Source organism: Schistocerca serialis, chromosome 3 (assembly GCF_023864345.2).
Source record: "Schistocerca serialis cubense isolate TAMUIC-IGC-003099 chromosome 3, iqSchSeri2.2, whole genome shotgun sequence".
Taxonomy (NCBI): domain Eukaryota; kingdom Metazoa; phylum Arthropoda; class Insecta; order Orthoptera; family Acrididae; genus Schistocerca; species Schistocerca serialis.
Window position 1 is genome coordinate 503,445,733 of NC_064640.1, and position 144,179 is coordinate 503,589,911.

A 144,179-nucleotide genomic window follows, 5' to 3' on the forward strand; every position below is an offset into this window, starting at 1 on the left:
GAAAGTACACATTGTCTTGGATGCCAAGGCCAAACAAATCAAAAGCATCTAAACAGAATATGTTCTCACTGTCTCTTGATTTCAGCACACTAAAATTCACCATCCTAGTGTGAGTGTCAGACAAACTACACTGTCCAAACACTGGAATTTCCTGTCCGTTGTAAGAAGTGAGGTGCCTGCTAGAGAAAGGCGTGGTAAGTCAAACTGTTCGTAAGTGGCAAGATTAAGCAAAGTTACTGAGGCACCTGTTGAAAGGTGGCTACACTGAGCCACAGCGCCAGAGATTGCGCCAAAGAGTTTTATTCCGCCGCCTCCACTGGCAGTGCTTGTCGAGATGTGGCAGTAGTGAGTGCTTGTTGAGAAGTAGTAGGAGTCAAGTCGTTGTTGAGATGTCGTCGTAGTGAGTGCTTGTGCAGATCTTGCTGAGAGGATATTGATAGCTGTGCTATTTGTGGCCATGTTGTATGCAGTTGTTTGATGGGCTAGACAGCAGATGTTGTTCGAGTGGAGATATTGTAATGATCAGAGTGCTTTTCGTCAATATATATGAAGGTAAAAAAAAAATCCTTTTTTTTCATTATGTCTTAAACAATGCCTCGTCACAGGTTCAGTCAACAAAGCATCTGGCTTGTGTTCTTGTATTAGAATGTAATTCTGGTTTTCTTGCGCAATTATAGTATTTCTATTTTTTTTAATTACTTCAGTATAAATGGTATTTAAAATTTCTTGTTTTATTGAAGAAGAAACGTGCCAGATGTGTACGCTGAATCACACTTCCACACACAGAACAGTTACACTTGTGCTTTGGTTTCGTACGTTTTATAGTTGCTGGGAACTTAATTAATTAATTGTGTTAACGGAAATTTTCTTTCATTCTTTGTTGCTATTCTATGCAGTCAGATTGCATACTAAAACTAGTTAGGGCTAACCGTTTACGAGACTTCGTAACCGAACATACAGCTACGAAAAATAAAAATTATTTTCATTTATATACACTCCTGGAAATTGAAATAAGAACACCGTGAATTCATTGTCCCAGGAAGGGGAAACTTTATTGACACATTCCTGGGGTCAGATACATCACATGATCACACTGACAGAACCACAGGCACATAGACACAGGCAACAGAGCATGCACAATCTCGGCACTAGTACAGTGTATATCCACCTTTCGCAGCAATGCAGGCTGCTATTCTCCCATGGAGACGATCGTAGAGATGCTGGATGTAGTCCTGTGGAACGGCTTGCCATGCCATTTCCACCTGGGGCCTCAGTTGGACCAGCGTTCGTGCTGGACGTGCAGACCGCGTGAGATGACGCTTCATCCGGTCCCAAACATGCTCAATGGGGGACAGATCCGGAGATCTTGCTGGCCAGGGTAGTTGACTTACACCTTCTAGAGCACGTTGGGTGGCGCGGGATACATGCGGACGTGCATTGTCCTGTTGGAACAGCAAGTTCTCTTGCCGGTCTAGGAATGGTAGAACGATGGGTTCGCTGACGGTTTGGATGTACCGTGCACTATTCAGTGTCCCCTCGACGATCACCAGTGGTGTACGGCCAGTGTAGGAGATCGCTCCCCACACCATGATGCCGGGTGTTGGCCCTGTGTGCCTCGGTCGTATGCAGTCCTGATTGTGGCGCTCACCTGCACGGCGCCAAACACGCATACGACCATCATTGGCACCAAGGCAGAAGCGACTCTCATCGCTGAAGACGACACGTCTCCATTCGTCCCTCCATTCACGCCTGTCGCGACACCACTGGAGGCGGGCTGCACGATGTTGGGGCGTGAGCGGAAAACGGCCTAACGGCGTGCGGGACCGTAGCCCAGCTTCATGGAGACGGTTGCGAATGGTCCTCGCCGATACCCCAGGAGCAACAGTGTCCCTAATTTGCTGGGAAGTGGCGGTGCGGTCCCCTACGGCACTGCGTAGGATCCTACGGTCTTGGCGTGCATCCGTGCGTCGCTGCGGTCCGGTCCCAGGTCGACGGGCACGTGCACCTTCCGCCGACCACTGGCGACAACATCGATGTACTGTGGAGACCTCACGCCCCACGTGTTGAGCAATTCGGCGGTTCGTCCACCCGGCCTCCCGCATGCCCACTATATGCCCTCGCTCAAAGTCCGTCAACTGCACATACGGTTCACGTCCACGCTGTCGCGGCATGCTACCAGTGTTAAAGACTGCGATGGAGCTCCGTATGCCACGGCAAACTGGCTGACACTGACGGCGGCGGTGCACAAATGCTGCGCAGCTAGCGCCATTCGACGGCCAACACCGCGGTTCCTGGTGTGTCCGCTGTGCCGTGCGTGTGATCATTGCTTGTACAGCCCTCTCGCAGTGTCCGGAGCAAGTATGGTGGGTCTGACACATCGGTGTCAATGTGTTCTTTTTTCCATTTCCAGGAGTGTAATTAAGCCCCCATGCACTGTGTCTAACTGAAAGTTCACACAACGGCCAGCAATTCGAATTGAGACACATAGTTTGTTAGAGTATCGTTGCACTAGGGTGAAAAGGAGGCACAAACTTAATCTTACTTTTGTCAGAAACTGTTGTAGGTTTGGAAAACATAGCGTTCAGTGCATGTGCACGAGCCTGTTTTTTCTAGGAGCGGGCTAAATTGGCGTTTTTGTGCCGTTGCAAACTGTTTGGACATAGCCTTTTTTTCCACACGTGCAACACGTTGCGTTACGTGATGGTCAGTTCTGCATTTTATGTCGAGCAAAATATCTAGGGCAACACTTCCCTAAATTCACAGGCCTGTTTACCTGTCTACGTGGCTGTCCGCGCGGCTGTGTACGCGCTCGTTGGTGTGGCTGCTTGGGGCGGGCGCTACCAAGGGGCAACTCGACCCAACAAATCGGAGCCTAGTCAGATTTATTGGCCGCTATGGCACCCGAATCATATTGCTCTAAGATTTACAATACCTAGGAAAGTGATGGATCTGAGTACCTTAACATCTGTTCCCGTATTCTAGTATCTGGGACATTGAATGCTGTTGCACCCCTTATCATTAAATCACTGTAGAATTTGCCACAGCTACACGTAAAATTATACTTCCTAGTCATGCCCTTTAATTCTGTGTACCACTGACAGTACGACTGTTCCCACTTTTTCTGCAAGCGAAAGAACTGATATCTAGGCTGCAGCTACTTGGATTTGCTGGTCAAAGTATTGAGTTAATGAAGAGATTACTTGGTCATAGCTGAGTCCGTCGGGAGATGCGGTTGGGAACAGTTTTTGTATTTACCTGAACACTGGGGATCCCGCAGTCGAAAGGAGGTTTTGTAACTTTACAGTATGTGGAACACGATGAACTTGACAATGTGCTTGGAACTGAATCAGGTATTCGAGCCTTTCCCCTTCTGTGTCGTTAAATTGCCGGAACGTTGGTGCGCTGGTCGACGGCACTTGTTGGGCTGGTTGGTTGGTTGGTGTTGCAGCCGACGCAGCCTGCAGCTTGTGTTGTACCATTGTCGATAGGATAGCAATTTGTTGGTTCTGAAACTGAAAACTTGTGTTAGATCCATCACATTGGCCGTCTGCGGCTGAGGCGCGGGGGCAGGGGGAGATTGAGGCGGTGTATCTAGCCATGATTTACATACATACGTTACTGTAAATAGTAAGCAAAGCCTCTGAAAAGGGATATTTGATTAGTTCTGCGTTTGTCCTCCTGGAATACGTGCAAGAACACAGCGACAATCGAGCAAATAGAAATGAACACCCCTGCAAGCAAAAACACCAGAGAAGTAAGCAAAATCTTCGGCCACGTTGATTATCTTCGATCTGCACTGAATTATCCTCGTCGTCACTGATGTGTCTTCATTGTCACTGTAGTGTCATCGTCGCCACTGCAGAGTCTTGTACCACAGGAATCAAGCGAGAGGATGTTGTTTGGTGGCCGGTATCCTCTTCCTACAACACAACTGCAGACATGGATTAACAGGTTTCTTTATTTACATGAACAGGAAGCTACTTGTGATTCTTGAGTTTCTCCCGGCGTATTTGATAATCAAAATATTCACGGGTGTACTGCCGGTCTACAGTGTCTCGTTGGACACCTGCAGTAGACCTGCAGTACACTCGTGGATATTTAGATTAGGAAGCTACTTGTCTTTAAGAGAGTCCATGTATTGTGGTACAAGCTCTTCTGTAATAGTCCACGTTAGCCTGACTGCTTGTGAAGTACAAGTCCCGCTATGCAATGAATCACAGACGCCAAACTGGAGTGCGAGTTGGTGAGTCAGAGACTGAACTAGTGACTGAGTGATTGCGCTAGAGCCTGAGACTAAGCCCTTCGTTCAGCGGCGGCGATCTAAATACTTGCGGTCGAGAGGGCACTGGCGCCGTCGGTGAGCTGGCGACAACTTACCCCAGTATACATACTAGCCACTTTTTCCCGCTCATTTTCCATGCTGGGGAAGCTGGAGAGTCCATGTCCTGTCATCGCTATCTTCTCCTCCCCTTCAGGGTGTATTTGAGACTGACTCGGAGAGACTACTAGCGAGTGGCCGATTTCTTCCAGCGTGTTGTCTTACGTAGTTCCTGAAAAAGCCGGAATGGGAATTGTATCTTAATGTAGCCACTGAAAAGCTGGTTGTTGTCAGTGATGGCCAGCAGATGCGTCGAAATCACTGCCCACTTCACCACATACTTCACCAAAGGTGGTGGTGTTTGTCTACACCGAGAGAAAATTTAAATACTTTGTTACAGCAAACTGTGCCAAACGTAGAACCACTCTTCTTCGTTTTCTTGTAGCTTTGTCCGGCATCGGCACCGGGTCGCCATAGATATAAACATATTTAAGGGGCGGCCGGATACTCCTCTTGTTCTCCGGCGGTAATTCAGTTGAATAACGCCCTTCGATTGTGCTATTCTGGTACCAATCGAAGCGATAGGTGTTGCAGGTTCCAGCCAGCCAGCCAGCCCGTCGGCGTGCAGCAGTCCAGCCAGCAGCCAGCAGCGATCCTTGCCAGCAGCAGTCCCCGCCGGCAGCCAACAGCGGTCCTCGCCAGCAGCGGTCCCCGCCAGCAGCGGTCCCCGCCAGCAGCCAGCAGCGGTCCCCGCCAGCAGCCAGCAGCGGTCTACGCCAGCAGCCAGCAGCGTCCCCGCCAGCAGCATGCAGCGGTCCTCGCCTGCGCCGGCCCCAGCCAGCAACCAGCAGCCACCAGCCAGCATCCAGCGGCCAGCAGCGGTCCCCGCCACCAGTGGTCGCAGCCACCAGCGGTCGCAGCCTGCGGCCAGCAGTGGTCCTAGGCTGACCCCGCCATCCGCCAGCAGCAGCAGCAGCAGCAGCAGCAGAGGTGTCCCCACGAGCCAGCCAGCCGGGTCCCCCACCCCCCCAGCGGCAGCAGAGTGGGGCTTAGGCCCCTGTCTCCTTCGTCATTCTCCGTTCCCTTCTCCTCTGTGTCTCTCGTCGCCCTGCCCGTCTCTCGTTTGCTCCTTTGTCTATTACTGTGTTTTTTTACCCCTTATCATAATGCCAACCCCCACCACCTCTTCTACAGCCACCACCACTGCCATTATGTACACCTCCCCCTCCGCTGCTGCCACCACTATCACGTGGTGTGCCGCTTCACTCCACCCTCAGTCCATCCCCCCACTCCTCACTCTCTCATCTCCCTCCCAACTTGTCGCCCCGTCCCCGGCTCCTCCCTCCTGCACCTCCTCTGATCCTTTCCCTCCACTCCCTCTCTCTGCTCCTTCCGTTTCTGCGGCCCCCGCCAGGGTGGTCGCCCGGCGGGCTACGGCCCACGCTCCACTCTCCCTTTCACCTTCATCGTCCTCGTCATCGTCTTCACCGTCGCCTTCGCCATCGCCCTCACCATCTCCGGCGCCTACACCAGCCCCGGGACCTGCCATTCCCCGCCACATTCCAGTTGTTCCCATCCCCCACACCTCCTCCGCCGCCGTCAAGCGCTCCAGTGGCACCCCTGCCTCCTCTGCTCCCAAAAAGGCTCCGCCTCGTCCCCCTTCCCCAACCCATGATGCCATAGATGTCTCCCTGCCCGTCCCTGCCCCCTCCTGCCCCTCCTCTACCCCCTCCTCCTACCGCTACCTCCTCTCCCGTCCTGATCCCTCCCTCCTTGAAGCCCAGAACCTCACCCTCTTCCTTCGCCAGAATTGTCCTGGTGCCCTCATCTCCCTCCTCACTCTTCGCCGTGATTCGGTGCTCATCTCCTCCCCCAGCCCTACCCTCCACACAGACCTCCTTTCCCGCATCCCTGTCACCCGCTTTGGCCCTCATGCCTCCCTCATCCCTGCTCCTCCCCCACCTCCCTCCCGCCAACCCCAACCCCCGCGTCGCCCACCGACCCTCACCGCCGTGATCACTCGGCTCAGTCCGGCGATCACAGAGGAGGAGGTATTGGTGGAGCTTCAGGCCCATCCCCATCTGGAGGTGCGTGCGGTTCGTCGCATCCACAATGCTGCCGGCCCCACCTGCCTTATGCAGGTTTTTTCTGAGCACGCCCCCTCCATAGACCGTCTCCTGTAGGAGGGTGCCCTCCTTTTTAACCAACATCATAAAGTTGACCCCTCCTGTTCCCCCCCTCAATCCCTCCGCTGCCAAAGCTGCTTGCAGTATAATGCGCACCCAACATCTGAGTGCCGCGAGGCCCCCACCTGCCCGTACTGTAGGCTAACCCACTTTTTATGGCACTGCCCCAATCTCCAGTCCCCCCCCCCCCTCCTGTAATACCTGTAACCTCCCTCATCCTACCTACTCCCAGAAGTGTAAGGCCCGACCCCCTCCTACCACTCCTGAACTCACCATTCCTGTCTGCCCTCTAGCCGCCCCCACCCCTCCCGGCAACTCCCTTCGCCCACCCCCTACCGCTGAGGACATCATCAGATTCCTCACCATCGTCCTTCAGAATGTTCATCCTTTTCAGAACCCACACACCCTCCAACAGATCTCCCTCGCCGCCTGTTCCATTTTCCAACTCAAAATGTACGCCACCTACTCCAACAACCAGGCCCATTTCACCTTCTCCCTTCTTGACACCCTCATTTAAATCCCTGTCATGGCGCGGCAGCACCGTATGCTTTTCAACAACATCCGCTCCCTTCCCGCCAACAAGAACCTCTTCCTGCACACCCTTGCCACCCACCATGTGGATGCCTTCCTCCTCAATGAAACCTTCCTGCAACCCCACCACACCGTCCACACTTCGCCCTACCTCCTCCACCACTCCGATAATCCCCTCCCGATTGCGCGTGGCGGAGTTGCCATTGGGCACCAACGCCAGATCCCCGTTCGGCTCCAACCTCTCCTTCCCAACCCCACAGAACACCTGATCCTTAGTCTCTTCTTCCCCGGCCTTACCGTTACCTGCGCCACCATCTATGTCCGCCCCAACGCCCCTATTCCCTTCGACTTCCTCTCCCACATCGACCATACCTTCTCCTCCTACATGATCGCTGCCAACCTCAACATCCATAGTCATACCGCTGCCCAGTTACGGCGGTGGCATCAGTTCCTCTCCTCCCTTCAAGGCGACCTCATCCCCATCCGCCAGCACACCCGTCCCGAATCCAACTCCACTCCCGATGTTATCCTCTCCTCCCCCAACCTCCTTGGCCACATAACGGTGGATGTCCTCGAGCCTGTTGGTATCGACCATCTCCCTGTCCTCCTCACCGTTTCAGACGGTCGTCGCCCCCGCCCCGACCCTCGTAATGACCCTCCCCCTAAGTATGTCCATGACTATTCCCATGCCAACTGGAATGCCTACCAAGATACCCTCTCCACCCAGGTCAATAGCCACCCCTTCACCTACCACCACCCCGATGATGTCACCCATGCTGCCTCCTTTCTCCAGCAGACCTTGTCTGAGGCCGTGGAGGCCCAGGTCCCTACTGTCGCCATCCACCCCCACCATCCTACCTTACCCCCACAGGCCGTCCTCCTCCTCCATGAAACCCGCCGTCTCTACCGTACCTTCCTCCGCATGCGTGACCTGGACACACTACGATGCCACCGGCCACTCCAGCGACACATTCGTAATTTGCTCGCGGCTAAGAAACGCCGGGACTGGCGACAGACATGCACCCGTTTAAATGCTACCCTACCTATCAACTCGTCCAAGCTCTGGTCAGCCTTCCGTCACCTTACCGGAACTAAACCCTCCCCCTACTATCCTCTTCTCAAGGTCAATCCCTCCAAAACCCAGGCGATCATTGTAGGCAAAACCACCCCTTCCTTCCGCCTCCTTGATTTCTATCTCACCATCTATGGCCGTCCTATCGCCATCACTCCCACCCTTAAGTACCTTGGCGTCACCCTCGACTGTCGCCTCTCCAGGACTCCCCACCTCCGGACAATCCAAGCCAAGGCACACTCCCGACTCAGTCTCCTCAAGCTCCTTTCCGGCCGTACGTGGGGTCTGGACCCCTCCACCATCCTCCACACCTATAAATCCCTCTTGGATCTCTGCCCCCCCCCTACCTTTCACAAATCCCTCCAAATCCTTGAACGCCATGCTCTCCGCCTCGCCTATCGCATCCGTCTCCCCTCCCCCACGTGGATCCTGCACGATCTCATCCCCTTCCCCCACCTCCTCCTTTTCCTTGAAAGGATACGGATCCTGTACACCTCCCGTAAGCTCGATCCTCGTCACCCGCTGGTCTCCCCGATCCTCTCCCACCCCCGCCCACTGCCGCACCTGTATTCCCACGTTCCACGCGGTCTCCATCTCTCAACCCTCCTTACCCTCTCCCAAGGTGGCTTCCACCAGCTCCCACTCCCTGATGATGTCCTCCTCCCCTTCATCTACCCCTCCTATCAACTTTGACCCAGCCCCACCCCCCACTCCCGGTGTCCTTTCCTTTAGGCACCCTCCCTCCCTTCCCTTCCCTTCCCTTCTCTTTCCTTTTCCCCCGTCCCCTCCCTCCACCCCTCTTCCCCTGGGCTTCCCCTCCCCCTTCCTCCCTCCCCCTATCTTCCCTGCCCGTGGCATCTCTGCTCTCCCCTCTCGCTCTCCCACTCCCCTTCCTCCTCCTCCTCCTCCTCCTCTCTTGGCAGGTCCCCGGACTCGCACACCCACAGTGAACATTCGCGCGCCGGAGGTCATCGCCATCAGTGTCTCGTGTGTGTGCCTTCGTTTGTGTTTAGTGTTTGTTCGCCGTCACGCCGCCACTGTTCACGTGTACCGTCGCCATCATCTATGATTTGTGCGCCGTGTCACCTAGTGTCAGTGATGTTTTCTCGTCCAGCGTGAACTGCTCCATGTTTTTTTGTTTTTTAGTGTCTACATTGTTTTGCCCGCCGTTTTGATTGTATTCTCTGTGCCCCCTCTATGTATTACTTATTGTAAACCTCAAGGCTGAAGAGCGGCGTACTCACCTGCTGACAGCCCGCCTTGTGTAAGGTGATAAAAATCACAATAAAGAAAAAAAAACTCCTCTTGTCGCCACCCTTTACATACTGGGGTGGTATATGCGTACCACAACCGTCTGCGCGTAGCGTTAGGCATGTGAAAATGAGCGAAAGATTTCGAAATAATTTGCGAATCGTTACCTCAGACTGTTGACGAAGGTACAAGCACACGGAATAAGTTCCCATATATGTGAATGGCTCGAAAACTTCGTAAGTAACAGATACCAATATGTTGTCCTCGATGGCGAGTGTTTATGAGAGACAAGGGTATCCTCATGAGTGCGCCAGGGAAGTGTGATAGGATCGCTGTTATTTTCTGCATACATAAATGATGTGGCGGGCCGGCCGCGGTGGTCTCGCGGTTAAGGCGCTCAGTCCGGAACCGCGCGACTGCTACGGTCGCAGGTTCGAATCCTGCCTCGGGCATGGATGTATGTGATGTCCTTAGGTTAGTTAGGTTTAAGTAGTTCTAAGTTCTAGGGGACTGATGACCACAGAAGTTAAGTCCCGTAGTGCTCAGAGCCATTTGAACCATTTTTTTGATGTGGCGGATAGCGTAAGCCGCAGTCGGCGGCTCTTTGCTGATGATGTTGTGGAGTATGGGAAGGTGTCGTCCTGAGTGACTGTAGGAGGATACAACATGCCTTAGAAAAAATTTCGAGTTAATGTGATGAATGAGGGATAGCTCAAAAAGTGGAAGAACATAAGTTAATGCAGAAGAGTAGGAAAAACAAAGCCATAATATTCGAATACAGTTTCACTAGTGTGCTGCTTCACACTGTCACGTCGATTAAATATCTAGGCGTAACGTGGCAAAGCAATATGGAATGGAATGAGCATGTAAGGACTGTAATACGAAAGGCGAATAGTCGACTTGGGTTTATTGCGACAGTTGTTGGAAAGTGTGGTCCATTTGTATAAGGAACTGCATCTACCTCTACAACGACATCTACATGGTTACTCTGCAACTCACACTTAAGTGCCCGGCACAGAGTTCATCGATCCAATTTCATACTACTTCTCTACTATTCCAACCTCGAATGGTGCGTGGAAAAAAGGAACACCTAAATCCTTGCGTTCAAGCTCTGATTTCTCTTATTTTATTATTATGATTATTTCTCCCTACGTAGTTGGATGTCAACAAAATATTTTCGCATTCGGAAGAGAAAGTTGGTGATTGAAATTTCGTAAATAGATCTCGCCGTAAAGAAAGCCGCCTTTGTTTCAGTGACTGTCAGCCAAACTCGCGTATCATATCACTGACACTCTCACCTCTATTGCGCGATAACACGAAACGAGTTGCCCTTCCTTGCACTTTTTTGATGTCCTCCGTCAATCCTACCTGGTAAGGATCCCACACCGCGCAGCAGTATTCCAGCAGAGGACGGACAAGTGTAATGTAGGTTGTCTTTTCAGTGGGTCTGTCGCATCTTCTAAGTGTTCTGCCAACAAAGCGCAGTCTTTGTTTCGCCTTCCCACAATATTATATATGTGGTCTTTCCTATTTAAGTGGCTCGTAATTGTAATTCCTAGGTATTTAGTCGAATTGACAGCCCTTAGATTTGTGCGATTTTTCGTATACCCAAAATTTATCGGATTTCTTTTATTACCCATGTGGATGTCCTCGCACGTTTCTTTGTTTCGTGCCAATTGCCACTTTTAGCACCATACACAAATTCTCTCTAAATCATTTTTTAACTGGAATTGATCGCCTGATGATTTTAATAGACGGTAAATTACTGTGTATCAGCAAACAATCCAAGGGGGCTGTTCAGATTATCATCTAGATCATTTATGTAAATCAGGAACACTACCTTGCGGAACGCCAAATATCACTTCTGTTCTACCCGATGATTTACCGTTTATCACTACGAACTGTGACCTCTCTGAGGGGAAATCACGAATCCAGTCACACAACTGAGACGATACTCCATATGCACGCAATTTGATTAATTGTCTCTTATGCGGAACGGTATCAAAAGCCTCCTGGAAATCTAGGAATATGAAATCGATCTGACATCTCTTGTCGACAGCGCTCATTACTTCATGGTAATAAAGAACTAGTTGTGTTGCACAAATACTATATTTTCTGAATCCTTGTTAGTTATGTATCAATAAGTCAGTTTCTTCAAGGTGATTCATAATGTTCGAGTACATATATGATCCAAAATAATACTGCAAATTGAGGTCAGTGATATGAGTCTGTAATTTAATGGGTTACTCCTATTTCCTTTCTTGAATATTGGTGTGACCTGTGCTACTTTCCAGTCTTAGGAACAGACCTTTCGTCAAGTCAGTGGTTGTATAGAACACTAGTGAGACTCCTTGTTGAGTAACGCTCGAGTGTCTGGGATCGACACCAGGTCGGATTAAAGGAAGGCATTGAAGCATTTCAGAGGGGGTTGCTAGATTTGTTACCAATATATTAGAACAACACGCAACTATTACGGGGATGCTCCCGGAACTGAAATGGGAATCGATGGAGGGAGGGAGACGTTCTTTTCGGTAGCACGATTGAGAAAATTTAGAGAACCAGAATGGGAAGGAAGGAATATTGAGTTTAACATCCCGTCGACATCGAGGTCATTAGACACGGAGCACAAGCTTGGACTGTGTCGAGGATGGGGAAGGAAATCGGGCATGGCCTTTGAAGGGAACCATCCAGGCATTTGACTGGAGCGATTTAGAGAAAACACGGGAAACCTAAATCAAGATGGCGAGACTCGAATTTGAACCGTGGTCCTCCCGAAAGCTAGTCCAGTGCAGTAACCACTGCGAGAAACGGCATTTGAGGCTGGCTGCAGTGCGATTTTACTGCTGCCATCGTACATTTCTCGTGAGGACTGTGAAAATAAGTTTAAAGAGAGTAGTGATGGTACGAAGGCATACAGACAGTCGTCCTCCCTCGCTCTATTTGCGAATGGAGCAGGAAAGGAAACGACTAATAGTGGTACAGTTTACCCTCTGCCACACACCATACGGTGGATTACAGAGTATATATGTAGATGTAGAATTTGGACACATGCCGTTAGTCACCTAGAGGGATAAGGGAAATACCCTAAAGACCATATCCAAGCTTGTCGGTACAATCATCCTCGTTTATCCGCCGGGTAGATTCTATCCGGGGCCGGTGCACCTACCCCTGCCGGAAGCGGTTTCGTTAACACGCTCCGCTGTTCGGACGAGTAAACGTAAAACCGGTACCACACACTATTTTACAAGGGAAACTCAGGGGTCACATGGAGGAGCGACCTTGGAGCAAGCGTATACTCTTCCGCATCAGCGAGCGTTGTACTGCAGATGTATCTTTGTCTGTACATACAGTTCGCCTACGTCAGTTGTTACGTGAACTGCGACCTTTGCACAGTATAACTGTAGCGCCAAACCAAATGTCACACCACAGCTGTGGGTACAATGAACACTTCCACGCCGATGTCAGAGTGCCCGTTTGTTGATAAACAAGCTTTCCTGATTAGTCTCTGTTCAGTCTTGTATACGGTGATAACTACGAGCTTCCGAGACGGCATAAAAACGAATGCTGCCCAGTTTCGAGCGTTACCAGGGCGTTGCCCTAACGTGTAGCCTAGGACATCTGCTGTTTCAAGTGTGCGTATTGTCAGCAACGCTCGTTACATAATAGAAATTGTAGAAACCGAAATGGCTTACCTAAATGCATTACAGAAGCTATGTTCTAACGAGAAAGTACTTATTCTACAGCGTCTACTCGGATCTCCCCCTTCTAGAGTTGCGCTATACCGAAACACACGGTTCGGTAGTTTTGGTGCACTACATAAAAGACGTAGTAAATGGTACGACTACCGGTAGCACTGATAGAATTGGTAGGGAAGATATATAAAAGAATGTGTAAGACAAAAAGTGGGAGTTGATGATTTCTCTTTCTTAACTTTTTTGGCACATAATTAGAACCGCAAGTCTTTCAGTGTTAGCCCAGTGTGTATTTTACATTCATACAGAATACAAATTGCATTTCACAAGTAATAAATATTAGCTGATCGTGTATAACCAAAATAACTACTTTTGACGCAATTATAGATTACTTCCACAAACACAACAAGCTGAATATTAATAAAACCGACATCAGGGACGGATTCCTGATTGGAAATGAAGGAAAAAAGGGCCTATAAACATGCGTCCGTAAACGGACGACAACAAATCGTCCCGGAACACAGTGCAAAGCTACATTGCATCCAAGTTACAACAGCTGCTCAAAGTGGTCTCCATGGGATTGCAGGTGATAAGGATAGCAGCGGTTCTCGCGCAGGATACACGTAATCGTACTTTGGCTTAAACCATGTTGGCGGTAACTTGCCTGGAGTTTCTTCTAGGTTTCGTCTCAAAATCTTGTAGAACCCGGAACCCGGTCGTCCAAATATGGCGTACGCACAGTCTGCAGCTTCCCTGCACGTTCGTCTGTCTAAAAGGACCCATGATCACATACGCGCCCACAAAGGGTGAAGTGGTTGGTGTCTGTGAGGGTACTTGTTCTGGTACATCCGTGCTGCCTCTTGGCCGTTTCCATCTGCTTGACCATACACAAACACCGTTTCGGCGAGTTCCCGGCATAAATAAAGGACCACTCTGCTGCTTACAGTAACCTGCGTCAATCACACAGCCTGAAACACACAAGGAACACACAGCACGTTGCCAGAAGAACTGTCATTCGTCAACGTCATCAACTGTGGCAACGATGCATTTCCGGACACATGTTCACAGGACCTTTTTTCCTCCATTCCCAGTCACGATTCAGTTCCTGCAGTTTTTCGGTTTTCTTAATGTTCACCCTGTATAATTATTGTTGTTATTTTTTTAATCAGTGGTATGTTTCTTATAATGATCAAAGGCAGTCAATAGGCAGTCTACAGGTAATCTACGCTTACTTGCGGAAGTCAACGGAAGCTTACGGTAGCTTTACAACTCTGCCCCCTTCACATGATGTATTACCCACGGAGCAAGTCTGGGATTTTCACGGGGAACTATTAACTCACGGTAGCTCATTAAATACCGTTTCATTATTCTAACACACTACAGGTCGAATTTATACTAAATCCCAGTCACTTCTTATCGATGTTCATGGAATTAAAGTTCTCACATATTAAGGACACACCCTTGTAAATAAATCCACCGAACTAATTAAAAGGCGCATGGCGAAAAGCCTTTAGAATTCTTCAGATGATGATACCTTCACAGCATACGTAAACATCACGATGTCATGTTGCACGTAAGGGCTTTATATTCGTGCAGTGATAAATAGATTATTTTTCAAAATATAGATATGTGATACCTAGCATACAAAACTAAAAAGTGACCATTTAGATACAAAACAGTTTACAGAGTAACCAATGAAACATTTTTAAAAGCTTAGTATGATTATTTTACACAGCTTGGTACGATTATTTTACAAGAAATTTTCATATATGTTAACTGACAGCCGGCCGCGGTGGCCGTGCGGTTCTAGGCGCTTCAGTCCGGAATCCTGTGACTGCTACGGTCGCAGGTACGAATCTTGCCTCGGGCATGGATGTGTGTGATGCCCTTAGGTTAGTTAGGTTTAAGTAGTTTTAAGTTCTAGAAACTGATGACCTCAAATGTTAAGTCCCATAGTGCTCAGAGCCATTTGAACCATTTGTTAACTGACATCCAAGAAAATTCCTTTAAAAAATGGAACGATAACTTCTTAAAGAAGAACACGCCTCTACTTCTAATGATCTCGACGTTGGTGGAACATTAAAGTATAATCTTCCATCCCTAAATAAATGGAAACATATTTGTTTATTCGTCATTGTCTGTTAAAATTTGTAGTCTTTGCGGCCCATGCCTATGTAAAACAGTATCAGCGGCTATCGTTACCGATCTTGTTCGGAACATCTCTTATAACTGGTGTTGTAAAATTAAATATGTTTTGGACGATTGTGAAGATTATAACTTGTAAGACGTCTAAAACGAGTAAAATATAATCTCGTAGCGCAGCGACATGTACTAGTACAGCACGTAAGTGTACTGATCAAACTGTGTGCCAGAAAAATAACAACGCCTAAAGGGTCTCGCGTGGATGTATACTGACCTGTATTACTAATAATAAACTGCATTTTAATGGTAGATACTGCACTGTAATGAACAGCACTTTCCAGCAGTGCATGTGACTCCTCACTCACTTGTGTGTGTGTGTGTGTGTGTGTGTGTGTGTGTGTGTGTGTGTGTGTGTTTGCGGTCTAGAAAGAGGATGAAATGGAGAGAAATACCGAGGTAAACCTTCATGTGGTAGATCTCGCGAAGTACCGAGTGGTTATAATTAAAGTGCAGCTACTCACAGAGGTTCGGTATGGGCTTTATTTATCGTGTGGCAGCGAAACTCGGTAAATGCTCTACCGCGTTAATGCGGAATTAATTTGCGTTGGAGAAAATTATTTACAGTTGTGGCCACCAGGTGCCAATCTGGCACTTAAAATACAAGAAAGATGTATGGACATGTTTCCATATGTAATGGGGCAGAGAAAGCCAAACAAGTGAGAAAAGCATAATGTTGACTGTATGATTAATCGCAGCTTACACAATTTGTTAGTATGAGCACCAAGGACGTTGACAAAATGTTGCACCCGTCAAATGACGTGATCAATAGTTTGTAGCAACAGCTCCGGTGGAGTCGAGCATTGTGTTCCCTTATACTGGCCTTCGGATCAGGCAGAGACAGGACGTGTCCGTAGTAAATGTGTTCTTTTAGATATTCTGAGAGCCATAAGTCACATGAATTCTGATTAGGTCATCATGCACGCCATGCATCTGAAAAACCTCTGGAAATAACATCTTCGTGGAAGGTAGGATTAAATGGATATTTCACTGGGCGAGCGACATCTTGCATGAAAATAGTGGTTTACACACAGTTGCGCTCTTCGAAAGCGGGAATCACAGGCTGTACAAGGAGGTCTCGACAACATTCGGACGTCATGGTAGACGTAACAGATCCTCTGGCTGTGTTCTCTTCAAAGAAGAACGGACTGGGAATTAATGTGTTTGTGAATCCACACCACACAGACGCACACGGTGAGTACAATGAATCTTTATGCACAATAGGCAGTTTAGCAGTATCCCAAATGCGGCACTTCCGTGTAACTACTCGCTGTAGTGTAAAATGAGGCTCGTTATTCCACAGAATATCTTTCCTCAGACCTTTCGCGCTCAATGCAGTACTACAGTTGCTGCCGTTCACTTGAAACAATATCGCTAATAGTACAAGGCCTCTCTTCTCAATAGCCATACTTCTCACTCAAGTTATGGCTTCTCAAATGACAGTATTGATATCATAACCATCATACAAACAGTGTACACCACCAGATTTGCACCTGGTGGCCAGAATTGGAACTAACTTTTTCCACTGTAAATCGGTTCCGCATTAGCATGTCTACCAGGTTTCGCTACAATACGATAATTGTAGCCCCACCGGACCTCCTTGAATGACATCACTTTAATTATAACCACACGGTATTTATCAAATCTACAAAAATTATTTGCTTTCTTGCTGTTTTTTTTCTTGCAGGCCCTTACTGAAATATTTTGTTTAGTAGTTCTCAGTGTATTGAGAAGACAAACAGAAGTACCATGCGCCTTCCGCGAACATTTCATCAGCGAAGAATGAATGAAGAAAGGAGGTTCGAGAGGGCTGTAGTAAGAGAGGGCTGTAGTAAGTTACACATTTCGTCCCAACCTAAGACCACTGCATAACTAGAGCAGTGCATCGTCAGAAGAGATTACATTTTGTGGTTTTTCTACAGACACAGTTCCGCTGCAGTATGGAAAACAGGAGCATCACAGTGTGCGAGTAAAAAGGTGCGACAAACCGAAACGTACTCCAGAGTTGAACTATGCAGGACATTTCGATTCTTATTGGCAAAACGTCTAAATTGCACACAGATTCACCGTGAAATTGTGGTCTTATATGCACCAAACTCAACGTCGCGGCCAGCCGTAGTGAACTAGTGCTAACAGTATGACTAAGGTTGCACTGCTGTGAGTGATGCTGATCGGAAGAAATGCCATCACCATCGTACACAGAACACAATTTCCAGGCATTCGAGTAACTGATTAGCACCAGTCGCAGATTATCCAACGACGATGACGTTCACACTGGGGTTCTCGAATTGTTCCGTAACCAAGGAGCGGATATCTGTCGAGGGGGAATTGAGCGATTGGTAGAAATTTCTGACATTTTTTACAGAAACTTGGTGACTATTTTGAGAAATCGTGTCATGTATGTGTGCCTCTCTGAAAAGTAGTGCAGTGTTCAATAAAACTTAATTAGCCTACGATAATAAAATATAACTTACTTTTTGAAGTCCCATGGTAGCACACAAAGAAACTAAGATTCACGTAGTATTCCAAATCAGTCTTCCTACATACGTTCCTTAAAATAACGTAAATATGTGTAAACCATTTAGGCATTGAATATATTCAATAGTTCCTCTATTTATTTATTTATTGCTTATTTAGCCTGAACATATTAGGGCCTTAAAGCCGTCACTTCCAACTGACCAGAAGGAACACATAACAAAAATATTAGACACCACCCCAGTAATAGTAATAATACTAATATAAAAATAATCATAGTAATAATAACTGACACTAATAACAAGAACAATAACAGTAAATGGCATTTACAATCATATAGATTAGCTTAGAACATTTGAAGCCATATTTAGTATTATCAGAAGTGGAGTGGATAAATAAAGAGAAGAAGATTGAAATGACAGTGACAGAGGCTGTTAGGAAATAACAGAATATAAATAGAGGATTATGCCGTCAAGGAGTCGGGAAAGGTTCTTTGGGACGGAGACTGACGAGAGTGAGCTGCGCAGAACGTTGGAGAGATAACTATTGTGAAGAAGATGGACAATGAACACCCTTTAGGAGTTTAGAACAAGTTTAATTTATCTAATACTTTGAGAAAGGTAGTTCCAAAGTCGACTTCCGCATACAAAAATGATTTAGAGAATACGGTAATGCTATGTGATGGTATAGGAGGAATTTTTCTTTGTAGGGAACGAGTATTTCTGGTGTGCTGTAGAGATAGTGGAGTAAGAGGTGAAGACGAATAAGAGGGAGTGCAATGATTAAGGCGATAGAGCAACTACGGAGTATGATAGTTTCCACCCTTATCCACACGTAATCAGGATAATTGTTAATAAGTTGGTGTGATATGGTCGAAATCGTGTATGTCACAAATGTATCGTACACAAGAATCATCGCAAGTTCCAGCCTGCGTGACCTTTCGTACGAAAGTCCTTGGACAATAGCATCACTATAGTCAAGTGTGGGGAGTACTAGTGTCTCTACCTCCTTCTTTTTAAGCGCTAAAGGAAATAAGTTTTTTTATACTTCTGTAGTGAGTGAACTGACGCTGACACGTTCTTACCGGCTACAGTTGTGTGTTCAGTCAGTCTAACTGATGATCCAAAATTATCCCTAAATTCTTTGCAGAGACAGACTGGGTAATTTCTGTAACGTTTAAGATTAATGATGGAAGAGATTCTCTGAACTGAGGGCTAACAAGTCTTTGGTGAACGACAAAGGTTGCTTTTGTTTTAGATGGGTAAAGTTTCACATCTATGCTCTCTGCTCCCACTTACGTGGCAACTACATCGGCATTAGGTACAACTGAATGTCGTCAGTATATAGGTGATATCTGCAATAGGAGAGAATAGCTGACACATGATTAACATACACTGAAGCGTCATAGAAACTGATATAGGCATGCGTATTCAAATACAGAGATATGTAAACAGGCAGGATACGGTGCTGCTGTCGGCAACGCCTTTATGAGACAACAAGTGTCTGGCGCAGTTGTTAGATGCGTTACTACTGCTGCAATGGCAGGTTATCAAGATTTAAGTGAGCTTGAACGTGGTGTTATAGTCGGCGCACGAGCGAAGAGCGCTGCGTCTCCGAGGTAGCAATGAAGTGGGGATTTTTCCCCTACGACCATTTCACGGGTGTACCGTCGTGAATATCAATAATCCGGTAAAACATCAAATCTCCAACATCGCTGCGGCCGGAAAAAGATCCTGCAACAAAGGGACCAACGACGACTAAAGAGATTCGTTCAACGTGATAGAAGTGCAGCCCTTCCGCAAATTGCAGCAGATTTCAGTGCCGGGCCATCAACAAGCGTCAGCGTGCAAATCATTCAACGAGGCATCATCGATATGGGCTTTCGGAACCGAAAGCCTACTTTTGTACCCTTGATGACTGCATGACACAAAGCTTTACGCCTCACCTGGGACCATCAACACCGACATTCGACTGTTGATGACTGGAAACATGTTGCCTGGTCGGACGAGTCTCGTTTCAGATTGTATCGAGCGAATGGACGTGTACGGATATGGAGACAACCACATGACTCCACGGACGCTGCATGTCAGTAGGTGAGTGTTGAAGCAGGTTAAGGCTTGTGCTGGTGTGGGGCAATTGCCGTGGAAGTGATATGGAACCCATGATACGTCTAGATACGACTCTGACAGGTGACACGTACATAAGTATCCCGTCTGATCACTTGCATCCATTCATGTCCATTGTGCATTCCGACGGACATAGGCAATTCCAACAGAACAACGGGACACCCCACTCGTCCAGAATTGCTACAGAGTGGCTAAAGGAACACTCTTCTGAGTTTAAACACTTCCGCTGGCCACTAGACTCCCCAGATATGAACATTATTGAGCATGCCTTGCAACGTGCTGTTCAGAAATGATCTCCATCCTCTCGTTCTCTTAGGTATTTATGTACAGCCCTGTAGGATACATCTTATCAATTCCCCCCAGCACTAGTCATTAGTCGAGTCCATGCCATGTCGTGTTGCGGTTCATCTGCGTGCTCACGGGGGCCCTACACGATATTAGGCAGGTATAACAGTTTCTTTGGCTCTTCAGTGTATAATGAGAATTATATTGGTCTCAATACTGTTCCTTGTGAGACCCGTGATAGCACATTCCTCCATTGTGACAATTTGCTTCCAATCATTACTGAATGTTGGGGATATGTAGGATATGAGTGGAGTGGTATGGCAAAGGGGGTTCAAGTGCATTTTGTTTGTATTGATTGCATACATTTATGGCAAGTTGAAAAGAAAGGGAGGGAGAAATATACTAGCGTATTCTAAACTCTTTCCCTCGAAAATTTCTCTCTTTCATACCTCCTCTGTGCTACCACAAATGACACGTCAGTGATCTCATTTGTATTAAGACTGCAGTAAATGTGAATTGTGTATTTGATTTCACCGCCCTGAGTGAAATGCATAAGTTCTAAGAATGTTCACCAATGTTCTAAAGTTGTTGTCCCCTGCACAGAAAACAGCACGTAGGTCGTGAATCCATTGTCTTGCTGCTGCAATAAATTCTTAGTGAGGAAATAATACTGTTTGAATAATAAAATTTTCAATAAGTTTGTTTATATGGTATGCCAATCACTTTTTATTAGCAGAATACGAGAAACTGCAAAATTATATTCCACTTTATGAATCACAAATCATTTCAATTCTTGACACGTCCACAAAACTGAACAAAACAATGAATTGCATATTTGCATAGTTCCCATCAAATTATTTTCAGTTACATGTCCAAACAAACAGACATTGTTAATTAAGTCTGAGCTGATACAGACCACAGCAGACAACATGTCTGTCCTCAGAGAGTGCTAAACTAGCTCTGATCTTATAGTCAAACCATTTCACCAGCCATCCAAGTTAAGAGCAATCCGAAAATCTTCAAAGTTCTTCGTCTGCCTTTTTGTTCAGCAGTTGTTTATTATACTGCCAGTAATTAACACTTTGGAAATAACGGAATGATAGCCTGCTACTGAGAGATGCTTTTATATGAAATACAATTGCCACGCGGGATTAGCCGAGCGGTGAAAGGCGCTGCAGTCATGGACTGTGCGGCTGATCCCGGCGGAGGTTCGAGTCCTCCCTCGGGCATGGGTGTGTATGTTTGTCCTTAGGATAATTTAGGTTAAATAGTGTGTCAGCTTAGGGACTGATGACCTTAGCAGTTAAGTCCCTTAAGATTTCACGGACATTTGAACATTTGAAATACAATTAAACTCAGTTTTAAATTTTTCTAAAATTAGTAACAGGAGATTATCATTTTGCCCACAACTTCTGAACACTGGTCACAGAGAAGGTCCACAATTTAGGTGGTCTCACTTAAGGTACCTGAACTGAACAAACCCAATGTCATCGCTGCTTTACATCACATTATGTCATCTTCCTACTGCTGTATTCTCAACTGGTCTGAGAAGTGATTCTAGTAGCTGAATATGATGGCTACAAAGCCAGAAATATTATACACACCGATCGTTCTGAGGTTTGCAAACATGGGATATTCTTGCAGATAACAATCTATTTTTGAAACAAGCAAATTTTTATAAATTTTTCAGTTATCGTCTCTCAACAGCAATACCATTCCGCTACTCTTGTGATTCGTTATTGTTTTTTAAAACTTGAATCTGCTTTATATTTTTCATTCTGAAATTACAAATTAATTTATATAATCATAGGCTTAATTATTTTGTGATTTAAAAAACCTGTTAGTTACCCTCAATGTGTTCCTTTAAAACGTTATCCCAAAATCACTAATCTTTAGTTACACTTTCTCTACTACTTACATTACTCTTTTAATAGTAAAGGTTTTCAAACTATCATTATTCTGCACTTATGTTGCTGGCAGCCTTTTGATAACTTACCATATATCATTTGTGCCACAGTACTCTACAGCAGTCCGCTATCTCCTAGCGAAATTTCAATCACAACAATTCATACTGCTGCTAAACTACTATCAGTGGCATTGCCATCCATTAAATTCAGTGAACTACTTCTCACAAAATTTAAGTTGTTAGACCACTACTATCGGCGAATTTACACATATACACTTTTGGCACATTCCGTTCTTTTAAACTGATCGATTATTCGCCATAAAATGTCACACTGCTATACAACTACTATCGGCACATTGCCATCCTTTCAGTTCAATGAGACACTCTCTACTTTACACTTTTCCTTATTGTTATGTCAGCATCATGCTGTTCTGCATTTATTTATGTTTGAACGCGTCATAGAGACATCCATTTTGCATGTTTGAAAATAGAATAAACATAGCACCTAAACTTTTCTCAAATACTTGAACACAGAAGAACTTCACACTCACACATTTTACCAGAACATACGCAATCAGCCCACAGCAGCAACCCATCTTGATGCTTCTCTTGTCCATGATATGGTCTTGCGTTGTGAGATTCCACTTTCCCAACTGGTGCTGATATCAACAACAGCAAGTCCCTTCTCCCATCTCCAACCTCAACATACAGCTCTAGTACAATTCCACGAAAGAATTCAAAATGCTTTAAATTAGTTTCCTAATAATGTTAAACAAATTTTAAATACACATATTGTCATACACTATTACAATATAAATACGTAATACATAATGTTTTATTTTGATTTTGGGTATTTAAAAACAATGTCACTGTTTACATCGAATTACGACAATGGTCCCTCAATGTTTCTGTTTTGGTCACAGCTGCAGCTACATACAGTGGGGCATTGCCCTTCGCAGTCTTTAAGTGCTCTGTGCATGCTTGCCCCGTCTGTTGATTACTGACAAGCTCCGGCAATGACTGACGCCACTAGTAGCATCAGCTTCTTTGCTTTTTAAATCTTACCTATGGAGGTTCACAATTTCGATTCACACATACACCGAGAGAACGTTTTAGAATCTTGTTTCCAACATAATGCATAAACACTCATTTATCAAATCGCTGCTTCACTCCACAATATGAGGTATCATTCATTCTGCATTTGAAAGACATTGTTGCTAAAAAAAAAAGAGGTACTAGTGGAACTCTATTGCCAGCCGGAGTGGCCGAGCGGTTCTAGGCGCTACAATCAGGAACTACGCGACTACAACGGTCGCAGGTTCGAATCTTGCCTCGGGCTTGTATGTGTGTGATGTCCTTAGGTTAGTTAGGTTTAAGTAGTTCTAAGTTCTATGGGACTGATGACCTCAGAAGTTAAGTCCCATAGTGCTCAGAGCCATTTGAACTCTATTCGTGTACACTGGGTATTTTCTACTGACTTTCACATACGAACCTTACGTGACTTTGTAATATGTAGGGGCTAATTACCTCATTCTTCGATAGGCCTTCATTCCAAATTCGTTTCATATTTAAAACCAGTGTGTAGCATTGCCCTCTCTCTATCCTTCATATTACATAACCTTCTATTTAAACCTTATGTACTCCGTTTATGTCTTTTATGAGATTTCTACGTCTGCTCCCTTAGACTTCATAAGATAATTGGCGGAAGCCACTTTGTCTGTAAATGCTAATTAACGGCTGCCTTAAGTGTCGCCTTTTGCCTTTCCTCCCTCAATCTGCATAAATGATTGGCCGACTTCCCTGTCACCTAATAATAATACTTCACCTTTCTCTATGAACATATTTTCTATTGTGCGATCTATAACTCCTCTGTGTACATAATTTGCCTATTTTTCAATTGCCCAGTCTATAACTCTCCATTTCCCTATTTTCTCTCTTCGTAAATAATTGCCCAACTTTTCTGTTACCTAATAACCATTATTCTCCACTTACCATGAACTGCTTTGGTAGGACTATTCCAAGCCTATCAGTGTATCATTATTCATTAGAGCGGAAACCACTTTGCCGTTTGCCGGCCGCGGTGGTCTAGCGGTTCTAGGCGCTCAGTCCGGAGCGGTGCGACTGCTACGGTCGCAGGTTCGAATCTTGCCTCGGGCATGGATGTGTGTGATGTCCTTAGGTTAGTTAGGTTTAAGTAGTTCTAAGTTCTAGGGGAATGATGACCATAGATGTTAAGTCCCATAGTGCTCAGAGCCATTTGAACTTCGCCGTTTCTATTCATACTAAGGAGTAACAGTATGTCCATGTTGATACAATCTGTGCATCATCGGAAGACAACATTTATTCTATTATTTATGCCACCAGAATTTCCGCTGTTGTACGTTGTCATTTTCACGTACCTGGTTTAGCATCATCCTCTTCTTCTGCAGTCTTCAGCTTATTTTCATGAATTATTTCATCTGTGTTATATATAATAGCTCTCGTCTTGCTTTCCTATTCTTAAAGTATTTTCAAACATGAGGGTTTGTTTATCATTGCTGTTAATATTTAAAAACTGTTCCTCTACTTTTGTCATGTGCATTAATATGGTACTAATATCTTGTTGTAACTATATACTGTGTTCTATTGCTGGTGTATCTGTAATCGTATAAGTTGAATATACTGCCCTGTCCACATATATGTATCTGTTTTTAACCCATGCTGTGCATGTGTTTAGGCTGCTGGGTTACTTTGTTTGTGTCATAGCTTCTTTCTTTGTTGTCACATTCAGTGTACGAAAATTTCCTCATCTTAACATTAACAGTGAAGAATATTGAAGAAAACAGATCATAGTTCTGAATGAAAGAAGAGGAAGAAGTAACGGCAACAATAGAAAATGAAGTATGCAGTTGGTTAACTCTGACACCTGGTAAGCGTCAATTACCTAGCAATACAGAGAACATTATTGCTCCCTTAGGTTACAATTCATAATATGTTTTCCTGTCACTGACATAGATATCATCTAGTAATTGTTGTAGCGGTATTTCTGTGGTAGAAAGAGGCACTTTATTCACAACTTTCTAACATTCAACCCCGTACCTACCCCATATGATGCTTCTTAGAACTGAACTGATAACTTTGTCTGCCATAGACGGATGTAATATACATTGGCCCATTTTTTGCTAACGGCCTCTGGCAAACTGGCTGTCAAATCTATGTTTATTGACATCCTGACGCCACTGAACTTCGGTACAAGACCTTCTACTATCTTACTCCCATCCATTCATGGTATGATGGCATTTCCACCATCATACCTTCTGTTCACAGCTACTTCACCTCTCGCTCTGTTGTGTGTGCTGTAAGACCAGTTTTGATTCATGAATGCTTCAACAAATTCTTTATATCTGTTACATGTGTTACTAACCCTTGTTCCCCATGACAATGCTTTTGCTTCTAACCAGCTGGCCACGAATTAGATTTTTTGTTATTCACTCATGTTTAGCAGGAATGACCCCCTCAAACTACTTAATGACGGCTACTGTGTAGTAGTTCTGTTACTAGAGAAATGATGGAATTTTTACGCATTAGCGTGATTTTCTACGTCACCTACATGGACAATAACTTTCTTTCTTTCTCGTATTTCGTTTAACTTCATTTCCTGTTTTGTCTTGCATCTCAGAGAGTATTTTTACTCAGTTTCTCTCAATATTCCCTGAGTTGCACCTGTGTTGCATTTACAAGAGGCTTCTACATGTGCAATACTACGACTTCAAGTTCACTCCCTCATAGCTATGCTTTTCTTGTCTTAGATTACTTATTTCATTAATTGTTGTTACTACCATCCCATTCTGATCCTGCAAATTCTTATTTAACTTTTTGATTTCATGGTCAACGTTTTGATTTATTTCTGAGTTACAAACTTCTAATTTTTTACCGCATTCTTCTGTTTCATACTCGATTGTCCTGCAACTTCACTCAATTTTAGCTTCAAGATCTGCAACCTTTTGTTTCAAAGCATTGGACTTACTGTTAATTGAGCTGTTCCTACACTGACTTCCTGTAACCACTGATCTATTTTATTTTGAGTTTTTCTTAACTCCTCCTTATTTTCTTTTCGTACTTTACTTAATTCCTCCTTATTTTCATTTCGTTCTTCCAATATTAACTTGAGCATAGACCTTATATCCTGATCATCATGTCGACATCAGAGTCATTTTGTCTGGTATCATCATTCCAATCAATCATTTCATTTTGACTGGGAACCACGCATCCTGCGTTTACATTATCATTGTTGGCCAGTAAATCTGATTTTTCACTGTCTTCATTATTACCTATCTCTACATTTCTATGGAATTCATTCATGGCTGCTTCAGAATTCTCAATGAGATTATTAGTTATTGAATCCGCTTTTTCAGATTCATCACCAAGTTTGAATTTACATTTTAACTTGGCTTATTTGTGACGAAATTTGGCATTTCTTTGAACTCATTTGTGACTTCACTACCATTTATTTGTATCTGGCACACCGGATTGGCACAACAACTACTGTGAGACTGAACACCTCTACTTCTGAGAGCATATCTTACTTCCCTTTCTCCAGACATTTAACTCATACTAATGTTCTAATTACAGAGGTTAGACTACTGTATGCAAGTGCAACCCTTACACTACTTTTCTTCATCGACGTACTGCCGCAGATTCTCTGAAGTAGTGGGACACACCACTGGCTGCAGTACTACTGTCGTGGGGTGCAGAAGTTGACACATCAAGTGTACCCTGTACTACGAACTGCGCCGGTCGCTGCTTGCTGGCGCCAAATCTATCGTGTGTGGTTGCGTCACATTGCTCTGCTCCCTGCAACATCTCGTAACACGAAGAATGTCGAAGTAATGATTTGTAATGTACTCCAGTGAACCACGCACACAAAATTAACTTTTATTCTCGTTTCATTTCCGCACATCCAATTCCTACTGTACACCTTGTAATACCCCACCTGTCTCTTATATGGTTATGGCGTGTGTTCACCCCAGCTAATTGACTAACATATCAACAGAGAGTGCAAAACTGCCGCAATATCAGATAACTCAAAGAAAGTAATAAGGCCCTGTGACTCTTGATTGAACTGCGGTGGCAGTGTTGACATTAATTGATTCAGAATTGATCCCTTTTTAATTAAAAGGGTGCACATTGATGTTATATTCAGCTATTGAACACCAGATGCAAATGTTGAACATGAAATTAGTTAAGAAAGTGATTTGGTATTTCAACTACTTGATTGAAAACAGATGCAGTCCATTAGCACAAATATATTTTAAGTCACGACCTTCAATCATCACATTACATGACTCTCCTAACAGGCAATTGGAATAAATTGCCTTTGCGTGGAGTAAACCGCGATAAATCAAAATTAATTCCTTTTGACTGACCCAGGCGTAATGTGAAATCCAAGAAGAATTCTACAATACATGGGCCCTGAAACCCTCGTGGAAACTTTGCCGGCATGATCCAACAAATTAATCAGTGGCCTAACTCAGGCCGGAGCGGACTCAATATCACCAAATTCAGCGTGGCGGGGTGGTGTCGTTGTGTGGACGTCGGCCAGCCTCGTGGTACTACAAGGCTGCGCTCGTCGATTCAGTCCTAGCTATCTTCCTCAGTACATAGTTGAAAGAAAACTTTCTATTTCCAAGCTCAATCATTCTGTTTGCTAAGTCATAAACTGCAGAGATGCTCACTGTCTCTCAGGAAAGCTGAGTAAAGAACGCCACGTCCGCACTCTAGGCAAGCTGGGAATGGAAGACAACTACGGAGACTTCTCCCAGTCCACTCTTCGCCTCGGTTTCCCGTCCAGCAAAATCACTTACGCCAATTGCAGCGCCAGTCGCGTTAATTATGCATTGCTTCCCAGTGCCGACCAATGCCTTCTCTGGGAAGTGAATAAATTCCCACAAAATTTCCCTTCCTCTCAACTTCAGCTATTTAGCTCCTCCCAGGCCACCCATCAAGGTTAGCGGCTGCATAAAACACCAAATTATCCGAACTTCTGACTCCCAGGAGAGTACTTCAAATTCGTTGGTCCTATGTTCCCATTGGAGGCCGGAGTATTTCATTCTGTCGCTCTTCACCTGATTTACTTCAGAGTCTGCGGACCGTGAATTCCATGTGAAGTTGCTATCGTCATGAACATGCATATTTTGGCGTCTGTTGACCACTCCACCATAGATTTGCGTGGCTTTCTCGCATGTTTCACTGAAAACGGGACGACAGACATTTATCAACAGGCATACCGTTTTCCGTCTGCTTCCCGGTACACCAGCATGGGGTCAAGCACCCCCTCACTGCCACTCATCTTAAAGTAGCTGGAGGCCACGCCCTGTTGCTGCTTTCTCAGAGTTTGAGCCATTCTAAGCTGACTATTGTCACTTCCCTTCGTGCACTGCCACCCGGCCGCAGGCAACTCTGAATACTTCCTTGGGATAAACTAGCCTCTTGTAAATCAACGCTTTTCCACAAAGTTTTCACGTCGCGTGAATAACTTTAAAACCATCACCCAACATTAATTATTCCAATACGTCCATACTATACATTCTACACGATGCATTGTGCCTTGTCAGTCATTTTTGTTCAACCCTACTGTTCACTCAATTTGAGTTTGGTGATCTTTAATTACTTCATGTAAGGGACATAGTTCTTGCCATCTTACAACCTATATTACTTTCATTGTAAAAGAAAATTTGATTTTGTGGCATTAATTTTTATAGTTCAGCTGAAGTTCAAGAAAACAGCTCAAACACAGTTCCAAGCCTAATTTATATCGTAATAGTGTCTGAAAATTATTTAAAATTTGTCTAAAGTTATTAGGAAACTAATTTGAGGCATTTTGTATTTTTACATGGAATTGTAATCGAGCTGCACTCTGATACTAGAGATGGGAAAATGGTGATTTGTTATTGAACTCAACACCAGTGGAGTGGACTGGCATTTCATGATGCAAGACCACATCTTGGACAACCAGATCACCAATATAGGTTGCTGTTGGGGGTTGTTAGCATATGTTCTCATTAAAGGTGTGAGTGTAATGTTCCTCCAGCTCCACGTATTTGTGAAATGCATAGGTATTGTGTATGTTTTATTTGTAACCACATAAGTGGACATCTTTATGATGCATTCAAACATAAATAAGTGCAGAACGGCATGATGTCGACATAATGGTGAGGAAAACTGTGAAGTGTAAAGAATGTTTCATTGAACTGAAAGGATGGCAATGCGCTGATATTAGTTGTATATCATTGTAACTCTTATGACAAATAATTGGCCATTTTAAAAAGACAGCAATGCTCCAAAAGTATGTAGCCATTTCACTTCTTGTGAGGAATAATTCGTTGAATTTAATGGACGGCATTGCGCCGATATTTGCTAAAAGCAGTATAAAAGGTTGTAACTGAAACTTGGCTAGGAGATAGTGGACTGCTATATAGTATTCTAGCAGAGAAGATATATTACAAATTAGCAAAAGACTACCGACAACATAAACGTGCCGAATAATGATACTTCGAAAAATCTTTGCTGTTAAAAGGACAATGTAAAGATTATAGAAAGTGTAACTAAAAATTAATGATATAACCCTACAGATGATTTTCATTTAGGGTAACAATTAGTTTTATGCTAATCACACAATAATTAAGTCTATGATTATGTAAATTAATTTTTAATTTGAGAATGAAAAATACAAGACATGCGAATTTGAAAAACTATAACGAATCACAGTTATAGTGGAGTAGTGTTTTAGACTCCTTTGCTTGTTCCTGTTTCAATGTTTGCTACTACCGTGAGGCTGTAATAAATTCTTAGCGAGAATCTGTCTGTTGTGTGAGAGTGCCGAACCAGCCCTCAATTTACTGTCGAACCACTTCCCCTGCCATCCAAGGTAGGCATGTTACAAAAATCTCCGAAGTGCTTTGCCTGCCTTATCCCCTCCATCTCTGAGAAATCACCCAACTCTCCCTTCCTCCCCTTCCCCCCTCCCCATCTCCATCAGGAAATTGGTGGGATAAAGCACATAGTCTGTGATCAAGAGGAAGGATCTCATGACAGAAAATTCATATCAGTGTCAATAATAATACACTAATGTCTATTCTTTATTTAATTAGTTTGTGGGAGGCAGGGCCTCATCACTCGGATAGAGCTCACGTCTCGCCTCACCCCCCTCTCCCCATTTTCCTTCGTATAATAACTGTAAGCACTGAGCAACGGATTGAAATTTAGTATGTCAGCCACCATTTGAGGTCACCTGCGTGTGAAATTGTCGTCCAGGCACCGTATGCCTATCTGCATCCTGTGGATGTCAGCCAGGGAGTTTGGTATTTCTGAATATATCGGGAAACTGATATATCGACATTTAAAAAGATTTCAACATGGTCCTCGAAGTATCGAGGAAACTTATTGATATACTGGTGGAAAAAGAATCGATGTACCAGCCCATACAAATATTAGCTTTACATTGTAACTATACTGCTGGTTTTCGAGCTCTATATTTAACCATTGGTTTATTAGTAGATATTCTGTGTGTCAACAAACTAGCATCCTCTTTAAAACAAGAATTGAAAGGAAAACGATACATACTGACACTTGGCCATAACCACTCTACTAACGATGGTAATTGCATGTAAGTGGCGCAACAAAAGTCTGTCGCACGGTTTCGTCACATATCGGATTTATCTGGAACACTTTTTTTTTTTTGCGTTTCTGCCAACACCAGCGGCCAGGCAGTGGTAGTGTCAAAACTGCGTGGTGAAGCTATTGTTTGCAGTTTCTGTTGGTAGCGGCAAGCACCGATTACGTCAGCATTTCCTGCCAAATGTCTCTACTCACCACAAAGAGCAATTTTGTCATTTAGCACACCTAGTGTGCTATTTCTTCACATCAGCACTCTTCAAAAACAGTTGCTGAAAATGATGAAGAGAAACCTAAATGACAAAATTAGTGTCAATAATAATACACTAATGTGTATTCTTTACTTAATTAGTTTGTGGGAGGCAGGGCCCCATCACTCGGATAGAGCACACGTCTCGCCCCATCCCCCTCTCCTAGATGTGCTATTTCTTCATATCAGGAATCTAATTATTCCATTCACACTGTCATCCCCAACAAAATGCAATCAGACTTCTTCTTTTGTGCCACATTTACTTGCTTCATACAGACAAAGAGAAAGACTGTATGTGTTGAAAGTCCAAAAAGTAAAAAGACACATTCACATAGTGAAAGTAATATAATCTTATATTACACTTTCAAAGGAACAACTTCAAACAGTAGTTATATCATGCCAATTCTAGCACGAAGAGTATTTCTGAGTCAAATTTACAGGATGCAAACCAAGAATACAATTTCCCAGTTCCCCCCCAACCAAGGAATCCCATTTCCCTATTCCAAAAAATTTAATTCTGCATAAATACAATGAAAAAATTGTGAACATACTTGAGTCATTTAAAAACTTTGAAAATTGTAGTAAAGGAAATCTTAATATAATTAAAAGAAAAATACAAAATTTGTAAAAATCTCATTTGCCTATATCGAGAAACCAAATTCCCATTCACTCATTTGAAAAATTTCAAGTCTAATAAATTTTATTCTTAATAAATAAGAACCAAAATATACCATTTGCCTATATCAAAAAATCCAATTTATCAATTTCTTATTTAAAAATTTCCAAATCTAATAAATTTCATTCTCTATATATAAGAACCTAAAACCTAGAATCTCAACGGTACAATACAACACAAAATGATTTAATAAAAAAACGAAATTTCCCTCTATATAAGCACAACAAGTAAGGGCAAAGAAAGTTCTGCTATTTAAAAGCTTACAAATTTATTGCAAAGGGAAGTATTGATTGAGTTATAAAGCATTAGAAAATTATTGTAAAGAAAATGGTTACTCAAATATAACTAGAGAATATCTGTTACAATTTATTGATTATCTTAACAGGAAATAAATAAATAAATAAAACAGACAAATTGTAGAATTATTTTAAACTTCGAAAAATCAGTTAATTGATCTTTTGCAAATTCTGTCGATCATATTAATAACACTGATACTGCTAATGAATTGAATAAAAGAACTTTATAAGTAATCCATCAAATTTGTAAAGCAAAAAATATAAAATATTTTGCTAAAATTGGAAAAGTTTGCGAAAAACTACTACTAACAGTAATAAGAATTATTTTCATAAACTTCTAGCAGATATATATTAAGAAATTAAACGAAAATGTTGTCAGAAAAATTTACCAAGTTTCAATTCTCTTGATGATGAAGATCTTTTCAAATCAAGTAAACGAATTTATAGAAAAGCTCCTGCCTTAGCAACAAGAATAATAACTTATAGAAATAACAATAGTGATGCTATTGTGGGACCACAAGAACTTTTTTAATCACAGTAAAAAGAAATAATCACCAAAATTAAGAATGTTTTTATTCAAATATGAACAATTAAAGTAGGCATCAAATATTATAGTAATCTTAAATGACAAAAGGAGATACAAGAATTTCTTTTTAAAACAACTAATCAAGTATTGTTAAGAACAACTGATCAGTAATCAATGAGTAAACTATTAATTGAAATGGAAGAAATGCAAAGGAAAAAATTTGGTTGGTCTTTATTTTATATAGACAGCTTAGACTTAAATATTAATAGATACATCCAATTTTCCATTCTTCTTACATAATTTATAAGAAGTAATTAAAGATAAAAAAGCTGTAGTTAATGAAAGAAACAAAGAGACAAAATATTTTCTGTGGGCAATAAAATCTGCATTATATCCTGTACATAAAAATTTAGAAAGAGTAAATAATTTAAAAAATATTGGATAGAATTATATAAAATTTTTGCATATGAGAAAACTAAGTTTCCTCCTCAGTTAACAGACATTCCAAAATTTGAAGAGCTTTCAAATATTTCAGTTAATTTTTCACATATGGAGGCACTAAGGAAGTTTAAATTATACTGTCTTTACTGTACACGAAATAGAGAATAAAAACATGTTAACGATCTTTTGTTCTGAAATGAAATTAATTTACACTATTGTAGGATAAAACATTTATCTAGATTAATTAGTAAACAAACATGATCAACAAATTTATCTGTGTGATCCATCTTTAAGATATTTTTATTGAAAAAAATTAGGTGTGCATGAAAGCAATTGTAAAGAATATAAAGAAGTAAGAATACATATTTCTTCTAGAAATCAAAAAATTGAATTTCAAGATAGTTACCATTTATTAAGAGTTCCTTTTGTAATTTATGCAGATTTCAAATGTTTATTAAAAGATATTCTAACTTGTAAACCAAACCATGAAAATTCTTCTGTTCATAGTTTAACCAATTAAGATATTCATTTGTTTACCAAAGAATTTGCAACAGATATTAAATATATTGATACAATTGCAAATAATGAACAAAAATGTATCCCCTTTAGCAAACAGGTTAAAGATAGATTAACGTTAAGGTTTCTAGACACATTTAAATTTATAGCTTCAAGTACTGATAAATTATGTTCTAATCTTACAACAGATCAGATTAGAAAAACAGTAAATGAACAACTTGGAGAAACAGCAAAAGATTTTATAAGGGAAGAAATAGATTGATTAATTAAAAATTGTGTTGCACCAAAGGAACTATTTCGAAACATAAAAGAAGGAAAGAAAGAGAAATAACAAAAAACAGTTTAGGGAAATAACAAAACAACAATTTAGAGAAATTTAAAGGTTGAAAATTAGATTCAATAACCAAGAAAGGTGTTTACCCTTATGAATATATGAGTTCTGAAGAAAAATTTAAAGAAACAAAATTACCCAAACTGGAATGTATTTATTTCAGACATAATGAATCAGATATTTCTGATGAAGAATATAATTGTGTAAAATAAGTTTGGGTCAAATTTAATGTTAAAAATTTAGATGAATGTATAATATTATATAGTACATTTGATGTTTTTTTATTTTAGCAGATATTTTCGAATATTTTAGAGATTCATGTATTTAATCTTATAAATCTGATTCATCTTGTCATTTCACTGCACCAGGATTATTTGAGATGCTATTTTAGAAATGACAAAAACTTAATTAGATTTATGGCATGATACATATATGATCTTATTTATTGAAGAATGAAATTGAGGTGGAAATATAGAAAATCTTATAAGATATGCTAAATCGAACAGCAAATAAATGAAATATTTTGAACAAAAGAACAATTAAACTATATTACATATTTAGATGCAAATAATTTATATGGTTGGGAAATGTCTCAGTTTTTACCATTTCAAAAACTGGAGTGGACAGATGATTACAAATATGGTTATTTTTCGAAGTTGATTTAGAATATCAAAGAAAATTATAAGAGTTACATAAAAATTTACCTTTAGCAGCACAATAGAGGACAGAAATTATTAACAACATTAAATGATAAAGAAAAATGCTTTACATTATAGAAATCTTAACAAATGTTTACATCATAGATTAAAATTAATGAAGGTTCATAGCATCTTAGCATTTGAACAATCAGATTGGTTGAAGAAATACATTGATTTTAATACAGAAATGAGAAAAAAGGCAAATAACGATTTCTACAAGATGATGAAGAACTCAGTGTTAGGAAAAACAATCGAAAATATTAGAAATGGACAAAAAATTAGGATCTTAACAGATCCAGGAAAATATACTTATTATATTTCAAAATCAGATGATGAAAATACTACAGAATTTCACAAAATTTGGTAGCTGTTCATATGAAGAAAATTAATATAATGTTAAATAAACCAATTTATTTAGGAATGAGTGTTCTAGTTCTTTGGAAAATAGAAATGTATTATTTTCATTACAGTGTTATGAAACCAAAATATGGTAAAAATATTGATTATTGTTATATGGATACTTACTCTTTCATTTATGATATAAGAAGAGAAGATGTCTATAAAAGATATGAAATCGAAGACTGATAAATTTGATACTAGTGATTATTCTGAAAATAATATTTATGGTTTTCATAAGTAAATGAGAAGGTTGTAGAAAAAGGAAACATGAAAACTGTGGAAAACCATGTGAGAGCACAGTGGTTTAAGAGTGAAAATTTATGCTTGTAAAGTAGAAGATAAAGAAAATAAAAATCTAGAGGAGGGAACGCTGTTCATGTTCCTGGACTGCACCTTGTATCTTGTCTGTAGTTGACTTCCAATAAAATGTAGCCATCTAGAGTGGAGGACGATCAATTATGACTCCCAAGGATTTGCGCCTATCGACCACCGTCGCCCACGAAATGACAACATTATCAAAACCCCTCAGTTTCATCAACCAACATTTGGCTTCGTTAATGTGGGCGCCAAATATTGGGCAAAAGGCAGCCAACGTAGCCTTGAGCAATGGAATCTTAGCAGAAGAATGGAGTAACACTACTCCCATATGCACGCACCGAGATCGTCTCGCCCATGTGTGTCCATCTTTGTAACCGAGACACGAACCTTCGAAGAAGGGGTTCAAATCATAGAACAAACAATGACTCTGAAAGCAGACATTCCCGAGAAAATCCCTTCGGATTTTAATCATGGGTGTCAGTTGAACATTGACAGCCAACGAAACTGTGACACAAGTAAACAAATTATATAAGACCCTGTGCGCATTAATTGTGAATCCAACGGTTTCCACGACCTGCAACAGGCAGCCATGGCTGACCTGGTGGAACGCCTTCTCAAACAGAACAGAAATAACAGCAACCACCAGCATGACGTAATGACATTCAGCCACCTGGGTCAGAATAGTACGACCAAGAATATAACTTTGATGGTTAGCAACAACTTCCTCCAGCAAATCTATCATCCGGCTAGTCACTGTCTTCGCCACAGTCATTTTTTATAATCAAAATTTTATCAGGTAATTGAGCGAAATTTATCAGTTGCTGCCTGACCATAAGTTTTAGGAATTAACAGAATTTTACCGACTTTAAACGAGTATTGCACGAACCTCCCTCTCAACACTTCTGTCAAAAAGCAATGTGAAAGTAGTATCCAACAAACGCCAAAAAGGCACATAAAATTCCTTAGGCAACCCATCCAACGCCGGCGCCTTACGAGAAGCCGATCTGACAATTAGGTCATAGACATAGTCACATTGAAAAGCATCTAAAAATGCAGCATTATGAGGACGTACAACGATCTAGAGCCCAAACAAACAAACCTGATGGCATATCGACAGGAACGGGTGCCTCAAACAGCCCAACATAGAACTGCTGCAGAGCATGGCATATATCCTTCTGTGCCGTCACAGCTCCACCGTCATCTTGAGAGAAGTGATACACTCACGTCGACAACGCGTCTGATGTCGAAAAAGATGATATAGAGAAGTCAATTCATTGCTACCATGGAACGTGGTTTTCGTTGCATCCTTGGCCCTTCCATTTGACGCTGCTTCAACTGCAACGACTGAGATTTTACATACATGACGTCCGCAATCCGTGCTCTACCAAGCACTTGTCCGCGAAAGGCAAAGGTCCCGAGTTCGAGTCTCGGTCGGTCACACAGTTTTAATCTGCCAGGAAGTTTCATATCAACGCACACTCCGCTGCAGAGTGAAAATCTCATTCTATAACGAAAGTAGGTAGCAAACAAGGAGCCTCAGAAGTCCAGTGCGCAGGATGGGATCCTTGTAGTTCGTGTCGAAGCACAAGAGAGGAACAATCTGCGTCGACAGGTAGTTTTTCCTGACCACTAATTGCCTCCACAGGAGTAACAACAGTTTTCGTTCCAACTTCACCTCAATGGGTGACAGCAAGACAACAGTTAATTTTAGAAACGCCTCAATTTGCTGCTGTTGAATATCAAAAGGCTTATCGACCTCCCCTCCCTTGGCTGATTCTGGAGGAGTTACCTCATCCGCCGGAGGATTACTAGGAGAAACACTAGAGACCTCAGCAGCTGTTTTCGCACCATTCACCCCATCATGGATGCAGAACTCAGCACTACAAGATACGTCAACCGACAAAGTTACTTCAGGAAGGGGTGGGTGAGTAGTAGACGTAACAGACTCCTCAATTTCTCACCTTATTGCGCAGTCTCTTATGTTGCATTGCAGGGTAAAGGTGGAATGTCGGGAGCAGTAAGCTGTGCGTCCCCCTGTTGTGCCACTGCAGCCGGGGAAGGCATGGCACCAACCACGGGAGCAGTAGAAACGAGATCAGCTAAATTCAGTTTCGACTCTGTTAAAATGAGGGCTTCAATGTGAATACCCGCCGTGGGCAGTTAGGTCTAACGTGGCCACTTTCATTACAGAGAAAGCACGCCCCCACTTTCTCACTGTACGTTATATTAATGTGGTAACCACAGACTTGCAGATGAGAAGGAATGTTACGTCTCACTACCATCTCGACTGAACGGATTCCGCTATTACAGTGGAACCGGTGTAGAGAGAACCAACGGTTACCTCGTATATCCTTCACATCGCCATGTGGAAGTAAAACCCGCTTAAGTAAAATGTCATCAACTTCCGGCGGGAAACTGAACATCGAACATTGATATAATCCTGTTTCGGGTTAGCAAGAAGCACCATACTTATGGGACCATAACGATGCTTGAAGGGAACTTGAGAAACATGATGCCAAAGTACCCTTTCTACTTGTAATGGTCCAAAAACTTAACGAAAAATACATAGTTATCACAGGCCAAATAGGCAGTATGAAACTGCTCAGATGTTACATGAACGGTGGCAACGAGTCAGTCAGAAATCTCCAAAGATCCGGGCTACACGGAAAACGTGGATCTTTTGAAACTAAAACTGACTCTACCTTCACTTGGAATACACTTAGAACCCATCGGGAACATTACGAGCGGACACGCACAACAATTAACGTTGCGGACCAAACGACTATGTGACACGAAGCCATAAAAAAGATTGAGGAAAAGCCGTCCAGGAGTATGTGACGTTATGGTGAGGCAGTAAACTAACAACCTTCCGCTCGGCGCTCGAGGCGAAATATTCCACTTCGGCTATCCTAGCACCACCCACAACCCGATCGAAACTTCCATATGTCGCCGTCCATGTGCAATATCTGTACTCGTACATCCCATTAATGTTATTCCTATTCAGTGGAACCGTTTTATGTGTAAGTCGCAGGCCCGTTTTTGGCCAGTAAGAATGAAAGTGCAGTGACTGTGTTTGAAAAAGTACGATGCAATGTTCCTTCTGACATACAAACATGAACCTCTCACACTGGCTGCTGCAATTTTGCCAACGCAACTGATCTCGTAAGCGCGTTCCTCCCACAGGAGCTACAAAATAATTTGTCACTGTTAAGTTTTATGGTAAGGTCCATTTCTCGTGAGGTATGTGGCTGACATCACCTTCGTCATCGCATAGTTTGAACTTAAAGGCCTAGCACCCTCTTGCTGCCCCAAGAGGCGACCATTGCACGAAATTTCCCCAGGGCGCGACCAAGAGCTAAGAGCAGCCAAATTTTGGTTGGTTGAAAAATGGGGAAAGGGATAAAATTGCTTGGTCATCGGTCCCCCGCCAAATGTACATTACATCGTTCCTCTGTTATCTTTCTTTTTAGCGTCAGGGACTGTTTTGAAATATATATCTGTAATGCATAATACTGCCTCATTATCACACATTCATCTGCGCCATGGCAAATCCAAATTTTCGAATCATTTCACGGTCAGGTCCATTTGTTGCTATTCGGTCTAACTTCCATCTCGAGGGTGTTCCCGAAATAACTGTTCTGAACAGTTTTCAGAGAAGACATTTAGTAAAGTTTTGCTGCGTGTCTTGACACATCCACCACTTACAAAACTATAACTATCCCAATTTGGAATATCGAAAGATCGGTGCTTACAATGTCAGTGTAGATTTTTACACAGAGTTTTCGAATTCCCAAAGGATATTAATACATGAGAACAACACATATAACATAATTGTAACACAATTTGTTGTCAATGATAAAGTTCTCTAGCACAGCACATCTCTGCTGTCACTCTTCTTAAAACTTTGAACGACACTGTTACTTTCCTCCGTCACATGGACGGCAAAGTTGCTCCAGTTCCATCGCGTAATCAGTATGGATTCAAACATTGGCCAATCGTGGCGTGTGACTTTACGTCTGATGCATGTCAGATACTCAGTAAGCTACAAGGAAGAGATAACTGCCGACGTCTGTTTCTGAGATACGTAAATCTAATGAGATTTCTGCAAACACACATAAAAACAGACCAAAGACTTGTCTCGATATCTTAATTCTGCAAGTGAGTTATTTGAAGATGCATGTCAGTTTACTTTCTTGCCTTGGTTCCTTTTCGATCTGTTTCATCAAGTATCCTTTCTATTTATGTAGTTTGTCCTAAATGTATGTTTTCGACGTATCATAGTGTCGCCATTCTGGCTGTAGTGTTTCTTACATATACATCTGCATCTACACAGATACATCGTAAGTCGCTGTATAAGAGATGACGGAAAATAAATCGTTCCTATATTGGCCACTGCCTCTCACACTACACTGACGGGAGAAAGGAAAATCGTAGCACCAATAAATAAATAATGTAGAGCAATGAAATTTTAAGAATATATTTGTCCAGGTAACATATTTAACTGATTAACATTGCAAGATCAAAAGTTAATATAAGCCCGAGATAAACCATTGCAAATTTGAAATGCTGGTACATTAATATCTGGTGTAACCACCGGAATGTTTAACGCAAGCATGCAAACGTGCATGCATTGTGTTGTACAGGTCCCGGATGTCAATTTGTGGTTGACATTCCACGCCTGTTGCACTTGGTCGGTCAGTACAGAGACGGTCAATGCTTTTTGCGGATGACGCTGGAGTTGTCGTCCGATTATGTACGTTAAGCAAACGTAAAATATGTGGTAAATTAGTGTTACACTACAATATCTGAGTAAATCAGTGTTAGAATACAACTTCTGAGCCCTTCTTACATACTGTTTAGTTAGCAGAAAGCTAAAACTCATCTCGCTGGTGCTTAAATTACTTAGTTTGTTGTGGGCCTTAGTGATCGTGTACTGTAGGCCCATCGGTTCCCAGAAAGTATAGTTCGTATTTGTGCTGTACAATGAACTCTTATTGTTAACTAAAGATTTTGTTTTGTATCTGCATCTGTCAGTGTACAATACTCAGTATTTACGTTTATTAGTGTCATTTACACTCGGTGCATTTAAGGTAGCAGTTTTTATAGTTTTAATACGTCATTTTCGCGTGTACGTAAACGCTTGTTTACATTATAAATATGGGGGGATAATCAGTAGGTGTAGCTGCTTAATTCGTCAATAACATTCACTAGATAGCCCCAAGCAGTTTACTGTAAGTCACTGTCTTATTCTGTAGTATTAATTAGACAGCCCCTAGCAGGCAAATAAGCGCCCCAGATCTAGCTTCTACCATATATTTTTATTGTTTTTCATTGTTGAGTGATCTTTCTGCCAACTAGGGTGTAGCTGTTAACCTTTTGTGGTCGTGGGTTTCCTTAAGTTTCTTATAGTAAATCAGTTATTAGCTAGATGAATAGGGACTGTCAGTTGTGTGCGGATGCAGGAGGGGTTGGCCACAGTCCAAACGCAGCTGGAAGCTTTGTTGGCCACAGTAAACAAGCTCCAGAGTACCAGCTTGAGGTGCAGTGGGGATGGGGTGCCTGGAGCAGCCTCTGCTGTACTAGCTGTGCAGGAGGGGATGTCACAGCTCTCTGTCACGGAGCCGACCTCAGGTGCGACTGAGCTGGCCAGCCCATTCTCTCACCTCAGTGTGGGTGACGGACTGTGTAGAGGTCTCGAGCCTCAAGGTGAAGGCTGCATGGGAAACACAGGCTCCTGGCAAATCCCATGCACTTTGCTAATAGATTCAGTGTGCTATCTGATGCTGGGGAGAAGGCTGAGCCGGATCAGAATGCACCTTGTGCCAGGATAGTGGCCGCTCCTTCAGCATGGTCTGGACAGGCACGTGGAGGCAAGGGTTTGTTAGTTATTGGGAGCTCCAATGTCAGGCGGGTCATGGAGCCCCTCAGGAACATAGCGGCTAGGGCAGGGATGGAGTCCAACGTTCACTCGGTGTGCTTGCCAGGGGGCCTTGTCCGGGATGTGGAAGAGGCTCTTCAGGCGGCTATCCAGCGTGCGGGGTGCAGTCGGCTGCAGATTGTTGCACATGTCGGCACCAACGATGCCTGTCGTCGGGGTTCCGAGGAAATCCTTGGGTCCTCTCGATGGCTCGCTAAATTGGCGAAGGCGGCCTCCATCTCTCGATGAGTGGAAGCCAAGCTGATGATCTGCAGCATCGTACCCAGGGTGGGTTGAGGTCCTCTGGTTTGGAATCAAGTGGAGAATCTGCACCAGAGGCTACGTCGACTCTGTGACGGAAATGGTTGTAGATTTCTCGATCTACGCTATGGGGTGGAAAGTTGTAGGACGCCCCTCGATAGATCAGAGGTGCACTACACACAGGAAGCAGCTACATGGGTAGCACAGTACTTGTGGCGTGAACATGTTTTTTTTTTTTTTTTTTTTTTTTTTTAGATTAGGTTCCTCCCCATGGAAAACAAACCGTTGACCTGAAAAATTACCAGTTCATGACACTGATGTGTGTGTGCCAACTGTGAAAATTGTTACTTCGCCTAAACAGGTCATTCCCAAGGATTTAAATATGCTTAATCTCATGTAAGTAAATTGTCGAAGTGTGTGTAGCAAGATCCCCGAGTTACTCTCCGAAATAAACGGTAGCAATGCCAATATTGTATTAGGTACCGAAAGCTGGTTGAAACCAGACGTAAAGAGCAGTGAAATTTTGAACTCGGATTGGATAACGTTTAAGAAGGATAGAACTGGGAGATGGTGTGTTCATTGCAGTTAAAAGCTGTTTAAACGCAGTTGAGATCGATACTGGGTCGGACTGTGAAATAGTCTGGGTAAAGCTGTCAGTCAGACAAGGATTGGCCATTGTATTAAGATGTTTTATAGACCACCAGCATCCGCAACAAACGTCGCAGAACGTTTCAGGTAAAGTCATGAGTACATAGGAAATAAATATCCAAATTATCCATTAGTTACAGGTGGAGACTTTAATCTGGCATCCATTGACTGGGAAAACTATACGTTTATCACAGAGGGCCGGCCGCGGTGGCCGAGCGGTTCTAGGCGCTCATTCCGGAACCGCGCGACTGCTACGGTCGCTGGTTCGAATCCTGCCTCGGGCATGGATGTGTGTGATGTCTTTAGGTTAGTTAGGTTTAAGTAGTTCTAAGTTCTGGGGGACTGATGACCACAGATGTTACGTTCCATAGTGCTCAGAGCCATTTGAACCATATCACAGAGGGCAGAAACAAAGACTCGTGTGAAGTTATTCTAGGAACATTCTCAACATACAACTTTGAGCAATTGGCTAGAAAATCAACCCAAGATGGGAACATATTAGATAACTTGGCGATAAACAGACGCGATCTTTTTGAGGAAGTTAATCTAGAAGAAGGTATTAGCGACAATAATGTCATTGTGGTTTCTATGTCAGTAGAAGTTGCAAAAAAACCGAAGAAACCAGCGTAGAGTTTTCTTGTTTGGGAAAGCAAATAAAAGTGTCATTAATAAATATCTTCATAGTCAGTTCCAAGTATTCACCGAGGGACACAAAGATATTGAGCATCTTTGGCCGGAATTTAAAGGTATTGTCCACCACGCACTAGAGAAGTATGTGCCTAGCAAAAGTATAGGGGAGGGAAAGGATCGACCATGGTGCAACAAACGTATTAGGAAGTTGCTGAGAAAGCAGAGAATTTTGTACAGTCGTTTTAAACTTAGTCACTATCCCGCTGACAAACAGAAATTATGCGAAATGAAAGCAGCTGTGAAAAGGCCAATGAGGGATTCCTTTAACGAATTTGAAAGCAATATTTTTTTTCTGCAGATTCTAAAGATAACTTCAAAAAATTCTGGTCGTACGTAAAATCTATAAACGCTACAAATAATTCAATACCTTCTCTTGCTGACAGTACCGGTAATGTAACGGATGATGATAAACATAGGGCCGAAATTTTAAACGTAGCTTTCAAAAACTCGTTTACGGTAGAGGACTGCAGCACCATTCGCCCTTTCATTTGTCGAACAAACACAAGGATGGCTGACATAGTGTATTTGGGATTGGAAGACAGTTAACATCCTGAGACGCCAGGAAGGCATCTGGAGCCGGCCGAAGTGGCCGTGCGGTTAAAGGCGCTGCAGTCTGGAACCGCAAGACCGCTACGGTCGCAGGTTCGAATCCTGCCTCGGGCATGGATGTTTGTGATGTCCTTAGGTTAGTTAGGTTTAACTAGTTCTAAGTTCTAGGGGACTAATGACCTCAGCAGTTGAGTCCCATAGTGCTCAGAGCCATTTGAACCATTTGAAGGCATCTGGCCCAGACGGTATCCCCGTAAGATCATATGTTGACTATGCTACAAGTATAGCACTATTCTTATCCATCATCTATCAGAGATCATTGGAACAGCGGGAAGTTCCACGGGACTGGAAGAAGGCCCAGGTCATAGCAATCTACAAAAAGGGGAGAAAACCGGATGCACATAATTACCGGCCAATTTCACTGACATCGATTTGTTGTAGAATCATGAAACATATTTCGTGTTCAGACATAATGACCTTTCTAGATTCTGAGAAGCTCATCTGCAGAAACCAGCACGGTTTTAGGAAACAGCGGTCATGCGAGACACAGCTGGCCCTCTATGTGAATGATATACAACAGGCTCTAGATACCGGCTCCCAGGTTGATACCATATTTCTCGACTTTCGAAAGGCGTTCGACTCAGTTCCGCACTGTCGCTTGCTCCAAAAAGTGTGTGCTTTCGGTTTGTCCGATGATATATGCGGTTGGATAGACAGTTTTCTAACAGACAGGGAGCAGTATGTCGTCCTGAACAGGGTGACCTCAACAGAAACAAGCCTAACTTCAGGTGTGCCCGAGGACAGCGCAATAGGTCCGTTGTTTTTTATGATTTACATAAACGATCTGGTTGATAGTATTGAGAGCGGCATTAGACTGTTTGCCGATGATGCTGTAGTCTAGAGGAAAGTAGTATCACACGAAAATTGTGAACAAATCAATGAAGATTTGAAGAAAATAAATGCGTGGTGTAATGATTGGCAGCTATCTCTCAATAACAGTAAGAGCAACAAACTACTGTGTATAACAAGGCGAAAATCCCCATTAATGTATGAATACAAAATAAATGCCCAGTCTTTGGGAGCGGTAACATCCGCCAAGAATCTGGGTGTGACTATTCGAAATGATCTCAAATGGAATGATCAGATTACACAAGTAACGGACAGGACGAACTCTAGATTGCGTTTTATTGGTAGAATCCTGAGGCGATGCAGTCCTTCAATAAAGGAAATTGCTTACAATACTTTAGTTCTTCCAGTCTTAGAGAATTGTTCGTCTGTATGGGACCCTTACCAGTTGGTCTGATTCAAGAGATTGAGAAGGTCCAAAGAAGAGCGGCAAGATTCGTAACTGTTACATTTAGCCATCGAGAGAGCGTTACAAATCTCATACAAAGTTGGAAGTGGGACACACTTGCAGATAGACGACGCGCTAAACGGAAGGGGCTGCTCACTAAATTTCGAAATCCGATCTTGGCCGAGGATGTAGAGCATATATTATTACCACCAACTTTCAAATTGGGCAATGATCACCACTCAAAGATAAGGGAAATTAGAGCTCGTACTGAGGCGTTCAGACAGTCGTTTTTCCCTCCCACGATCCGCGAGTGGAAAAGAAGGGGGAAACACGACTTTGGCGCGAATTGTGCCCTCTACCAGACACTGCTTTGTGGCCAGGGGAGAATACAGGATATTACAAAAAGGTACGGCCAAACTTTCAGGAAACATTCCTCACACACAAAGAAAGAAAATATGTTATGTGGACATGTGTCCGGAAACGCTTACTTTCCATGTTAGAGCTCATTTTATTACTTACATTCAAATTACATTAATCATGGAATGGAAACACACAGCAACAGAACGTACCAGCGTGACTTCAAACACTTTGTTACAGGAAATGTTCAAAATGTCCTCCGTTAGCGAGGATACATGCATCCACCCTCCGTCGCATGGAATCCATGATGCGCAGATGCAGCCCTGGACAATGGCGTATTGTATCACAGCCGTCCACAATAAGAGCACGAAGAGTCTCTACATTTGGTACCGGGGTTGCGTAGACAAGAGCTTTCAAATGCCCCCATAAATGAAAGTCAAGAGGGTTGAGGTCAGGAGAGCGTGGAGGCCATAGAATTGGTCAGCCTCTACCAATCCATCCGTCACCGAATCTGTTGTTGAGAAGCGTACGAACAGTTCGACTGAAATGTGCAGGAGCTCCATCGTGCATGAACCACATGCTATGTCGTACTTGTAAAGGCACATGTTCTAGCAGCACAGGTAGAGTATCCCGTATAAAATCATGATAACGTGCTCCATTGAGCGTAGGTGGTAGACCATGGCGCCCATTCAAGACATCAGCAACAATGCCTGCCCAAACATTCACAAAAAATCTGTGTTGATGACGTGATTGCACAATTGCTTGCGGATTCTCGTCAGCCCACACATGTTGATTGTGAAAATTTACAATTTGATCACGTTGGAATAAAGTCTCGTCCGTAAATAGAACATTTGCACTGAAATGAGGATTGACACATTGTTGGATGAACCATTCGCAGAAGTGTACCCGTGGAGGCCAATCAGCTGCTGATAGTGCCTGCACACGCTGTACATGGTACGAAAACAACTGGTTCTCCCGTAGCACTCTCCATACAGTGACGTGGTCAACGTTACCTTGTACAGCAGCAACTTCTCTGACGCTGACATTAGGGTTATCGTCAACTGCACGAAGAATTGCCTCGTCCATTGCAGGTGTCCTCGTCGTTCTAGGTCTTCCCCAGTCGCGAGTCATAGGCTGGAATGTTCCGTGCTCCCTAAGACGCCTATCAATTGCTTGGAACGTCTTCCTGTCGGGACACCTTCGTTCTGGAAATCTGTCTCGATACAAACGTACCGCGCCACGGCTATTTCCCCGTGCTAATCCATACATCAAATGGGCATCTGCCAACTCCGCATTTGTAAACATTGCACTGACTGCAAAACCACTTTCGTGATTAACACTAACCTGTTGATGCTACGTACTGATGTGCTTGATGCTAGTACTGTAGAGCAATGAGTCGCATGTCAACACAAGCACCGAAGTCAACATTACCTTCCTTCAATTGGGCCAACTGGCGGTGAATCGAGGAAGTACAGTACATACTGACGAAACTAAAAGGAGCTCTAACACGGAAATTAAGCGTTTCCGGACACATGTCCACATAACATCTTTTCTTTATTTGTGTGTGAGGGATGTTTCCTGAAAGTTTGGCCGTACCTTTTTGTAACACCCTGTATATGTATATGTAGATGTAGATACGAGTTGGATTGGAGACAGATCTGGTGATCAAGCCTCCCCAGCCAACATGTCGACATTCCGTAGAGCATGTTCGGTTACAACAGCGTCATGTGGGTGAGCGTTATCCTGTTGGAAAACACCCCCTAGAATGCTGTTCAAGAATGACGTTACAATAGGTTGAATCACGAGAATGACGTAAAGTTTTGCAGTTATGGTGTGTGGGATAACCACAAGAGTGCACCTGCTGTCATACGATATCTCATCCCATAACATAAGTACAAGTCCAGTGCGTATAGCACGCAGACAGGTTGGCTGCAGGCCGTCAACTGGCCTCCTTCGAATCAACTCACGGCCATCACTAGTTCCAATGCGGAGTCACCTTTGATCACAAAGCACATCAGACCTCCACCCTGCCCTTCAACGAGCTCTCGCTTGACTCCACTGAAGTCACAAATGACGGTGGCTTGGGGTCAGTGGAATGCTTTCCTCGAAGTAACCGGTTTGTAGCAGTTCGTTGGTGTCACTGCGGTGCCAACTGCTACTCAAATAGCTGCTGCAAATGCAGTACGATGCGCCAGAGTCAGACGATGCGTCTTTGTCACCTTAAAGGTGTTCTTGACTAACATCAACTCCGCACGTCCAATCTCAAAGGTAACTAAGCTCACGACCGTTACAGCGTATATTTAAAGGAAACCTGATCTGCATCATCATAGTGACGCTACTACCGCCACTCTCATGTGATTGGCACGTAATTTGAGCAGACATCATCTTTCAGATATAGAAACAGGCCTACCAACTTTCGTTTATGTCGCCACAACTCCTTCTTGGTGATGCGATTTTTTTATCCGCCACTGTATATTCAAAAAGGTAAATTAGAGTTTAACGTCCCGTCAACAGCGCTGCTGTTAGGGGCGGAGCACAAGTTCGGATAAGTAAAGGATGGGGAAGAATATTAGCAGTGCCCTTTTCAAAGAACCCATTCCGATATTTGTCTGGAGCGATTTAGGGAAGCTACGGAAAACCTACATCTTAAAGACTGGACAGGGATTTGAACCGTCGTTCTCCTGAATGCGGTCCAGTTGCTAACCACTGCTCCACCTGGCTCGGCATTATTATATTCTAGTCTAGAACGAGGAAATATTGGCTGATTGTACACCTACATACACTCTTATAAACTCTCTATTCTTTTTATCATGGACTGAGTGAGGTGATGCAGTGATTCTGGACTTGTATTCGAGAGTACGCTGGATCCTTTGAAGTAGCTCTGCCAAACGTCTACAGTGTCTTACTCGTCTATGAAACGTCAGACTTTTATATTCCCTCCTTTTTATTCTCAGAACAGCTGCGGGGTTATACGATGGAGGCCGAAGAATAGTATCACAGTTTATCTCTCATACCAGTTCTCTAAATTTATCCAATAGAGATTGGAGAGAATACCACCACCTGTCCTACAAAGATTCCTCTATAAGTTTCCAGAATATCTCTGATACAATTTCATATTAGCTGCGAGTTGCCTATTCTGCTGTTATGATGCTACTCTGATGTCTCTTTTATCTTCTAACATGCTGACTTCACCTATAAGTCGGATTCACAAGTAATACTCTGTAACAAGTTGCACCAGTACGATTTCCCAAACTGCCTACAAGTAAAAAAATTCTTCCCTTCACCTTCTTGATACTGATTTCAGGCCTTTCTTCCCTTTACTATCGATTCACAGTATAGGCAGAGGCTCTGGGCGTCTATCAAAAAGCAGTAGGCAGATTACGGAATGGATTCGAATTTTCTGTATCTGGACTGACGTGAGCTGTTTTTGATTTGTGCTGGACCGGGTTTCGAACCCGGATTTCCCCCTTATCGCGAGCGTTTGTCTTAACCACTTCGGTTATCCGAGCATGCCTCCAGGCCCTACACAAACTTCCATATGTTATAGAGTCGACAGAGCCTACACTCGCACATTTCGTGATTCCCGCATGGGTAGATACAAACATTTTATCTTCATTTTAGCTCGTCGAGGCCTGGATATATCACTAATGGTGGCAATGTCTGTGCTTACAGTGTCTGTATCTTCACAATAAAATGTTCTTCTGAGATGCGTGCATGTGTGAAGGAACAATCACAGGGGTAGAATTCCAGATCGGCTGAAATTTTCATTTATCACAAACAGCTGACGTCAATCCGGATTCGCAAAAGAGGAATATACTTCGTAATGTTTGCCACATCTGTAGCCGTCAGGACGTTCTGTATGCAGTATCTTCCTTTCTCATATTGAAGGACAGCTGTCGTAGAGTACACTAAGTGCAAATGCTGCCAAAGACCTCTTCATCTGTTACTATGATCGATTTTCAGTTCTCATATTGACTGTCTCAGTATTACTTTCTTTAAAGACCTTTTTCTTATTGGCACCAGTCATTTTAAAAAGTACGCAGTGCAGTAAGTATTTTTTAAGGGAGACATCCTATAATAGTGAGACGTTAGTGTTCAGAGACACGGAGCGGCAGTCGGATTTTTCGTGCGTCGCCCACGTTGTTCGTTGGACTACGTCACTGTGCGTGGTATACGCAGCAGACCAACGGCTTACTCGTCGTGTAGCTTCATCGATTACCCATAACGCCCACAGCCAGCGCATTCTGCTCATCGTCTGCCAGATCGTAAAGCACAGCTAATTTTCCGTTTCGCACTCTCCCTTGCTTGGGCTTCCACTTCCTTCCGCATCGGCTCCCCTTCTTTTCATCATATGGAGTTATGATTACATCTTGTCGACTATCTTACACTTACTGCGGAGGAAAATTTACCTTGATTATTTCTTCAAAAGTGTGCTGCTAAATTCTCGCCAAACAAAAATCTTAGGATCTCAAGCAGAATATCGTACTGGAAAGCAAACGATAGTTCCTAGGGTGGAGAAAGGTTTCGAAAAGGTGAGAAACATATGATCGTGTTTAAGCTTACGAAAAATTACACCTACAAAATTTGTCCTGCCTGTTCTCGCGAGAGGCACAAAATCGTCGAAATACTACTAATTCAGATAACAATAAAATGGCGTGTGTTGTTCTTAAGTCACTAGACTCGACCTAATTCTACACAAAACAATTCATGGTACAACATACTTTCACTCATATCAGAATATCTTTCGTACACTAACGGAAAAGCCACGAAATAACAACAGATCTGCATCTAAATCTACGTCCACACACATATCCAGCAAGCCACCGTATGCTGCGTGGCGAAGGGTACTTTTTATCACTACTAGTCATTTCCTTTCCAGTTACACTCGCAAATACAGAAACAGCAAGACGCATTTCTATATCTTCCGTACGAGCCCTAATTTCTCCTTACTTACCTCTGTGGCCCTTAAGTGAAATATACGTTGGAAGCAGTAGAATCATTCTTCAGTCAGCTTGAAATCAAGATCCTCTAAGTTTTCTCAACAGTGTTCCTCGAAAAGAGCGTCGCCTTTCCTCCAAGGATTCTCATCTGAATTCCCGAAGAACCTCCGTAATAATTCGGTGTTGATCGAACCTACCGGTAACAGATCTAACAGCCCGCCTCTCGGTTGCCTCGATGTTTTCCTTAAAATGACCACGTGGTAGTCACAACTCGAACAGTACTCAACAATGTGTCGCCCTAGTGCTCTAAACGCGGTCTCCTTCTCAGATGATCCACACTTTCCTAAAATTCTCCCAGTAAACCGAAGTCAACCATTCACCTTCCCTGCTACAGTCGTTCCATTTCATATCAGTTTGCAATGTTTCGCCCAAATGTTTCATCGATGTGTCTGTGCCAAGCAGCCAGTAAGTAAAGCTGTATTCGAACATTACGGACTTGTTTCTCCTACTCATCTGCATTAACTCATAATTTTCTATACTTCGAGCTAGCTGCCATTCATCACACCAACTAGAAATTTTGTCTAAGTCATCTTTTATCCTTGTACACTCACTCAACGACGACACTTCCCCGTTTCCCATCCAACACGACACCACCAGGATGCAGCCGCAGAGTGCTGCTCATCTTGTCCATGTGCTCATTTATATATATAGAGAGAGAGAATAATAGCGGTCCTATGACAGTTCTCTTGGGCACTTCCAACGAACCCTTGTCTCTGATGAACACTTGTCGTTGAGGACAAAGTACTGGGTTCTATTATTCAACAAGTCTTCGTGCCACTCACATACCTGGAATGCTACTCAGTTGGCTTGTACTTCTTTTGGAAATTTGTGGTAAGATCTTATGGAACCAAACTACTAAGGTCATCGGTCCCTGAGCTTACCCATTACTTAACCGAAGTTAAACTAACTTACGCTAAGGACAACACACCCACCAATGCCCGAGGGAGGACTCGAACCTCCGAAGGGAGGAGCTGCGTGAACCGTGACAGGACGTACGAGACCGCGCAGCTACCCTGCGCGGCGCTTGCACTTCCGTGAACAGTATGCAGTGGAGTAGAACACTTAAATGCTTTTCGGCAATCTCTAAATATGAAATCTACCTGTTGCCCTTCAACCATAGTTCGCAAGATACCGTGTATGGAAAGAGCGACCTAAGTTTCACACGAACGATATATTCCAAGTCCACGCTGATTTGCAGACAAAAGCTTTTACGTCTCAAGCTAATTTACTATATTTCAGATGAGAATATGTTCAACAATGCTACAGAATATCGATGTTAAGGATATTAGCCTGTAATTTTGCATGTCCGTTCTTTTACCATTCCTATATACAGGAGTCGCCTGCTCTTTTTTTCCAGTCGGTTGGGACTTATTTCAGTGTCGTAGGCTACTATTCGTACAACCAAACTGGACTTTCATCCGTTCCTGGCGACGTATTTGTTTTCAGCTCTTCCAGCTGTGTGTCTACACCGCTCGCACCGATCTTTTTACAGACGCACAAATCTGTGCGAACTTTTCCCTATTGCCATAGTGTGCGTTTTCTTTTGAACCGAGAGTCCAACAGTCTCTGCTTTCTCAGCAATTTTCCGAATTCTTTTGAAGGGATAATCGAGGTAAATTTTCCTCCGTAGTAAGTGTAATACAGTCGACATGATTAATTGTAACTCTATATGACGAAAAGAAGGGAGAGACGAAGTGGAAGGAAGTGGAAGCCCAAGCACGGGAGGGTGCGAAACAGGCTCAAATGGCTCTGAGCACTATGGGACTTAACATCTGAGGTCATCAGTCCCCTAGAACTCAGAACTACTTAAACCTAACTAACCTAAGGACATCACACACATCCATGCCCGAGGCAGGATTCGAACCTGCGACCGTAGCAGTCCCGCGGTTCCGGACTGAGCGCCTAGAACCGCTAGACCACCGCGGCCGGCAATTAGCAGTGCTTTATGATCTTAATCCACTTACTCAGCACGTACTTATCCAAAGCTCGATTAACAATCTGTTTAATACTTGCCCATAATTCCTGTACGTCTACCGTAAAGGAACTAAATGATGCCCATTCATGGGATGCTAGCAACGGCCTATCTGCTCTTTCTAGCAAAAGTACTCTTCTAGGTTTCTGATTTATTTATTAACTATCATCGCTATGATGGTATCGTGATTACTAATCCCTTTCTCTATACTGACACCGTCGATAAGGTACGGCCTGTTTGTGGCTACAAGGTCTAATTCTGTTTCATTACGTTTCTCAGCTTTTACAACAAGGCAGTTGTCGTGATAACAACACCGTTCAACATGACTGTTTTATAAATTAATGTTACATAGTTTGATAGCATGGATGGTTTCTTTGTTTTTGGTCTTCACCAGTCACTTCTGAGACAAGTGTGATTCGAATATTTAAGCTGAAAACATTGATCTCATTAACTGTTTACAAAACTTACGCTTACTCCCTCCCACACTCGCTTATGTTCACCCTCAATCAACCTCCAGCGTGAAAAATTTGAAATTTCAATATGGTCGTTGCCTTAAGTAAATAGTTCTATTAAAATAGGAATGCACAACTTGAATAAGAATCCGAAACGGCATTGTGGATGTCTGGCATTATTAGTGGATGATTCAGCAATCCTAAGAGTATCCTACTGCCTCCTACATAACTATACAGATTGGACACGAGATGCAGTACTGATTCTTAAAACGTATTTCATCTTCGTATATAATTAAAGTCATATAAATTTAAAACTGTTCGTTGCTGTATTTTCCACACACAGTTTGTTCTCCATAAGTATCTGAAACTGGAATCCGTTCACGTCGCAGAAGGAAATTATGTGTAATAGTTATGTTGACAGGCGTCAGTCACTCCGCCTCGCCGACCGTTGTGGACGAGCGGTTCTAGGCACTTCAGTCTGGAACCGCGTGACCGCTACAGTCACAGATTCGAATCTGGCCTCGGGCATGGATGTGTGTGATGTCCTTAGATTAGTTAGGTATAAGTAGTTCTAAGTTCTAGGGGACTGATGAACTCAGATGTTAAGTATCATAATGCTCAGAGCCATTTGAACCAATCACTTCGCCTCTCATATAACTTTTGGTGGTTTTGCCTTATCGATTTGTTCTGCCTGCATTTACTAGTACTTTCCGTGCTCGTATTTTCCGTGCCATCCGTGCCAGGAAGGAGGACCACGCTGGGAACCTCAGTTTATCAGGATGGCCGAACGCGAATTTGAACCGTCGTCCTCCCGAATGGGTGTTCAGTGTGCTAAGCACTGCGCCACCTCGTGCAGTCCCTCCGCCTGTCACTCTGCTCGGCTGGTCCCTCACGTGACCATGGTACGAGGTTTGTTTTTTATTTCTAGTTTTTATTTTTTATTTTCTTTATTTTCTACTTTTTTATCAAAATAAAACTTGATATACATAAATTCCACAATTCCGAGAGTCAAAAGGAAACAATTTTTTTCTCTACCCTCTAGAACTTAAAAAAAAACAATGCTATGCAATACCCGGACGATGAAGGACACAGTGCCACATGGTTCAAACTACTTAAACCTTACTAACCTAAGCACATCACACACATCCATGCTCGAGGCAGGATTCGAACCTGCGACCGTAGCGGTCACGCAGTTCCAGACTGTAGCGCCTAGAACCGCACGGCCACACCGGCCGGCCAGTGCCACATATTTGCAAATAAAGCACGATAACGTGGAAGCTTGTACCACATCCAATGAGCGTTCACTATATATTGGCGAAAATCACGGGGATCCGAGTCGTTGTCACACCCGACTACATAGTGGGCGTGGTATCCGAGGAGCCGGCCGATGTGGTCGTGCGGTTCTAAGCGCTTCAGTTTAAAACCGCGTGACCGCTACGGTCGCAGGTTCGAATCCTGCCTTGGGCATGGATGTGTGTGATGTCCTTAGGTTAGTTAGGTTTAAGTAGTTCTGAGTTCTAGGGGACTGATGACCTCCGATGTTAAGTCCCATAGTGCTCAGAGCCATTTGAACCATTTTTTGAACCAAGGTATCTGAGGAGCCATACGATCGAATTAGCCTTCGGTCCGAGGGAAAACGGAAAAGTCCGAATACAGAAATTCAACCGAAAAAGCAGCTTCAGCTGATAGGGTAAAGAAAACTGCCAGTGTTCTAGTTTGCAAGGGACAAGCATGTGTGGTAATGTATCAGATTGATGATATGTATTGCAAAGGCAGTCGGACTAAGACCAATGCGATGGATGCTTTTGTTGGTCGGGATCAGATTGTGAATGATCCTATATCACGATGAGGTGACTTCCGTCAGGAGGATACGAATACTAACGTGAAACCACACTGTTTTCCAGGATCTCAATGGCGCGGCCACTTCAGCCAGGAAGAGTGATGATTGCACTTCTCAACGAGAAAGCAAAGATCTGGTGCTAAGGTGTGTCACTGATAAAATGTCGGCTCCCCGAAAACATATTACAACATAAAACTCTCGTATGTGCAACAATTTATAGTTGATCCGGCCAACATCGGCAGAGGGTGTCAGTTTGGCCTGTCGAAGACACGTAAATAAGTGAAATTTAGTGGAATGGATAGTTCGAGTACATATTAAAACGTTACGCTGCATAAACAATACTGAAGCCTTCACTTTCGTATCGGGAGGCCTCAACCCCCAAGGGGATGAGGCGTCGCTACCACTTCATACCAAAGTCGAAAGTTTCCAAAGGAAACGACCGGATAATTGCATCAACTTGCGCGCCATCATCGCAGGTAGCGGGAACATTTGTGGAGTATAGTACACATTACTGAAAATATAGGCATCTGAGATCCCTACTTTGTGGAGAAGACTAACGGAACGACGTTCGTGTTCACGAATTGCTCCTTGAATTCGATTTGTTAGCTCCCGCTAACTGATTGCAGCCATTTTCATCGGGCAGCGATACACGGTAATCCCCAACGATTTGTGGTGAGTAACCACTGTTGCCCAGGGACTGACAACTTGATGAAAATCCCACAATGCTAACAGGTACACTTCCGTTCATTAATGCGGTCCCCACAGCCAGAATAAAAGAAATTCAATACGTCATTGAGCAATACCACATCATCATCCGTGTAGGCTGGTACCGAGAAGGATTCTCCTAATCTCTTCCAGCCACAAAACTGAGCAGCAATACGGCGAAGCAACTGTCCTAGGAACAAGACAAAAAGCAACATGGAGAGGGGCTCCCCTGCGGTAAGTTCCACCGAATTCTAAACTGGGGAGTAAGTCGTCCATTCACCAAGAGAGACGAAAGACTGGATAATACCTGACGCGCAGTATGTTTGAGACCTCTCGCCTCGAACACCTGCATCAAGAAACTTTGATTGATCTGGTCAAATGCCTTATTAACATCAATAAAAAGTAAGGTTCTAGAAATAGAAGTAGCTGCCGCTACTGAAACGACGTCACGGCATTAGGCTACAGAAGTCAGGATAGTGAGCCCAGGCACACTGCCTCTGTAAACTGCAAGAATTTTCTCTAGTAGTACTGACATACAGTGATTAACCACCCCCACGACACCTTTGTAATCGAAATTAAGGAGTGTGATGGGACGGAATTTATCAATGACAGAACCTCCGGTTGTCTTCGAAATTAGAACGATTTTACCTACCTTGAAAGCGGCAAGAATAAAGCCCGCCCATATCCCCTCAGTTACCAGTGACGTAATGGTATCACCCATAAGAGGACAAAAATGTACATAAAATCCCATAGCAATACCGTCAAGCCGCGGTGATTTTTGCGATGGTGAACCAACAACAAGGCACTTTCAGTGAAGTAATTATAGATTTCTGGTTTTTCGATGTCAGTACGTGAGTATCAGTGCGAGTGAGGGACGCGATACATACTCTTTTTCGACGCGTCAGCAACCGGATAAGGTGAATAAGGAGTTCAGTTCATCCTGTAGGAATGAGCGGGATTTTGATCACCCCCAGAGTCCTTCCGCTTGTGGTCTCTTTAATTGAAGAAGTTTCGCCTTAACTGGCGAACATCTGTAATCCGTAAGAGAGCTTGTCTGGCACCTTCATAAAGTTGTTACAAGACAGAATAACAAAATTCCTGAGTCCGACGGGGATACCTCGATCTCTCAGTGCCGTAACGCCTTAACGCTTTCCGGAGTAATGGTTTACATGTCTTGACCACCACTCCATAAGAGAAGGATAACGGTGCTGAGAACGCAAACTACGGGAACCAACCTGTCGAATGATAATCTCGAGGGGAGGATCCTTTAAGAGAGACGTGGTCAACATCCAGGGGAGGCGACACAGTCTTACTGGTCAGAGCACATGATTTAAGGTTACGACTACGGCTCAGTGATCAGTGAAACAAGTGGGTATCACATCCATTGCAAATATTTGTGTACCTAAGAAATCAGAAAGATAAAAACGATTGAGTCTGCTAATGAAAGCAGCTCTAAAATGTGTATACCCGACGAGAGCGGGATAGCAACAGGTCTAAGCATCGCTTATTTGCGAAGTGTGCACCAAAACCTCTAGTTAATTACTGAAATTAAAACTAGGGGTCTTAACCACAAGACGCAAAACACAATTAAAATCTCCGCCTAACAGAAGTTTCTGGGGAGTTTTACGAATTAAATAAACTATATCTTTATCAAAACGCGCGCGATCTGTGGAACGGTCAGACTTGAAGGGCAGTAGAGGACTCTGGATTTTGTCAAAGTCACTTAAGTCAGCGGGTTTCCACATTTGCTCCACTTATCGTACCTAAAATGATTCCCCATTCGTCTCTGCTCTGCTCGTACACTTCTCTAACCGCGTCATGTGCCCTCAGCATCACCAGGCAGCACCCAACCTCGCGGGAGGTAGTGGTCATAATGTTTCGGCTCATCACTGTACATTTCTCCTTTGCTGCGGTGCCTGTTATGTGATACACACTGACACACAAATTCCTCAGTGTAGAGCACAATGACATGGGAGCAACACTTCGTTTCCCAATCGCAGCACCTAGAAACAATTTATTTAGAGTAACGAAATTTCAGGATCACATTTGCCTGGGTAACATATTTAAGTGATTAACATGCGATGTCGCAGGTAAATGGAAGAGCGAGATAAGCCACTGAAAATGTAAAATTCTAGTACATTACTAATAGGTGTGACTTCCAGAATGTTGAATACAAGCACGCAAACGTGCATGCATTGTGATGTACATGTGCCGGATGGAGTTCTACGCCTGTTCCACTCTATCGGTCAGTACAGGGACGGTCTATGCTGTTAGAGGATGACGCTGGAGTTGTCGTCCAATGATGTCCAATAAGTAATCGATTGGAGACAAATCTGGTGATCGAGCAGGCCAAATAAAAACGTCTGCAATCTATACAGCATGATGGGTTAATGTTCACATGTGTGTGAATTCATAATGGACTAAACTGCTGAAGTGATCGGTCATTAGACGTATACACTACTTAAAACTAACTTACGCTGCCGGCCGGAGTGGCCGAGCGGTTCTATGCGCTACAGTCTGGAACCACACGGCCGTTACAGTCGCAGGTTCGAATCCTGCCTCGGGCATGGATGTGTGTAATGTCCTTAGGTTAGTTAGGTTTAAGTAGTTCTAAGTTCTAGGGGACTGGTGACCTCAGAAGTTAAGTCCCATAGTGCTCAGAGCCATTTGAACCATTTTTAACTTACGCTAAGAACAACACACACCACACATGCCCGAGGGGGGGAAACGAACCTCCAGCGGAGGGGCCGCGCAATTCGTGACATGGCGCCCTAGACCGCACGGCCACTCCACGAGGCCATGGTTCGTTACAGCAGCGTTAGGTGGACAAACGTTATTCCGCTGCAAAGCACCCCTAGAATGCTGTTCATGAATGACAGCACAACAGGTAGAATAACGTACAATTTTGCGTGGGATAACCATGAGAGTACTCCTGCTGTCATACGAAATCGCATCCCAGACCATAGCTCCAGGTGCAGGTTCAGTGTGTCTAGCTAGCAGACAGATTGGTTGCAGGCCCTCAACTGGCTAACATTGGCACCGAGTAAGAACTAGCTTTCATCAAAAAACGCAACAGACCTCCACCTTGCCCTTCAATGAGCTCTCTCTTGACGCCACTGAAGTCGCATATGGTGGTTGCTGGGGTCAGTGGAATGCAAGCTACAGGGCGTGTGGCTCGGAGCTGCCCTTGAAGTAACTAATTTGTAACAGTTCTTTGTGACACTGTGGTGCCAACTGCTGCTCAAATAGGTGATGAATATGCAGTGTAATGCGCCACCGCCATACACCGTAGAGTAGACGATGGTCTTATTCTCTCGGCAGTGCCACGTGGCCGTCTGCAGACCGGTGTTCTCGCGGTGGTATACTGCCGTGACCACGGCTGCCAGAAATCATGTACAGTTGCTACATTCCTGCCAAGTCTTGTTGGAATATCGCAGAAGGAACATCAAGTTTCTCGTAGCCCTATTACACGACCACGTTCAAACTCAGTGAGGTGTTGATAATGGCGTCTTTGTCACCTTAAAGGCGTTATTGACTAACACCAACTCAGCATGCCCAGTCTCAAAGATACTTAGCGTTCACGACAGCTACAGCATGTATTTAAAGCAACCCTGATTCCTTCATAGTGATGCTATTAGCGACACATTTATGCGACTTCCACGAAATTTGAGCAGACCTCATCTTTCAGATGTAGAAACGCGCCTACCAACTTCCGTTTACGACGCACAACTCCTTCTTGGTGTTGCGATTTTTGTTTTCGTCAGTGAAGTCTGCACGAAGAGAAATAGAGTATACAGACAACCTCGCGCTACGCACATGTTCTGTACTTCAGGTGGTTTTTTTTTTTTTTCTTTGGCCCTTTTATGAGCAGTTTCCCTCGTTGATAGTCCACAAGTCTCAGATATCAAAATGTTCGTCTCGACTTCCTTTACACCACTGTGTAGTGTTGTAAACCGCTATCATTTACCCCCTTCTATTACGTTAACGTTGGCTACAAGCAAAAACACCGTCCAACTGCAAGTAGCACTCGCGCTATAAGAATTCCGTACAAGCTTAATTATGTGCATTGATATAAATAATAATTATTCCGTGTGGCTCAATGGCCTGGAGCAAGTCTTTCTATCAGACTCCACTTCGACGCCCTGCGTGTCCCTAACTTTCCCCAGTTACCCAGTCGGAGAAAGGGCACCTGCTGTTTAACGTGGAATTAAAACCACGTTCCGTTTCTGGTCGTTGAGAGGTGGAGGCGAAGTTAAAACAAAGACTGAAAAATCGTTGGCTCGAGACTCGATAAGGTGACTTATCGATTTCCAGGCACACGCATTACTACTTTTTTCTTGGCGGGTGGGGGGGGAGGCCTCTTTCCGTCCCCTTAAAGCTAACTCACTATTTCGTTTGAACGCTAGACCACCAGGACAGATATGTATACACATAGTTCATTTATAGGATTTGATGAGTGAGCTGATGAGTATTAGAATATATGACATGTATAGCCGTATCTTTTGACTGTATTGACTTCGAATCTTAATTTTATTATATCTCAAACACTTGACGTAAATATCAACTTGGTACCTCTGCTTGTTCCTAAGAAAAGGGAGCCCTAACAGTCGGACAGGTAGACAGACAGACTGTGGGGCGGCGGGTGGAATTATTGAGAATATAAAATGTAGAATGTAATGTAGAAAAGATGCATTTCCCGGCCGATGCACCATAAATCGGGCGGCGGGTGGAATATATGTTGTCATTTAAATGTTTTGTTTGTTTTTCTCGGCCGATTAGCAACATATGTGGGGCGGTGGGTGGAGTTTTTGTTGTTAAATGAAGATGTAGAGTGTAGAAAAGATGCATTTCCCGGCCGATTAACCAAATGTGGGGCGGCGGGTGGAATCAAATATTATGTAAATGTTCCTATTATTTATTTAATGCTGTTGTTTGCCATTCTCAACACTGGCTTTCTAACTACAATATTGGCAACCAGAAAGTGATTAACAAAACGTGAAGGCTGTAATTAGAATTCCTAGTGCCCACTTCATCTAAGAAATACATTTATAGCTACAGCTTATATCTCTGAGGAATTAGGAGATTGTGTGGGATTCATAATCAAAAAAAAAAAAAAAGAAAAAACGATTCTCTCTAAAATTTTCACTATATTCTGAAAGTCACAGACCAAAAAGAATCCACACAATCCAATTACCAGAACAGTTCAGAGTCTAATGCGCTGATGCAACTATAACTGTTCAAATTAAATGTTTAAGTGAATGCTCGCCATAATTTGATGACAATGCTCATCAAACGCCACGCTAAATAATGGTAGAATGTCTGTCCCGCGGCGGCACGTGAAAATACGACATACGCAAACTGAAGATAGATCATTAAAGTCATCCCAGAATTAACACTTCACTCGAAAACGATTTCATGGTTATGCGTATCCCGAGTAACTTATTACGACATCCGAAGCTGTTTATAGTAATGATACCGACGCGACGCGACTCCCGGCACAGGTGGTGTGCTAATCAGCGTCTGGAGAGGACTGGGGCCTTCTTCTCTCGCGCAGCATTCTTATGTATAAAGCCACGGTGCGGACGGCTAAGGGAACGTCTGATGAATTCCGCTCTCCCGACTAGCCGCTGGGCCAGTAATGCACCACTTTAAGTTATCGAATAAATCATTGCTTCCTTTGCTGACGACTGATGAAGCTTTCAATTGAAATGTGCATTCAGCACACAGGTAAGTAATCATAATAAAAGTCTGACGTGGCTAAGTCAAATATTTTGGGCGAGAGAAGTAATTTAATTACACTACACGCAGTAGACGAGCTCTGAACTTGCTCTTTGGAGATACGCTATCGCTGTAGTTTTATAGTTATTCAATTGAATCTTCTCACATCTTTATGATTATAGCGGATCTCCCTTCTACTTAAATTTAAACATCCTAGCCTTATTTATTCGCCTACTTAATCTATCTTGCTTCCTTAATTTTAAGACAAAACCAGAAAATCATGAATTTCAACTAAAATTTTAATTTGTGAGATCCAGAATACTGTTTCTACTAAATTATTATGAAAAAGGAATCTAAATACAAATTATTAAGTTTCTAGCTCTTTTCTGTTGCCCCAATGATTTTTACAGAAAAACGTCCAAATTTCGAAAATGGTTAAAGTTATTGAACTGATATGCAACATATCGATTTAGTATTACTCCTGACATGCTAGAAACGTTTCAGGTTATTTACTTGATTTTTAAAGTATTGTGCAACATTTATGATGCCAGAGCTAGTTACAGCGGACTAGGCTGGCACACAATGGAAAGACTGATGCGAATTTTATACGGCGTGAGTAGGCTGCTTCCCTACATCACCCTCTACTTACTTTTTTTTAATGTAAATGGAAAAGAAAAAAAAAATTACAAAAGGGAAGCAAGAGCACAGATTAACTCCCTATGAAAAATTAAAATTTAAATTTAAACATATAGAAATATTAAAAGAAAACTAATTACCTACTTCAATTATTTAAATTGCTGGTATGTTCACTGCCTCTTAGGCAACATTATCATTCAAAATTTAAGCAAAATCAATGAAACACTTTGGCATACATATTGTCTTAGACAGAAAAACACATAAAATATGTAAAATTATGAAAATCTTAAATCCATTAAATACATTTTTACATACACAAATTCAAAGAATATAACACAGTTATTCATGATGCATAAACAGACAATTATATCGTAGCAGTCTTTTCTAAACCTGAAAGAAAATTTCACAAATCATAACAATTTCATTTTTACACACGTGGTTGTAGCCGCTTTGGCTGTCGTTCTACACTTCCATTCACAAGGGTAGAGGAGGGGAAGTTGCAATGGTGTGCGTCCTTCACTTTCACTCTAAATTACATGGGGGAAAGGGGAGGGGTCACTATGAGTTGTGTCCAGGTCACTCCACGCTTTGACGCAGCTACCAGACTGCCATTATCTCGTTTGTCCTGTAGAACAAACAAAAAGAGTGCCTCAGATTCAGTTCACTTAATATCCAAGGGTGGGTCACAATGAAATGGGGATATATACATTTTACCTTTCAATATGTTACTGGAACAAAGTTAACAGAACTTTTTCAATTTTACTCTCGCAGTTACTTAACTGTCATAAAATTGGTAAACAAATGGCTCAAAACGCCGTTAGTCACGTACTAGAGAAAATTTATGCTCAAGGCATACAATCATGAATCCTACAAAATCTCAGTTTATTATTTCCGGGCCAGAACACTGAACCAATGCTCGGTAAATTCTTGATACATTTGTATTTTATTTACTTAGCTGACTCATCTTCGATTACCTTATTCTTAGAGATAGTATGAGTATATTTGATTAGTAGTTGTCTTCTCGGCTTCTTTTTACATGTGAGTAACTTGTTCAAAACACACTACGTTTAGTTGACTACTAAATCCACTTATTGGTCCTCTGCTGCTATGTCAGTTCCACATCTGCAATTATGTACTAACTTCATCGAAGTGTATTTATGCTGAGCTATAAATAATGTTTCACGTATGCATTATGTTACTCAATTATGTTGCTAGTGTATGTACTTATTTAACACTCACTCTATTAACATTTAAAGCATAGGATAGCACATTTAATTCATATCTATAGTGTATTGCAGCTGATCAGTTTGCTCACGTGGCAATCCATTTCCACTCGATCGGACGCTGAAACCACAGGTGGTCTCTCTCGACCTACCACTAAAGTGCATTAAGTAATTATAGCCAAGCGTAATGCTAAATTCCTTAAACCTATAGGACACCATGAGCTGCTCTGTCTCATCTAACATAAGGGTACCTATGGTCGCATTCACGCCTCCAACTCATGAACTCAATACATGTAGGTGTGTCCTGTCACACACTACACCAAATAACGGCCAGCTCCAACCTTATAAATATTTCGACCACAAACACTGTTCAATTCTATTACACTGCCATTCCTTGCTACACAAGGTGAGTTTATTCTTACAACTTATCTGCATGTTTTTCATAACACTAAGCAATCTCTTTTACTATTAATTAGTTAGCTCTAAAGCATACACTAGGTCTCATTGCCACTTCAGATCCTGCTTATAAACGAACTTGTATATCTTTTTAAATATCATTGTGGGACCATTTCCAATAAAACAACACTTTGCACTTACAATATTACCAGGGTTCTATACATACTTGTTACTCAAATACATTTGTATCTCAATTACGTCATACTTCTCTATTGTTTATGTCACTGTTAGGTTTGTCACATTAGGTATTTTCTTCACTAATAGGTGGATAGAATGGTTACAGAACTCATGGCTTGATAGCCATGACAGAAAATTTTAGTATTGCAAAGAAGGAGTCGAAACTTCGGTAGATATGAAAGATGAAGAATGAGTGAGACCTGAAAAGGAAAGAGGATCTCACCCAGCTAGGACTGCACAGCTGCCACACTGTATAGAGGTTACAGAACAACCTCCTCCCTACAAAATTCATTAGTTTATTATTGGCTTGATAACCATAACTGAAAATTTAATGTGTTGGAAAGAAGAGTTCGAAATTTTAGGTGGATAGAAAAGATGAAGAGTGAGTGAAATCTGAAATCGGAAAGAAGATCTCACACAGCTAGGACTGCACAGCTGCCACACTGTGTAGAGGTTACAGAACAATCTCCTCCCTGCAGAATTCACTAGCTTAATTCTGGCTTGATAGTCATATCGGAAGATTTTAGTATTTGAGAGTAAGAGCCGAAATTTTGGTGGATAGGAAAGATGAAGAATGAGTGAGACCTGAAAAGGAAAGAAGATCTCACACAGCTGGGACTGCACAGGTGCCACACTGTGTAGAGGTCACAGAACAACCTCCTCCCTACAGAATTCATTCACTACCTATGAATTTCTTTAGGTCGAGCACGTCCCTGAGACCTAATAACTTTTTACTCTTAGGGTACTCTAGCCTGTATGCATTGGCATGTGGTTTTCCTATGAACCTGAAAGGTCCTTGGTATACGAACATGAATTTCTTTGTTTCTGCATTTATTTTCTTTGATTTTTCCTTGGTTTTGACAAGGACTAACTGACCTATTTCAAAACTGGTGGGTACAGATTTTGCGTCATGACGCTTCTTCCTTTCCAATGCTCTTTTTCTTATATTTGCCCTAGCCTTTAACTTCTTCTCGTCTGTGGATATTTGCGTTAGAATAGGGAATTCTACCATATCTGCAATCACATTGTGCGGTTCTTGGCCAAACATCAATTCGCAAGGCGCAAAACCAGTTGCATCATGCCTTAAGTTGTTAATTACATTCTCAAAATACTTAATGTGCTCTGCCCAACTTGAGTGTTTCCGAGCACGATAAGTCCTGCAAAGCCTATTCAATTTTCTCATAATACGTTCACTCATATTTCCTTGGGGGAAATACGCAGATATTTTCAGATGTTTCACTCCGGCCTTATCCAGACATTCTTTAAATCTATCAGAAGTAAATTGAGGCCCATTGTCTGACAGCAAATTCTTCGGAACGCCAACGTTCACGAAGAAATCTTTTTCCAACTTTTCTACCAACGTTTTTGCATTTGCTCTTTTAATTGGGTATAGCTTAACATATTTACTAAATCCATCCACAACAAGAAAAACATGGGTGCACCCACCTCTCGAAACAGGAAGAGGACCGAACAAATCACACGCTAGTAATTCTAGCGTTTCAGTTGGCTCTACTGAATACATATCCCCTTGTATTCTGGTGTTAGCAGCACGGACTTTCTGGCACACTACACAAGATGCTAGACGCTTGGCAACACGGCGGTACATGTAGTCAAACACAACTTTCTCTTTTAATTTTGCAATGCACTTCTTTGCACCATAGTGCCCATACCTCAGGTGTACATAGTCGATTAGTAAGTCTACATGTTGTGAGGGAAAGCACAGCTTCCACTCAGAAACACCTACCTTTTTCCTCCTAAACAGAATACCTTTATGTAGACAGTAGTATTGCGAAACCTTATGATAGTTCGCATCTCCCAAATAGCTTTTTACTAATTTCAGCTGGTCATCTGCATTTTGCTCACGTCTCAAGTTCTTAATCACCCTCTTCAATGCGCTTTCTTCCTTTACTTCGTGCAACGCAAACATTCGTACTTCACTTAGGTCTGTTGCTGTAATTCCCGCGTCGTCACAGAGTTCCGCATTCCTAGATAACCCATCAGCTATCAAATTATCTTTCCCTTGAATAAATCTAACCTCATGGTCAAACTGCTGGAGATACAATGACCATCTTACCAAACGAGCATTCCTCAACTTACAGGTCTTTAAAAAGGTCAACGCCTTATGGTCACTGTAAACATTTATCTTGTGACCTAATAAATACTGCTCAAATTTCTGTACCCCAAATACAATTGCCAATGCTTCCATTTCTGAGATGCCATAATTTCTCTCTGCTGCCTGTAAAGATCGACTTGCGAAAGCTATAGTCTTGTGCACTTCTTGTTCGTTTTCTATTTCTACTTGGAATACCTCCACAGCTATACCATACCCACTAGCATCAACAGACAGACAGAATGGTTTTTCAAAATCAGGATGATGTAAAATAGGACTATTAATTAAAGATTGTTTAAGCACTCGAACGCCTGTTGACATTCTGCTGTCCAAACCCAAGGGGTATTCTTTTTCAGCAGGAGGTGAAGACAGGGCGGATTAAAAGCCTGATCACTAACAAAACGCCTATAGAAGCCGAAAAGACCGAACATTGATCTCAACTGCTTCTTGTTTCTGGGAGCCTCAAATTTTTCAATGACTGCTAGCTTGCCTGGGTCAGGCAGAATACCTTTTCCACTTATCATATATCCCATGAAAACTACTTCGTCTTTAACGCACTCTGTCTTTTCAATCTTTAGTTTCATGCCACCTCTCTCAATAGCCTCTAACACTTCCTCTAATAAAACTGTGTGTTCTTCCCAGATAGGAGTTGCTATTAACAGATCATCTACGTAGACTGTGATATTACTAATTAAGGCTGGTCCTAAAACATGGCACATCACACGTACGAAGGCACAAACAGAGATATTAAGTCCGAAGGGTACCACACGGTATTGGTAACAAACTCCTTCGTACAAGAAAGCTGTGTACTTCCTTGAACTTTCCGCCAGTGGCAAATTCCAATATCCACACGTGATGTCCATAGAGGTTGAGAATTTTATTCCCCAGAATTTTTGCAATAACTCGTCCATGTTCTGCGGTCTATCACTTTCCCTAACCACTATTTCATTCAACCAACGAGCGTCTAAGACCAATCTGACACTCCCGTCTCTTTTTGGTACAACAACAAGAGGATTATTGTACTCACTGACCGCTTTTTCAATCACACCCCACTCTAGCATTCTCTGTATCTCCTTTCGAACCGCCTCCTTCCTAGCTACATGTATTTGGTATGGCTTCCTGAAAAACACTTGGCCGGGTTTCACCTTTAATTGACATTCATAACCTTTGACCATGCCAGGTCGATTTGAAAATACCTTATGATGCCTTTTTAAAACCTGTCTCTGTTCCTCCTCCTGATTAACTGAAATTTTATCGATTTCCTGCAATTTAGCTTCTATTTTGTCCAAAATAATTGCTTCTTCTTCTTCTTCTGTGTTTAGCCTACTTTTACTAAGATTAACACCTTCGTCCCAATATCTCCTATTTTTCAGAACTCGTATAGGCAGCTCCCAAGTTTCATCATTAGTTACTACATGTTTATCAATAAAAAGTACCGTAATTCCTCCGGTTATCTGCAAGACCATTTTTAACTGGCTTCTTTCAAGTCAACAACACTATGATATTTCGACAAGAAATCTATGCCAAATAAAACCTCAATACTGAGACTGTTTACAATTAAGCATGGATGATCAATTAAATTACCATTAATGTTAAAGGGCAGCAAAGCTTCTTGCTTTACCGTTTTTGACACCTTGCCAGTAGCACCAATTATCCTTAGTCCTGATACCCTCTTTACTGTAAGCTTGTCTTTACCAGGTAATGCATCAAAGAAGGGCTGTGATATCGCACTCACCTCACTTCCACTGTCTAAGAGACAACGTACATTGATACCCAACATATTCACTATTAGTATAGGGTGGCTTATTCTAGTTTGTACAGGTGGTTCCTCAAACTCATCTAATAGTTCCTTTTGGATTTATCTCCAACTAAAGTGATCGACATCTGTCTCCATTACATTTAGGTCAAAGTGTGTAGGGGTTTCCTGAATTACATTTTCAGCTGCCTTTTCCAGTCGATCTATTAATTTCAAATCGAAACACCGCACGACTTCATTACATTCAGTTTGCTGAACATGACCCAAATTACTGTAGTCTGAGCGATTCTGCGCCTCCAGACCGGGCATAATACTAGTTACAGCTAAACCACTTTCACTATTATCGTCGAGTTCCCTCTCAAGTGACAACTGGTCACAGCTACTGGGTTCATCGACCCCCAACAGGCTATCCTCTACAATCTCACTTAGCTCCTGTCCCAAATCTATTAGTACAGTATCAACATCCTGCATAGGCACTTTAGATAAGAGCACATCTTCCTCATCGTAAATATAAGCATGAATTTCTTCTGCTTCTTCAACTGACAATTCAGTATTTTGTAGCTCTTCCCTACCGTTACACTGCTGCGCCTTCTCTTTCTCTTCCCATTTAGAAAGCGTCTCTGACATGGTATCTATTAAATACTGTGAGTGATCTAATATTTCTGCTGTATCCTTAGATGCTACCGACCCCTCATCCACATGTTCAGTCTGAGTATTCTGATCTGTCTTACCACTTACTGTAATTACTGGCTTAGGAAAAGTAACCACTTGGTGAGCGCCAGTGTCCTCATAGACGGGAACTAGTTTTCCTGCCTCGGCCTGCTACTGTTTCCTTTACTTCCATTATAGTTACTTGGCACAGCATTGCTTTCCGCATTGTAGTTTACCTGCATAATTTCGTTTGGAACAAAATTACTATCATTTGTATGCCATTGTTGGTTGTGATAATTATTTCTCCAATTCCTACCTCTCTTAGGATGGCGAACACCTATTGTTCTGATGTTTACATTGTCATTCTGCTCGTTCTTAAAATTACTACTAGTGTTATTACCATTTCTGTTATTACGTTGTGGGGCGGCGGTTAAGTTGTAAAAATAATGAATTGCTGTATAAATGCTTGCATGTTGAATCAATTTCTGGCTTTTAGAATGTTGTTAATGCTGTCTTTCGCCGTTCTCAACACTGGCTCTCTATTTACTTTTTAGCACCCAGAAACTGATTTAACAAAACGTGGAGCCAGTAATTAGAGATCCTAGTGCCCACTTCATCTGAGAATACCATTATAGCTGCAGCTTATAGCTCTGAGGAATTACGAGATTGTCTGGGATTTCTATTCAAAAACGGTTTTCCAAAATAGTTGAGTATATTCTGAAATTCACTGATAAAAAACACAAGTATCCCTACAACCTAACTAACACAGCAGTTCAGAGTCTAATGCGCTGATGCGACTATAAATGTCCGAATTAAATGTTAAAAAGAATGCTCGCCATAATTTGATGAAAATATTTCATCAAACGCCACGCAAAATATTTGGTAGAATGTCTGTCCCGCGACGGCTCGTGAAAATACGACAATACGCAAACTGAAGCTAGATAATGAAAATCATCCCAGAATTAACAGTTCACTTGAAATGTTTTCATGGTTCCTCGTATCTCTAGTAACTTAATACGGCACCCGAGGCTGTTTGTAGCAGTGATAGCGATGCGACGCGACTCCCGACACAGATGGCGTGTCATTCAGCGTCTGGAGAGAACTGGGGCCTTGCTTCCTCGCGCAGCGTTCTTATATATAAAGCCGCGGTGCGGACGGCTAAGGGAACGCCTGATCAAATCGGCTCTCACGACTAGCCGCGGGGCTAGTAACGCACCACTTCAAGGTACATAATAATTTATAGCTTCTTTTGCTGATGGCCGATGAAGCTCTTAATTTAAATGTGCATTCAGCACGCAGGTAAGTATTGATAATAAAATTTTGACGTGGCTAAGTTAAATATTTTGGGCGAGAGAATTAATTTAATTACACTGCACGCAGTAGATGAGCTCTGAACTGGCCCTTTTGAGATCCGCTATCGCTGTAATTTTATAGGTATTCAAAAGAAACTTTTCCCATCTTCATAGTCATAGCGGACCTCCAACCTATTTAAATCTAAACATCCTAGCCTTATTTATTAGCCTACTTAATCTATCTTGCTTCCTTCAGTTTTGAGATGAAAACCAGAAAATCATGAATTTCCACTAAAATCTTAATTTGTGAAATCCAAAGTACTGTTTTTATTAAATCATTATGAAAGATGAATCTAAATATAAATTTTGAAGTCTCTAGCTCTTTTCTGTTGCGCCAATGATTTTTTCAGAAAAACGTCCAAATTTCGAAAATGGCTGAAGTTATCGAACTGATATTTAACACACATTAATTTAGTATTATTCCTGACATGCTAGAAAAGTTTTAGGTCATTTGCTTGATTTTTAAGGTATTGCGCAACATTTATGACGTCAGAGCTAGTTACAGCAGACTGGTTGGCACACAATGGAAACTGATGTGAATTTACTACAGCGTGTGTAGGCTGCTGCCCTACATCACCCTCTACTTAAATTTTTTTGTTTATGAATGTTAATGAATGAGAAAAAAAATTTAATTACAAAAAGGGAAGCAAGAGTACAGTTTAACTCCCTATGAAAAATCAAAATTGAAATATAAACATGTAGAAACATTAAATAAAACTGATTACCTACATTAATTATTTAAATTGTAGGCATGTTCACTGCCTTTCAAACAATGTCATTACTCAAAATTTTAAGCAAAGTCAATGAAATATTTTGGCATACATATTGCCTTAGACAAACAAACACATACAAATTGAAAAATTATGAAAATCTTAGATCCATTAAATACATTAAATACATTTTTACATACACAAATTCAAAGAAAATAACATGATACATAAACAGATGATTATCTCTTAGCAGTCTTTTCTAAACCTGAAAGAAAATTTCACAAATAATTTTTACACACGTGGTTGTAGCCGCTTTGGCTGGCGTCCTACACTTCCATTCACAGGGGTAGAGGAGGGGAAGTTGCTATGGTGTGCATCCTTCACGTTCTCTCTAAATTACATGGGGGAAAGGGGAGGGGTCACTGTGAGTTGTGTCCAAGTCACTCCACGCTTTCACGCAGCTACCAGGCTGCCATTATCTGGTTTGTCCTGTAGAACAAACAAAAAGAGTGCCTCAGACTCTGTTCACTTAAAATCTAAAGGTGGGTCACAATGAAATGGGGATATATACATTTTATCCTTCAATATGTTGCTGGAACAAAGTTAACAGAATTTTTTCAATTTTATTCTCATGGTTACTTAACTGTCATAAAATCGGTAAACAAATGGCTCCAAACGCCGTTAGTCATGTACTAGAGAAAATTTATGCTCCTAAGGCATACAATCATAAATCATATTTAATCTGAATTTATTATTTCTGGGCCGGAACACTGAACCAATGCTCGGTACATTCCTGATACATTTGTATTTTAAGCACTTAACTGACTCATCTTTGATTACCTTATTCTTAGAGATAGTATGAGTATGATTAGTGGTTGTTTTCTCAGCTTCTTTGTACATGTGAGTAACTTTTGGTAATAGTACAGTTGTGAGTGTTCAAAACACACTATGTTTAGTTGACTACTAAATCCACTTATTGGTCCTCTGCTGTTGTCAGTTCCACATCTGCAATTAGGTACTTACTTACCTTGAAGTGTATTTATGCTGAGCTAAAATAATGTTTCACGTCTGTCAGTATGTTATTTATTTATTTTGCTAGTGTATGTACTTATTTAACACTCACTCTATTAATATTTAAAGCATAGGATAGCACATTTATTTCATATTCATAGTGTACTGCAGCTGATTAGTTTACTCACGTGGCAATCCATTTCCACTCGATCGGACGCTGAAACCTCAGGTAGTCTCTCTCAGACCTACCACTAAAGTGCATCAAGTAATTATGGACAAGCGTAATGCTAAATTCCTTAAACCTATAGGACACCATGAGCTGCTCTGTCTCATCTAACATAAGGGTACCTATGGTCACATTCACGCCTCCAACTCATAACCTCAATACGTGTAGGTGTATCCTGTCACACACTACACTAAAATAATGGCCAGCTCCAACCTTATAAATACTTCAGGGACGTGTCCTTCACGTCTCAACCACAAACACTGCTCAATTCTATTACACTGCCTTTCCTTGCTACACCAGGTGAGTTTAATCTTACAACTTATATGCATATTTTTCCTAACGCTAAGCAATCTCTTTTACTATTTCTTAGTTAGCTCTAATGCATACACTAGGTTTCACTACCACTTCAGATCCTGCTTGTACATGAATTCATATATCTTTTTAAATTACTGTTGGTGGACCATTTCCAATAAAACAACACTTTGTACTCACAATATTACCAGGGTTCTATACATACTTGTTACTCAAATACATTTTTATCTTAATTACGTCATACTTCTCTATTGTTTGCCACTATTAGGTTTGTCACATTAGGTATTTTTTTGTCACTAATCGGTAGATAGAATGGTTACATAACTCATGGCTTGATAGCCATGACAGAAAATTTTCATGTCTGGAAAGAAGAGGTCGAAATTCTTGTGGATAGGAAAGATGAAGAATGAGTGAGACCTGAAATGGAAAGAAGATCTCACACAGCTGGGACTGCACCGCTGCCACACTGTGTAGAGGTTACAGAACAACCTCCTCCCTACAGCATTCATTGGTTTAATGCTGTATTGATAATCATACTGGAAAATTTTAGTATTTGGAAAGAAAAGGTCGAAATTTTTGAGGACAGGAAAGAGGAAGAATGAGTGAGACCTGAAAGGGAAAGAAGATCTCACACAGCTGGGACTGCACAGCTGCTACACTGTGTAGAGGTTACAGAACAACCTCCTCCCTACAGCAATCATTCACTACCTATGAACTTCTCTAGGTCGATCACGTTCCTGAGATCTAATAGGTTTTTACTCTCAGGGTACTCTAGCCTATATGCATTGGCAACTGGTTTTCCTATGATCCTGAAAGGTCCTTGGTATACGAACATGAATTTCTTTGTTTCTGCATTTACTTTCTTCGATTTTTGTTTGGTTTTGACAAGGACTAATTGACCTATTTCAAAGCTAGTAGGTACAGCATTTTCGTCATGACGCTTCTTCCTTTCCAATGCTCTTTTTTTTTCTCATATTTGCCCTAGCCTTTAGTTTCTTCTCGTCTGTGGATATTTGCGTTAGAATAGGGAATTCTACCATATCTGCAATCACATTGTGCGGTTCTTGGCCAAACATCAATTCGCAAGGTGCAAAACCAGTTGCATCATGTCTTAAGTTGTTAATTACATTCTCAAAATACTTAATGTGCTCTGCCCAACTTGAGTGTTTCCGAGCACAATAAGTTCTGCAAAGCCTATTCAATTCCCTCATAATACGTTCACTCATATTTCCTTGGGGAAAATACGCAGATATTTTCAGATGTTTCACGCCGGCCTTATCTAGACATTACTTAAATCTATCAGAAGTAAATTGAGGCCCATTGTCTGACAGCAAATTCTTCGGAACGCCAACGTTCACGAAGAAATCTTTTTCCAACTTTTCTACCAACGTTTTTGCATTTGCTCTTTTAATTGGGTATAGCTTAACATATTTACTAAATCCATCCACAACAACAAAAACATGGGTACAACCACCTCTCGAAACAGGAAGAGGGCCAAACAAATCACAAGCCAGTAATTCTAGGGTTTCAGTTGGCTCTACTGCATGCATATCTCCTTGTATTCTGGTGTTAGCAGCACGGACTTTCTGGCACACTACACAAGATGCTAGACGCTTGGCCACACGGCGGTACATGTTGTCAAACACAACCTTCTCTTTTAATTTTGCAATGCACTTCTTTGCACCGTAGTGCCCATACCTCAGGTGTACATAGTCGATTAGTAAGTCTACATGTTGTGAGGGAAAGCACAGCTTCCACTCAGAAACACCTACCTTCTTCCTTCTAAACAGAATACCTTTGTGCAGACAATAGTATTGTGAAACCTTAGGATAGTTCGCATTTCCTAAATAGCTCTTCACTAATTTCAGTTGGTCATCTGCATTCTGCTCACGTCTCAAGTTCTTAATCACTCTCTTTAATGCACTTTCTTCCTTTACTTCGTGCAATGCAAACATTGGAACTTCATTTAGTCTGTTGTTGTAATTCCCGCGTCATCACAGAGCTCCGCACTTCTAGATAACCCATCAGCTACCAGATTGTCTTTCCCTTGAATATATTGAACCTCAAGGTCAAACTGCTGGAGATACAATGACCATCTTACCAAACGAGAATTCCTCAACTTACAGGTCTTTAAAAAGGTCAACGCCTTATGGTCACTGTAAACAATTATCTTGTGACCTAATAGATACTGCTCAAACTTCTGTATCCCAAATACAATTGCCAATGCTTCCAGTTCTGAGATGCCATAATTTCTCTCTGCTGCCTGTAAAGATCGACTTGCGAAAGCTATGGTCTTGTGGACTTCTTGTTCGTTTTCTATTTCTACTTGGAATATCTCCACAGCTATACCATAGCCACTAGCATCAACAGACATGCAGAATGGTTTTTCAAAATCAGGATGATGTAAAATAGGACTATTAATTAAAGATTGTTTAAGCACCTCAAACGCCTGTTGACATTCTGCTGTCCAAACCCAAGGGGTATTCTTTTTCAGCAGGAGGTGAAGACAGGGAGCATTAAAATCCTGATCACTAACAAAACGCCTATAGAAGCCGAAAAGACCGAACATTGATCTCAACTGCTTCTTGTTTCTGGGAGCCTCAAATTTTTCAATGACTGCTAGCTTGCCTGGGTCAGGCAGAATACCTTTTCCACTTATCCTATATCCCAAGAAACCTATTTCCCCTTTAACGCACTCTGTCTTTTCAATTTTTAGTTTCATGCCACATCTCTCAATAGCCTCTAACACTTCCTCTAATAAAGCTATGTGTTCTTCCCAGGTAGGAGTTGCTATTAACAGATCATCTACGTAGACTGTTATTTTATTACTTAAAGCTGGTCCTAAAACATGGCACATCACACGTACGAAGGCACAAACAGAGATATTAAGTCCGAAAGGTACCACACGGTATTGGTAACAAACTCCTTCGTACAAGAAAGCTGTGTACTTCCTTGAACTTTCCGCCAGTGGCAAATTCCAATATCCACACGTGATGTCCATAGAAGTTAAGAATTTTACTCCCCGGAATTTTTGCAATAACTCGTCCATGTTCTGCGGTCTATCACTTTCCCTAACCACTATTTCATTCAACCAACGAGCGTCCAAGACCAATCTGACACTCCCGTCTCTTTTTGGTACAACAACAAGAGGATTATTGTACTCACTGACCGCTTTCTCAATCACACCCCACTCCAGCATTCTCTGTATCTCCTATCGAACCGCCTCCTTCCTAGCTACATGTATTTGGTATGGCTTCCTGAAAAACACTTGGCCGGGTTTCACCTTTAATTGACATTCATAACCTTTGACTATGCCAGGTCGATCCGAAAATACCTTATGATGCCTTTTTAGAACCTGTCTCAGTTCTTCCTTCTGATTGGCCGAAATCTTATCGATTTCCTGCAATTTAGCTTCTATTTTGTCTAAAATAATTGCTTCTTCTTCTGTGTTTAGCTTACTTGTACTAAGATTAACACCATCGTCCCAATATCTCCTGTTTTTCAGAACTCGTATAGGCAGCTCCCAAGTTTCATGATCAGTTACCACATGTTTATCAATAAAAGGTACTATAATTACTCCAGTTATTGGCAAGACCATTTTTAACTGGCTTCTTTCAAAGTCAACAACACTCTGATATTTTGACAAGAAATCTATGCCAATTAAAACCTCAATACTGAGATTGTTTACAATTAAACATGGATGATCAATTAAATTACCATTAATGTTAAAGGGTAGTAAAGCTTCTTGCTTTACCGTTTTTGAAACCTTGCCAGTAGCACCAATTATTCTTAGTCCAGATACCCTCATTACTGTAAGCTTGTCTTTACCAGGTAATGCATCAAAAAAGGACTGAGATATCGCACTCACTTCACTTCCACTGTCTAAGTGACAACGTACATTGATACCCAACATATTCACTATTATTATAGGGTGGCTTATTCTAGGTTGTACAGGTGGTTCCTCAAATTCATCTAGTAGTTCCTTTTGGATTTGTCTCCAACTAAAGTGATCGACATCTGTCTTCATTACATTTAGGTCACAGTGTGTAGGGGTTTCCTGAATTACATTTTCAGCTGCCTTTTCCAGTCGATCTATTAATTTTAAATCGAAACACCGCACGACTTCATTACATTTAGTTTGCTGAACATGACCAAAATTACTGTAGTCTGGGCGATTCTGCGCCTCCAGACCGGGCATAACATTAGTTACAGCTAAACCACTTTCACCATTATCGTCGGTTTCCTTCTCAAGTGACAACTGGTCACTGCTACTGGGTTCATCGACCCCCAACAGGCTACCCTCTACATTCTCACTTATCTCCTGTCCTAAATCTATTAGTACATTATCAACATCCTGCACAGGCACTTTAGATAAGAGCACATCATCTTCATCGTAAATATATGCATGAATTTCTTCTGCTTCTTCACCTGACTATTCAATATTTTGTAGCTCGTCCCTATCGTTACACTGCTGCGCCTTCTCTTTCTCTTCCCACTTAGAAAGCGTCTCTAACACGGTATCTATCAAATACTGTGAGTGATCTAATATTTCTGTTGTATCCTTAGATGCTACCGACACTTCATCCACCTGTTCAGTTTGAGTATTCTGATTTATCTTACCAATTCCCGTAACTACTGGCTTAGGAAAAGTAACCGCCTGGTGAGCGCCAGTGTCTTCATAGACGGGAACTAGTTTTCCTGCCTCGGCCTACTACGGTTTCCTTTATTTTCATTATAGTTGACTGGCACAGCATTGCTTCCCGCGCTGTTGTTTACCTGCATATTTCTGTTTGGAACCAAATTATTATCCCTTGGACGCCATTGTTGGTTCTGATAATTATTTCCCCAATTCCTACCTCTCTTAGAATGGCGAACACCTACTGTTCTGATGTTTACATTGCCATTTTGCTCGTTCCTAAAATTACTATTATTGTTATTGGCATTTCGGTTATTGCGTGCTTGCTCCTCATTGGCAGCAAGACGTTCTACACGTTCCAAATACTCAATGAAACGATCCATATTGTCTCTAGGGGCAGATATAATTATAGTTTGCCAGTACCATGGCAGTTTGGCTTCAAGACCCAATATTATCATTTCAGGTTTTAGCTTTTCGTCCAAATGTGATAAACGTGAAATCCATGACCTAGCAAACTCTTTAATTGATTCCTTGCCTGCATTGAAGCGTTTTCCACTCCAAAAAACTCTCAACACTTCATTTTGCTTATTACTAGACCAATATTCATTAATGAAAGCTGTTTTAAACTCCGCTAATGTTTTACACTTCAACATAACATCAGCTGACCAACGCATGGCGTCACCTGCTAAATGGCTTCTAACAAATGAGATTTTCTCTCGCTCAGACCAAGTTGGTGGAATCACATCTTCAAAATCGTTCCAGAAATCTAGCGGGTGGATATTTTTATCTGGATCGAACCGCAAGAACTGGCGACACCCGATAAAAGCGGCGTTTGCAGCTACAACTTGTTGCATACTACCATTACCAGAAGTTACTGAAGCTACTTTACTTTCAATGTTAGCAATGTTAGTACTGATATTTTCTACTTTCATTTCAACATTATCTACTCTTTGCACAATATGAGTAGTATCAGTTTTGATTGCATCTACGTCTGCTTGACATATGTTTACTTTAATATTAACATCTTTAAATCTATCTGAGCACAGTTCAGATTCCGCCTCGATCTTTTCTGTTAACTTGTGCTCCAGCTTCGCATCTTCCATTTGGAAGTCTTTGCGAACCTCAGCAACTTCGGATTTAACTGTTTTATACATTTCAGAAAACTGTTGAGCAACCTTTTTCTTAATATCATCATGATTGTAATCAATTTTACAATTCAAACTGTCTAGATCCTCTTTCAACTTATTGCAACCAGCCTTGAAGGTATCGTCCATTACCTCCAATCGTTTATTAAAATTAGTTTGACTGGCCACAATCCTGTTATTTACCTCAATTATATTAGGTTTTAATTCAGCATTACTGCTTTTGACCTCAGTTATTCCAGACTTTAATTCAGCATTATTGGATTCTAATTTATTGTCCATTGCCTCAAACCGCATATTAAAATTTGTTTGACTGGCAGCTATTGCTTGTAATATAACATTTAAATCAATAGCCCCAGCATCTTTGGGTTGCTCACTAGCTGGCTTTTTATCACACCCAGGTGACGAAAAACTACCTCCAACACCAGAATCATCAAAACTAAATGAAACTTCTGATTGATTAGTCATATCTAACTGCTCCTTCTTAAACTCTACCATCTCTGATGACTGTTTCATTTTTAATTCATCAGCGAAACTATCATCCAATAAATTTACAATTTCTACTTTCCGCTTTACTACAGGGGTCTCTATTATTGAATCATTGCCCCTTCGCACACTATTGTCAGGAGACAATACTTCATTTTGCACTTTAACATTACTACTTTCATGCATGTTTATACTTGAAACGTTGTCTGGATTTACAGTTCCCTCAACAGACATAGGTTCTGATATAAGTTTAACCTCAGTTTCTTTTGGCGGTTCCATCGCCGACAGTCTTTTAGTGCAGGTTAGTAAAATTTTTAACAGCTTTTCACTTAACTTAGTTCTTTGTGCACGACAAATGGCGTTGCCGGTGCGGCGTACCAGGATTCCTGATGCGACGTGGCACGTTGAACTGCAGACGGCTCTCCGACGGCTGTTGTGTGTTTGCGTGGCCCGCAATTGCAGGCTCCGCGCCGGCTGCTCCAGCGGACGACTGCGGTGCGGCGAGACTGGCTTCTCGCGATGCCGGCAGCACCGCTAAACTCAGTGCCAGCTCCGTCAATCCAGATGTGTTGTTAATCCAATTGCGTCGTCCACATTCACACGTAACACATTCACTGTTCTATACTCAGTTGCGTGTCGCATTCCACTCGCGAATCCGAATAGTTAAAAATCACTATCACTTAGTTGATTTCCCGGCCAATGCACCATATGTGGGGCGGCGGTTAAGTTGTAAAAATAATGAATTGCTGTATAAATGCTTGCATGTTGAATCAGTTTCTGGCTTTTAGAATGTTGTTAATGCTGTCTTTCGCCGTTCTCAACACTGGCTCTCTATTTACTTTTTAGCACCCAGAAACTGATTTAACAAAACGTGGAGCAAGTAATTAGAGATCCTAGTGCCCACTTCATCTGAGAATACCATTATAACTGCAGCTTATAGCTCTGAGGAATTACGAGATTGTCCGGGATTTCTAATCAAAAACGGTTTTCCAAAATAGTTGAGTATATTCTGAAATTCACTGATAAAAAACACAAGTATCCCTACAACCTAACTAACACAGCAGTTCAGAGTCTAATGCGCTGTTGCAACTATAAATGTCCGAATTAAATGTTAAAAAGAATGCTCGCCATAATTTGATGAAAATATTTCATCAAACGCCACACTAAATATTTGGTAGAATGTCTGTCCCGCGACGGCAAGTGAAAATACGACAATACGCAAACTGAAGCTAGATAATGAAAATCATCCCAGAATTAACAGTTCACTTGAAATGTTTTCATGGTTCCTCGTATCTCTAGTAACTTAATACGGCACCCGAGGCTGTTTGTAGCAGTGATAGCGATGCGACGCGACTCCCGACACAGATGGCGTGTCATTCAGCGTCTGGAGAGAACTGGGGCCTTGCTTCCTCGCGCAGCGTTCTTATATATAAAGCCGCGGTGCGGACGGCTAAGGGAACGCCTGATCAAATCGGCTCTCACGACTAGCCGCGGGGCTAGTAACGCACCACTTCAAGGTACATAATAATTTATAGCTTCTTTTGCTGATGGCCGATGAAGCTCTTAATTTAAATGTGCATTCAGCACGCAGGTAAGTATTGATAATAAAATTTTGACGCGGCTAAGTTAAATATTTTGGGCGAAAGAATTAATTTAATTACACTGCACGCAGTAGATGAGCTCTGAACTGGCCCTTTTGAGATCCGCTATCGCTATAATTTTATAGGTATTCAAAAGAAACTTTTCCCATCTTCATAGTCATAGCGGACCTCCAACCTATTTAAATCTAAACATCCTAGCCTTATTTATTAGCCTACTTAATCTATCTTGCTTCCTTCAGTTTTGAGATGAAAACCAGAAAATCATGAATTTCCACTAAAATCTTAATTTGTGAAATCCAAAGTACTGTTTTTATTAAATCATTATGAAAGATGAATCTAAATATAAATTTTGAAGTCTCTAGCTCTTTTCTGTTGCGCCAATGATTTTTTCAGAAAAACGTCCAAATTTCGAAAATGGCTGAAGTTATCGAACTGATATTTAACACACATTAATTTAGTATTATTCCTCACATGCTAGAAAAGTTTTAGGTCATTTGCTTGATTTTTAAGGTATTGCGCAACATTTATGATGTCAGAGCTTGTTACAGCAGACTGGTTGGCACACAATGGAAACTGATGTGAATTTACTACAGCGTGAGTAGGCTGCTTTCCTACAACGTCCCTGCTCCTCATTGGCAGCAACACGCTCTATACGTTCAAAATATTCAATGAAACGATCCAGATTGTCTCTAGGGGCATATATAATTCTAGTTTTCCAGTACCATGGCAGTTTGGCTTCAAGACCTAGTATTATCATTTCAGGTTTTAGCTTTTTGGCCAAATGTGACAAACGTGAGATCCATGACCTAGCAAACTCTTTAATACACTCCTGGAAATGGAAAAAAGAACACATTGACACCGGTGTGTCAGACCCACCATACTTGCTCCGGACACTGCGAGAGGGCTGTACAAGCAATGATCACACGCACGGCACAGCGGACACACCAGGAACCGCGGTGTTGGCCGTCGAATGGCGCTAGCTGCGCAGCATTTGTGCACCGCCGCCGTCAGTGTCAGCCAGTTTGCCGTGGCATACGGAGCTCCATCGCAGTCTTTAACACTGGTAGCATGCCGCGACAGCGTGGACGTGAACCGTATGTGCAGTTGACGGACTTTGAGCGAGGGCGTATAGTGGGCATGCGGGAGGCCGGGTGGACGTACCGCCGAATTGCTCAACACGTGGGGCGTGAGGTCTCCACAGTACATCGATGTTGTCGCCAGTGGTCGGCGGAAGGTGCACGTGCCCGTCGACCTGGGACCGGACCGCAGCGACGCACGGATGCACGCCAAGACCGTAGGATCCTACGCAGTGCCGTAGGGGACCGCACCGCCACTTCCCAGCAAATTAGGGACACTGTTGCTCCTGGGGTATCGGCGAGGACCATACGCAACCGTCTCCATGAAGCTGGGCTACGGTCCCGCACACCGTTAGGCCGTCTTCCGCTCACGCCCCAACATCGTGCAGCCCGCCTCCAGTGGTGTCGCGACAGGCGTGAATAGAGGGACGAATGGAGACGTGTCGTCTTCAGCGATGAGAGTCGCTTCTGCCTTGGTGCCAATGATGGTCGTATGCGTGTTTGGCGCCGTGCAGGTGAGCGCCACAATCAGACTGCATACGACCGAGGCACACAGGGCCAACACCCGGCATCATGGTGTGGGGAGCGATCTCCTACACTGGCCGCACACCACTGGTGATCGTCGAGGGGACACTGAATAGTGCACGGTACATCCAAACCGTCATCGAACCCATCGTTCTACCATTCCTAGACCGGCAAGGGAACTTGCTGTTCCAACAGGAAAATGCACGTCCGCATGTATCCCGTGCCACCCAACGTGCTCTAGAAGGTGTACGTCAACTACCCTGGCCAGCAAGATCTCCGGATCTGTCCCCCATTGAGCATGTTTGGGACTGGATGAAGCGTCGTCTCACGCGGTCTGCACGTCCAGCACGAACGCTGGTCCAACTGAGGCGCCAGGTGGAAATGGCATGGCAAGCCGTTCCACAGGACTACATCCAGCATCTCTACGATCGTCTCCATGGGAGAATAGCAGCCTGCATTGCTGCGAAAGGTGGATATACACTGTACTAGTGCCGACATTGTGCATGCTCTGTTGCCTGTGTCTATGTGCCTGTGGTTCTGTCAGTGTGATCATGTGATTTATCTGACCCCAGGAATGTGTCAATAAAGTTTCCCCTTCCTGGGACAATGAATTCACGGTGTTCTTATTTCAATTTCCAGGAGTGTAGATTCCTTGTCTGCATTGAAGCGTTTTACACTCCAAAATTCTCTCAACACTTCATTTTACTTATAACTAGACCAATACTCATTAATGGAAGCTGTTTTAAATTCCGCTAATGTTTTACACTTCAACATAACATCAGCTGACCAACGCATGGCGTCACCTGCTAAATGGCTTCTAATAAATGAGATTTTCTCTCGTTCAGACCAAGTTGGTGGAATCACATCTTCAAAATCGTTCCAGAAATGTAGCGGGTGGATATTTTTATCTGGATCGACCCGCAAGAACTGCCGACACCCGATAACAGCGGCGTTTGCAGCTACAACTTGTTGCATACTACCATTACCAGAAGTTACTGAAGCTACTTTACTCTCAGTTTTAGCAATGTTAGTACCAATATTTTCTACTCTCATTTCAACATTTTCTATTCTTTGCACAATATGAGTAGTATCAGTTTTGATTGCATCTACTTCTGCTTGACATATGTTTACTTTTATATTAACATCTTTAAACCTATCTGAGCACAGTTCAGATTCCGCCTCGATCTTTTCTGTTAACTTGTGCTCCAGCTTCGCATCTTCCATTTGGAAGTCTTTGCGAACCTCAGCAACTTCGGATTTTACTGTTTTATACATTTCAGAAAATTGTTGAGCAACCTTTTTCATAATATCCTCATGATTGTAATCAATTTTATAATTCAAACTGTCCAGATCCTCTTTCAACTTATTGCAACCAGCCTTGAAGGTACTTTCTAATTCAGCTTTATTGGATTCTAATTTATTGTCCATTGCCTCAAACAGTTTATTAAAATTAGTTTGGCTGGACACAATCTCATACTTTAATTCAGCTGTCATTTTAGCATTACTGACTGACATTTTTGCATTACTGACGGCTATTGCTTGTAATATTACATTTAAATCAGTAGCCTCAGTATCTTTGGGTTGCTCACTAGATGGCTTTTCATCACACTCAGGTGACGAAAATCTAGCTCCAATACCAGAATCATCAAAACTAAATGAAACTTCTGATTGATCAGTCATATCTAACTTATTCTTTTTAAACTCTACAACCTCTGTTGACTGTTTCGTTTTGAACTCATCAGGTAAACTATCTTCCAATAACTTAACAATTTCTAATTTCTGCTTTACTACAGGGGTCACTATTATTGAATCATTGCCCCTTTTCACACTACTGTCAGGAGACAATACTTCATATTTCACTTTAACATTACTATTTTAATGCATATTTACACTTGAACTGTTGTCTGGATTTACAGTTCCCTCAACAGACATAGGTTCTGATTTAAGTTTAACCTCAGTTTCTTCTGGCGATTCCATCGCCGACAGTCTTTTAGTGCAGGTTAGTAAATTTTTTTAACAACTTTTCACTTAACTTAGTTCCTTCTGCACGACGTATGGCGTTGCCGGCGCGGCGTACCAGGATTACTGATGCGGCGCGTTGAACTGCAGACGGCACTTCGATGGCTGCTGTGTGTTTGCGTGGCCCGTAATTGCAAGCGCGGCTTCGGTTGCTGCTGTGCGGCGAAACTGGCTTCTCGCGATGCCGGCAGTGCCGCTAGACTCAGTGCCAGCTCCGACAATCCAGATGCGTTGTTAATCCTTTTGCGTCGTCCACATGCACACGTAACACTATCACTGTTCTATTACTCAGTTGCGTGTCGCATTTAACTCCCGAATCCGAATATTTAAAAATCACTTTCACTTTTACTCAGTTTCTTTCCTGGGCAATGCACCATATGTGGGGCGGCGGGTGCAATTATTGAGAATATGAAATGTAGAATGTAATGTAGAAAAGATGCATTTCCCGGCCGATGCACCATATGTGGGGCGGCGGGTGGAATTATTGAGAATATGAAATGTAGAATGTAATGTAGAAAAGATGCATTTCCCGGCCGATGCACCATATGTGGGGCGGCGGGTGGAATATATGTTGTCATTTAAATGTTTTGTTTGTTTTTCCTGGCCGATTAGCAACATATGTGGGGCGGCGGGTGGAATTTTTGTTGTTAAATGAAGATGTAGATTGTAGAAAAGATGCATTTCCCGGCCGATTAACCAAATGTGGGGCGGCGGGTGGAATTAAATATTATATAAATGTTCCTATCATTTATTTAATGCTGTTGTTTGCCATTCTCAACACTGGCTTTCTAACTACAACATTGGCAACCAGAAAGTGATTAACAAAACGTGAAGGCTGTAATTAGAATTACTAGTGCCCACTTCATCTAAGAAATACATTTATAGCTACAGCTTATATCTCTGAGGAATTAGGAGATTGTGTGGGATTCATAATAAAAAAAAAAAAGATTCTCTCTAAAATTTTCACTATATTCTGAAAGTCACAGACCAAAAAGAATCCATACAATCCAACTACCAGAGCAGTTCAGAGTCTAATGCGCTGATGCAACTATAACTGTTCAAATTAAATGTTTAAGTGAATGCTCGCCATAATTTGATGATAATGCTCATCAAACGCCACGCTAAATAATGGTAGAATGTCTGTCCCGCGGCGGCACGTGAAAATACGACATACGCAAACTGAAGATAGATCATTAAAGTCATCCCAGAATTAACACTTCACTCGAAAACGATTTCATGGTTATGCGTATCCCGAGTAACTTATTACGGCATCCGAGGCTGTTTATAGCAATGATACCGACGCGACGCGACTCCCGGCACAGGTGGTGTGCAAATCAGCGTCTGGAGAGAACTGGGGTTCTTCTTCTCTCGCGCAGCGTTCTATATACACTCCTGGAAATTGAAATAAGAACACCGTGAATTCATTGTCCCAGGAAGGGGAAACTTTATTGACACATTCCTGGGGTCAGATACATCACATGATCACACTGACAGAACCACAGGCACATAGACACAGGCAACAGAGCATGCACAATGTCGGCACTAGTACAGTGTATATCCACCTTTCGCAGCAATGCAGGCTGCTATTCTCCCATGGAGACGATCGTAGAGATGCTGGATGTAGTCCTGTGGAACGGCTTGCCATGCCATTTCCACCTGGCGCCTCAGTTGGACCAGCGTTCGTGCTGGACGTGCAGACCGCATGAGACGACGCTTCATCCAGTCCCAAACATGCTCAATGGGGGACAGATCCGGAGATCTTGCTGGCCAGGGTAGTTGACTTACACCTTCTAGAGCACGTTGGGTGGCACGGGATACATGCGGACGTGCATTGTCCTGTTGGAACAGCAAGTTCCCTTGCCGGTCTATGAATGGTAGAACGATGGGTTCGATGACGGTTTGGATGTACCGTGCACTATTCAGTGTCCCCTCGACGATCACCAGTGGTGTACGGCCAGTGTAGGAGATCGCTCCCCACACCATGATGCCAGGTGTTGGCCCTGTGTGCCTCGGTCGTATGCAGTCCTGATTGTGGCGCTCACCTGCTCGGCGCCAAACACGCATACGACCATCATTGGCATCAAGGCAGAAGCGACTCTCATCGCTGAAGACGACACGTCTCCATTCGTCCCTCCATTCACGCCTGTCGCGACACCACTGGAGGCGGGCTGCACGATGTTGGGGCGTGAGCGGAAGACGGCCTAACGGTGTGCGGGACCGTAGCCCAGCTTCATGGAGACGGTTGCGAATGGTCCTCGCTGATACCCCAGGAGCAACAGTGTCCCTAATTTGCTGGGAAGTGGCGGTGCGGTCCCCTACGGCACTGCGTAGGATCCTACGGTCTTGGCGTGCATCCGTGCGTCGCTGCGGTCCGGTCCCAGGTCGACGGGCACGTGCACCTTCCGCCGACCACTGGCGACAACATCGATGTACTGTGGAGACCTCACGCCCCACGTGTTGAGCAATTCGGCGGTACGTCCACCCGGCCTCCCGCATGCCCACTATACGCCCTCGCTCAAAGTCCGTCAACTGCACATACGGTTTACGTCCACGCTGTCGCGGCATGCTACCAGTGTTAAAGACTGCGATGGAGCTCCGTATGCCACGGCAAACTGGCTGACACTGACGGCGGCGGTGCACAAATGCTGCGCAGCTAGCGCCATTCGACGGCCAACACCGCGGTTCCTGGTGTGTCCGCTGTGCCGTGCGTGTGATCATTGCTTGTACAGCCCTCTCGCAGTGTCCGGAGCAAGTATGGTGGGTCTGACACACCGGTGTCAATGTGTTCTTTTTTCCATTTCCAGGAGTGTATAAAGCCGCGGTGCAGACGGGCTAAGGGATCGCCTGATCAATTCCGCTCTTCCGACTAGCCGCTGGGCTAGTAATGCACCATTTTAAGTTATCGAATAAATCATTACTTCCTTTGCTGATGGCCGATGAAGCTCTCAATTTAAATGTGCATTCAGCACACAGGTAAGTAATCATAATAAAAGTCTGACGTGGCTAAGTGAAATATTTTGGGCGAGAGAATTAATTTAGTTACACTACACGCAGTAGACGAGCTCTGAACTTGCCCTTTGGAGATACGCTATCGCTATAGTTTTATAGCTATTCAATTGAAACTTCTCACATCTTTATGATTATAGCGGATCTCCCTTCTACTTAAATTTAAACATCCTAGCCTGATTTATTCGCCTAGTTAATCTATCTTGATTCCTTAATTTTTAAGACAACACCAGAAAATAATGAATTTCAACTAAAATTTTAATTTGTGAGATCCAGAATACTGTTTCTACTAAATTATTATGAAAAAGGAATCTAAATACAAATTATTAAGTTTCTAGCTCTTTTCTGTTGCGCCAATGATTTTTACAGAAAAACGTCCAAATTTCGAAAATGGTTAAAGTTATTGAACTGATATTCAACACATATTGAGTCAGTATTACTCCTGACATGCTAGAACCGTTTCAGGTTATTTACTTGATTTTTAAAGTATTGCGCAACATTTATGACGCCAGAGCTAGTTACAGCGGACTAGGCTGGCACACAATGGAAAGACTGATGTTGATTTTATACGGCGTGAGTAGGCTGCTTCCCTACAAGTCGGATATCTAGCTGAACATATAAAACTTCCGTTTTTACCGATTAAGGCACGGAATCCTCAAATTAAACGTTCGATTAAAATAATCATATCGAGTACGCCAAGTGCATCGAGTCTATTAGATCGTCTCTCTCACACACACGCTAATTAGATTACTACCAAAAAGAAAATACCACTAAATAGATCCACCGGTTTTAGCTGTGTCCTTATTTTATCCCGCTGTGAACACTTCATATTCAGCTGAATGGCGCTATGTTTCGGAAGTAGCCAAGGTGATACGTAATTATTTCTTTCTCTTTATGATACAGAGAAACCCGAGATGGAGTTTTCTAAGCGTTCTCGTTCCCTCAATGCTACCGCTATACTTCTGCAGTTCCCAAAACTCCTTGTGGCGCTGTAAAAAAAAACTGTTCTTGCTCTTAATACCCGCAGAATCTCGCTATCGAACGATAGCTGCGTTCTAAAATTGAGCAAGTATGAAGAGACCACACGGTTCTGCTTGTTCTGAGAAGCTCTTACCATTGAATTTTAGCGTCTTACGAAGTTTGGAATAATTTTCTTCACATCTTCAATCTCCCGAAATTTTCTGTTTAAGCACCATTAGTATTTCCACTTTCCTCCTTTCCTTAAATTATTGACTGTTATCGGATACGCCTTCCGCAACTGATGGCCGTGCAGTAAACGTCTGGACGGGCTGTATGATGGCAACAGATTTGTTCATGTTTCTCGTCGAATACAGGTTCGTTAATTCATCGAGCATGGATTTGCAAGAAGACCGCCTTTCTTAAAATGATCCCCAGCCAAGTTCTCCGAGCGTCTTTTTACGATTTCGTAGTTGTACTTACCTATTACGCACCCTAGTAGTGACTATATACACCCTAGTGGTGACTGCCTGAATTCTGTTGATTCTTGGTTTCTTGATAAGGATTCCGAATCCCACAAAAATACTTTATAACTGATAGAATTAGCGTTGGCTGAGGGATTTCCTTCCAAGAAATCTAATTCGTCCAATCACCTTCCCTACCACTGATTTTAAGTGTTCGTCCCATTTCACACACCTTCCTAAAGTCATTTCTAAATATTTAAACGATGTGGTGTGCTGCAGATATTTGCCAGTAATTCTGTTATAGGGTTCCTTCTCTTTGCTATAGGCATAGTTTTGCATGAAACCGTTTTCAAAGAAAGCTTCCATTCATTAAACCAGGGGGTAATTATGTTCTAGTCTTTCTGCATTTCCTAACGATCGTCCTATGAAAATATTTTCTCTAGACAACATCATCGTCAGAGAACTATTTGATTGTACTATTGACACTATCCGATAAATCTTTTAAGTATACTGAGGGCATTAGAAACCCTATTATATACCCGTGGAGCATGCCTACTTAGTTTCGTTTATGCTGAACATCCAGAGAATTTAATGGCTTCTATTGGTCAAACACCAAACAAATCACTTATCTGCGACGATACCCTGTTTAATTGTATCTATGTTAGTAGAGCAGGGGGACAGTGACGAACACGTATCGGTAATGTAGGGAGACTGACTCCACCTGTCCCATTTGCAGCCACGTTTCTCAGTCTATCTGTATGAACAATGGAAGCTATGTTTCACATGAATGGCTTTTCTTGAATCCACGCTGATATTTTGTGAAAAACAAATTTTCTCCACAAACTTAATAATATTCAAACTCTGAATGTGTTCTAGTACCCGCAACAGACGGACAACAGCGACATTAAAGTGCACTCGTTCTTTTGCCCTTTCTGTAAACGGGAATGATCTGCACTCTTTTCCAATCACGGCGTACTTACTGTTCACGGTGCAAGAGATTCTCGGTAAATATGAGATAGGAAAAAGCTAATTCCATAGTGCAGGTGCCTCATTGTTAGCCTACGTTTACGTTGCGAAGGAGTGAAATAGCGTTGTGACTAGTATACAAATTATACCATGCCTCCTTCTGTGAAAAGTTCCAATGAAATAATAAAAAATGGTTCAAATGGCTCTGAGCACTATGGGACTTAACATCTATGGTCATCAGTCCCCTAGAACTTAGAACTACTTAAACCTAACTAACCTAAGGACATCACACACATCCATGCACGAGGCAGGATTCGAACCTGTGACCGTAGCAGTCACGCGGTTCCAGGCCGAAGCGCCTAGAACCGCACGTCCACACCGGCCGGCACTGAAACAATAAGTGTCGTTTCAGTAAATTTTTATTTTCTACTTATTTCAGTTTCTATAAAAAGTACATATTTCAACTATAAAACAGAAGTTGCTTCATAACCTCGAACGGTGAAAGAGTTAACGATAACCGATCATACAGTAAAATGTTTATTTCGTAGTATATTATCAGCTGTCAAAAACACTGTATTGATATCTGTTCTGAAATTTTTGAGATCGCTATCTATGTGACACATATTACGTATCTTCCACTACCTCACGTGAAAGGTAGTCACGTGGAAGGGCTATGAAGTCTTTGTAGGGTTTGACTCGCACAGGCCTCGTATCACTGATGAACCGTGGGCCACCTATCCAATTGTTTTACTTCAATGTAATAAGTGAATTTCACGTCTAATAAATTTTAACGTCGCTAACTGCAGTATCAGTAGATGCTATGCATTTGGATTTTCGAATCATTATTTGGTCAACCTAACAAACATTAGTGAAGAGAGTGGACTACCCGTGACATTTGAGTTTTATTAACTCTGTTCAAATAGTTATTTTTACCTATTGCCCCTTTCAGTATGAGCAGTGAGAGGCAGTCACGGACGAATGATGTATAGATTACTGTGAACGCTATTTCCCTTCTGTGGGTCGTCGGCGGTTCTAGCCGGTGACCGCGCGACAAACAGAGTGGCCTTTTGGACTCTGATGGCTGGCAATCACGATGGTGCGAGTCTACATAAACCACAGGAAACTAGTCAAAGTTTTACACTCATCCCGCCACAGCAAAGCAATCAATTCTACTTTTTTTTATTTGTGGAGAAATGTAAGTGATCTCGTCATCACAGCAGGCTACTTTCTAAGACCAGTGAAACAGACACGCCGACAATTATTTCAGGACAAGACGTGGCTCTACGGCCAGGAAACGTTTCTATTTTAAACGTCTCTCCATCATGGAACTGAATTAAAAGTAGCGGTAAGAATGTAAAACACGATTGCAAAAACCTTTAATCAAATAAAAAATAGCTTTCATACTTTGGTTGTATTCTCGTTGTCCCACTGTTGCCGCTGCAGTTTGGCTCAATCGTATATCAACAAACGAATTTTAGGGGAGCTTTGTGAATCATGTAAAGTAATAGTATGCCACAAGTTTTTGCCAGTGCACAGCAGACCAGAGTGGAAAAGAACGTGTAAATAATTTGTAACACGTAACATACTGTTTAATAAACGGAAAATCTGACGAATTGATTTTCCGAAACACACAAATTTATGCCAGTGATATACCACTTTCAGTGCTTTAAAAATAGAAGCAAGGTGGGTAAGCTGTTACCCTTAAGCTTTGGAAATGTATCGCGAAGTTAATATTTGTTGCAATATTTGTTGCTGGTGCTTGAAACCATGCTCTTACAATCGTCAGGTTTAAAATAATATTTTAAAAAAGCAATTTTCCTATGTATGCTAGTCAAAAATTTCGATCCTGTAGCGAAGAAGCTATTAATTGCTGATATTGCATTAGCGACATGGAAGTAGTCTGCTAAATAATCCTGCTGTATTTCTGACCGAAATAATGCGGCTTTGCTCCTACTTATAATGAATTAATTGTAATTTACACTACAAGCGATTTTCAAAGAAAAGGCGAAATCCAAACCTGGCAAAATGTTGACTGGCGAGTTGACGATCGCCGACAACGGACAGCCCAATGTTTAATTGGCGTAAAAAATTTCTGAAAATTTATTTATTGGAAAACAATAATTAGATATCAGGCGTAGCACAATAGTTTACGAATATCACACGAATAAATTGAATATATACTTACTCCACAAACGTTCTCGCTTACGAAATGGCTCCAGATATTATATGCAATGGCTACAAAATATACTCTTGCCTATGTTTTACCACAAGAACAGGAAATGTTTTCATAAGAACGAAGTGGCTCGTCATCAGAGAACTGTGATGACGTAAGCATAGGCCTTAAATCTATTATCACCATCGTCATCATCTCATCCTCATCCTCATCTTTCCTAGCTCTCCGCAACTGCAAATCTGGAGCATATAAGCTTTGTTATGATTATTGTTTTCACTTCAAAACTGTTAATTTTCACTCAGTAATTTGTGCACTACGGCTGCGGTATTATTACCAGCGTGAGGTCGGTAACATTTACTGTATGCGTAAACTACATGCTTTTCGTTGAGGACGTTTGACTAGCTTTACTGTTCCTCATCTCGGACCTCAGGGAAATCCCCGTAGCAGCAGAAGGAGGCAAGCTGGCTCAGAAGCGGCTGGTGTAATGAGCGCAGCGCTAATGTGCACAAGGCAGCCACAGGCATGCGGTGTATTTTTGCCTGGAACAGGTTCTTGCGTGGCCTTACGGACGGCCCGGGTTACACGCGCCGTGACCGCGCTGCGCAGCGCCCTGACTCATGCCAAGGTCTTTCACCTTCCGCGTCCTCGCGGCCGCGCGGAGGGCGCCAGCCTGCAATTACCACGGCCCTGTCACACGGCAAACGCCCGCCCAAAAGTCCACCTCAGATCGCTTGTAATGGCCATCTCCTCCCGGTGCACGAGCGCACAGCACAGATACCTATTGAATACGAACTTCATTACTACACTCCCGCCGGCCGCGGTGGCCGAGCGGTTCTAGGCTCTTCAGTCCGTAACCGCGCTACCGCTACGGTCGCAGGTTCGAATCCTGCCTCGGGCATGGATGTGTGCGATGTCCTTAGGTTAGTTAGGTTTAAGTAGTTCTAAGTTCTAGGGGACTGATGACCACAGATGTTAAGTCCCATAGTGCTCAGAGCCATTTGAACCATTTGAACTACACTCCCATCAAGGAGGATGTGTCCCCGCCGAGGTGCGTATGAGAACTACAGGTGTAACGTGTCCAAGGCGCACACACGACTGCGAATATACATCTCCATCTACATCCATACTCAGAAAGACAGTGTACGTTGTGGGGCAGAGCGTACGTCTCGTATCGCTATCTCTTGCCCCTATCCCTGTTACATTCGCGAATGGTAGGTAGGAACACTGATTTTCGGTAAACCTTCATATTACCTCAAATTGCTATAATTTTCTCGTTGTGGTCATTTCGCGAGACGTGTGTTGGAGAAAGTAATATCTTGCTCAACTCTTCTTGGAACGTGAGCTCTCCAAATTTCAACAGTAAACCTCCCCACAATGCTCAACACCTCTCTTATAGCCTCTGTCGCAGGACTTTGTTCAGCATCTGCGGGACACTGTCGCTCCGAGTAAACGACCACGTGACGAAATGTGCCACTCTTCGTTGGAACTTCTCTACTTCTTCTATTAATCCAGACAGATAACGATCATAGGCTGCTGATCAGCACTTAAGAACCGGTCGAAAACGTCTTTTGCATACGACTTCTTTTATGGATAAATGACATACAATGAATCTTAGCTCGATACTTGCTTTTCCTACGATTTCTGTTATATGGTTATTCAGTTCGCTCTGGATGGTTACTCCTAGCTGTTCTACGGTAATTACTGTTCCCAGTTGTAACACCATACTCTACCGATTTATTTTGTATATTGTTTCATTTAATGTTACATCACTGAGTATCTGTAAATGTGTTTGAATCGATAACACAAAATTGTATACTCCTTTTCTTTGTTTAAAACTTTGATGTCATGAATTGATTCTATGCAATGTAGTGTATCTGTCATTTAAATTCATTGTCCCATTTGGACGGAGACAAAACTTACTGTATATATTCGGAATTTGTTTAAATAATTTTTTATATAAATTTCAGTATGTGCAAAGGTTCTGTGTTATTTAAAATGTTTGTTTGCTGTTATATAAACTGCTGATCCTCACTTAGGGTTCTTAGTTCTTTAGTATATAAAAGGTGTTGTGGTTCCTCTCGGGAACGGAACTGTGTAGTGCGCGCAAATAGTGGTTGGCCTAGGTAGAAAAGGTGGAACCAAGAGTCAGTCGGGGACGAGCTACCAAACTGTGCACTGCCATGTAAATGTTGCATATTGTGCTGGTTCCGAAAGAGACATTTTCTGCTACTTTTCCAATGCCTTGGATGGATGGATAAATAGCTGGAACGATTCTGGAATTAGTATTCATCATCGCACCAAGAAGGGCCAGAGTCCAGCAATTCTGTCTGCAAATCCGCCTACCAACATGCAGTTGCCACCACATTGCGCAATCACTGTAAAGGAGTAATATAATAATGTACAGCGAAGGATCAGCTTATTGCGCGATTTAGTGTGCACAAATAAAAGGTAACTTGTAACTGAATTTATGTACCTACCTTGATTTTTTCCCTATCACAACACCTCTCAGGTTCCTCTCCATTTGAACTATGATTACCGAGTGTCCTATTTTGTGGAAAAAACGAAAGCCTCAAAGTTAGGCAGTTTATTACATAATGTTGTTTGATCTCTGATGAGAAGGGAATATTCAGATTTACTGTGGATTTAGTGAAATTGTGGGAGGCAGTAAATGTAGATTTGTGAAGTTTCAAAGTCACCTATTTAATCATTTACTTGAAAGTAGAAGACTGTGGTAGTAAAGACAACTTGCTGTTTCTTTTATAAATTAAAGTTCTTAAAATTGAGGCTTATAAAGTTTTACTTAGTTAATGATCTTAGTGATACCTGTAGTAAATTTTAAAAGGTGAGTCAGTTTCTTGCAAATTTGTCAACATTGTGTTTCACTGTAGTAAAAGTGGAAAACTGCAATAGTAGAAAATTATATGTTCATAATTGCTAAGTGTTTATCTCTCTTGTGTATTGGAAGTGCCTATTAATAGGATAACAGGATCCAAAATTTGTCTATTGTGCTAATGCTAGGTAACAAGTAACAGGAAAACCATAATTTCTTTATTCAAAAGATAGTGAGAAGCAACCTGTTAGTGGATTCCAATTAACTCTCATATTAAATAGTAAAGTATTCAACTGAGAGAGACTTAAGCTACGTACAATTTATGATCCTGCAGTGAATGTTAATAGTAATGTCATAAAGACCATTCAGTTTGAACAAGCCCTGAAAGTAATTCTGTTTTTCGGTATCTGTTATGTTTTTGCCAATAGTTTGTGCTGCTCTAGCTGTTAGCTTCAATCTTACCATAAACACATGTATGTGTCAGAGCTCATTGCACTCGCGTGTGGCCAAGTGTAGGTTGTGTTTGTCCGTTAAAATTACTCATACCTACTTTCTTAAACGAGAACGTTAATCTTCCTCTTGCCTAATTAGGCTGACGACCGTTTTACTTATTCTTTAAACAGTATAGCTAGTCAAAAATATTGTTTGTTACTGTTCAAATATGTACGTAATTCTGACTTTCACTTCCGATAAGCCACCTCCGTTAGCTACAACACGGTCAACATAACAAAATTCCTCTCAGAGGGTAACACAGCTCTGTTGCTTTATACCATTATTGCTTTAACAAGATAGTTTTATTTCACTACCTGCCTTCATCTTTAAGGTTATGGTATAGCAGTAGCAGACGCTAGTGTTATACAGTGAATTTTCGCCTATAGTATAATCGTAAGGATTTCTTTGCTTACGTATGCTCAATACGTTATACTAACTTACGTTCAGGGTCATCTGTTGTACCTGCATGAACAACTGAGTTTCTTCAGGTCTTCCTGCAATTCGCTACAGTATTCTGATGCTATCTTAGTTTGGACAACGGCATCATTTGAAAACAGCCTTACGGAGCTTCCAACGTCATCCACTAATTGATTTAGGTTTATTTTAAACACCAACTGCCTTATCACACTTCGTTGGGATATTTTTGAGATTACTTTTAAATCTGTTGATTTTGTTCCGTTAACAATGACAGTAAGAGCTCTGACTGCAAGGAAGTCGATAATCCTGCCACAAATCTTGTCCATTATCCAGTAGACTTGTATTTTGTTTGTTAAACAACTGTGTGTAACTATATCAAAAGCCTCCCAGAATTTAAAAACATCGGCATCTACCTGAGTGCCAACGGCCACGGTGGTCTAGATCTCACGGACGAGCTGAGCGAGCTGAGTTTTGCATGGTCTCCGTTTGCAGATATTACACCCATTGAAGTCCAGCATACTCTCTATAACACAGAAAATAAGGACACACTGTAAACACATGACAGCTCACAATTCCAGTTTGTGCTGCGTCGTCGTAAATTGTAGAACACTCCAAGAGAATAATCCACGTAACCCAGGTCAAGCAAATACCTCAGTAATCCACAGAACAGCAATCAAAAACGTAGGACAGTTGAAATCCAGTAAGCAGCCAGGTTGCGAAAGTATTGTGTGTGCGAGGCAGAGACTTTAGCAGAGCATGATCCGAAGTCTTACAACGGCCCGTTGTTCCGTTTTATCTCCTGTTAGACATCAGTGGTCAGGTCCATGTCCTGGTCCACTGGTGCCTCTTACCGGCCACCGAAAGAACCGCGAATAGCGGTCGTCGCAGGGTATCGACCTCGCTGTCAGATGATAGAAATATAGCAGCGGAATCTGCATCCCACATCGACAACACTCGCTAGAGACCATCTTTTTTGCTAGTTCGGTAGCTGCCACTTTTTCTCTCTGATTCTTGATTCTGTGTTATTATTGCCTGCCTTCATGTACCATATGATCAGCTCCCCTAGCACCAGTACCCGACTTCGCCGTTGTGCTGCGCTTCATCCTCTAGTAGTCATTTATGGCCATCACATCGTCGCTCAGAGAGTAAAGTATGACAGTGGCTTGCACGCTGGATTCATAAGCCGAAAGGTAGTGTGCTCTAATCTGGTCTGGCCATCCACATTTACCAGCTCCATTATTACCCTAATCACTTTAGACTAATGTTGGAGTGGTTTCTTTGAAAAGAATATGGCCGATTTCCATCAACATATGGCCTTGTGTTTCGTCTGTGATACCCTCGTCCTTCACAGGACCTTAAATGCTAATCTGCCTTTATTCCTTTTCCCTTCGGTCGTTTCCCAGTCATTGATTTTCGTCATCGGATCACCGACGGGCTTCCTGTCATCATTTTATCATCCGATCATGTGCCTCTCTGACTGTCCATTCATCATCACTGTAGTTGCATTCTCTTAATGTGCCCTAACCCTTCTCCAACAGCTAGCCTGGGTGGCCGAGCGGTTCTAGGCGCTACAGTCTGGAAGCGCGCGACCGCTACGGTTCAGGTTCGAATCCTGCCTCGGGCATGGATGTGTGTGATGTCCTCAGGTTAGTTAGGTTTAAGTAGTTCTAGGGGACTGATGACCTCAGAAGTGAAGTTCCATAGTGCTCAGAGCCTTCTCCAACACGAAAACGCGTCCCCTACTATCAAATGGTTCAAATGGCTCTGAGCACTATACGACTTAACATCTGAGGTCATCAGTCCCCTAGAACTTAGAACTACTTAAACCTAACTAACCTAAGGACATCACACACATCCATGCCCGAGGCAGGATTCGAAAACCTGCGACCGTAGCGGTCACGCGGTTCCAGACTGTAGCGCGTAGAACCGCTTGGCCACCCCGGCCGGCCTAACCTAAGGACATCACACACATCCATGCCCGAGACAGGGTTCGAACCTGCAACCGTAGCGATCGCGCGGTTCCAGACTAAAGCGCTTAGAACCGATCGGCCATAGCAGCCGGCCCCCTACTATCACAATAGTACACCTTCTAGTCACTTTAATGTGATCACAGTCTATGTTCGATGTCGACATACAATTAGCACACGCAGATGGCAGGTGGCAGCACTAGAAAAGGAGGATATATAAAACATAGCGGGGAGACAAGGGAAAAAGTGCAGTCATGGTCGTAATGCGGAAACGGAGAGATTGATCTGACGTCTCAGAGGTCATGATCATTGAACAGGGGTGCAAGCATTTCTGAAATGGCGAAGTATGTAAACTGTTCGCTTGCCGTCGTGTTTAAAGTCGGCCGGCCGGAGAGGCTGAGCGGTTGAAGGCGCTACAGGCTGGAACCGCACGACCGCTACGGTCGCAGGTTCGAATCCTGCCTCGGGCATGGATGTGTGTGATGTCCTTAGGTTAGTTAGGTTTAAGTAGTTCTAAGTTCTAGGGGACTTATGACCACAGCAGTTGAGTCCCATAGTGCTCAGAGCCATTTGAACCATTTTTGAACAAAATGTCGCTATCCAAAACCGGCACCAAGGCAACTGTGATGTACCACGGGCCATAGAATACAGAGTGGACGACGGCTGCGGAGATGAGCACGGGTGAACAGACGTGGAACTACTGAACAACTGACCGCCCACGTGAACTAAGAGGCTACCAAAAGTGTCTCCTCAACTCCTCAACGACCTGACAGCGAACGCAGCAGGCACCTGGTTCACGCACCCATGTTGACTGCTGTTCATCGGAGACGAAAGCTGGAATCTGCAAGCTAATGCCGCAACTATACGTCCACAGAGTAGCGACAGGTGGTCTTCTCAGGTGAATCACATATTATGCCCCATCAAACAGATTGCCGTAAGCGTGTACGGCATGAAACGGCTGTGCTGAATTAGTTCCGACATAATTCACTCACAACTACACAGAGCACTGTTCTGACAACGAATGATACATAATGATTCGTAGTACTCGACAGTATTTTTCAGTTATTATCAGATCCAATATACTTCTGTAAAATACTTTCATACCATTCTTCAAAGCATTTAATTTATACAGCAAAGAAGGTCATAGCGTTTCCAGAAGTATCGCCACGTTCTACACAAAGCGCTTCACGTTTCTGTCCGGAACTATACCACCACAGACCCAGATTTCAACTGATACTGCTTTGCGCTGGCGACAATTCCAAGCTGCGGCGACAATGTCACAATTTTGTTACTATCGTCGTTACATTATACACTGAAGAGCCAAAGAAACTGGTACACCTGCCTAACATCGTTAAGGCCCCCGAGAGCACGACGAAGTGACGCAACACGACGTGGCATGAACTCGAATAATGTCTGGAGTAGTGCTGGAGCGAACCGACACCATGAATCCTGCAGGGCTGTACATAAATACATACGAGCACGAGAGGATGGAGATCTCTTCTGAACAGTACGATGAAAGTCATCCCAGATATGCTCAATAATGTTCATGACTTGAGAGTTTGGTGGCCAGCGGAAGTGTTTAAACTCAGAAGAGTGCTCCTGGAGCCACTCTGTAGCAATTGCGGACGTGCGGGATATCGCATTGTCCTGCTGGATTTGCCCAAGTCCATCGGAATACACAGTGGACAAGAACGAATGCAGGTAATAACACAGGATGCTTACCTACGTGTCACCTGTCAGAGTCATATCTAGACGTATCAAGGGTCTCATATCACTCCCACACCGTTACAGAGCCTCCACCTGCTTGAAAAGTCCCCTGCTGCAAGCATGGCCTGTGGATTCATAAGGTTGTCTCCATACCCGTACATGTCCACAATTTGAAAAGAGACTTGTCCGACCAAGTAACATGTTTCCAGTCATCAACAGTCCAGTGTCGACGTAAAGTGTTGTAGCGTGCGGTCATCAGGGGTACCAAAGTGGGCCTTCCGCTCCGAAAGTCCATATCGATAATTTTTCGTTCAATAGTTTGCACGCTGACACTTGTTTATGGCCCAGCATTGAAATCTGCAGCAATCTGCGGAAGGGTTGCATTTCTGTCACATCGAATAATTTCTATCATCGTTGTTGGTCCCGTTCTTGCAGAATCATTTTCCGGACGCAGCGATGTTGGAGATTTAACGTTTTACGGGATTCCCGATATTCACGGTACACTCGCGAAATGGTCGTACGGGAAAATTCCCCACTACATGGCTACTTCGGAGATGCTGTGTCCCATCGCTCGTGCGCCGTCTATAACACCGCGTTCAAACTCACTTAAATGGTTCAAATGGCCCTGAGCACTATGGGACTTAACTTTTGAGGTCATCAGCCCCTAGAACTTAGAACTACTTAAACCTAACTAACCTAAGGACATCACACACATCCATGCCCGAGGTAGGATTCGACCGTAGCGGTCGCGGGGTTCCAGACTGTAGCGCCTAGAACCGCTCGGCCATCTTGGCCGGCAAACTCACTTAAATCTCGATAACCTGCCATTGTAGCAGCAGTAACTGATCTAAAAAGTGCGCCAGACACTTGTTGTCTTACATAGGTGCTGCCGATCGCAGCACCGTGACCTGCCTTTTTATATATCTCTTTATTGAATACGCATGCCTATATCAGTTCCTTTGGAGTTTCAGTGTATATTCGAATACAGAGAAGGAAAGATGACAGAATGCTCACAACATACACTACTGGCCATTAAAATTGCTACACCACGAAGATGACGTGCAGCAGACGAGAAATTTAACCGACAGGAAGAAGATGCTGTGATATGCAAATGATTAGCTTTTCACAGCATTCACACAAGGTAGGCGCCGGTGGTGACACCTACAACGGTCTAACATGAACAAAGTTTCCAACCGATTTCTTATACACAAACAGCAGTTGACCGGCGTTGCCTGGTACAACGTTGTTGTGATGTTTCGTGTAAGGAGGAGAAATGCGTACCATCACGTTTCCGACTTTCATAAAGGTCGTATTGTAGCCTATCGCGATTGCGGTTTATCGTATCGCGACATTGCTGCTCGCGTTGGTCGAGATCCAATGACTGTTAGCAGAATATGGAACTGATGGGTTCAGGAGGGTAATACGGAACGCCGTGCTGAATCCCAACGGCCTCGTATCACTAGCAGTCGAGATGACAGGCATCTTATCCGCATGACTGTAACGGTTAGTGCAGCCACCTCTCAATCCCTGAGTCAACAGATGGGGACGTTTGCAAGACAAAAATCATCTGCACGAACAGTTCGACGACGTCTGCAGCAGCATGGACTATCAGCTCGGAGACCATGGCTGCGGTTACCCTTGACGCTGCATCACAGACTGGAGCGACTGCGATGGTGTACTCCACGACGAACCTGGGTGCACGAATGGCAAAACGTCATTTTTTCCGATAAATCCAGGTTCTGTTTACAGCATCATAATGGTCGCATCGGTGTTTGGCGACATCGCGGTGAACGCTCATTGGAAGCGTGTATTCGTCAGCGCCATACTGGCGTATCACCCGGCGTGATGGTATGGGGTGCCATTGGTTACGCGTCTCGGTCACCTCTTGTTCGCATTGACGGCACTTTGAACAGTGGACGCTACATTTCAGATGTGTTACGATCCGTGGCTCTACCCTTCATTCGATTCCTGCGAAATCCTACATTTCTGCAGGATAATGCACGACCGCATGTTGCAGGTCCTGTACGGGTCTTTCTGGATACAAAAAATGTTCGTCTGCTGCCCTGGCCAGCACATTCTCCTGATCTCTTACCAATTGAAAACGTCTGGTCAATGGTGGCCGAGCAACTGGCTCGTCACAATACGCCAGTCTTGATGAACTGTGGTATCGTGTTGAAGCTGCATGGGCAGCTGTACCTGTATACGCCATCCAATGTCTGTTTGACTCAATGCCAAGGCGTATCAAGGCCGTTAATACGGCCAGAGGTGGTTGTTCTGGGTATTGATTTCTCAGGATCTATGCACTCAAACTGCGTGAAAATGTAATCACATGTCAATTCTAGTATAATATATTTGTCCAATGAATATCCGTTTATCATCTGCATTTCTTCTTGGTGTAGCAATTGTAATGGCCAGTAGTGTATCAGTAACACCTCCTCCTGCAGATTCAGCAGCTGAACCTCAGCGTTCAGCAAACTCTTCAAATCCGTTCTCATCAATCGCAGCCAGAAACATATCGACCAGTACCTGGCACTTCCTGTTAACTAGTGTGGCTTCTGTTTTAGCTTCTCCTCCAACGACGTACTTTTGTATCTTAGTCATCTCCTACCCATAAATCTGTCACATTTCTGTCACTAAATCTTGAGAAATATGTGAACGAAAAGGGTATTCCGGGCACCTTTCTAGAACTTCAGACCTATTTATTCTCATTAAATTATGTCCGATTTATTACATAATTTCTATGCAACCGCCCATCCTATGTAACCATGACAAATTCCTCGTCTTCCTTCCCACTATAGGTGTGCCCAAACTTTTGCCCTTCCTTTAGCTTTGTGGATACTGCTAAATGCTGTTAAGGAGTCCTGTAGAGTCACAGCGTATGACTGACAATGAACCTCTTCAATGCTATATCAAAAAAGGCCAATGACGTTTACTGTATTTGACGCCCGTATACACTGAGGTGGTAGAAGTCATGGGGTAGCTCCTAATATCGTATCGGATTGCAGCAACTTGAAATGGTATGGACTCCACAGGTCATTGGAAGTCCCCTGCATAAATATTGGGACATGCTGCCTGTATAGCCGTCCATAATTGCGAAAGTGTTGCCGGCGCATGATTTTGTGCGTGAAGTGACCTCTCTATTATGTACCATAAATATACTATGGGATTCATGTCGGGCGATATGAGTGAGCAAATCATTCGCTCGAACTGTCCGGAATTTTCTTCAGACTAGTCGCGAACAGCTGTGGTCCGATGACGTGTTTGGGAACTTGAAGCCCATGAAAGGTTGCAAATGACCTCCAAGTATCCGATCATAACCATTTCCAGTCAATATTCAGTTGGACCAGAGGACCCAGCCCAGTCCATGAATCACAGCCCACACCAACATGGAGCAACCATCAGCTCTCATAGTACCTTGTTGACAACTTGTATCCATGGTTTCCTCGGGTCTGAGCCACAATCGAATCTTACCATCAGCTTTTACCAACTGAAATCGGAATTTATCTGAGAAGGCAACGGGTGTCCAGTCGTCTAGGGTCCAACCGATATGATCACGAGCCCAGGAGATGGGCTCCAAGCGATGACTCCTGCTAGCAAAGGAACATGCGTCGGTCGTTTGCTGCCATTGTCCATTAACGCCAAATTTCGCCGCACTGTCGTAATGGATACGTTTGTCGTACGTCCCACATTGATTTTTGCCGTTATTTCACGAAGTATTGCTTGTCTGTTAGCACTGACAACTCTACGCAAACGCCGATGCTCTCTATCATTGAATGAAGGCTGTCGGCCACTGCGTTGTCCGTGGTGAGGGATAATGCTTGAAATTTCATATTCTCGGCACACTCTTGGCACTGTGGATCTCGGAATATTGATTTCCCTAACGATTTCCGAAATAGATTGTCTCATGCGTCTAGCTCCTACTACTATTCCGCGTTCAGAGTCTGTTAAGTACTATCGTACGGCCATAATCACGTCATAAACCTTATCACATGAATCACCTGAGTACAAATGACAGCTACGCCAATGCACCGTCCTTTTATACCTTGTGTACACAATACTAACGCCATCTGTCTATTGTGCATATCGCTATCCTATAACTTCTGTCACCTCAATGCATTGTCTACCATGCAACCATAATACTGCCTGCTAAAGGCAACAGCGGGCGGGTGCAGGAACTATAAAATAGTGAGCATAGCATTAAGTTACGGAGTGTAGTTGAACTCCTAAGTCGACCAGTAACTCACAACGCTGTCACAATGTAGGAAGTGTTGATACAAAGCAGAGCGATGCCAACGACAAAAAAATCAAGCATTGCATTATATCTGCAACAACAGTTGCCGAGTTGACATTTCGTCAGAAAGAAACCAAATGAATTTCGCAGAGTGGGGAATAAGTGGCAATCATAATATTATCGTTTCTGCAAGATGAGTCAGTGGACTGTGTGGTGTCGTATACGCTCGACTGCGGGGACTATGTGCATGCGGAGTACAATGATGACGATCCGTGCTTAACAAGTGAAAGTGATACTGAAACAGGTGTCAAGCCATTTAGTTCATCATCCTTGTTGGACAGGGAGCCAAAAATTCCATCTCCAGTGAAACGCACTAAAGAACAATCGTTGTCCAAGGAGCAGCTATTAAACATAGTAACGTAGGTGGAGGGTCATCGGTACCATAATAAAAAAAAAAGTTATGAAGAACAGATTTCTATTAAGTCGCCTAGTATCACCGTGTAGTGTATAAGGAAAACTATTGATGTTCAAGAGAGGACAAGGCGTACTGTTACAAAAACTAGTTTTTGCGCGTTTTGAAGAATGCTCGCTACAATTTACAGGATGAGCATGAGGGTGACCTACTACGTTATGCACATCAAATTGCGCACTACATAGATTATGGTAAATTCAAGGGAAGCGATGGATGTTGCATAACATGAAACATCGGTACAGAGCTGGAAGACTTAAGATAACGAAACTTCAAACAAAGGGTCAACCTGACGACACACAGCAAACTGTGGAATCGAGCTGAAAATCTATAACTGAGGCAAACAAACTTGTCCTACAGTTCACAAAGGAATTTGTTTTCGACTCCGACCAATCGGGATTTGAAGAGGAAATTCATATCAAAGGAAACCAGGAAATTAGAGATACCAATAGAGTTTAATCAAGATCAACTAACATCAACGTAGAATTATGCCGACTGTTAATCAGGATCGTAAATTGACTGGAACGTTATTTATTGTGCTACGAGAAGTTGAAGTTGGTCCGACCCCTACGATTCTTTCTTTTGTGTGTGATCTTGTAAGATTAGTAGATAATACTTACGTCACAGCAAGCAAGAGTGGGGAAATGGGCGTAGGAGAACTACAACTACGCTATGAGCACTGATTTTGGCCAACAGCTGCTCAAAATAGCTTTTTTTTGCGTGATTCCTGGTTTGTGTATAAAAATCGTAGCCTACTCCTTTGGTGCAAACTATCTCTCCTGAAAAGTGTGTGATATTGCAATTCATACCACCTGGAACCTCTGGACAAATTCATCCTCTGGATGTTTCTTCCGTGTCTATAAAACATATTATCCCACTGTCTACAGTTACGCTTTGAACAATACCCAGTTTCACAATAATCTCCGCAACAGACGGTTTCGCAGTTGGTTGCATGCCATCACATTACATCAATTCCCATCATCCCGTTACACCAATATGATTCTACATGCATTCTTTACGAGATGATACCTAGCTGAACGTCTTCAACTACACTCCTGGAAATTGAAATAAGAACACCGTGAATTCATTGTCCCAGGAAGGGGAAACTTTATTGACACATTCCTGGGGTCAGATACATCACATGATCACACCGACAGAACCACAGGCACATAGACACATGCAACAGAGCATGCACAATGTCGGCACTAGTACAGTGTATATCCACCTTTCGCAGCAATGCAGGCTGCTATTCTCCCATGGAGAAGATCGTAGAGATGCTGGATGTAGTCCTGTGGAACGGCTTGCCATGCCATTTCCACCTGGCGCCTCAGTTGGACCAGCGTTCGTGCTGGACGTGCAGACCGCGTGAGACGACGCTTCATCCAGTCCCAAACATGCTCAATGGGGAACGGATCCGGAGATCTTGCTGGCCAGGGTAGTTGACTTACACCTTCTAGAGCACGTTGGGTGGCACGGGATACTTGCGGACGTGCATTGTTCTGTTGGAACAGCAAGTTCCCTTGCCGGTCTAGGAATGGTAGAACGATGGGTTCGATGACGGTTTCGATGTACCGTGCACTATTCAGTGTCCCCTCGACGATCACCAGTGGTGTACGGCCAGTGTAGGAGATCGCTCCCCACACCATGATGCCGGGTGTTGGCCCTGTGTGCCTCGGTCGAATGCAGTCCTGATTGTGGCGCTCACCTGCACGGCGCCAAACACGCATACGACCATCATTGGCACCAAGGCAGAAGCGACTCTCATCGCTGAAGACGACACGTCTCCATTCGTCCCTCCATTCACGCCTGTCGCGACACCACTGGAGGCGGGCTGCACGATGTTGGGGCGTGAGCGGAAGACGGCCTAACGGTGTGCGGGACCGTAGCCCAGCTTCATGGAGACGGTTGCGAATGGTCCTCGCCGATACCCCAGGAGCAACAGTGTCCCTAATTTGCTGGGAAGTGGCGGTGCGGTCCCCTACGGCACTGCGTAGGATCCTACGGTCTTGGCGTGCATCCGTGCGTCGCTGCGGTCTGGTCCCAGGTCGACGGACACGTGCACCTTCCGCCGACCACTGGCGACAACATCGATGTACTGTGGAGACCTCACGCCCCACGTGTTGAGCAATTCGGCGGTACGTCCACCCGGCCTCCCGCATGCCCACTATACGCCCTCGCTCAAAGTCCGTCAACTGCACATACGGTTCACGTCCACGCTGTCGCGGCATGCTACCAGTGTTAAAGACTGCGATGGAGCTCCGTATGCCACGGCAAACTGGCTGACACTGACGGCGGCGGTGCACAAATGCTGCGCAGCTAGCGCCATTCGACGGCCAACACCGCGGTTCCTGGTGTGTCCGCTGTGCCGTGCGTGTGATCATTGCTTGTACAGCCCTCTCGCAGTGTCCGGAGCAAGTATGGTGGGTCTGACACACCGGTGTCAATGTGTTCTTTTTTCCATTTCCAGGAGTGTATTTGTAATTGCGAAGGAGTTCGCCTTCGGTCTTGATGGTACGAATCTTTTTGATCACTGTGGCGCTCCATTTTTCGTTCGGGGTTCATGGTGCTAGTTAATGGTGTGTTTTGAACATTTCTTGAATGTCGACGTTGTTCATTTTGTGAAGTGTTGTACATACATCCCCTAGAAGACTGATCTCTGTGTGGTATCACCGCCAGACACCACACTTGCTAGGTGATAGCTTTAAATCGGCCGCGGTCCATTAGTACATGTCGGACCCGCGTGTCGCCACTGTGTGATCGCAGACCGAGCACCACCACAAGGCCGGTCTCGAGAGACTGACTAGCACTCGCCCCAGTTGTACGGACGACTTTGCTAGCAACTACACGGACGAAGCATAGCTCATTAGCCGAGCAGATAGTTAGAATAGCCTTCAGCTAAGTCAATGGCTACGACCTAGCAAGGCGCCATTAGTAACATTGCATGTATCTATGGAGTCTCACTTATATCGTCAATAGCGATGTACCAAGGATGGATTAAAGTTAAGTATTCCAGAAGCTACGTACTTTTCTTTATAGCATTCATTACGTATCCTGTTACAGACCTATCTCTTGCCTGCGTGAACTAAACGCGTGCCTTTCGGCTACTTCCGTGGCGTGGCTGTCTTGCTACGCCACAACACTCTGTACGTCCCGGACACTGATTTTCTGTTCCCCCCTGATGCTCGTGGTGAGTCATTGAAGCAGCGACCTCGTACTCAAGGGTTTCCTTGTGAGTCCTTTTGAAAAAAAAACTGACTGTTCACAACTTGATTAATCAAATTTTGTGATCATCATCCGCGAAAACATGCAACCTATCAGTTGCAGATATATCTTCTTTTTCTTGTACCTTTATCCCACATCGGTGCAGGGTGGGTACGGCTATGAATGGATTTGGCATGGTTATCCCCAGACAGATTATGTCTACCCCAACATTCTGTGTGTAGTGATATTCATGCGAAAATTAGCCAAGGTGGTTCTAAGTGTACAATTGAGGCAGGACTTGGGTAGGTAGGTAGGTGGTTAGTTTTTAACGTCCCGTCGACAACGAGGCCATTAGAGACGGAGCGGAAGCTCGGGTTAGGGAAGGATGGGGAAGGAATTCGGCCGTGCCCTTTCAAAGGAGCCATCCCGGCATTTGCCTGAAACGATTTAGGGAAATCACGGAAAACCTAAATCAGGATGGTTGGAGACGGGATTGAACCGTCGTCCTCCCGAATGCGAGTCCAGTCAGGACTTGGCTATCAGCCCTATATTCACCAAGTGGAATGCAAGAAATCACCTACAAATCACACACCGGCTAACCAGTACACCGACACTCGTTTTTAACTACCTAGTTGATTCAGTCCGGAGCCGGCGCACTTTTCTATGACGGAATCGGATCTTTAACAGTAACGTCTATGTGGGACTATACGTATTAAATATATAATTTAAGGAATGTACAGTCGAGGCAACTTTCTTCAGAATATGCCATCTAACATCAAAGCTCTACACTACTGGCATGCCTAAACCCCATCATCATGTCTACTTTTTCCAGTATCGTTGTTAAATTAATCAGCTACAGTCCCCCTGCAAAATAATTGCCGTCTTATAAGGAAACGTGACTTATTTGATAAGACTAACGGTTTACATTTTAAAACAATGCAGTTTCGGTCAGATTCCAGTTTTTTTGCAAATTCACTGTCACTAGCATTCATCGAGGTTTTGCAAGCACATGAGCACCTTCTTTTACTGACGTGATGTACTAGTTGAGAATCAGTTTGCTTGTTTTTAGAGTAACTGGTACGCTCAAAAGCCAGAAGGGGACACACGCACGTCCGCAGCTTGTGGTCGTGCGGTAGCGTTCTCGCTTCCCGCGCCCGGGTTCCCCGGTTCGATTCCCGGCGGGGTCAGGGATTTTCTCTGCCTCGTGATGACTTGGTGTTGTGTAATGTCCTTAGGTTAGTTAGGTTTAAGTAGTTCTAAGTTCTAGGGGACTGATGACCGTAGATGTTAAGTCCCATAGTGCTCAGAGCCATTTGAACCTTTTTTTTTGACACACACACACACACACACACACACACACACACACACACACACACACGCGCGCGCGCGCGCGCGCGCGCGCACAAGCAACAGCATCTTCATCAAATATCAAACAAACAAGACATCAATATTCGCCATATGACAAGTGAGAGCGTTCCTGTAATCCAGCATCGAATCTCCCAGCTACATTGTTAGTTAGTGCTTTATAATTTATCCGCCAGAAAGCAAATAACGAATTAAAATAGTAAACGAGCACTTCGTCAGATTCTGTCGGACCCGCATTATTCACGATGGAATGACACAGAACATGCTTAGTAGCACCGATAACGTATTAGACTAAATGAGAGAACCACTTGTCCTAAAATTATTTTCATCCTGAAAGTGTAATGGTTAGCTTGGAATTCCGCACTGTAACTAAGGGTACAAAAGTAATGTGTTAGGCTAGAACCTTTCGAGCTAACGGTAATGATAGCAAAACGAGTACTTTGTGACCTGTAGCACCCATTTCAACCTGAACTGCTTATTGTCAGATCTAGAAGGAAAGTTTCTGAACACAATTACAATATTTAAAAAAGCAAGAAAGAATTCGAATTTGAGAAACCAAGAGCCTGCATGAGGAAGTACAAAAAAAAAAATCACACTAAAAATAATAAAAGAAAAAAAGTGCCCTAAAGGACACATCAAAAGCAGATTACTGGTGGGAATATCTAAGAGATTCTTTCAAGACGCGAAAAGACTGCGTGACAACCCGGAGTTTCATTAATGATTTTATTTAAGTGGTATAGACGTCATAAAATGAAATCACAAAATCGATTGAGATTATCTATGTGCATATTAACACAGGTACTTATATTTCCGACCACCAAGAAATACACTCATGTTCAGAAAAATCAGAATACCTTGAACGATTAGAGATGTACATTAGTAAGTTCTGGAGAAATGATTAGCATTTCAGTCACCCCGGTTCAGTAAGTGTCCTGTTGTATAAGGGACAGCGCCCGTCACGGGCTCTGATGACTTGCTCCTTGTGTGATGATATGGACGCGTATAAGGCGCGAGTGGTGTCCTTTGCTATAGCATCAATGCTGTATTCACCTGGTTCCAAAGTTCAGCTGTGGTGGTTAGCATTGGATCACAATCCTTCACCCGTCATTTATCCCACGCATTTTCCACTGGCGACAAGTTTGGTGATGTGGCGAGTCAGGGCAAAAGGCTGACATCCTGTGACTCCAAGAAGGCACGTGTTCGTGGAGCAACATGTGGTAGTGCATTGGCTTGCTGAAAAATGGTGTTTGGGGAGTTGTGCAGAAAGTGTTTGGCTACGGGTCGCAGGACGTAATTCACATAGGTCACACTGGTCACAGTGCCCTGGACACGCACCAACTGTGATATGTTGTTGTACCTAACAGCACCTCACACCACAAGGCCCTGAGTTGGCGCTGTACGTCTTATTCGAATGCTGTCACTGTGATGCCGCTTCCCCTGTCTGTGGCGAACCAAAATGTGGCCATTATTTTCATAAAAACATAACCTGGATTCGTCAAAAAACACTATCTGATGTCATTCCTGTCCCCGATGACGTCGTTCGATAAACCACTGCCATCTAGCATGTTTCTGCACATTCGTCAAAGATAGGTGGAGCAGTGGGCGACGCGCATGTAACGCGCGAAGTAATAAACAGCGACGAACTGTCACCCCTGATAGTGTAAGGTGTGTTACACTGTTCCACCGTTGCGCCAGAGCCGAGGAGGACGCAGACCTATCCTGCAATGCCATTCGGATGAGATGTCGACCTTCTTGGGGGATGGTCTGGGTGATAGGACCTGACCCATCACGTCTTGTTCTACGGCCTTCCATGAACCATTCTGCACATACCCGTTGCACTGCCGAAACTTAATACCACACGAGCAGTAGTTTCCCAGATGGATGCACCATATTCTCTCATGCCAATAATGCGCCCTGTTTAAAAATTAAACCGACGGCACGGTTCGCGCATACGTCTGCGAGGCATCCTGCATGTCTGCTCAAGTTACACGTCCCATTACCTTCGGTCTATACGGACAACGAAAGCTGCAGAGGCATTTTACTGGCAGGAGGTGTTGCGCCACTGTGTCGATGTTGACCTTGAACCCGCGAGCTGGCATGGTTCAAATGGCAATCATTTTTGAAAACATACTAATGTAGATGTCCTGTGAATAAGAGCGTCCTACCTCTAGTCGTTCAAGGTGTTCTGTTTTTTCTGAACGTGAGTGTACATTTAATACAGCGAAACCAAACCTTGATAAATAGCTCAAACGTTTGTGCAGGTTGGCATCGTAAAGTTAATTCACGGCCGCTACAAGAGTGGAATTTACTTAAAACTGCATTGAAGAAATGAACTTTAGTATTCTCTCCTCGCTCACTCTTCCTTTGGCTAGCTAACTGCACACATCCCCTGTCAACTTTTTTTTTTCCACCTCACATTTTGAAGAGAGCCTCCAGGAGGGGGAAATGTTCTCTGAGAAGACCTCGTGTTTTCTTTGGGAGCTGCTCACTGATGTTTGTCTAGCAATGCTGAGTAGAAAGTACAAGGGGTGATCAAATAGTTTCCGTTCGAAGATCTTACAGCTCAGAATTGGTACGCCAATCAGGTAAAATCGCAGTTAAGGCTGAGGCAGTTATCCCACCGATGCACCGGGTTGAAGATATTCGTTTGATAAAACAACATTTCCTACTCCGTGACAAAGTCCGCAACTGCATACTGCGCATCCTCGTCCGACATAAATCGTCGACCCTCCAAGACCTTTCTTATGGGACCAGAAGCGTGATAGTCGCATGGGGAGAAATCAGGACACTTGGACGGGTGCTAGAGTGCATACCAGTTGAGTTGGCGTAACGTATGCGTCACGACATATGCTACATGTGGACGTGCGTTATCATGAAGCAGCACGTAATCTCGCGCATCATTGCACAACGTTGGTTTTCGACAGACGTGTTGTCCCAAAGACATTCTTCATCCTTAGATGAATGTCTTCCTGTGTTTTTCCTTTAACAGCGAAGGAATGAATAACAGCATGCTGGTCCTGTTTAAATGCATTTGGTAATAACGTCACCACAGTTCACGTTTCCGCATTTACCGCACACACGTCGGAAACACACGAAAGCCACAATAATCCCTTGCCTACATGTCGGTGCTTATATACCCCCATCAGAGTTGCGCTACGTTGCATATACGCTGCCGCGCCGCCCTCAAATGGAAACTTTTTGATCGCCACTTATATAAACGTACTTTTGGTGCGAGAGTATTCTTACTTCTTCAGTTTGTTTGCGCCTTAATTTCCTATCTTCTTTCACAGTTCCCGCTTTCGAACTTGTTTAGCAAAGGGGACATATATGTTAAGAAAGATGCTGCCAACATGTGATGAAGACGGTGCTTCATTCCGACAGCCTCTATTCAAGGTAATGTCACAATGAAATTTCTACTGAAATACATATGTATGGTAGTTATGCAAATTAGTACATGCATCTCTATCCTTTTACGAGAGTTTCTTCCCCAGTTTTGTGGCAACCACCAACCCTCCTATCCAACTAGCTCTCACTCTCTGTACTACCCTGTAACACCACAAATTGCGCTAACTACTCGATCGTTAAACCCTTTGCTTCAAAGTTGCGATCTCACACAAAGATTCATAAGCCAAATTGCACAATATACCACTGAATGCATGTCCAAAGGAAATTTACAGACACTGTCAAATACAGAAACTGCACCGATGTATTTCATGACAAAGCTAAAGCAGTCTGACGAGATAACTAAATAAATATCTCCCTGTGCGGAAATCGGATTATAGTGCGAGCACTCTGGGTATCGGACACTGAGTCTTGGAGTTTGGGTCTGGCTGGGAAGTGTGGTCGGTTAGCCGAAGCCACTCGCGTAGGCGTGAGGTGCGTACGTTAGAGCGCTGCAAGCGTGTAGCCCATCCACGTGGTGCGCACGCGCCTGCTGTGTGCGAGTGAGAGCGCGAATACGCCTTGCGAACGTTGGCGGAAGTTGCTGAAGATTACCGATGCTAATGACAGCAGCGTGAGCGCATGTACGTCCGGCTACGCGTCTTGCACAGCCGCGTGAGTGCTTGTCTGCAGCCAGGAGGATTTCACGCGCCTGCACTCAGTTGCACATAGGCTGTGAATTTGCAGCGTGCGCATGTGTGAAATGCTTGGCTTAGCATTAGACTCAGACGAAATTTATGCGAATGACTATTAAAGAATACAGATATAAATTACTATTCGTTATTCGTAAATAATAATCATTATTCGAAACATTATTCACTTACACAAAATAACTTATTCTTCACCTGTGAGTAAAAATTGTTAAGAAGAATAGATAATTTGAAATTCAGCGTCATGTATTGGTCAAGTTCTGTGTCGTTTACTAAATGAATGTACTTTTTGTTTGTTTTAAATTGTTTTTCAGAAAAAATCTTTTTTCTACATCTCATCAGGAACTTAATTTGATTTACGTAAATTTACTGTCGTGATGCTACAAAAAAAACGTTCTACACATGCAATGCGCTCCAGAATTCGTCTTTAGTCACGAATGCTGTATACGATTTTTAACTCACAATCTTCTTCAGAAAAAAATGTGAAATCGTCAATTCCTCTGCAGTTTTTGGCAAATAATTCGTTCTAATTACACTTTAACTTTACTTCTCAAATCAGGTGCCAAATAAAATACTCTTTGAACGTCATAATGTCATTTGAAACTTGTGACGCAATTTCACTGATATTTCTTTGGCTATTATACGTCTGAAATTTGTTGTAAGCCTCCATTGGTCATGGACAGCAATACAGGCGTACTACTTGTTTTCAAATCGTGTGCAAGACTTTGTTGCAATACTTGTAGTCGGTGTAAAAAGGCGAAAAAGTCTTACAATCGTCCCTTGTCACTTACACGATACAAAAACTGGAAGTGCTTGCAATATTACAAACACTTATACATACTCGAACTGAGTGTGTCTTCCGATCTGTTTGAATCTCAAAGCTCTACATTATGAATAGAAGCATGTCAGATAGAAAAACTTTCGTATTCTAACAGCAAGTTTACTCAAAGTTAATGCTAAAACACTTTGGGTGACTTTGGAGCTGAGCGGAGTGGCGCGTGGTTTCAGGCACCGTGTCACGGATTGCACGGCCCCTCCCACCGGAGGTTCGAGTCCTCCGTCGGACATGGGCGTGTGTGTTGTGCTTAGCGTAGGTTAGTTGAAGTAGTGTGTAAGGCTACGGACCGAGGACCTCAGCAGTTTATTCCCTCAGTATTTCACACACATTTGGACATTTTGATGAGTTTGGACATCCAGCAGCATTCCGTAAAAGTTTTGGGAGACTTTAGATATAAAGTCTGGTGGTATCAATCTTTACGAACCACTGAGATCATGTTTGATTCACTCATTCTGTAGCTCTTAAACACGAACGAACTGCGTAATTATATTAATCCTTAACTACTCTGATGAAATGCTCATACGCTAATACTCTAGTGGGGTCCCAAAGGACTCCAATAAGTTAAAAGAAACTGTAATTTAAAGAAATTTTATTTTGAATTGCACTTTTGTCACTGAATATTATAAATAAGCATTTGAGAAATGATTACAAACAATTTTGGCACACTGAAAATCGACAAACATATTTTGAGCATTTTTCACACACTGTTTTGGTTTTCTTGTCCGCATTTCTTGCACATATGTAGCATTTTGCTTTCCTCATGGGTTCTGGCTCTGAAGATGTTGAGGCAAGAGGAGTACCACCAACTTTAATATCAACGTCTCTCAGTTCACGAGAAAGGGGTAGGACAGCTTGACTTTTTATATGGGGTTTTACTAAACCAATTCTCTTCTTTTTAAATCATCAGTTTGATCGAGTTGTTTAGGGTATGAAATAAAACAGCAGGATTGACTCCTACTGTGTTTAAAATAACATAAAACACAGACGTTGGCTATCTGCGTGTTCACCGTGATACCGAATAGTTGGCGCACATTTGGTCCGGTGCGTCCACTCCTCCTTTTGTGGCATTGTAATCAATGATCATTTCAGGTTTTCTCTTTTGAGTACTATTTTTCTGATCGTGGTGCATACAGGAAAGCAACACAACAGCTCGACATTTCCGAGGAACATAAGAACAAATTGTCTTTCCTTCGTTATGCCCAAATAATGGAGATTCTACTGGGCGCTTCTGTTCGGTTTGAATTCTTCTGGGATGTGGTGTTTATTTAGTTTTAGACTGTCTAAGACAGTCAACTTTTTGGCCTCCAGTTGATCACAGAGTTCAAGTGACATGAACCAGTTGTCTACAGTCACATTTCAATTGCTTCCCTCAATTGGTGTTATTCATTTCAAAACATCCTGTGTTGGAATTGATAATATACTTTTATTGGTCCCTTTGCCTGTGGAGACAAATGCATTGCATAAATAGAATGTTCGTGAATCACAAAGGCACAATACTTTGAGGCCGTATTTGGCTGGCTTCTTAGGCATATACATGCGAAATTTGCACTTACCACGAAAGGGTATTAACATTTCATCGATTGTCACGTTCGCTCCTGGAGTATAATACTTTTAACATTTGTCTATAAAGATTTCCCAGACCTCTCTAATAGCCGTAAGTCTGTCATCAGCCTTCCTAGCATCTCTTATAGTAGCACAATCGAAACGCAAACAAGACAAAATGAATAAAAATCTATGAACGCTCATAGTGGCTCGAAACACATCACGACCAGTTCCATCATTAGCAAAACGACCAACAACATATTCGTGATTAGATTTCATTACTGCAGAAAAATAAAGCAGACCTAGAAATGCTTTCAGTTCTATTACACACATCAAAATCAGTTTTGCATCACCCTAGTTCCCAGAACTCCTGAAGACAGTCGTTGACTGTGGATACTGTATCACAGACACAGTTCTTTCGACTGTCCAGAGACGTCACTCAAGCTGCCCAAAGATGTAAACAACTATGCATGAGCAGCGCCTATTACACAAAAAGGGGGGGGGGGGGGGTTCCGACAGCCGATCAGTTCCAGAAGGAGATACACGGCTCGTGTTGTCTATAGTTCAACCATGCTTAGACGGTCAATACCGCGGTTCGATCGCGTCCGCATTGTTACTTTGTACCAAGAAGGGCTCTCAACAAGGGAAGTGTCCAGGGGTCTCGAAGTGAACCAAAACGATGTTGTTCGGACATGAAGGAGATACAGAGAGACAGGAACTGTCGATGACATGCCACACTCAGGCCGCCCAACGGCTACCACTGAAGTGGTGAACGCTACCTAGGGATTATGGCTTGGAGGAACGCTGACACCAACGAAACCATGTTGAATAATGCTTTTAGTGCAGCCACACGACGTCGTGTTACGACTCAAGCTGTACGCAATAGGTTGCATGATGCGCAGCTTCACTCCCAATGTCCATGGCGACGTCCATCTTTGCAACCACGACACGATGCAGCGCGGTACAGATGGGCCCAACAACATGCCGAATGGACCGCTCAGGATGGCATCACGTTCTCTTCACCGATGAGTGTCGCATATGTATTCAACCAAACCATCGTTGGAGACGTGTTTGGAGACAACCCTGTCGGGCTGAACGCCTCAGATACACTGTCCAGCGAGTGCATCAAGGTGGATGATCCCTGCTGTTTTGGGGTGGCGTTATGTGGGGCCTAAGTACGCCGCTGGTGGTCATGGAAGGCGCCGTAATGGCTGCACGATACGTGAATGACATCCTCCGACAGGTAGTGGAACCATATCGGCAGCATTTTCTCGAGGCATTCGTCTTCATAGACGACAATTTGCGCCCTCATCGTGCTCATCTCATGAATGACTTCTTTCAGGATAACTACATCGCTCGACTAGAGTGGCCAGCATGTTCTCCAGACATGAACCCTATCGAACATGCCTGAGATAGATTGAGAAGGGCTGTTTATGGACGACATGACCCACCAACCACTCTGAGGGATCGATGCCGAATCTTCGTTGAGGAGTGGGACAATCTGGACCAACAGTGCCTTGATGAACTTGTGGATAGTATGTCACGACGAATACAGGCATGCATCACTGCAAGAGGACGTGCTACTGGGTATTAAAGGTACTGGTGTGTACATAAATCTCGACCACCACCTCTGAAGGTGCAATGTGTGGTTTTCATGAGAATTAAAAAGAACGGAAATCATGTTTATGTTGATCTCTATACCAATTTTCTGTACGGGTTCAGGAACTCTCGAAACCGAGGTGATGCAAACCTTTTTTTGATGTATGTATATGTAGCAGCTTTATGAATGCTAGTTGAGGAACTCTGTATTTGTTTGACATGTCATGTACCTTGACGTTTGTATTGGTGAGTGTCAGTTGTAATAAATTTTCAGTAATGAATAATTGCCAAGCAGATAATATGTCAGTTGAATCAAGCGTTTTTGCTTCACGTCTAGAGCCTGGAAGGTGACTAACTATATTGTGAGCACGGGTACGAATTGTAGAAGGAACTTCTTTTGATCACTTGTAGTACTTCTTTTTTCCAAAAAAAAAAAAAATATTTGTCAACGGAAGGCCTAATACACGCCTCTTCATCTGATTCTCACAACTACTTTCTGATGTAACTTCAGAGGTGGACTCATAATCACTTAGTATAAATTCATCCTCACCTGCTGAGCTCTCCTTATCAGACTGCAAAAACGCAGGATCATTCACTATTCTTTCCAACTCGTCATCTGTTAATGATTTCGATGATACCATTCTGAAAAAAATGCATACATACTCGCATAACTTAAAAAATTGACATTATCATTGAAATATTGCTGTTTTCGAAGTACTCTAAGACTTCAGTCGCTTAAAACACTAATTGATATAATGAAAAACAACTCCCTTTAATACTCTGGTGGGGTATTCTGGACCTCTTTCTTTTTATCTCACAAAATATTATCGGAAACACCGCATCCAACAATCAACGTTAAACGGCATCGCTTCACTGAAGACTACCAAGATCACAGGCGCCATCTGTTGTTCCGTTCACATACTTTGTATTGTATTCATATCGCCTGGGGTTCTCCCAGGACCCCACTAGAGCAGTTAAGGGTTAAGGAGACACGGGTGTCCGATAGTGTTAGCAGTCTAAGTAAGGTATTGCAGACTGGGAACTTTTTGGCTGCTTTCTCATCGTTGGCTGCTTATGTAGAGTTCTTGATAGCAGTAGGAGGAGGAGACGTATTGCATGTGCAACCAGTTGAACGGGGCCGAGTCGGTCGTGGAAAGGCTGTAACGCAAGAGGCAGCCAGGCTGCGGCAGCCGATAAAACGATGACGTGATTGTAGCCCGCGCATTTCGCCACTGAGATTTCCCGGTTCAGTGCTGCCAGTTGTGAGCGGGCTATCTCGTGAAGTGCGTTTATGGCTACCTTCAATCTCCGTTCACTTGTAGAAGCAGCCAGACATTTCTTTCACCTTCAAACAAATTACGCGATATCCTTCGACAGCTTGTAGGACATGGGGGAATTACCAGTTTTGTAGGCACGCAAAATATGTTTTTAAAATTAAAGCCACCTCTTTCTGGCACCTTATTTTGTAAACAACAGGATGCATTTATTATAGTCATTGCAAATTCTTCTCGAACATCTATTGAGCGATGAAAAATTCTCCATTTATTTGCCAGCGTGCTAAAAATGCATTCTACAAAACGGCCTATTCCGAGACAGTGGGTAATTGAAGATTGTTTTGTTGCTGTTAAACTCATTCCTCCCGAAGGATGCATTAAATTTTCAGATGTTCCAAATGCATCGTCTCCGACAATGACGCATGGCATCAGTAATCCATTGTCTGACGGGGGATTTTCTCGTCTCCGACAATGACGCAAAATACTGGTACTCCACTGTTTCATAAGGGGCTGCTCTCCGATATTCGTAAATTTTTACTAACGAGGTATTCATGCAATACTGATTGTTTAATATAGATGAGTCACTATACAGGATTTTTCCGCAAGAGCGTGCAAAAATGTAAAACACATTGAGAATACTCCACTGAACAATTTTTTGAGGTAGGGAACCTCGGTTCTGAAAAGCCAGCTTAAGGAGATGGAAGTAAACTTGTCTAACACTTTGTCTAGCATTACTGCTTTCCAGCTTATTTACAACTAACATGCGTACAAGTTTACACGCATTGTGCTATTTATTTACATGTACATTCTTTATTTCCTGCAAGGAAACAAGGAGGACGTCCCTGATTATGAGGAAGACATGATGCAGGTTTTGTTGCTTTTCTTGTCCATAAGGTGGCTCTCTTCGACCTTATTTACATTGTCCCATAACTTAACGCGCCATGAATCATTGATAGACCCATTCATTACTCAGAGCTATTCAGAGACGTACAGTACAGTACGATGGATATGTACCGGTCCAGTATTTCCAGGTCGCTGGATTGGAAGGGGAGGTCCAATTCCATGGCCTGCGAAGTCATCTGAACTGAAACCACTTGATTATTTCCTATGGGGTTACCTAAAGCCACTTGTGTATGAGACCCCAGTGGACACAGAGATGGAATTAGTTGCCAGAATTGTAGCTGTCTGTGATGCGATTCGAAACACACCAGGGACATTCGTCAGGGTACTTCAGGATCTTGTTCGCCGATGCCATGCTTGCATTGAGGTTGATGACAGTTAGTTTCAGCTCATTTTATAAGACACGGTACAAATTGTACGTTCACTGTGCAGTTAACTAATGTAAATTAAAAAAAGTACACAGTAATGTGATGGTTCAAATGGCTCTGAGCACTATGCGTCTTAACTTCTGAGGTCATCAGTCGCCTAGAACTTAGAACTAATGAAACCTAACTAACCTAAGGAAATCACACACATCCATGCCTGAGACAGGATTCGAACCTGCGACTGTAGCGGTCGCTTGGCTCCAGGCTGTAGCGCCTAGAACCGCACGGCCACTCCGGCCGGCAGTAATGTGATTTTACTCCTATTATCTCCTTACGCTGGCTCCTCCGACCCGAGGTTCCCTACCTCAAATTGTTCAATGGAACATCCTCTATGTCATGTTAAATTTTTGCACGCTCTTACGGAAATACCCAGTATTTTCCGTGTGCTAGATGAGTAACTATACAGGGTGTTCGGAAATTCCAGTTACAAACTTCTAGGACTTGTAGAGGGGAGTGAGTACATAATATTCTGAATAGGAAACCATGTCCGGAAACGCACTGTTTCCGTGCTACAGCCGTTAAAAATATGTTTGCTAGGTTGGTATGCAACAGGGTAGACATGGAGGGGGGGGGGGGGAGGGGAGTGCTTCCGTCGGATCGGCTCATGTCATTTCACGTCTATCCTACCTCTCTGATCTGACTTGAGCCTAATTCACGTGTCTGTGAATGTTAGAGCAAAATGATTCAGTAAACATTTGCAGAATACACCGACATGATACTACTGTATAGCGAAGCTCACGATAATGGAAGACTTGCTCACCGCCTTTATCAACATCATTATCCACAATGTACAACTCCACCGCACTCCCTTTTCGCCACAATCACGCAACGGCTTCGAGGTACACCCGAATTGCAAGAGGCCAGATTGCATCAGGTTTCCTTTTTGTTTCTTTACTTATTAATGAGTAAATCTGTAAAACAAGTGATGCACTGGGTCACGCCTAATTAATTACTTGTACAAGTGGTCGCCTTACCAATATACCAGGTGATCAAAAAGTCAGTATAAATTTGAAAACTGAATAAATCACGGAATAACGTAGATAGAGAGGTAAAAATTGACACACATACTTGGAATGACATGGGGTTTTATTAGAACCGAAAAAAACACCCCATTTTGCTTGGAATGACATGGGGTTTTATTAGAACCAAAAAAATACAAAAATTCAAAAAATGTCCGACAGATGGCGCTTGATCTGATGAGAATAGCAATAATTAGCATAACAAAGTAAGACAAAGCAAAGATGACGTTCTTTACAGGAAATCGTACATTGTACAATATGCGTTAGATGAGTATGTGCCAAGCAAGATTGTAAGAGATGGAAAAGAGCCACCGTGGAACCACAACCGAGTTAGAAAACTGCTGCGGAAGCAAAGGGAACTTCACAGCAAACGTAAACATAGCCAAAGCCTTGCGGACAAACAAAAATTACGAGAAGCGAAATGTAGTGTGAGGAAGGCTATGCGGGAGGCGTTCAATGAATTCGAAAGTAAAGTTCTATGTAGTGACTTGACAGAAAATCCTAAGAAATTTTGGTCTTACGTCAAAGCGGTAGGTGGATCAAAACAAAATGTCCAGAGACTCTGTGACCACAATGGTACTGAAAAAGAGGATGACAGACTAAAGGCCGAAATACTAAATGTCTTTTTCCAAAGCTGTTTCACAGAGGAAGACTGCACTGTAGTTCCTTCTCTAGATTGTCGCACAGATGACAAAATGGTAGATATCGAAATAGACGACAGAGGGATAGAGAAACAATTAAAATCGCTCAAAAGAGGAAAGGCCTCTGGACCTGATGGGATACCAGTTCGATTTTACACAGAGTACGCGAAGGAACTTGCCCCCCTTCTTGCAGCGGTGTACCGTAGGTCTCTAGAAGAGCGTAGAGTTCCAAAGGATTGGCAAAGGGCACAGGTCATCCCCGTTTTCAAGAAGGGACGTCGAACAGATGTGCAGAGCTATAGACCTATATCTCTAACGTCGATCAGTTGTAGAATTTTGGAACACGTATTATGTTCGAGTATAATGACTTTTCTGGAGACTAGAAATCTACTCTGTAGGAATCAGCATGGGATTCGAAAAAGACTGTCGTGTGAAACCCAGCTCGCGCTATTCGTCCACGAGTCTCAGAGGGCCATAGACACGGATTCACAGGTAGATGCCGTGTTTCTTGACTTCCGCAAGGCGTTCGAGACAGTCCTCCACAGTCGTTTAATGAACAGAGTAAGAGCATATGGACTATCAGATCAATTGTGTGATTGGATTGAAGAGTTCCTACATAATAGAAAGCAACATGTCATTCTCAATGGAGAGGTCTTCGGAAGTAAGAGTGATTTCAGGTGTGCCGCAGGGGAGTGACGTAGGACCGTTGCTATTCACAATATACATAAATGACCTTGTAGATGACATCGGAAGTTCACTGATGCTGTGGTATATCGAGAGGTTGTAACAATGGAAAATTGTACTGACATGCAGGAGGATCTGCAGCGAATTGACGCATGGTGCAGGGAATGGCAATTGAATCTCAATGTAGACAAGTGTAATGTGCTGCGAATACATAGAAAGAAAGATCCCTTATCATTTAGCGACAATATAGCACGTCAGCAACTGGAAGCAGTTAATGCCATAAATTATCTGGGAGTACGCATTAGGAGTGATTTAAAATTGAATGATCATATAAAGTTGATCGAAGGTAAAGTTGTCAGACTGAGATTCATTGGAAGAATCCTAAGGAAATGCAATCCGAAAGCAAAGGAAGTAGGTTACAGTACGCTTGTTCGTCCGCTGCTTGAATACTGCTCAGCAGTGTGGGATCCGTACCAGATAGGGTTGATAGAAGAGATAGAGAAGCTCAAACGGCAAGCAGCGCGCTTCGTTACAGTATCATTTAGTAATCGCGAAAGCGTTACGGAGATGATAGATGAACTCCAGTGGAAGACTCTGCAGGAGATACGTTCAGAAGCTCGGTACGGGCTTTTGTTGAAGTTTCGTGAACATACCTTCACCGAAGATTCAAACAGTATATTGCTCCCTCCTACGTATATCTCGCAAAGAGACCATGAGGATAAAATCAGAGAGATCAGAGCCTACACGGAGGCATACCGACAATCCTTCTTTCCACGAACAATACGAGACTGGAATAGAAGGGAGAACCGATAAAGGTACTCAAGGTACCCTCCGCCACACACCGTCAGGTGGCTTGCGGAGTATGGATGTAGATGTAGATGTAGAAATGCTCAATATGTCCACCGTCATTCCTCAACAATAGCTGTTGTCGAGGAATAATGTTGTGAACAGCATGTCCGGAGTTACGGTGAGGCATTGGCGTCGGATGTTGTCTTTCAGCATCCCTAGAGATGTCGGTCGATCACCATACACTTGCGACTTGAGGTAACCCCAAAGCTAATAATCGCACGGACTGAGGTCTGGGGACCTGGGAGGCCAAGCATGACGAAAATGGCGGCTGAGCACACGATCATCACCAAACGACGAGCGCAAGAGATCTTTCACGCGTCTAGCAAAATGGGGTGTTTTTTTCGGTTCTAATAAAACCCCATGTCATTCCAAGTATGTGTGTCAATTTTTACCTCTCTATCTACATTATTCCGTGGTTTATTAAGTTTTCAAATTTATACTGACTTTTTGATTACCCGGTATTTTCAAATGGTTGTAGCACTGAAACGGTAAGTTCTCGGCCATGGATTCCAATACAAAATATGATCTACTTAGTCCCCTCTGCAAGTCTTACATGTCTGTAACGGAAATTTCAGACCTCTCTGTAAACATTATAACCACTGCTCACCGCGACGTTGGATGCTGCCTGGTGGTGTTGCGGGCACGTGACTTGGTAACAGAAGTATGTAAGCCGAGCAGACACGGACGTTGAACCACCCTAGCGAAGATATGGACTGCAAATTTCGAAATCCTTTGAGGAAAGCGACTTTGACAATGGACAGATTATTATTCGGCAGAGTCTGTGAACGAGCATTTCGAAAACGGCGAAGCTGTTCAAATGTTCACGTGCTGTTTTCGTGAGCATCTAAGGAAAGAGGTAGAAGGACAGTGAAACTACCACTTGGCGCTAAATGGTTGGATGTCCATGACTCTTAACAAAACGTGAATTTCGGAGACAGAAACTGCCTTGAGTCAAGTGAACAAATACTACTTCTGTAGAAGAAACAAACAAAGGAAAGACGGTGGCATCCTATGTTATTCGCTGTTTAATTCACAGATAATATATTGGTGAATAAATTTATTTCAATGATCTACTTAATCGAATCATTATCGAGATAGAAATCTATTCGAATAATATCAATCTCTTCTCACCACTACACCTTATACATTCTTTGTCATTGTGTTCATATTATCAACTCTAACACGTTCTATTAGTTCATTTGCTCGATTTACAACGAAAGATCACAGTGTAGCTGGATTAAAGCTTTTTTGTAACTACAAATAAAATTGATAATTATAGTCTGTTGTCACAATCCTCAGCATAAATCTTTTCAGTTTGTCCTGTTCAAAATATGTCTAAATGTCAGTGCGATTTTAGGAGCTGACTGAAAGTGAGCATTATTTCATGCCGGCCTGGGTGGCCGAGCCGTTCTAGGCGATACAGTCTAGAACCGCGCGACTTCTACGGTTGCAGATTCGAATCCTGCCTCGGACATGGATGTGTCTGATGTCCTTAGGTTAGTTAGGTTTAAGTAGTTCTAAGCTCTAGGGGACTGATGACCTCAGAGCCATTATTTCAAAAAATGGTTCAAGTGGCTCTGAGCACTATGGGACTCAACTGCTGAGGTCATTAGTCCCCTAGAACTTAGAACTAGTTAAACCTAACTAACCTAAGGACATCACAAACATCCATGCCCGAGGCAGGATTCGAACCTGGGACCGTAGCGGTCTTGCGGTTCCAGACTGCAGCGCCTTTAACCGCACGGCCAAGCCATTATTTCATGAGCTATTATTTCACTGAAATATGCAGTTCTACAGCTGAAACAATGACCTTCAATAACATTCAATATCACTTTAATTTTTTTTTTCTTCTGTAGTAACGTTTAGTGACTCCCAGGTATACAACAGACACCTTCTCCATGGAAAATATGGAAATTGGCAGCTAAACAGAAATTCTAGTTCTAAATGCTTTCGAACGCAAGTCCATTAGTGCCCCTACGTTGCACCAAAGCTGTGTAGAACCTACATTTCCTCACCTCCGTGGCACGGCCACGTGGCTTTTGGTCATCACTCCGTGAATGAGCGCTGCGTGATGCTGAGTGACTGAACTGCCGGCCGCGTGCTTCCGCGTGCATGTGCATAGCGAATGATGTAGACGAACCCTACCCACGCGAAGTCGTCACGCAGATGCAGTGCTCTAGCGAACGCCTGCATGCTTCCTAGCGTTCTCGCTTCCCACGCCCGGGTTCCCGGGTTCGATTCCCGGCGGGGTCAGGGATTTTCTCTGCCTCGTGATGACTGGGTGTTGTGTTGTGTCCTTAGGTTAGTTAGGTTTAAGTAGTTCTAAGTTCTAGGGGACTGGTGACCATAGATGTTAAGTCCCATAGTGCTCAGAGCCATTTGAACCATTTTTGCATGCTTCCCGCCCGTCATGGAGTGCGCGCGTGATTTCCTTGTTTACTTCCTGCCGCCATTTCGTGTACTGCGTCTCTCTTACGAGAGCGGCATGTAAAATCTAACCTCCGGGTAGTGATCAAGATCGCATTTCAAGCTTATATGCACCCCTTGAAATTGAGAAATCTACAGGGGATGATCTTCTCTTGGGCCAACAGTGTGTAACTGGCATTCACTTTTCCATCACTGGAAACGTTGTATAGGTCAAGATGCGGACCGAAGAACTGTGTACCGGGATTGTGAGCCGCCACACACGGGACCTCAAGTGTAAGCACCCTGACGGACATGTAGGTTGTAGGGCCCCTGTATTTTGGTCACCTTCCATGTTAGAATTATCAATCAAAAGTCACCAATTATGTTAATTAACACAAATATTTTATATCAAGACTGATCGATGCTTAGGAGAGTTGCCACTTTAATAACACAATAAAATTGCATGTGCTGGGAAAATTAAAGTTTTCGGTAGCAGTAGGAACGAAGAGGCAGGGAGCTTTCCTAAGAGCGGTGCGCAGCAAAGGGGCTCCACGCAGAGTGACCGTGAGAGCCGCCCCAGCAAAGCCGGACTAGGGCGAGGTTGCAGTCGTAGTTCGGTCACCGTGTACCTACTGGCCTTTTCGCGGCAAATTGAGACTGTGAAACTATGCCACTGGTCGGAGGTTTGAGCAAACATTTGGTTGAATCTTTCGAGAAACGTCTCGAAGGAGCTGGGAGAGCTGTATAAGCTGCGAGTGGTTTCGCATTGTACAAGGGTGGGAGGACATCGCTTTGACTGGAGAGCCGTGACTGGCTGTTTCCAAAACAGACACTACAGTAACGGAGGCTTGGTAGCGAGCGTGCAGCCCGGCAAAGCGAGAGAAGGCGATCGAGGCTGCTCTGAGACGTTATTGGCACCTTATCCGGCGAATAGTCTCTGTCTTAGTACAGTGCTGATTGCATCTCTAGAAGTACGAGCAATTCGTTTCTCAGTAGAGAGAGGAGCAGGTTGGTACTTCATTGTAGCGCTGTTAGTATTGAGAAGTGCTCACTTACGCTACTGCACCAGACACATACCTCTGCTCCTGGCCACTGAAGCCAAGCAGACTGCAGAGTCTCGTAAACTACTGCGATATCTTCAACCACAGTAGTTTTCAGACGCAGCAATACGTCCATTGTGTAGCCGAATTTATTTTCTGGAAGCCACACACCGCCAATCTACTACGACGCGGAAGATCCACACTTTGCTGATCACTTGGGTGATCTCTGCACATCTAACTAATATAAGGAACATTAAATACGAACAGTTCCACTACTTCGTCTCTCTTAGGTTTTCGATGTCAACGCCAACTTAGGTGGTAGTTAGAACTAACAAATGAGTTAACAGTGTTAACGTTTGCAGTGTTGTTAACGAACACAACAGGGGATGCGTTTACACAGTGCCAGTCTTGGATACGATAAATAGTAGGATTTATAATTATATATTTGTTAGGATTCCATGTAGTGTTTTTGCACTTTCCTTTTATTTTACAACTAAACATTTATTAATTGCATCCTTAATTTGTTATTTAACTAGGATTAGTCCGTCTACTCATCCTGAATACATTAGATAAGGAATAGATATTTAGGGAATGATGAATTAAATTATTTTTTCGTGCCAAGAAAAGCTCATGCGTGTAACCAAAAATTCCCCACCGTGCGCTTTGGGATGATTACCTTCGTTCAGTGGGACCAAATGGTCGATGACGTCACGTCCTCTGGCACCACTTCACCCTACAACCGCCTCACGTCGTAGCAACGCGGTGGTGCCGATCCCTTCGACGTTCCTCCTGCAGTGCCGACTCCACCTGCGTGCACAGCAGACGATCCGCCGAAAGACACATCTGTAATGACGAGCTTCTGGTCAGATGAGGTACAAGATGACACTTTGCTACCTCTGGTGCCGTAGAAGTGAGTGTTCAGATAGAGGTGCTGACACAACAATGACACAGTGACAGACAATGCGATGGACGCTGCAACTGGTCTAGCCAAGACGGCTACTGCCGGACGCGGATGTCACTTTCTTGGTGGACGTGGAGACCCAACAATCCCGATTGGGCACTCTCAACGTCAGTAACACACGTGCGCACTATAAACTGACGATGTTATAAGACACTCTGACTGTGGTAGATGTAGACATAGCCTCCACTAAGAGGTCAATGTCGCGGATTTGGTCGGCCCTTTCGGATACACCGCTCGCATCTCCCATGTATCTGCCATTGGCAGTGGCGTGGCACTCCTTCTACTTGATGGCTTAATTGCCGCAGACGTTCTTTTTCTTCCTGGCGCTAGAGTCATGGAGCTCACTCTCCATGACGTTAGAATCGTAAAAGGTCCGCTTTGTTCGTGGATGCTGTCGAGCGCCTCTAAGTGGGACGTCAGGGCGCCATAATTTTCTGTGGGGGATTTTAACTCCACTCAGGCGCCGAAGGACCAGCGGCCACGCTATGCCCCATGTGTGGTGCTCTCCACTATCATTACCAATCTACCGCGGGATGCGCAGCTTGAATTATTTGAAGACTTGGCGGAGGAGAAGGTTATTGCAGCAATAATGGCTGGCGTGCTACACAAGTCGCCAGGATCCGACAGCCTCCATTTAGTGTTATACAGGACCTACCGTCGTGGACGGACATATTCCGTGACCCGATGTCCCCTGCGGTACAGCTTCCTGTCGTCTTCCTCCAAGGGTTGCTTGTTCCTCTCCACAAACCAAATTGTGGAACCAGCATCAGTGGCTATCGTCCCTGTCGTTCCTGAACTCTGACATGAAGATCTTTTACCTGGAGTTTGGTCGCACGCCTCCGAAGGGTATCCCACTTCATGATCTCCCACGATCAGACGTCTTTAATAGGCGTTCACAACACCCGGACTGCCTTATTTTTATATCGTGACAAGTTCTCACTTGCGTGGACACGGTGCATGACGGGGGTCTTGGCCTCCCTTGATTTCAGCCAGACCTTTGATAGGGTTGATCACTCCCATCTGGCAGCAGTGATGCGGAATATGAGATTCCCAGACATCATCATGGTGGTAATAATGAGCCTGTTCCAGGGCGAGACATCTCGAACCCTGTAGAGTGGTCCTCTTACGCCGCCCATCCTGGTACAACGATCGGAGTGGCAGGGATGCCCTTCTTCCGCGACCCTGTACACTCTCGCTGTGGTGTCACCGCCAGACACCACACTTGCTAGGTGGTAGCCTTTAAATCGGCCGCGGTCCGTTAGTATACGTCGGACCCGCGTGTCGCCACTATCAGTGATTGCAGACCGAGCGCCGCCACACGGCAGGTCTAGAGAGTCTTCCTAGCACTCGCCCCAGTTGTACAGCCGACTTTGCTAGCGATAGTTCACTGACAAATTACGCTCTCATTTGCCGAGACGATAGTTAGCATAGCCTTCAGCTACGACATTTGCTACGACCTAGCAAAGCGCCATTACCAGTTACTATTGATGCTGTAAAACATGTACCGTCAAGAGCGATGTTCACCAATTATGGATTACAGTTAAGTATTCCAGCAGCTACGTACGTTTTTTGTTAGTCTCATTTCCTTGACCTGTTCCAGACCTCACGCCAGCCTGCGTGAGCTAACACGCGTGCCTTTCGGCTTCCTCTCATAGTGGGTTGGCTGTCTTGCCAATCCACAACACTCGCCTTGTTTTATTATTTTGGTATTTCATATATACTTCTACACATTGATCTTGCCAAAAGCCGAGAAGCAATTCTTCTTAGTGTTGTAGCCCACTGGTGCACTCTGGGATGCTCTCTGTGGCACTCTGGGTTACTCTGGGATGCTCTTTGGGTTAGTCTGGGATCAATTTCATTCTTTATTATTTAATCTTTATTTATTCACCAGTATGTAGTTGTGAAGCATCCTTATCTATCTCTGTGGCCTCCACCAACGCCTCACCGGGATGACTCGTGGATGCCACACTTTTTGTTGCACGGTGTAAATGTATATGATTCCACTTCAGGTCACCATTTGGAAAGGTATGCAAGGTTTGGGAAGGGGGGAGGCGGTTGTTACATATGCCTCGTGACGACAGGTTGCACGAGGTTGAGCGGTCAGGATTAGAGAGTGGGCATCCATGGCTGCCGTTAAACGACAAAACAGCAAATTAGGTACAATAAAGAGGATGTATTTCAATGTACGGTGTAAAAGGGGCGTGCCTAGGGTGGGACGTTACCAGGTTTAGGCCAGTCTAGGAGGTCGAACAATTGATTGAAATGGGCAACGGAAGGGGAAGCGGTTCATGTTAACTTACGTTGGTGGCCGGCCATTAAAAGAAGAGCCAGAGGCTCTGCCTTCCAAAAAGACGTCTGTTCTGTTCGAAGTCTGGATTACAAGAGAGAGAAGCAATTGTGTTCTGAACCGCAGAACACTCCAGCGTCCCCGCACGTGATCGGTATCCCGCGCACGCTATTGGCTAAAACCAATGGCGTGAATTCGCTAATAGTTTCGGCACAGGGCTCAAGGCGTCTCTTGTCAGCAGCTTTAACTGGACAGAACTGCCTCGGTTTTGAAAGACAAGCGACCTGTGTCACGTAGGCATGGCGTAAGTTACTCGGGGAGAACACTTGTAAATACACTCCTGGAAATTGAAATAAGAACACCGTGAATTCATTGTCCCAGGAAGGGGAAACTTTATTGACACATTCCTGGGGTCAGATACATCACATGATCACACTGACAGAACCACAGGCACATAGACACAGGCAACAGAGCATGCACAATGTCGGCACTAGTACAGTGTATATCCACCTTTCGCAGCAATGCAGGCTGCTATTCTCCCATGGAGACGATCGTAGAGATGCTGGATGTAGTCCTGTGGAGCGGCTTGCACATGCCATTTTCACCTGGCGCCTCAGTTGGACCAGCGTTCGTGCTGGACGTGCAGACCGCGTGAGACGACGCTTCATCCAGTCCCAAACATGCTCAATGGGGGACAGATCCGGAGATCTTGCTGGCCAGGGTAGTTGACTTACACCTTCTAGAGCACGTTGGGTGGCACGGGACACATGCGGACGTGCATTGTCCTGTTGGAACAGCAAGTTCCCTTGCCGGTCTAGGAATGGTAGAACGATGGGTTCGATGACGGTTTGGATGTACCGTGCACTATTCAGTGTCCCCTCGACGATCACCAGTGGTGTACGGCCAGTGTAGGAGATCGCTCCCCACACCATGATGCCGGGTGTTGGCCCTGTGTGCCTCGGTCTTATGCAGTCCTGATTGTGGCGCTCACCTGCACGGCGCCAAACACGCATACGACCATCATTGGCACCAAGGCAGAAGCGACTCTCATCGCTGAAGACGACACGTCTCCATTCGTCCCTCCATTCACGCCTGTCGCGACACCACTGGAGGCGGGCTGCACGATGTTGGGGCGTGAGCGGAAGACGGCCTAACGGTGTGCGGGAGCGTAGCCCAGCTTCATGGAGACGGTTGCGAATGGTCCTCGCCGATACCCCAGGAGCAACAGTGTCCCTAATTTGCTGGGAAGTGGCGGTGCGGTCCCCTACGGCACTGCGTAGGATCCTACGGTCCTGGCGTGCATCCGTGCGTCGCTGCGGTCCGGTCCCAGGTCGACGGGCACGTGCACCTTCCGCCGACCACTGGCGACAACATCGATGTACTGTGGAGACCTCACGCCCCACGTGTTGAGCAATTCGGCGGTACGTCCACCCGGCCTCCCGCATGCCCACTATACGCCCTCGCTCAAAGTCCGTCAACTGCACATACGGTTCACGTCCACGCTGTCGCGGCATGCTACCAGTGTTAAAGACTGCGATGGAGCTCCGTATGCCACGGCAAACTGGCTGACACTGACGGCGGCGGTGCACAAATGCTGCGCAGCTAGCGCTATTCGAGGGCCAACACCGTGGTTCCTGGTGTGTCCGCTGTGCCGTGCGTGTGATCGTTGCTTGTACAGCCCTCTCGCAGTGTCCGGAGCAAGTATGGTGGGTCTGACACACCGGTGTCAATGTGTTCTTTTTTCCATTTCTAGGAGTGTATTTGACTGGGCCTTTGAAACACACTTTTTTTTAAACCATTTCCCTAAAATATTCCTTGAGTGTCTGCCAGCATGTACAACGGCTTATACGGACGACTTTGTCCTTCTCCTGCGCAACGGCAGTGATTTTCAAGGAACACTGGTGTGAGTTGAACCCTACGGCGCTGCTTCAGGTAGCGTCATTAAAATTCGCAAATTGAGAAGGGCCGTTACCCTGATCTCTGTTGTTGCCCCACTGCCGCTGGCAGACGTTCCATGCCATTTTTTTCTACTCGAGCTATTTCTTTCCTGAATGCAGCTACATACAGGTCACGCTTCTGCCTCTACGTCTACCGGCGGCCAAGATGGTGTACGCCTCGTTGCAGTCGCAGCTTCCGTCGAATGTGATTAAAGAAAGACTCTCCCTCGTCCGGTGGAATTCCGTGTGGCGTGCAGTGCACGCTCCTACTCTTGCGTCACATATCCAGTCCACTTGGTACGCTGCCACTCGTAACTCCACCGGATACATCTGGCGTCATAGTCATTATGTACCACGTGTGGCGTGCAAGATGATGATGGCCATGGATTTGTTTGCGGCAAGACGAGCAAACCTTGGCGTTTGGTCCGCCAGATGTTGGCATTCATCACATGCTCGACAATTGACAGCATCACAGCACAAATGTTTCGCTTCCGACACACAGACTGTTTCCCACAGTGAGTTGAATTATCTGGCACGCTGTTCACTACCTGTTTAATGGGGGTGACACAGCAGTACCTTAACGACTGACATTGAGCATGAGCAGTTGACAACAAGAATCCCCCGGAGTGGTTTTCGCTACCCCCCCCCCCCCCCCACCCCCACGAAACACGATCATCCGTATGCTAGGAGTACCTGACATGCGTTCTTATCCCGCATTTTACATACTCGATCCCCTCAATGGTTATTCATACACAACTGCGAGAAGATATGCATCGATGATGCGTCTCCACCACGCGGGTTTTCTCCCACTGATCTCAAAGGCGATCGCCAGCCTTTGCGAGGACGTGCTGTTGTGACGGAGATGGATTAACAAAAAAAGAAAGCAAATAAATAAAAAATAAGAGAATAAAATAGGAAAAATATAAAAATAAAACAAAAATTACAGAAAACTTGCCGGCATCTGTGACCAAGAGGTTCTAGGCGCTACAGTCTGGAACCGCGCGACCGCCACGGTCGCAGGTTCGAATCCTGCCTCGGGCATGCATGCGTGTGATGTCCTTAGGTTAGTTAGGTTTAAGTAGTTCTAAGTTCTAGGGGACTGATGACCTCAGATGTTAAGTCCCATAGTGCTCAGAGCTATTTTAAAGGCAACTTACTTGCATCCTCCTTTCCTTTCTGGTAGGCGTTACTGGGGCCTTTATTGACGCGGGACAACGCCTGAAGTGGTGGAGATTTTCTGGGTGCTTCTTCTTAATTTTAGGATAAAATTTGCGATGGAATTGTCGTCTCCTTGCCTTGTAGGCTTAGGTATACTCAGGAACGTGAGGAACAACTTAAAAAGAAAAAAAATAAGCGGTTAAGGAGCACCGCTCGCGTATAGTGGGATATCCGGGTTCGAGACCTCATGTGGCTCAAATTTTCATTTATTTCCAGTAAATTGTATAGCTATGGTGGTACCGTATTCGAAATAATAAATTTCATGATTCGTTTATCAGTTACATTCAGATGATTGTCTTTCGATGTATTAAACGTCTGCACAAACACGCGTGTAGATGAATCAGCTTTATCAATGACAAACACATTAAGGAAATATAAAGAGACCAGATTGAGAGAAAAATATATACATATCGTGATGAATTAGCAATGACAGCTGCCTGCTGGCCCTCTTTCTAACATTTATGTCACTTATCTGCAGACAATGCTGTTCAGAACACTGGTGTCCGCCTCGATAGCGGAGTGGTCAGTGAGACGGAATACCATGCAAAGGGGCTCGAGTTCGATCCCCGGCTTGGGTGGAGATATTTCTCCGCTCAGGGACTGGGTGTTGTGTTGTCTTCTTCATCATCATATCATCCCCATCGACATGCAAGCTGCCGAAGTGACGTCAACTCCAAAGACTTGCACCAGGCGACAGGTCTACTCAACGGGAGGCCCTAAAAAAATGGTTCAAATGGCTCTGAGAACTATTGGACTTAAAATCTATGGTCATCAGTCCCCTAGAACTTAGAACTACTTAAAGCTAACTAACCTAAGGACATCACACAACACCCAGTCCTCACGAGGCAAAGAAAATCCCTGACCCCGCCGGGAATCAAACCCGGGAACCCGGGTGCGGGAAGCGAGAACGCTACCGCACGACCACGAGCTGCGGGAGGCCCTAGCCACACGACATTTCATTTCTGAGCACTGGTAGACAGAACTGCTGCTGCTGCAGTGAAGCAAGTTCTCCATCACACACTTACGGTAGGTAGGCATCACATGAAAGTGTTGACTTTTTAGGCACAAAGCGGCGAAGTTCTCGATTAAGATATGAAACTTAAAATATTGAGTATCTCTTCGTCTAACAATTAGGCATTAGTATGCCTTGTTTCCGCTACAAAGTCATTGTCAGTGAAAAGAGCTGCAACATTGAACTGTTAAATTAGCACACTCGAGGCTGAGCGTATATGATGACGTCGTAAACGAGCTATTTCACATATTTATGTAGGGGCTGACACCAGCATGGCGGTTTTTTAGCGTATGCCCTTGGCTAGTTTGACACCGGCTTTCCACCTCTGGTGGCGTCGGCGCTTTGTGTCCACTAATGACGTCCGTCGTCCAGCGTGCGCGGCTTGAGCACGCGTCCCGCTGCTGCTAGCTGGTACCTCGCTGATTTACCACAAACACACTCGCAAGCTAAAGGGTACACTACGTGGCTAAATCTTTCATATGACGGTCTTGGCAAACTACAAAGTATCTGAGGGTGAGCGGGACGGGCAGCACTGTGCTAAAGTGATATACTTCTTAACATGTATCTGTATTTCTTGCTCGTTTTGTTTTTATTACTGCTGTAGAGTTCACTGACAACTGCATAACTATGAAAATTATTAAGAGTTACCAGTTTAATTAAGTTTAGTTTTTGCACCTGACCTTTAGTATCAGTGTGGCCGTTACATTTATGTTGAGCATTGCCGTATCGCATAGAATTCTACGTTTTTGATGAGACATTATTCTGTTATTTGTAGCGTCAGTTGTAACTGCTATCCTATATACATCTGGAATTCGTGTTTTTCATTGCAGCTACTTATCTGCAAGTCAAGAAAGGAATTTGACAAAATAATAAATATTTTTCCTTTTAGTTCCATTGAGATATCATGTCATCTGCGTAATATTTCAGTAGATAACTTTGTTCGTTATTCCTATGTTAGTAATTCTGCCATGTTGTAAAATATGTATATTGCTGAATAAAATAGCACACTTCCTAGATATAATTAAAAAAAGCATTGGGACATGTAACACTGGAAATATCACGGACAAAAATGCTTAATGAAACCATCAAATCAACAAAATCAGAAATATAGCAACCTTAATTTCTGCTCCAATCTTTAAACTACTCATAGGTTTGCGTCACAGGGCATTGGTATAAAGACACAAAAATACATTATACAGTATTATCGTCGTATGAAAGAACGGTCTATTACTATAGGTCCTCTTCAAAAGGTGGTAGATCATGTCTGTATATTAGCGAAGGAGCACAACTTAAAATCGAGACATCAACTTCAGTGAGTTATTGAAGGCCAACGTTTGAAATTAAAAGGGACTGACACTAACAAGAAACGAATGGTTCTGTGTATCTATTGCTCACTAACGGATTCGTCGCAGTGGTAACATCGGTTCCAGTCAGATCACCGCCGCGCGGGATAGCCGTGCGGTCTGGCGGCCTTGCCACGGTTCGCGCGGCTTCCCCCGTCGGAGGTTCGAGTCCTCTCTCGGGCATGGGTGTGTGTGTGTTGTCCTTAGTATGGGTTAGTTTCAGTTAGATTAAGTAGTGTGTAAGCCTAGGGACCGATGACTTCAGCAGTTTGGTTTCATAGAAACTTATAACAAATTTCCAAATTTTCATATCACCGAAGTGAAGCGCTGTCGGGCTTGGATAGCACTTGGATGGGTTATCCTCCGGGTTTGCTGGGTACTGTTGGCAAGCCGGGTGCACTTAATCCTTGTGAGGCCAATAGAAGAGCTACTTCACTGAGAAGTAGCGACTTGGGTCATGAAAACTGACAACGGCCAGGAGAGCGGTATTTCTGGCCACATGCCCATCCGATCCGCATCCGGTGACGCATAAGGGCTGAGGATGACTTGTTGATTTGTCAGTACCGCTGGACTTTCAAGGTTTGTTTGGAGGATATTTGCCAGCCGCTGTGGCCGAGCGGTTCTAAGCACTTCCGTCCGGAACCGCGCTGCTGCTACGGTAGCAGGTTCGAAACCTGCCTTGGGCAAGGACGTGTGTGATGTTCTTACGTTAGTTAGGTTTAAGTAGTTTTAAGTCTAGGGGACTGATGACCTCAGATGTTAAGTCCCATAGTGCTTAGAGCCATTTGAACCCATTTTTTTGGAGGATGTTTCGTGATTTTATTTGTCTATCGACCACCCAGTGGTAATGCGAACACTTTTTTCTGTAAATTAAGAGACGTTCTAGATATAGTCTCAAATACAAAAGCGAACACAGTTTTGTGATTAGATATAGACATAAACACATATATCATAAATAAAACTGGTAGGATTTTTGCAAATATTCTTCATAGTTTTGGTATATCCCTGCTCGTCAATGGTGCAACTAAGGTAATTGCAACGACCGCATCGGTAATCGGCCATGTGGACGGCAGTACATTCAGAAAGATTTTAATGATATTTACTCCGGTCGCGGAAGCCTACCTATATACGGTGTAACAAACTTCGGGGACACGTCCCGTACATCAAAACAAGAAAAAAAAATCGCTAGTAATTAAGCGCTCTAAGCCGCATAGCATGAGAGCTAAGAGCACTTGTTTATCTTCACTACTTTGAAGCACATCCCTTCTACTGGAAGCTCTTTGCTTTACAAATTTTGGGAGGAGGTAGTAAAACCAAACAAAAAAAGAAATTTCCAGTAAACATGGGTTAAAAATGTATACTTTAACAGTTATGAGCAATCGCTCATTTTCGCTACGGCGAAACACGTTTCTTCTATAGAACAAGTTCTTATAGCTTTTGAGGTAGCGTCTTACAGGCCAAGTTTACTGCATATTTCTTCTTCTTTTGGTTTGAGGAACCTGTCCTCAGAGCTGTAAAGGGAACCTGATTGCACCCTGTATGCGAGAGTGTGCTTGAAAGTAGTGCCTCCGATTATTTTTTCTTGTAATAACTCTTAGACCTTTTTAAATTAAACATAGTTTACTAACATTCTAAATCTTTATTCTTCACATCTACATACCTCTTTCTCAACATAGTCATTCTGGCGACGAACACATTTCCACCAAAGAGAGGCCAGTTTGTTGATACCTCCCTGTAGAATTTTTTACTTTACAGAGCCGCAGCCTTTGCTTTCACCGCTCAACAGTATAGAAGTGAAGTACTCGAAGGTGTTCTGTAAACTTTGGTAATACATGGAAATCGGATGTGGCCAAGTCGGGATAACCGATGATAGCGATTCCAAGGCGTGTGATTGTAGCAGATGTCACAGCGCTTGTGTGTGACCTGGCATTGGCATGCTGAAGGAGAGAGTGCTCCATGCGTGGACGACGTCTTCGAATTCATGCTTTCACTTTTCTGAGGACCTCGCAGTACCTTACAGACTCTGTGGCGCTTGCAGAGTCTATGGCGGTGCCTTTAGGAAAGAAGTCCAAATGCAGTATACCCTGAGCGTGACTTAGCCTGCTGATGGCATGGTCTTGAACTTTTTTTGGCGTCAGTAGTCCTTCGTGGCGGAACGCAATTCTTGCTGTCTTGTTTTCTGGGTCAAAATGGTGAAGTCGTCTTTCATCGCCTGTCAAAATGTTGTTCAATAAATCATTACCCTCACGTTCAAAACTCAAATGAAATTGTTGACAGACGTCCAGTATCCTCCGCTTTATGTCAGGAGACGTATCGGAAGCGCCCACCGTGCACGCAGTTTTCTGCACCATAGTTCTGCAACAGCGGCCTTTACACGCTCTCACGATATGCCACACTTACCTGAAGCTGTGTCAATGTTATCCGTTGATTTTCTCTGATAAGTTCGTCAACCCGATTCCGCTGCAACTCGCCGGTTGCCGTCCGCTGTCGTCCACTTGGAGGTGTGTCATACACGTTGAGATCAGTACCACCGTTTCCTTCAACACGATCAAGAACAACCCGACTTCCCACATTACTGAAATAGATGCAATCATCACCGTACACAGCATTCATTCGCCAATGAATTTCAGTCGAAGGCATGTTGTCTGCGATTTCAGTACGCTGCTTCTCACACATCAACATAGTTACGTTACACACCGCCATGTTACACATGCTACAGTTCGGAGCCCCCTAGCGGCAGAGGGTTCTACTTGCTTCGGTAAAGCGATAAAGTCGACCGAGTAATATGCATATAATGTAACAGCTTAACCGTTATTGATAACAGAAAAAAAATTCTGAAGCATTACTTTTCAGCTCGCTCTCGTAAGTTATTTTCAATTTGTCTTGTGAAAACACGTTACGAGCATCGCCCCAGTTATCGCTTTAGATACTCGAAGGTCTGCTCTCAAGTCAAATTCAACGCAATCTCAGTGACGGATTATGTTTACACTGATTGCGATGAAGGACTGTAGGAGGTGTCCTTGCTCCGGAAGTGCGAGCCGTATGTCTCCTGTGTGTCAGCCGTATAGCTCAGTAAACACATCTGTGTCAAGTGCTACAGCGTATCCCTTTTGCGTGATGTGCTCATTGTGCTGCCCCACTCTCATCGTCAACAGGGAAGGCGATTACTGTCGGCAGCCCGACTCAGCCTCCACTGGTTCCGTATCTCTATCGTCCCTCAGCTCGGCGGTCAATCCTTCTCGGTGCCCTTGGCCCGCGTTGTGTAGTGGCCTTTGTCAGCTGAGTTCCACTTCTCAATTGTCTCTCGGTAAGCTGTTTACCCGCTCTCGCCAGGTAGCACACTGAGAAATTCACAGCGTGTAACACTGAGACCCGCTGAATCTTCATCTTTCAAGCAACATGTTGCAAACACACTCGACTTCGTCCGTCTGGTTACTTTCGCGTTGCTCAGCTGGCACTGCTGACCGCTTGTGTGTTGCGTGGTCTAGTCCACAGATTCTTACAATAAACGGACTTTACAGGCAGTAGGTGCCGATTCTCGTGGCGTAGTGCAGTTTAAAAATGTAATTAACAAATCTACAGTTACATAACGTTCGCCGCTAAGACTTTGTAAGACAGTTAGGTTATTGTTGAATCTCTCACAGTCAGTTCCTCAGAGTATTCCATCTACATGCAAAAAAAAAAAAAAAAAAATGTAGGAAGATAAATCACCAGTAATTCTCGGCCATCGTCTGTATTTGAAGAGGTGTTGAACTTTTTTTTACATGCTATTAATGATCCGCTCTAGAAGGTAATATTATATACGCACATGATCTTTCTGTTTCAGGATACGTGAGCTCCACGGCTTTGGAACGGGCTACTCTTGTCACCCTAAATAGTCCTTGAAAAACACAAAATATATATTTTTTAGATTTTCCATGCAGCCTACTTGATTGTTTAAGGACCATTTACAAGACATTCTCGAAGGAATTAATTAATTTTTTATACCTGGGATTCACAGTCATGTAGCACTTTAAAAAAGGCATCATATTTACGCCTGTGACTGTTACAGTCACAGGAGTAAATATGTCTTTTATAAAATTCTCGAAGGAAATTTTCTTTGCCTGCAGCACTGTTACTTCACTGTATTCGTCCTTGAGTCTTAGGTTTTCCTCTCTATCTGCTGGCAAACATCAGCCATGCTAATATCTGTATCTCGAAGATAAAAAATTTCAAAGCTACAAGCTTGGATTTCCAATACTCATCTCAACAGCTGTCCATGTGTCATTTTACAACTACGAGGAACGTAGGGGAGATGTGTAAATTATAAAACAACAGGCAGAAGAAGTTTCTTTGACTTTTTTCTTCTGTGGGGAGTGGGAATGGCGTCATTCCATCGACTGTCGTTTTGTTTCGGGCTCAAAATGGTGAACCCAGGTTTCATCACCTATCACAATCCGGGATAGGAACGCCTCCCCTCAGCTTCAAAACGTTGCATGTAATCAAGGCAAATGTTTTTTCTGTGCGATTTGTGATCCATTGTTAGACACCGCGGGACCTATCTTGCACACACTTTTGAATATTCAAGAATGTGGATAATTGCATCCACACTTCTTTTGTTGATTGACAAGATGTAGCGCTAATGGCCGAGTCGTAATGCGTCTGTCCTCGCGAACGACAACAGCTCGTTACAACATGTCAGGTGTGAGAGCCGTGAATGGTCTCCCCGTCCGGTGCAAATCGTGGACCTCCGCCGAATGATGACCTCACCCACTGTGCCCAGCGTTTAACTGTACTTCTGTCGACAGCAGATGCTCCATAGACTTTGCACAAGCGTTTGTGAATATTCCCCACAGTTTCTTCCTCTGTAGTGAGAAATTCAATGACAGCACGTTGCTTGTAACGTACATCACCTACAGACGAAATTTTGAAACTTCACAGAAGCTCTCCTGCGAACCTTGCAGAACTAGCACTCCTAGAAGAAAGGATATTGAGGAGACGTGGCTTAGCCACAGCCTGGGGGCTGTCTCTAGAATGAAATTTTCACTCTACAGGAGAGTGTGCGCTGACATGAAACTTCCTGGCAGATAAAAACTGTGTGCCGTACCGAGACTCGAACTCGGGACCTATGCCTTTGGCGGGCAAGTGCTCTCACAGAAGAGCTTCTGTGAAGTTTGGAAGGTAGGAGACGAGGTACTGGCGGAATTAAAGCTGTGAGGACGGGGCGTGAGTCGTGCTTGGGTAGCTCATTTGGTAGAGCACTTGCCCGCGAAAGGCAAAGGTCCCGAGTTCGGGTCTCGGTCCGGCACATAGTTTTAATCTGCCAGTAAGTTTCAAGTTCCCACTTCATCATCTCCCATCCGTGTTCTATAGGCGGGAGCTATGATGTTCTCACTGGCTAGGGTAGTTATTGCACACCATGAAGAACACTCTGCATTGCAGCAGCCTTATGTAGATGTTCACAGCTCTGCTGAAAAAGTGCATCACATTCCTGTCGAAGAAATGACAGTAGGATGGAAATAACAGCCTGTGAAATGTAATAGGCACCGAATACTTTACCCGGCAGACACAACAAATCTGACCACGAGTTGTAACTGATCGACCCCCAAATCACGAAGCTTGGGATGGGCCCTATGTGTCGTGGGCGAAAGCACTCACTAAGTCTATGCCTTACACGTGCACTTCCATCGCCCGCTTACGGGCAGAAGCTACTGTCTTCACTGAAGACAACAGAGCGCCATTCCACTCTCTCTTCGACTCTTTCACGACACCAGAGTAGGCATGTTTAATGGTGTCGTAGCGTCAGTGGTAGAAAAGTACGGTATCTTAGTCCTCCTGCAAGCAGACAATTGCCAATGGTTCTTGGTGACACATCAGGTGCAGCATGTGCCCGTATGTCTTCCCTGGATGATGTTCGGTTGGCTACTGCCACTCTCGCAAAGCGTCCATCTTGACCTGCATCTCTACTACATGGGGGTTCAAAATCTGATGTACGGGTGTGCGAATTTTCCAAAGACCACTACTGAAAGTAGCAATGCACCACCGATACATGATGCCCAACATGTACAGCAACCTGTCGATACGTCCATACAGCTTCCCGCAGGTCCATAATGCGACCCTGCTCAAATGGGTGAAGTTGTTCAACAGGAGCTCTTTCTCGTCCGCGGAGCATAGTTGAACGTTATAATGAATATTGTACACACTGTTCGCCTCTAAACCCAGCGCAGTTACCGTCTGCAGAGTCAAAACGGATAGTGCACAGATAGGCCTCCGGCGCGCCATCTGATCGCCGATGACCGTCAAGAATGAATTACTAATACTACAATACCTCAGTATTCACATATTATACCTTGGTGCCATTGAAGGCAGTCCTTGAGTGTGTGGCTTTTTTTATATCTATATGGTTCTCATTTTCAACTGTTCACTTCCAGTTAGCCTGTTATTCATAGCTTTGCGAGATTCGTTCATTTCGTCTAGATTGTTAATTAACGCCTGATCACGTTTCGACAAATTGTCCATTATCTCTCTGTTACATTCCTTGATGTTCTCCTCCTTTGCTCACTGTAACTACGTCTGAGAATCATGACAAGTGCACCAAACTTCTTGTGTGTCAATTCATTACATATGCTGTTAATAAGTTTCAATGATCACATCTCCCTCGTCGCAAAGGAACTACCTGAAGGTGTTTGCTTATTTCCGTTTATTACTACAGTTGCTGCTCTAGTGCCTTCATCTCAGATACACTCACATTTAGTGATGAAAATTATACCCACTTTAGGGCTGAACTTAGGAGTTCACCCATAGAATTACACTGCACACTGAATCTTATGCGTTTGTACCTTCTAAAGTCATATGCGCACGTAGAAACGCCATCCTAAACTCACTCACACTCTGTGATACACTTAACTCTTAACATTTTCAAAAGAAAAGAGAGCATCACAGATCATCAATAGAGCGTCCCAAAATAGCATACATGTATATGAATTCAGTATGAACCCAACAAAGATATATAGATACAATAAATTACTTTGTGGTAAGCCATACAAAAAACATTAATTAAAAATAATTAATTTCTTTTATATCTAAATATTTTACTTTAAAAATTAAATATTTAGCGCTGTAATCCCCATTTATCTGCGACTGCAATCTCTATAGATTTTCTGTAATGCAGCCGACATATCTCCCTTGTTTACTTCGTTTTGAGGCACAGCTCACGAATGTAACTCATCGATTCGCCCATCCCTAGTAATTAATCCCGCCAGCGGCCACCTGGGGCAGCATTTCAATAATCTCTGCAGGTGAGAGCTTCACATGGGCTTCACTACTACTGTTTCGAACTGGGTAGGCAACAGATTGCCACACAGCGAGATGGGTTCAGATAAAAACACCCCAACAGCATAATTACTACAGATGTTAAATAAAGCCGCGTCAGGAACATTGGTGTAAGCACCCAGATGGATGAGATGTGCGATTTATTATCTTCATCATTATTATTGCTTGAACATGTGACGGGTGTTCATACCATCTTTGCTGTCACTAACGGTGATTCCAGATGTATAAGTAACTAAAACAGTAATATGCCTTACAGCTAACGATGACAAGAAAATAGGGCTATTTACCACAGTTAGAACCGTTTTCCTTGTTTTAATTCGTCGTTTCTTCTGTTTTATATTTCTCATAAGTTGCAAAAAATTCGACACACAACTTCTAGTTTTATTCCTCCTTTTTCTATTAATAGAACTCGATGTAGTAATTGTTTTCATGAGAAAATCTTCAAAAGTTCTATAAACATCAAATCTAAGGAGAAGGCCTTAGCCATTAGAAAGTGACAAGTTCACATCCAATTTCTAATAAGTCTTTACCCATCAGAAACTGATCTGTTGACATTCAGTTTCTAATGACTGCATGGCAACAGTTTATCCTTAATGAATTGATATACAAACGCGATTGATACGTGTTTTCTTGTAACATAATTTTCTGTACTATGTTTTCCAAATCTAGATTACAATGCACCGAAAGCGCTTGGCGTACTCTAAATGAACTTTGCAACACACGATTACGAGTATGCACAGCCGAACGAACGCGTCCCGCACGACTCCTTGTCCCAGCTGAACTGCTTTCTGCGGAACACATTGCTCAATTCAGCAGACAGAATGTGCACTTTATTCCACCTATTGAGTAACGAGAACATGTAAACAAGTTTTCTTCCAATGTTGTAACTACGCTCCGTGGCAAAGCAGCATAGCACTCACTCCTCTGTTCCCGACGTCTACAATACATAACACTAGCATAGTATAACACTTTCTTTGCTGGAATTAACGAATAAATACACTTCCAGAAAGCTTTTCTCCTGGGTGGAGTTAAACAGTGACGTACTCTCCATATAGCCTACAATTCCAGCTATTCGTCTGTTAGCGGTCAAACGCCTACTGAGGCCACGATTAAATGGTTTAATGGGAGTCTACTATAGTTGCGAATAGCCGGATGCAGTTGAAAAAACTCTGAGAAAACACCTATCTTATTTCACATACTGTGGTACTCGCTACATTTTGCAGGAGTATTGCAGTATTGCAGGCGATTTCGGAAAGAGGCACCGCTAGTAATGCGATGACTATGCAGATAATTTGCCTCATGTTACAGACTGCAAAAAATGCAAACAGTACATATAAAATAGTAGCCTAGAGTATCCCTCCCAATATTCTGAAAGATGTTACTTTGTCGCGATCGACCCCAAAATACTCTCCATTAATGCTGTGACATTTAGTTCTGCTCTCACACTCACTGTAAGGGGTCTTCAGTTTTACTTTTTTCTAGGAAAATCTTGTATCTTAAAGCGTACATTTACACTGACAGAAGGATCAGCTGGTGTGCAGTAGGGTAGACTGGGTATGGTTGTGACAATTTTCATTTGATTCCCTATATTGTTTTTACTATGCGAGTTAGATGGAGTAAAAATGTTTTTTACAGTACAGTGTACATTTGTCTAAATGGAAATATTAAAATTTTGTCGCTAGTTACAATGGTTATCTCATAGGAGCAAATTAGAAAAAAAATGAAAAATGTCACAACCGACCACACCCCAGGGGTGGTTGTGACAGTACCTGGGATCGGTAGTGACACGTTAAATATTGCATCAAATAATATAAAATCAGTTTTATTGCAACTAATATCTAACATAATAGCAACATATTCTTCTTCTGCAAAAATTGAACTTTTATGCAACAAAAGAAATATAATCTTGGTACACTTTAATAGCTTGTAATTAATAAGGAACTCTAGCATCTATAGCTGTTATTATAACAGTCATCATATTACAATCAGCAAAACAATTTAACTAAAATATCAAACTATACAATATATTAAGTGTTTTGAAATACAAAACATATAAATAAAGAGGCATTATAAAAACCAGTGAAACAAAAATCTTAAAATGTCTTATTCAATGAAAATCTAAGCATTTGTGTAAATATGATCACAGAAAAACAAAGAACAGGAGAAATATAAGGTTATTCTTAGTTCTAAAAGTGCAAAAGTACGACACTGAGATCTAGTCTGAGTCATCACAATTATGACAAATGTAAAACCGACTGCCACCTGCGCACTCCAAGTGGGACCATAGCTCACATTTTCCTTGACATTTTATCCATTTTTCGCCAGGCCTACTTTTTGAATATGGGCCTAAGCAAACCAGACAGAAATAATCTTCTTCATCCGATGACGAAGGTGGTATCTTCCTTTTCTTTGCTTTGTTTTTTCCTTTTCCTTTATTTATTCCTCTTGATTCAGTAAGATGTTTCTTTACCTGCTGAGCCTTCAATCGTTTTTCTTTTTCGTCATATTCTTGCCTAACTGCCTCTTTTTCAGGCGTGTCTGTATAAATGGTTGACTTTTTATTTCTGGAACCACCTGTTTTTCTTTGCGGAGCCTAAGGAAAAGGCCGAACAATTTCAGGCGAGAAAACAGGTGGAGTGGCTGAGAATGACGCAGTTAGCTCAATACTACTTGAACTTGGGATTGAAGATTCGCATAATAAAGAAGCTGAAAGTGGCTCCAATTCATGATTGCGTTCAGGATTGTTCTCTCCATAGTCAGGTCTTTCTATTTCAGACGATGGTGAAAAGCCAAATTCTTGTGTTAAAAACTGTGGTATTTCATTGTTAACTCCAGCATTGTTTTTCCCAGTCTCAGGGTTCGGTGTGTGTATTTCAAGAGATGGTGTTGCACAAGCGTTCTTTTCTGTGTCAGGGTTTGCTCTGTCCGTAACAAAGGAAGATGCAAAGTCAGTTTCTTGAAATACATTAAGATTATAGGGGTGAATACCAGTTTTGCTAAAACCAGCCTGAATGTTCGATTGTGTGAAAGCCAGAGGCATAGCAGTTTTGATAATACCTGGTATATCGTAGACTGTCATTGTTTTTCCAGGGTGACTCCGCATCCAGCCATCACAAGTAGTATTTATAGCTTTCTTGAAGGGTCCGAACACAGATCTATCCAAGGGTTGTAGTTTGTGCGAACAGTGTGGAGGAAATGATAGCAATGTGATTCCATTTTCTTCACAAAAATCCAGTGTGTTGATGTGGATGTGTGAGGAATGGTTATCCAGCAATAGCAACACTTTATGCGTTTGAGAAGCATTAGAGAATTTCTTAAAATGTTGGAGAAATACTAAGAACGATTCATCTTGCATCTATCCTGAAGGATTTGCAGTCCCAATTGATCCTACAGGCCCATCCCTAACAAAATGATCACGATAACGAACCCGTGGAAATATAAATAGAGGAGGCATAGTATTCCCAAAGGCATTTACTGCAAAAGCAACTGTGACTAATGTGCCTCGCTCAGCTGAAGTAAGAGCTCCCACTTGGCGTACCCCACGTCTTGCTACTACCTTGTCAGGTTTTTGGACAGTAGTGACGCCTGTTTCGTCAACATTGTATATATCCTGTGGTTCATATTTCTGTCTGTCCATAACAGTTTGCAAATTGTCATAAAGAGCTTTTACATTTGTTTGATTAAAGCTCGTTGCTCTTGAAAGGCTAGTTGCTTGAGCTACGCGAACAGAGAGTGAAGGATTTGTATTCATGAGTGAACGAAACCATTCCTCGCCAGCCATCTCATTCTCGAGCCAAGTAGCAGATCGCTTCAGATTGTATTTAGTACAAAGTTCGAAAGCTAGCTTCCGCACCTCTTTCGGAGAAAGGCCAAAATATATTTCTGCGCATCGTGTTATATAAAGT